We start from the raw sequence: 125563 nt of genomic DNA, 5'->3' as shown, positions 1-125563 counted from the left end.
AGAGAGAGGCACCGCTCTAGCAGGCGGGGAGGGGCCATACTGTGAGCAAGTGACATGGGGAGCAGGGAGGAAGAGACAAGAGACAGCAACAACCAACAAGCTGACTCACACTATAGTAGACTAATAGCTGCCATAGCTAGGTTATTTATCATCAAATATGATTACGTAGTACCTGTCTTGACTGCATCAAACCGGGAGAAGCTAGTTAAGCTAACGTTAGCTAGCTAGGCTAACTGAGGCTGTAGTGCATGCGCTTTCTCATCCTACAGTTACAAATAACAACAACTCCATTCAGAATAGTAGCAGCCTACCTCTTGGCTCTTCGTTGTTGTAGCCTATCCTTCTCCTTTAACTTCTTCCATTGATTAGATATCTCCCAGCTTTTGCCACACATTGAGGCTCTATGACTGTGATCTATTGGTGCTTTGATGACTTATGATTGGACAACAACAAACTACATCTGCCATTCTCCACTCTCGTGAAAAGCAAGAGCAGCAGCATCAATTATACAATTTCTCTCTCTCTACTGCAGCAGTCGCGTTCGGATCAGTACATGCTCTTCCAGACAAGACAGTTAAAATTACAGTTAAAATTGTGAGCGGAAACTTGAACATTGTGAGAATTCTGTGCAACTTCCGGTGTACGTTTACAGTGAACACTGAGGCTATACCCGCTTTAGGTTATCGTTTTACACAGTAGACAGTAGACTGTTGTGGCTATTTGACCATAATGCAGGCTTATCAGTGGCCTACCAACTAAACCAATGGAACAAGTCCAAACATTTTCACATGGAAATAGCATTTGATTTCTATGATATAGCTTACAGTAACCGACACTGAGTATACAACACATTAAGAACACCTTCTCTTTCCATAACAAAGATTGACCAGGTGAATACAGGTGAAATCATAATTAAATCCACTTCAATCCGTGTAGATGAAGAAAAGGAGACGGGTTAAATAATGCTTTTTAACCCTTGAGACAATTGAGACATGGATTGTGTATGTGTGCCATTCAGAGGGTGAATGGTCAAGACAAAAAAAAGTGCCTTTGAACGGGGTATGGCAGTAGGTGCCAGTCACATTGGTTGGTGTCAATAAAACTTCAAGGCTGCTGGGTTTTTCACACTCAACAGTTTACCGTGTGTATCAAGAATGGTCCACCACCCAAAGGACATCCAGCCAACTTGACACAACTGGGAAGTATTGGAGTTAACATGGGCCAGCATCCCTGTAGAACGCTTTCGGCAATTTGTAGCGTCTTGGGTGCAACTCTACATTAGGAAGGTATTCCTAATGTTTGGTACACTCAGTGTGTATATTGTGTTCATTGTAAGCCTACAGTGCATTCAGTACACACAATACCCCATAATGACAAAGCACAAAAAGGTTTGTAGAGATTTTTGCCAATTTACTTACAATAAAAAATGGAAATATTACATTTACATAAGTATTCAGACCCTTTACTCAATACTTTGTTGAAGCACCTTTGGCAGCAATTACAGCCTTGAGTTTTCTTGGGTATGACGCTACAAGCTTGGCACCCTTGTATCCGCAGATACTCTCAAGCTCTGTCAGGTTGGATGGGGAGCGTCGCTGCACAGCTATTTTCAGGTCTCTCAAGAGATGTTCGATCGGGTTCAAGTCCGGGCTCTGGCTGGGCCATTCAAGGACATTCAGAAACTTGTCCCAAAGCCACTCCTGCTGTCACGCCCTGGCCTATGTTATCTTTGTTTTCTTTATTATTTCAGTTAGGTCAGGGTGTGACATGGGGGATGTATGTGTTTTGTATTTGTCTAGGGGTTTTGTATGTTTATGGGGCAGTGTCTAGTCTAGGTGTATGTATGTCTATGGTTGCCTAGATTGGTTCTCAATTAGAGACAGCTGTCTATCGTTGTCTCTGATTGGGAACCATATTTAGGCAGCCACATTCATTAGGTAGTTCGTGGGTGATTGTCTAAGTGTAGTGTTTAGTGTCAGCACTATTTGTTTATAGCGTCACGTTCGTTCGTTTGTTGTTTTGTAGTTTTGTTTAAGTGTTCTTCAGTACGTCGCTTAAATAAATAGATTATGTATTCACTTCACGCTGCGCCTTGGTCCTCCTCTCTTTCACCCGAAGACGATTGTGACACCTGCATTGTCTTGGCTGTGTGCTAAGGGTCGTTGTCCGGTTGGTATTTGGCATTTGGTATTTTATTTGGATCCCCATTAGCTGTTGCAAAAGCAGCAGCTACTCTTCCTGAGGTCCACACAAAACATGAAACATGACATAATACAGAACATTAATAGACAAGAACAGCTCAAGGACAGAACTAAAGAACTAAACTTTTTTTTTTAAAGGCACATGTAGCCTACATCAAGCAAGTATCAAACAAGTAAGATTACTAGTTTCTAGATTAGTCCGAAAGACCACATTACAAGCTTTGGATTACAAAGCATTACAAAGGGAAGAGTGTGTGCTGATACTGTATGTGCAGAAGGGATTGTGGAGGAGATTATGGATCGGATTAGATACAAAAACAAAAATAAGATACACAACTCACTGATGAATGACTTAGATACAATACTTTGGAGAGAGAGCAGTGCTGAGGCCCAGATAATATTTTTTTAGACAGAATGTGACACCAAGAGTAATTGGGACAGATGGGTTCAGGGTGTTTTGGACTAGTCTTACTCATTGAATCTTGAACTACACCCTTATCGTGTACGTCCACCGTACACTTGTACATACATTCATTATCATGAGGATTCGCCTACCCTCCGAAGTGAACAAAATCCATAACACTTTGGACAGTGGGGGTGAAGTCAGGAAAAAACAGTTTTTTTTTTGGAAGGACCTGGGACAGCGAGACTAATTAAAGCCAGCTATTTCCAAATCTCTAGGGACACGTGATACCAGTAACTCAGGGATCTGGACACCGGTATGTTTTTCAGTTAACTTTCCCAGTTTCTACAACTCATAAACTCCACCTCTCTCTGAGATTCCTTTCTTTTTCTCCTTCCCACACAAGACTCACAAGTTTTATGGAAAACTCTCTCCACCCCCCCCCCCCCCAACTACTCTTAGGAAACTCTCTCTCCCTCTATCTCTATCTCAAATGGGAAACGGTTGAGTGTGAAAAACCCATCAGAGTTGCAGTTCTTAACACAAACTGCTGTGCCTGGCACCTACTACCATACCCTGTTCAAAGGCACTTAAATATTTTACCCATTCACCCTCTGAATTGTAAATATGCACAATCCATGTCTCAACTGTATCCTTATTTAACCTGTCTCCTCCCATTCATTTTCACTGATTGAAGTGGATATAACAAGGGATAAGGGAGCTTTCACCTGGATTCACCTGGTCAGTTTATGTCATGGATAGAGCAGGTGTCCTTAATGTTTTGTACACTCAGAATATATCAGTGGTGGAAAAAGTAACCAACTGTCACACTTGAGTAAAAGTAAAGATACCTTAATAGAAAATGACTCAAGTAAAAGTAAAAGTCACCCAGTAAAATTCTACTTGAGTAAAAGTCTAAAAGTATTTGGTTTAAAATATACTTAACTATTAAAAGTAAAAGTATAAATCATTTCAAATTCCTTATAGTAAGCAAACCAGATTGCACCATTTTCTTGTTTTTTTAATTTACGGAAAGCCAGGGGCACACACCAACACGGACATAATTTACAAACGAAGCATTTGAGATCAGAGGCAGTAGGGAAGACCAGGGATGTTCGGTTGATAAGTACGTGATTTGGACTGTTTTCCTGCCCTGCTAAGCATTCAAAATGTGACAAGTACTTTTGGGAAATGTATGGAGTAAAAAGTTCAATATTTTCTTGTAGTGAAGTGAAGTAGTCAAAAATATAAATAGTATAGTAAAGTACCCAAAAAACTACTGAATTAGTACTTTAAAGTATTTTTACTTGAGTACTTTACACCACTGGAGTATATCATCAATCAACACACTACGTACACATGCTCGCATACAGTGCATTCGGAAAGTATTCAGACCGTTGACTTTTAACACATTTTGTTTAACGTTACAGCCTTTATCTAAAATGGATTAAATAAAATAAAAATACTCACCAATCCACACACAATTTCCTATAATGACAAAGCAAATAAAATAGTTATTTGAAATTTTTGCAAATGTGGCGACTCCGGGATGCTGCCCTTCAAGGCAGCTAGCCTCGATGAAATGCAAAGAAAAAGCAATTATCAGACTAGCCAAAAAAAAGAAAAGATTAAGATGGGCAAAAGAACACAGAGACACTGGACAGAGGAACTCTGCCTAGAAGGCCAGCATCCCAGAGTCGCCTCTTCACTGTTGACGTTGAGACTGGTGTTTTGCGCATACTATTTAATGAAGCTGCCAGTTGAGGACTTGTGAGGCGTCTGTTTCTCAAACTGGACACTCTAATGTACTTGTCCTCTTGCTCAGTTGTGCACCGGGGCCTCCTACTCCTCTTTCTATTCTGGTTAGAGACAGTTTGTGCTGTTCTGTGAAGGGAGTAGTACACAGCCTTGTACGAGATCTTCAGTTTCTTTGCAATTTCTCGCATGGAATAGCCTTCATTTCATCAGAACAAGAATACGCTGACAATTTTCAGGAAGAAAGTTTTTTGTTTCTGGCCATTTTGAGCCTGTAATCAAACCCACAAATGCTGATGCTCCAGACACTCAGTTATCAGCTCTGCTAACATAATTGCAAGGGTTTTCTAATGATCAATTAGCCTTTTAAAATGATAAACTTGGATTAGCTAACACAACGTGCCATTGGAAGACAGGAGTGATGGTTGCTGATAATGGGCCTGTGTACGCTTATGTAGATATTCCATTCAAAATCTGCCGCTCCAGCTACAACAGTCATTTACAATATTAACAATGTCTAAACTGTATTTCTGATCAATCAATGTTCTTTTAATGGACAAAAAAGGTGCTTTTCTTTCAAAAACAAGGACATCTCTAAGTGACCCCAAACTTTTGAACAGTAGTGTATGTAGAAAACAGCTTAGACAAATGAAAATGCGTCAACTTTCTTGTTTTCTGTCTGCACTGTTTGACGTGACTGTAAGTTAGCCGTAGTTGGCTAGCTAGCAAATAAGGGGTAAGAACGTTGCCTGTGTAACAGATGTATAGTGTACTCTCCATGCGTTGTGTTTTAAAATAATAAATCACTTCGGCCAGTGGTCCCAGTTGAGCATCATTTATTTCTGCTGTGGTTAAATGGGAAACAGCACGTTAGTTGTGCAGGACTTAACAGTGATGATGGCTGTCGATGGCAAAATCCCTCGCATCACATTTTCATACTGGGTGAACAAAATACAAAAATACAATACAAAATATAACATGTGTAAATACCTGTGGTTAAATGGGAAACAGCACGTTAGTTGTGCAGGACTTAACAGTGATGATGGCTGTCGATGGCAAAATCTGTAGCATGAAGACAACTGTGTTAGCCGTGGCTTATGTGACCATGACATCGGTGTATGCTAGCTAACACAATTATTTACAGCAATCATATGCCAAAGCACATCCCAGAAAGCCCCTCAATCCCTAACAGGTACCATATAACCACACATGTATAAAATCAGTAACGTACAGCAAATTTGTACACATTGTAAAATAGAAAATAGAAAACAGTATTCAGAACGTGACCTACCCCTCGCATCACATTTTCATACTGGGAAGACCTGACGTTCGCGATCTCCCCCTATCTGCAAGCGGGGCCAATCACAACACCCCTTATTGTCATCAGAGTTGAACTAACCAATAAGAATGCTTGAACATCAAATACACATTTCTTTAGAGGCAAGTGGAAACATAACCAACCCTGTTACACCTGCCAGTATGGCAATAGAACATTTAGATCGAACGACTGGGTCTCGTTCATAGATACAGAACAAAAAGACTGAACGACTGGGTCACGTCTCTGGCAACCGAACAGATTGTGTCATACTGCAGTATAGGTATAGGGTGCGATATGCTGTGGTAGGGTTCAGTGTGTTACAGTACCGTACTTGTCTTTAATGCTCAATTTAACCCACAGAGGGCATCATTGAGCACATCTACTCAATCTACCACATCATTTGACTGCTAAAATGTGAGATTATCCATTCCCTTTTCTTGATGAAAAGAAGCTGACTCTGATCTTTGTTATTTACAATGTATTTCTGCTATTTTAGCTGAATAATGAAATTGATTAATATTGTGGTGTTTCTATTCAAAGAAAAATGTAAACGCATTTTACAGTAGCCTATGTAGACCTATAGTCTACTGTACCGAAAACATCCTTCAAAAATAGAAACATGGGCAGAATATTGTATAAAATATTAGTATGGTTAAAGGCCGACATTTGGTCTTCTCAGTGAAATCTGGTCATTTCAACTCAAATGTGGCTCCTTCCATTCTCGTTCCATTCTCATTTTTATATGGTGGCTATATTCCCACCAATATCCCTTGACCTTATTAAGCTTTCACACCTGTGGTTTTCTGTCTGGCTGCTTGTTGATGCTTGCTTCTTTGCGCACATCATTTGACCATTGCAGTTTGAGATTATGTAGGCTATATGTAGGCTATTCGCTTTTCTTTATGAAAAGAAGACAATCCTGGCTTTTATGTTTAGTCCTGCTATTTTAGGTTAATTCAATTGATTCATAATATAGTGTTTCTAAGAAAAGGGTCGATTTGATTAATATGTGGATTATAATAAATTGACATATTTGTAGGTTGATGCCTTTTTCGTTAGGACAAATCAGGTCTGTGATATGGAGTTAGAAGTTTAAAATGCTAGTCTTGTGTCAGGTGAACTGTTGTGTCCTCAACTTTGGTCTGATAAATTCCCCCATGATCTCTAAAGTGTTCCCTTTCAATTGCTACATCAATATATATCAATCAATCAATAAACCACAACATGTTGGCTAAAGCAATCCTATTCACGAATGCATGCAACTGTTTTTGGCTGTACTAGAAACTTTTTTAAGTAAATTATTATTGTATTTGTTGTGTTGTTTACACTGTTTCAAACAGTCAGAAAAAATGTTGTACTCTAACAGCACGTTTTACACATATGCTGTAATATGCACGTAGCGCTGATTCCTCCTACCCTCCATCTTGATCTCCTTCTTCTTATTGTTATTATTACAATTATTCGTATTATTATCCTTATAATAATAAGTAATGTCATTATCGTTAGTAGGCTTAGTAGACTACTAGCCTTGTATAACCACCATCCAGCTGTAGGCTGAAGAATGTTCCTTTTACATTAGCCTATGTATAACATCCAACCATAAATACATGTCAAGTCGCTATTTAAAAAAAATATATATATACAAATCAACTCGACAAGAGTCTATTGTCCTGCTTAATAGCCCATCAAGGGTGGATGGCTGCTTTTGCGTTCCAATAATAGGTCATGCTGCCAAACAATTTACACCTGGCCCACAGTTTTGTAGCGTATTTAAAGTGCACTTTCACTCTGTTGAGCGAACGGCGGTCATGTCAGCCATTCACCGTGCATAGTGCATAGGCCAATACTGCGCCCAACCCTGATTGTGATCAACATTTCCCTACCTCGCCCTCTTCAACGTATCATTCTCCACCTCTCTCTGCCATTGCCACCAGATGCTTCTTTCTATTGTTGTTTACTATTCGGTAACATTCCAGTCTCACAACAACTTCAATGCATCCTTACATGTAATCATATACATATAATCATAAGAAGCGCCTTTTTATGTCGTTATTAATTCAGAGGAATAAAAGCCTACAGTCTATAGTCAAGAAAAGTTTATATTTTTAACTAGGCAAGTCAGTTATGAACAAATTATTCTTTACAATGACGGCCTAGGAAGAGTGGGCTAACCACTAGGCTACCTGCCGTACCATTGTATGTATGGGCGTCATTAGGTTCTCGGAAATCATAAGAGGTGCCGAAAAAGGTGCCTTATTTAGTCAATATAATCATTAATTCAGAAGGTTAAACTCATAGGTCTTCGGCCTGCAGTAAATAAAATGTGATTTCCAGGTTCATTTTTCATCAGATTTGACTGCCCACAGTATGTAGGCCTACAGTAGAGAGGGGGGTAGCCTATTATAGTCTTGTATGCTTGTACTCGACATTGTTGATGAAAAACGTGCAATATAGGATAATGGGTGTGTTGGAAAAATGACAAGCTCACAACACTCATCTGATTATTCACAATGTCACAAATAATTTAACACACACACACACACACACACACACACACACACACACACACACACACACACACACACACAAACAACATGAGAATATTTACTTGGTCAAAACTGTTCTTTGGTAAAGACAATCAGAAAGAGGTGTCGCTACTTCTTTATTTTGAACCAAACCCACGAATGAGTGAGTCAAAATAGCCTCCTAAATAGGCCAAGCCTAAACGAATACAATTAATTGCCTAAATAAACGACTACATTTTATACATAAAACAAATCAATAAATAGCTCAGGTCTTGAAAATATGGGCAACCTTTTTCCCCTCCGTATCCACAACGTGAATAAATGACGCCCATACATACGACTTGCCTGTCGGTTTTTCCCCGCTGTACTATTTTTCATTCCGTTTTTTCTTTACATCAGCAAAGAACTGATTCATACGAGGCTTTTGTTTAGGAAGTTCATAAAAAACATCATACACACACAATGTATTTCAAAAGAACAGAACAGCATGTTTTGAGTTGGATTTATTTGTGCTTAGTAGCCGAGGCTAAATGTTCAATGTTCAACCGGTCAAAAGTTTTAGAACACCTACTCAATAAAGGGTTTTTCCTTATTTGTACTATTTTCTACGTTTTGACAACTCTGCAGATGTGTACCAGGGTCAGCAGCTGTAACCGCTGGACCACACAGGCACTGAGGCCACAATTAATTTATTTAGCCCATTGCATGCCTTGAACAATCCCACCACACCTTCTCCGCTATGCAATCTGGTTTCAGAGCTGGTCATGGGTGCACCTCAGCCACGCTCAAGGTCATAAACGATATCGTAACCGCCATCGATAGGAAACAATACTGTGCAGCCGTATTCATTGACCTGGCCAAGGCCTTTGACTCTGTCAATCACCACATCCTCATTGGCAGACTCGACAGCCTTGGTTTCTCTAATGATTGCCTCGCCTGGTTCACCAACTACTTCTCTGATCGAGTTCAGTGTGTCAAATCGGAGGGTCTGTTGTCCGGGCCTCTGGCAGTCTCTATGGGGGTGCCACAGGGTTCAATTCTTGGACCGACTCTCTTCTCTGTTTACATCAATGATGTCGCTCTTGCTGCTGGTGATTCTCTGATCCACCTCTACGCAGACGACACTATTCTGTATACTTCTGGCCCTTCTTTTGACACTGTGTTAACAACCCTCCAGGCGAGCTTCAATGCCATACAACTCTCCTTCCGTGGCCTCCAACTGCTCTTAAATACAAGTAAAACCAAATGCATGCTCTTCAACCGATCGCTGCCTGCTCCTGCCCGCCTGTCCAACATCACTACTTTGGACGGCTCTGACTTAGAATATGTGGACAACTACAAATACCTAGGTGTCTGGTTAGACTGTAAACTCTCCTTCCAGACTCACATCAAACATCTCCAATCCAAAGTCAAATCTAGAATTGGCTTCCTATTCCGCAACAAAGCATCCTTTACTCATGCTGCCAAACATACCCTTGTAAAACTGACCATCCTACCAATCCTCGACTTCGGTGATGTCATTTACAAAATAGCCTCCAAAACCCTACTCAATAAATTGGATGCAGTCTATCACAGTGCCATCCGTTTTGTCACCAAAGCCCCATATACTACCCACCACTGCGACCTGTACACTCTCGTTGGCTGGCCCTCGCTTCATACTCGTCGCCAAACCCACTGGTTCCAGGTCATCTACAAGACCCTGCTAGGTAAAGTCCCCCCTTATCTCAGCTCGCTGGTCACCATAGCAGCACCTACCTGTAGCACGCGCTCCAGCAGGTATATCTCTCTAGTCACCCCCAAAACCAATTCTTCCTTTGGACGCCTCTCCTTCCAGTTCTCTGCTGCCAATGACTGGAACGAACTACAAAAATCTCTGAAACTGGAAACACCTATCTCCCTCACTAGCTTTAAGCACCAGCTGTCAGAGCAGCTCATAGATTACTGCACCTGTACATAACCCATCTACAATTTAGCCCAAACAACTACCTCTTTACCTACTGTATTTATTTATTAATTTATTTTGCTCCTTTGCACCCCATTATTTCTGTCTCTACTTTGCACTTTCTTCCACTGCAAACCAACCATTCCAGTGTTTTTTTTAGTTTTTCTTTTACTTGCTGTGTTGTACTCACTTCGCCTCCATGGCCTTTTATATTTTTATTTATTTATACATATATTTGTTTGCCTTCACCTCCCTTATCTCACCTCACTTGCTCACATTGTATATAGACTTATTTTTTTTTCACTGTATTATTGACTATATGTTTGTTTTACTCCATGTGTAACTATGTGTTGTTGTATGTGTCGAACTGCTTTGCTTTATCTTGGCCAGGTCGCAATTGTAAATGAGAACGTGTTCTCAATTTGCCTACCTGGTTAAATAAAGGTTAAATAAAATAAAAAAAATAAAAAAAACATATACTAAAACAATTGATCTAAAAAAACGTATTTTCCCCAATTAAAAATACATTTACCATTTACAAATACAGTACCCGTGAAAAGTTTGGACACACCTACTCATTCAAGGTTTTTTTTTTTTTTTTTTTTACTATTTTCTACATTATAGAAAACAAACAAAAAACTATGAAATAACACATATGGAATCATGTAGTAACCAAAAAAAGTGTTAAACAAATCAAAATATATTTTATACTTGAGATTCTTCAAATAGCCACCCTTTGCCTTGATGACAGCTTTTCACACTCTTCCTTCTTTTCACTCTGTCATTTATGTTAGTATTGTGGAGTAACTACAATGTTATTGATCCATCCTCAGTTTTCTCCTATCAAGTAAATTCTGTTACTGTTTTAAAAACACCATTGGCCTCATGGTGAAATCCCTGAACGGTTTCCTTCCTCTCCGGCAACTGAGTTAGGAAGGCCGCCTGTATCTTTGTAGTGACTGGGTGTAAAGTGTAATTAATAACTGCACCATGCTCAAAGGGCTATTCATTGTCTTTTTTTATTCATCTACCAATAGGTGCCTTCTTTGCTAACCATTGGAAAACCTCCCTGGTCTTTGTGGTTGAATCTGTGTTTGAAATTCACTGCTCGACTGTATGTGTGGGGTGCAGAGATGGGGTAGTCATTTAAAAAGTATGTTAATTAAACACTACACAATCTATTATGTGACCTGTTAAGGACATTTTTATTCCTGAACTTATTTAGGCTTACTTATTGACTCAAGACATTTCAGCTTTTCATTTCATTTCTACTTTGACATTATGGGGTATTGTGTGTAGATCAGTGACACAAAATCTCAATTTAATCCATTTTAAATTCAGGATGTAACACAACAAAATGTGGGGAAAAGTGTGAATACTTTCTGAAGGCACATTCTACATTAAGAATATAATGGAATTTAACAGAACATTTCCGTTTCTCTTACAGTGTAGTGTAAGTGTAACAACAGCTATACTAAGTAATAGGCTACATTCCAGTTGCAACTTCTTCTGACAAAGTAGAAGAAAAAAAAAAGAGGTGACTTTTCCTGGTTGTAAGCTGTTGTGCGCACAGGACAGAGGAAGAGCAATTCTTACATTATTGTTCTGAATTTTAATCACCCTCTTCATCCTCATCAAAATTCAATTGTGAAGTCATGTGCACAATGATCAGTTTTTATCTGGTTTACATCGGCCATTTATTGACTCATTCATTCAGCGAGGAGAGCGAAACTTTATCACCTGGGTACAAACACTTTACACTGCACCCCAAAAGCAGAATTTGCATTCTAACTCCCCCTTGTGGTGGTCTGGAGCTATGACACCAACCCCAATCCTAACCCAAAACCAAAACACTGGAGGGCTTAGCAGCAGGTTGTAGTCTGGCCACACCAGCCCCAGGCATCCCCAGCCGGACTCCCCCAGGAACAAGGCAGGGCAGGTGGGGAGGCAGGTGAGGAGAGGGCGAAAACCCAAGCCCCGGATCAGGGTTCCTCCCCAGACAAACACAGACAGGGTCGTGGGTCATCGATGGAGCTCACCCAATGCTTGAATCCCACTGAGCCTCATTTCAGGGGAATGTTGCCCTCGTTCCTCCCTTTCTAGATAGACCTCCTCCACGACCACCATGAGGCCAATGTGGGGTGAACCCTGGATCTACAGGCATGTTCCCCCCAGTTTGTTTTGTTTTCCTATCTTTAGTCTACACACATCTCTTAACCCAGGCAGCAATGTGGGAAGATCAGGCTTGGTCAGAAGGACACACAGGTTTCTGTTACAATCCAAACAACTAGATAAAACTGTATCAAACACACACACAGAGAGACAGAGAGACAGAGAGAGGGGCAGACAGACAGACGTGGGGGGGCAATTGCATCTATTCAGTAACTAGCAAATAACACAGCAAGCAATTGCTTTGAAAAATGTGTAAAAATAGCACTCCATCATAACATAACTTTGTTCAGTGTAGAATGTACTGCAATCTGTGTTTATTTGGCTGTCAAACCCCTGTATTACCTAATACACATGCAATTGGGCTATTACACTATTTAGATGTGAGGCGAAAGCAAATTAATAAACCTTGTTCCTCATTTAAAGGAATTTGGGTATTCATGTATCATCTTGCTGCCTTCTCTACACTCCTTATGTGGTGGGCAGTAATATTTGATATGTGAATACGCAGTATATTATATATAGAGTTGAAGTCGGGAGTGTAAATACACCTTAGCCAAATATATTTAAACTCAGTTTTTCACAATTCCTCACATTCAATCCTAGTAAAAATTCCCTGTCTTAGGTCAATTAGGATCACCACTTTATTTTAAGAATGTGAAATGTCAGAATAATAGTAGAGAGAATGATTTATTTCAGCTTTTATTTCTTTCATCACATTCCCAGTGGGTCAGAAGTTTACATACACTCAATTAGTATTTGGTAGCATTGCCTTTAAATTGTTTAACTTGGGTCAAACATTTCAGGTAGCCTTCCACAATCTTCCCACAATAAGTTGGGTGCATTTTGGCCCATTCCTCCTGACAGAGCTGGTGTAACTGAGTCAGGTTAGTAGGCCACCTTGCTCGCATGCACTTTTTCAGTTCTGCCCACAAATCTTCTATGGGATTAAGGTCAGGGCTTTGTGATGGCCACTCCAATACCTTGACTTTGTTGTCCTTAAGCCATTTTGCCACAACTTTGGAAGTATGCTTGGGGGTCAATGTCCATTTGGAAGACCCATTTGCGACCAAGCTTTAACTTCCTGACTGATGTCTTGAGATGTTGCTTCAATATATCCACATCATTTTCCTCCCTCATGATCTCATCTACTTTGTGAAGCACCCCCACAGCATGATGCTGCCACCCCCATGCTTCACGGTTGGGATGGTGTTCTTCAGCTTGCAAGCCTCCCCCTTTTTACTCCAAAAATAACGATGGTCATTATGGCCAAACAGTTCTATTTGTTTTTCATCAGACCAGAGGACATTTCTCCAAAAAGTACAATATTTGTCCCCATGTGCAGTTGCAAACCGTAGTCTGGCTTTTTTTTATATATATATATTTTTAAATTTGATCCCCTTTTCTCCCCAATTTTCGTGGTATCCAATCGCTAGTAATTACTATCTTGTCTCATCGCTACAACTCCCGTACGGGCTCGGGAGAGACGAAGGTCGAAAGCCATGCGTCCTCCGAAGCACAACCCAACCAAGCCGCACTGCTTCTTAACACAGCGCGCCTCCAACCCGGAAGCCAGCGGCACCAATGTGTCGGAGGAAACACCGTGCACCTGGCCCCCTTGGCTAGCGCGCACTGCGCCCAGCCCGCCACAAGAGTCGCTGGAGCGCGATGAGACAAGGATATCCCTACCGACCAAACCCTCCCTAACCCGGACGACGCTAGGCCAATTGTGCGTCGCCCCACGGACCTCCCCGTCGCGGCCGGCTGCGACAGAGCCTGGGCGCGAACCCAGAGATTCTGGTGGCGCAGCTAGCACTGCGATGCAGTGCCCTAGACCACTGCGCCACCCGGGAGGCCCTGGCTTTTTTATGGCGGTTTTGGAGCAGTGGCTTCTTCCTTGCTGAGCGGCCTTTCAGGTTGTGTCAATATAGGACTCGTTTTACTGTGGATATAGATACTTTTGTACCCGTTTCCTCCAGCATCTTCACAAGGTCCTTTGCTGTTGTTCTGGGATTGATTTGCACTTCTCGCACCAAAGTAGGTTCATCTCTAGGAGACAGAACGCATCTCCTTCCTGAGTGGTATGACACCTGTGTGGTCCCATGGTGTTTATACTTGCGTACTATTGTTTGTACAGATGAACGTGGTACCTTCAGCCGTTTGGAAATTGCTCCCAAGGATGAACCAGACTTGTGGTGGTCTATTCCTTTTGAATTTCTGATTTCCTTTGCTGATTTCTTTAGATTTCTCAAGCAAAGAGGCACGGAGTTTGATGGTAGGCCTTGAAATACATCCACAGGTACACCTTCAATTGACTCAAACTATGTCAATTAGCCTATCTGTCCTGTCCTGGCCTTAGTTATCTTTGTTTTCTTTATTATTTTAGTTAGGTCAGGGTGTGACATGGGGGAAGTTTGTGTGTTTTTGTCTAGTCTAGGGTGTTTGTATTGTATAGGGGGTTTTGTAGAGTTCATGGGGTTGTGTTCAGTGTAGGTGTTTATGTAAGTCTATGGTTGCCTGGATTGGTTCTCAATCAGAGACAGCTGTCTATCGTTGTCTCTGATTGGGAGCCATATTTAAGGCAGCCATAGGCATTAGGTAGGTTGTGGGTAATTGTCTATGTGTAGTGTTTAGTGTCAGCACTATTTGTTTATATAGCTTCACGGTCTTTTGTTAATTTGTAAAAGTGTTTGTTTCATCTTCATTATAAAGAGAAGATGTATCATTATCACGCTGCGCCTTGGTCGTCTCTTTCACCTAACAACGATCGTGACACTATCAGAAGCTTCTAAAGCCATGACATCATTTTCTGGAATTCCAGAATTCCAAGCTGTTTAAAGGCACAGTCAACTTAGTGTATGTAAACTTCTGACCCACTGGAATTGTGATACAGTGAATTATAAGTGAAATAATCTGTCTGTAAACAATTGTTGGTAAAATGACTTGTGTCATGTACAAAGTAGATGTCCTAACAGACTTGCCAAAACTATAGTTTGTTAACAAGAAATTTGTGGAGTGGTTGAAAAACAAGTTTTAATGACTCCAACGTAAGTGTATGTAAACTTCCGACTTCAACTGTACCTCACATGCGACTCGTAATAAGACTAAGCAATTAGCCTATTAAAATATTTATCTGACTCCATAATGATAATTAAAATATACAATCAAGCATTAGGCTATGAGTTGATGTTGACTAGCAAGAATTGGTCTGAGAATTGTCTATATCAAAGGCAGATATTTAATTAGCATTGTACATTGAATGGCTTCACATACAAGGCGTAAAGCTTAAGTTACAAAGCTTTAACAAGCATTACAAGGAATTATTCCAAGCATATAGATCCTTAGGTTAATTTACAGGACAAAGCATGAACAAAGATATACTTACTAGGCCAGAGGCCTAGAAGCCTAGGAAATGAGAGTTGATTATACAACCTTTCTCCAACAGAATGAGAAAACAAAGGATTTTATTTCCATTTATAACATCTGAAGGTGTAACCTTTCAACCCAAACCAAACACCATTGACCAATCAAACTATACCAAGTTTACAGTAATCTAAACACTCCCAGGTAAAATCTCCACAGGGTATCACAGCGAGTGGCGCAGTGGTCTAAGGCACTGTTTCTCAGTGCTAGAGGCGTCACTACAGACCCTGGTTCGATTCAAGGCTGTATCACAACTGGCCGTGATTGGGAGTCCCATAGGGTTGCACACAATTGGCTCAGGGTTTGGCCGGGGTAGGCCGTCATTGTCAATAAGAATTTGTTCTTAACTGACTTGCCTAGTTAAATTTAAAAAATACAAATGTTTTTTTTTTTTAAAGGCTTGCGTGTAAATGAGACAGAATTCCTGAGAGGACAATAAAACCTCTTTGAAACTAGTTTAGAGTTCACTCTGTACAGATACTGTACAGATACAGTTACCACAGAGATCATACATCCATACAGATAGCATCAGAGTTATCCTCAGTGAACCAGTTTCACATAGAATAATGATATATTATCTATCATTCATTCAACAGTCAGTCCTCTGGATACTGTAACAGAGAGACATTTTGGCCCCTCAGAGGGGAAAGGACCGACTAGTCCTTGGTCATTGTCCTTTGTTCCTGGAACATTTGCCATGCAGCTCCAGGTGACAGAGAACACATAAATTAGGGCCAAGCCTACACTTATATAAAGCATAAAAGCAGGAAACAAACTCAACTCAAAAGTCCACTTTTTTGTCAATTTTACCACACAAGTGTACTGGTGATAGTATGAAATCAGTGGCCCTTTCCTGCAGTCAAATGATCTTGTGGCTTCATGGGTGGTGTGTATAAAGTGTAACATTGGGATGCAAACTCAAAATTGAATACATTTCAACTCTATCTGTCTTGTTTTGTTTAAGCCCATGTGTGTGAGGTGTATACATTTGTTTCAAAGTAGATTTGTTTTAGACTACCAAGAAACACCCTGATTTAAGTACCCAATTGTCATACTTGAGTAAAATTAAAGATACCTTAATAGAAAATGACTAAAGTAAAAGTAAAAGTCACCCAGTTAAATATTACTTGAGTAAAAGTAAAAGTATAAATCATTTCAAATTCCTTATATTATGCAAACCAGACAACACGATATTCATATTTTTTTAATTTAAGGACAGCCAGGGGCACACTCTAACACTCAGACATCATTTACAAATGAAGCATTTGTGTTTAGTGAGTCTTGCTGATAAGAGGCAGCAGGGATGACCAGGGATGTTCTCTTGATGTGTGTGAATTGGACCATTTCCTGTCCTGCTAAGCATTCGAAATGTAACGAGTACTTTTGGGTGTCAGGGAAAAATGTATGGAGTAAAGAGTACATCATTTTCTTTAGGAATGTAGTGGCGTAAAAGTTGTCAAAAATATAAATAGTAAAGTAAAGATACCTAAAATAACTACTTAAGTAGTACTTCAAAGTATTTTTACTTAAGTATTTTACACCACTGAGTAAAAGGTTATTTAGATGCATAACATTGATGACTTGAGAACAAAGAACGTTGAAACACATCTGGCAAATCTCCCTCGCCGATCATATTACAATTCTAGGATATGGTATAATCTCTCTGGAATGACCCACTGTAAACGTTGCAATTTCTGTTTATATATTCACTGTATCAGCCACTTATCGAAATTAACATTTCAAAGCTGGCATAACTTAGAGATGAGGGATGAATTAAGAAAAAATGTGTGAAAACCATTTTGTCTGCTTTGTTGAACAGGTTAATAAGTCTTTCTACTGCGTGTTTCTTTAGCCTCTCTCTCCCTGTTCATTCCAGACAACCATTTCAACTTTGACCTTCCAGTCAGTCAGTACCCACTCACTCATGGTCATGCTGTAGAATTCCCAGGAATTAGTCATTTATTTCCCTTCAAGTATGTCAAATCATAAATCAGGAGGGTTTAAAGACTACAGAGCATAATCCCTCCTGATTATAGTGCCTAATCCTTAATATTGTGGTCCAGACATATACTTACATTTATTACACCAAGTAAAAGAGATGAGTCTGCAATATTGCCTCTTGCTCAAGGTCATATTCAGGTATTGGATGGCCTCCCTATCATCCCAGGGCCGTATTCACAACTCAAAATGTGCTGTTAAGGCGCTCTCCGAAAAGTTTGTAAAACCCTGAAGTAAGCTTTATGCATATGTTTGTGTGCGGATATTTTTTGTTTATCTGAATTCTATGATTTTACATTGCTGAGTTCACAAAGGGACTTTTTTCCAATTCCACCTCTGCTGTACTATACATCCAGCTTCTGCTGAAATCTCTGAGGAGACCAGAACACACACACAAAGATCCCTCAGAGCTATGAGTACTTCAAGTCTGAGAACTAGCTGAGAGTTTTCCCCTCTCTCTGAAGCAGCAGATTCAGGGGCCAGAATACACCGCCTCCCCCCCACCCACACAAACAAACTCACGCACACACACACACACCCTATTTCCTACATAGACCGTAGGGCTCTGGTCAAAAGTAGTGCACTATATAGGGTGCCATTTGGGACGCATACATAGATGGCCTCGAAACATATTTACAACACTTTTTATTTAGGAAACGCACGAGGTGGCTAAAAACAGACCTCCATCCTATGCTAGCTTGCTACCGATGGCCCGGCTAGCTGTCTGAATCGCCGTGACCCCAACCAACCTCTACTCCCTTATGATCACTCGACTAAGCCTCTCCTTAATGTCAATATGCCTTGTCCATTGCTGTTCTGGTTAGTGTTTATTGGCTTATTTCACTGTAGAGCCTTTAGCCCTGCTCACTATACCTTATCCAACCTTTCAGTTCACCACCCACACATGCGATGACATCACCTGGTTTCAATGATGTTTCTAGAGACAATATCTCTCTCATCATCACTCAATACCTAGGTTTACCTCCACTGTATTCACATCCTACCATACCTTTGTCTGTACATTATACCTTGAAACAACTTCCTTTTACTCTCTGTGCTAGACGTTCTAGACGACCAATTCTCATAGCTTTTAGCCGTACCCTTATCCTACTCCTCCTCTGTTCCTCTGGTGATGTAGAGGTAAATCCAGGCCCTGCAGTGCCTAGCTCCACTCCTATTCCCCAGGCGCTCTCTTTTGATGACTTCTGTAACCATAATAGCCTTGGTTTCATGCATGTTAACATTAGAAGCCTCCTCCCTAAGTTTGTTTTATTCACTGCTTTAGCACACTCTGCCAACCCGGATGTTCTAGCCGTGTCTGAATCCTGGCTTAGGAAGACCACCAAAAATTCTGACATTTTCATCCCTAACTACAACATTTTCAGACAAGATAGAACGGCCAAAGAGGGCGGTGTTGCAATCTACTGCAAAGTTCCTTGAGGAATTAGTGGAGAGTGTGGTGCAGGAAACCAACAGGTATGCCCATTATCATATTACAGAAAAACCCAAGGCTCTCTTCAAATGTATCAAAATCAGAATGCCTTTAGCCTACTACGTATACATATTTGTTTGCAGGTATTCTCATGAACTGAAAGAGAAGAATGCCCCTGGTGTAAAAGTGAAGCTCTCAAAATGGGTGAACACTACCATCAGTGAAATGTATACCTTACTGGTCACGGTGCTGCTGATGGGGCTAGTGAAGAAGGGCTCTGTGAGGTACTACTGGACCCCTGACCCCATGATGCAGACCCTTTTCTCCCACGACCGCTTCCTTGACTTGCTCAGAGCGCTCCACTTTGTGAACAACGTCCATACCAACCTCGCCGACCCCATTCACAAAATTAGGAATGTCCTGGGCAGCTTCACCAGGGCATTTGGAAGAGTGTTTGTTCCTCACAAGGTGCATTGATGAGTCTCTCATGGCTTGTAAAGGAAGGCTTGCATTCTGCCAATACATCCCATCAAAGCGCCAGAGATTTGAAGTTAAGTTCTTTGTTTTATGTGACTGTCTGACAGGATATATACAGGACAGGTCATCTACACCGGCGCCACCACAGATATAAGGCATTTTGAGGGTCTTGGCATATCTGGATCAGTGGTGATCCCCATGCTGCAGCCTTACCTCAGAAAGGGGCACACTGTATTTGTGGACAACTGGTACAGTAGTCCTACCCTTTTCCAGTACCTTTTGAGGGAGAACACAGGGGCCTGTGGCTCAGTGAGATCCAACAGGAAGGGGATGCCAATATTTTAAAAGAAAATGAGCAAGGGGGAGGTGGAGTTCCAAACAAACGAGGAGATAACGGCAGTGAAATGGCACGACAAACGTGATGTCCATGTTCTGTCCACATCTCCAAAATGTTGGACACAGGAAAACTGTACTATGTCACCGGAGAGAGGAAAATGAAGCCAGACTGTGTCTTGGAGTACAACAAGAAGATGGGAGCAGTTGACAAAGGGGACACGCAGAACAGTTTTGTTGAGTTGAGTCAAAAGTCACTTAAATGGTACAAGCTATTTTTCTACCTAATAGAAATAGAAATACATTTTCTACCTAATACCTAATAGTTCTTCTCAACAATCACATTGTCCATCGGCAGGTCAAAGGACAGGTGATCTCCTACCAGCAGTACAGGATAAACCTGATGCAGCAGCTCCTTGAGGACCACCTCCCACCTAATCCGTCCTCTGGGGGCCGGCCTGCCTCGGACAATCCTCTTTGCCTCACTGAACACCACTTTCCAAGTGATGTCCCTCAGACCACCCTGCAAGGAAAAAGCACAAGGAAGCATTGCAAGGTCTGTCTGCAATCTACCCATATAAAAAAAACAATGTTTTTTATTCAAATCAATTATAGCAGTGGCAAGCTTACCTCTGGTCCTCCTCATCTCCACACTCTCCCTCTCAAAATGAACAATACACAGGTATTGCTTATTTATTTTTTTTACCTTAAAGAAGAAGGGAAGAAGCTTTTGACTTGCCTCCTGAAGTGCCACCCTAAACAGCACAGCCATTGGTTAGGCAGCACAAAATAGTTTAAATCAGCAAGAGCAGGGCAGGACGGGGCTCATGATTGGGATAGCCAATCCATTGTGGTGTGTAATATAGTGTAGCCTAGTTTTATATACACCATCCCAGAAGCTCAAAAACTCAGTAAGGAAGTACATTTTCTTAAAAACATAACTTTGCCCTGTGCTTCTCCAAGCATGCGCTTAATATAGCCTAGGCCTATAGTATAGGCTATGGATAATTTGATAAAGACAATTTGAGGTGCGTTTAGCAGAGAATTAAGGTTGAGGGGCAGCATCAGGCACACATCGAGATAGAATAACTATTTCTCAAATACTGAACAATATGTCATTTAATCGATATTACAAATTACATGACCCTCCCCTCCCTTACGAAAAAAGATTGCAGCGAAAGTGCAGTACACTGTAGTATAACTGTAGAGTGCAGCATAACTGCGGTTATTCTGCAGTTACTGCGTCCAAAATACCACAGTCGACTGCAGTTACGAAACTGAAATCTATTTTTTGTATGTAAAGGCTGGAGTAAATTAAACAATATTAAACCCACCTCCTGACTGAAAATTAAAAAGCATGACACTCACCCACTTTTCTCCGGTAACAATTGTGTAAATGTTGACCGCTCTCGAAATAAAATGAATTGTTCGAGCAACAGTGCAGAAAGTGTGGTTTTACATGAAACCATTTTCAAAATAGTGTGTTTCAACGAGATTCAATCTCATACCCTCGCATCCCTAATTTCTTTCATAGTTCCCTACTCTACCTGCTAAACTACCCGTCAGGTTAAATGACATGTACAAAATCCTAACTATATTTATAAGTATGGTATCCAGCAGAGGTCAGTGTTTTGAAAGCAGCATAATTGAAGAAAGCACCGGAACCACGGCGAAATCAGTGGGAGCCCGCATTTTGCGACACATGGTTTGAAAAAGCACTTGATCAAACGAAGCTTTGGACATGACTGATGAAGTACTTCTGATAACGTGATACAGGCATCTGCACCCTGCTTCGAAGTTAGCTGCTTAGCAATTTTGATGAATGTCTCGTAGCTACAGTATCAAACATAACATCACTCGTATTTACTTTGCAACATGTATTGTCATTGACTAGGACAAAATATATTTTTTGGAGCTATGCATTTGTGTACCACCGTTTTTGTATCCCTTTACTACTAGCTAGATGGGGCAGTCCAGTCCCAGAGGCATTCCATTCTTCATGCTTTCTTGACTTCGATACTTTTTGTCGTCACGCATTTGTGCATGCACACTGGTAACTGTTATAGCTATTTTTCTAGGTAGGTAGCTCATCAAACTGTATTTTATTTACACTTTCTGCACGACGGCACTAATTAAAGTATTGAATCTCATAAGGACCTCACTGTCACCACTGGTCATATAGCTAGCCAAGTATCCAGCTGGGTTGCATCGGTTTCCATTGGACTAGAGTTTGCTAGGCTGGCTAGCTTTGTAGCTAACGCTAGCTAGCTAGCTAATGTCGATACACCATAGTCGTGGATCCGCTAAATCATGCAAATGGTAGGGAACTCATGTCAAAATCATGTTTCGACATTGTAATGGCTATTGATGTTTGTTTTTTGCTTATTGACATTGTGAATATCATATTTTTGGCATTAACTCTGATTTAACTACACGTATGTATGTAATCCGATCCTAAATCCCAAATTCCCTAGAGAGTTTGCACACTCACGGATACAGAGCCTTTGAAATAAAAAATCCGGTTACGGATTAGGAGCCACTCCCTTAAAAGCAAAACTTTTACAAACATTTTATAATACATTTCCTGCAATTCTACCCATTTTGCCATGGGGGGGAAAGAAATTATAGCAATTTTTAAGCAAATGTTCTGCAATTTTACACATTTTTCCATGATTTATGCCATGATAATGATATCTGAGTAAAAATGACTAACAAAATCAATGGAGGGACCCTGTGCATGTGCCCCAAGTTTAGATAACTGGCTAGACTAATTTACCAATCTAAAAATTGTTAGCTGACATGTCTAATTGAGTAACTGTCAAAACAAGAGAAAAACTGCTGATGCACAATGAAATTTCAAACGTGCACCTTGTGTATTCTACTATTCTAACTTTCAACAGTAAGTTGAGACCCCAGGGACCACTTATGCCTGCAGCCAGCCCAGCTAATGATATATGGTTTCAAAAGAGGGGTTTGCAAAAGAGGGGGTACTTCAAGAATAGCAACATGATTAGACCAAAAAAGGTTGAACATCTGCTCTAGAGTTATGAGTGTGTCAGACTTGGTTACCTTGTCTCCCCAAAGACTGAAGTAGATGGCGCAGAAGAGGTGGACAGGGGGAGACAAGGGCTGATTTAGGAGGGTTATTTGGCACGAGGTAGTCCCAGTGTGGAGGCCCATGTGGAACTCTGGAGGCCCCTGGAGACTGAAGGAAATGGTCCAGATGCAGCAGGGCTCCTGGCATCCGTAACCCAGCGGGAACCCTGTCCTAATAATCCTGTAGAAAATCTGTAACCCCTGCCCTCTTGTTCTGCTGCAGAGCTGCCTGTGAAATCACCAGAGACCTACTACTCGCAGTGGGCACGCCAATGACATACCACACCTCTGTCATGTCAGACAGGGTAAAGCTACCATCGTCATGGTGTGCGCTGTCATATGGACCCCTGGCCTGCTGTAGAGCTGCCTGGGAAATCAGACAGAATCCTGGATTATTGTCTGCCATAGTGGGTACACCACAGCTGTGTCACACTCACACTGCACTCTAGCGACTGTCATGTCAGACAGTGTAACGACATCACTGGCATGCTGTGCTCTCTCATATGGTGCTTTACTGTCACATTGTCGACCCTTTGTCAGAAGAACACACATTTCTGTACACAAGACACTTAGCTGGTCCAAAGACAGAAGGAAATGCAAACTTGTAGTGTATTCACTTTCAAATGTCAGACTTGATTTGCCCTAACTAAAAATCTATCAACTCTTACAAAAATAATCCACTCATGCTGTAAGAAACTGGTCAAAATAAGATCCTCAATATTGAGAATTAGGTTAAAGTTGACTTTTTTGTCAGCACTCGTCTCTGGTAACAACATGTTTATACAGCACTTAGGAACACCCCTAGAGATGTTTGTTGCCCAGTATGCCACAAAGTGGTAATCGATCACAGACTGTCTAAACACACACGCATGCACGTGCGCACACACACACACAGAAAGGCCTATTTCCTGTAACAAGGCAGAGTGCTCTGTTCACTATTGACTCTGTGATAACTGCAAACTCTGGAACAGCAATAGCCAGGTTACTGCTTTCTGTCTATAATCTGATGCAAAATCATTATTGGCTCCTTATTCAAAGCCTGAACCCCTTCTGAAGTTCAGTTCACCTCTCTTAAAATGACATCAATATGATTCCTAATGCATTATTAAGCTACTATGGTGAACCTTTAGAGAAGAATCGAGTTGATGGCTTCACAAATGCCACAAAGGTCAGAGCTTTAGCAAGGGTCGTGTTCATTAGGCATCAAAAGGAAGAAATCGGTATGAAACAGGAAGGGACTACCTGAACTTGTCCAATAAAAAACACAAATTGTTCTTATTGCTTGCCTTAATGAGCATTACCCAGGCCTTTCTAAAGTAATTTTGATAACAAGACAGCCCTGCTGTCTAACTGAAACACAGCAGGGTGCAGAACGGAAATAAGTCACTCATTCAAAGGGAGTTTTTCTTCCCTTAGGCATCCTCCCATAATCAGTATTATCCCTAAAAAAAAACAGCCTTTCAATGGGCCAGTGCAATCAAAGAGCATGGCAGCCATGTTAACTGCTTCCTGTATTTTTTTTAATTTGAGCTTTATTTAACCAGGTAGGCCAGTTGAGAACAAGTTCTCATTTACAACTGCAACCTGGCCAAGATAAAGCAAAGCAGTGAGAGACAAACAACAACACAGAGTTACACATGGAATAAACAAACGTACAGTCAATAACACAATAGAAAAGTCTATATACAGTGTGTGCAAATGAGGTAAGATTAGGGAGGTAAGGCAATAAATAGGCCGTAATGGTGAAGTAATTACAATTTAGCAATTAAACACTGGAGTGATAGATGTGCAGAAGATGAATGTGCAAATAGAGATACTGGGGTGCAAAGGAGCAAAGGCAGCCAAAGGAGGAATTGGCTTTGGGGGTGACCAGTGAAATATACCTGCTGCGGTGGGTGCTACGGGTGGGTGTTGCTATGGTGACCAGTGAGCTGAGATAAGGCGGGGCTTTACCTAGCAAAGACTTATAGATGACCTGGAGCTAGTGGGCTTGGCGACGAATATGTAGCGAGGACCAGCCAACGAGAGCATACAGGTCGCAGAGGTGGGTAGTATATGGGGCTTTGGTGACAAAACGGATGGCACTGTGATAGACTACATCCGATTTGCTGAGTAGAGTGTTGGAGGGTATTTTGTAAATGACATCGCCGAAGTCAAGGATCGGTAGGATAGTCAGTTTTACGAGGGTATGTTTGGCAGCATGAGTGAATGATGCTTTGTTGTGAAATAGGTAGCCGATTCTAGATTTAATTTTGGATTGGAGATGCTTAATGTAAGTCTGGAAGGAGAGTTTACAGTCTAACCAGACACCTAGGTATTTATAGTTGTATAGTATTCTAAGTCAGAACCGTCCAGAGTAGTGATGCTGGGCGGGCAGGTGCGGGCAGCGATCGGTTGAAGAGCATACATTTAGTTTTACTTGCATTTAAGATGCCAAACAAAACTTCATGCAGACTGATTTCAAAATGTTTAAGAAACCTAGTTAGTTTGCTCTGATAGTTTACTCTTTAATCTAAAATAACAACAATCAGGATAGATTTATGGGGAGGTGATTCTCATAGGAATAATGGAGAAGAGACAGAATAGAGAGGAATAGTTTACGTACTCAAGTGAATGATGTATAGATTTAAAGAAGGTTCTCTGGTAGGCCTACATTGGGGACATGAAAAAGGTGAGGAATTATATCCAAATCATCCATCCTCTGATGTTGAATCAACAAACCAATGGAGGAAAGGCCTGATAATCAAAGGAATAGCCAAATATGAACAAATGTAACATTTCATATCTGGTGGATTATTAGAAAAGTAGGCAAGCCCTAGTAGTAGGCCTATATATTATCATCCCTCATTTGATTCCTTGTCAGGTGGACAAGTAAATAGGCTGGCTATCTATGCAGGAGGTGTATATATGAGCCTGAGGTTCCTTTATTCTGCCATCAAAGTGCACAATGAAAAAGGATCATGTCAACTGGTAAAGAAATTATGTTGAGTGCCTAGCCACCAATCTATCTATTTATGGGACAGAGTGGCAAAGCGGCCTAAGGCACTGCATCACAGTGCTAGAGGCGTCACTACAGACCCGGGTTCGATTCTGGGCTGTATCACAACCGGCCGTGATCGGGAGTCACATAGGGCGGCACACAATTGGCCCAGCATCGTCTGGGTTAGTGGAGGGTTCAGCTGGGGTAGGCCATCATTGTAAATTAGAATCTCTTAGATTAACTAACTTACCTAGTTAAATAAAGGTTCAAATAAAAAATCTGGTAGTCAAATAAACCTAATAATTATGCATACAGTACCGGTAATTTACATGGTACTTTACTGCCCCCTGCTGATGTACAGTAAATACATTGATAGAGCTCCTCATCAATGCCCTCCTGTTCAATCTGACAAAATTTGAACCTAAATCAATGCATTGAGTAAACACAAAATCAGTGCAAGAGATCAAGAAATCTACAACGCCCACGCCTTGAACAAATCAATACAAGTCATTTTTCAAAGATTGGCTATGCGTATATATGCCCGTCCAATAAATATACAATCTGTTTTGTAAATGTTAATATTTCATCAACATACGAGTCTTACAGTATGTATTTTACCATGAACTCTTAGAAAAGGCGAATCAAAATTGATTTTCATCCCGTGTGTGTTTGTTTGGTTTGTTCAGTCTGGCATATTTTGGACAGCCGAAAAAGGACCTTCTTTATAAAGAGTTCCTTCACCAATCAAACTGTAATGAGACAGATACTTTACCGGATGTATGAAAGTGAAGCATCCGGTAGCGTTTCTACTCACTACCAAATATGGTGATGAGAGGAATCCCAGCGGCCGGTAGTCGGAGAAGATGGCGCGAGATGGATTTTGAACGACATTCTGCTAATTTTCTCATCGATGAAACATTTGATCTCCACACAGTTTATTTTTTACAAAACTAAAATCTGTAATAAACAGAGTGGACTGCGTTTTATAGACATTACCCTTTGCAAAAGTTTCTAAAAATTGCGCTGTTTAGAAGGAGTGCAAGGGCGAATTGAGTTACTGCACACGCACACTTCACAAAGTAGGCGTTCCCTAACGGAAATATGCAAATATATGATAGAACGCACCAATAGGATCTCACTAGCCCGTGCTTGGCTCTTCCCACCTCCTTGCTTGTTCTGCCCACTATGATTAATTTGCTCCATTGGAAACGACTGGCTCTGGTCTATCTTGGGTTAGTTCTAAAAATATTTGATCAAACCGTCTCAGTTGTCGGTGAGGCCGGCTGGGCGGATCCCACGGTATTGAAAGAGAAAATATAGCAACACGATAAAAACACCTTGGATATTCAATTTCTCTGGTGAACAAGCTTTCTTGTGGATACATAGAGCATAAAGGTATGCAAATTGTATAGCTAGCTAAATGAACACATTAGCTAGACAAGGAGGCACAACTATGCTAAGCTAACTTTAGCTAGCTGAGTGGGTTATCATTGGCCAGTGGCAGAGTTACCGTCTCTGGCAGCTAGCTATATCTACATTGAATAATCTAAATAATTTATCCTATTTGGTCATTTGATTTAGCAAACGTTAGTTAACTATCGGGGCCATCTGCATCCGCGGTGTGCTGCCTGGTTGAAAATCTGCTAACTACCGGCAGGTAACGTTGCAGGCTTTATGCGATGATAGGCAAATTAACGTTATCTGGCATCTCGGTAAGATCCAGCTGCCTGTTACTTAACGTTAGTTAACTTAGCTAAGTTAACTTGTGTTTTTGAACCTGGTTAGCAAATTCATGAGCTATTTAAATAGTTCGGCGGGCGCGGCTGGCAACACTTGATCTGTTGAATCAAGTGTGGACCATGTAACTAACTCGGTTCGATTATTCATGGTGTGTTGATGAAGCTAGCTAGCCACCCTAGCTAGCTAACAACCGAGCCTGACACAAAACATTGCGCACTTCACTTGGTACCTTCGTAGGCCCTCAGACTAATATTCCACCACGTTGCACTTTGTGCTCAAAGGCTAGATAAAATGTGCACCAGATTAAATCAAATAAAATGTATTTATAAAGCCCTTTTTACATCAGCAGATGTCATAAAGTGTTTATACAGAAACTCAGCCTAAAAATACCAAACAGCAAGCAATGCAGATGTAGAAGCATGGTGGCTTGGAAAAACTCCCTAGAATGGCAGGAACCTAGAGAGGAACCATGCTTTGAGGGGTGGCCAGTGCTCTTCTGGCTGTGTCGGGTGGAGATAAGACTATATTGCCATTAAGGCCAGATAGTTCTTCAATATGTTTAAACGTTCATAGATGACCAGCAGGGTCAAATAATAATCAATAGTTGTAGAGCGTGCAGCAGGTCAGTGCCTCGGGAGCAAATGTCAGTTGGTTTTCATAGCTGAGCATTCAGATGTGGAGACAGCAGGTGCGAGAGAGGGTCGGAAACAGCATGCCCTGGACAAGGTAGCACGTCCTGTGAACTGGTCCGGGTTCTATAGCCGCAGACAGAACAGTTGAAACTGGAGCATTAACATGACCAGGTGGACTGGGGTCAGCCAGGAGTCATCAGGCCAGGTAGTCCTGATGCATGGTCCTAGGGCTCAGGTCCTGAGAGAAGGGAGAATTAGAGGGAGCATACTAAAGTTCACACTGTGGCCCTGGCTGACGATACCCCCGGACAGGGCCAACCAGGCAGGATATAATCGCACTCACTTTAACAAAGCAAAGCTCCCACACCACTAGTTCGATATCAACAGATCACCAACTTATTACCCTTAGACAAAGCTGAGTATAGCCCACAAAGATCTCCACTGAAAAAGCCCGAGGGGGTGCAAGACCGAACAGGAAGATCACGTCAGTGACTCAACCCACTCAAGTTGATTATAGCGGAAAAAAGCCTGGCACGGCATGGAAGAGCACTAGTAAGCCAGTGACTCCGTCAGAGGCAGAGAATCCCAGTGGCGAGAGGGGAGCCTGCCAGGCAGAGACGGCAAGGGCGGTTCATCACTCCAGTGCCTTGCTGTTCACCTTTGCACCCCTGGGCCAGGCTACATGCAGTCATAGGACCTACTGAAGAGATGAGTCTTCAGTAAAGAATTGAAAGTCGAGATCGAATGTGCATCTCTCACATGGATAGGCAGTACATTCCATAAAAATTATTCTGCTCTATAGGAAAGCCCTGCCTCCAGCTGTTTGCTTAGAAATTCTATGGACAATAAGGAGGCCTACGTCTTGTGATCGTAGCGTTCATGTAGGTATGTAAGGCAGGACCAACTCGGAGAGAGGTAGGAGCAAGTCCATGTAATGCTAATGCTGTTAAATGGAAGCCAGTGTAGCGAGGTTCTAGTCAAGATTTAGCACTAATTGAAGTTTATTTAGTGCTTTATCCGTGTAGCTTGAGAGTAGAGCATTGCAGCTGTCTAATCTAGAAGTGACAAAAGCATGGAATAGCTTTTCTGCATCATATTTGGACAAACGGTGTCTGATTCTTTTGCAATGTTACAAAGATGAAAAAAAGCTATTCTTGATATGTTCGTCAAGAGAAATCAGTGTCCAGAGTAACGCTGAGGTCAAGGTTTATTTGAGATGACCGTGCAACCGTCAAAATGAATTGTCAGATCAAACAGCAGATCTCGTTGTTTCTTGGGATCTAGAAGAAGCATCTCTGTTTTGTCCCGAGTTGTTTAAAAGTAAAAACATTTACGCCATCCACTTCCTTATGTCTGAAACACAGGCTTCCAGCGAGGGCAATTTTGGGGCTTCACCATGTTTCATCGAAATGTACAGCTGTGTGTCGTCCGCATAGCAGTGGAAGTTGACATTGTGTTTCTGAATGACATCACCAAGAGGTAGAATATGTAGGGAAAACAATAGTGGTCCTAAAATGGGACCTTGAGGAACACCGAACTTACCATTGATTTGTCAGAGGACAAACCCTCCACAGAGACAAACCGATGTCTTTCCAGAAGATAAGATCTAAACCAGGCAAGAACTTGTCCATGTAGACCAATTAGGGTTTCCTATCTCTCCAAAAGAATGTGGTGATTGATGTTGTCAAAGCAGCGCTAAGGTCAAGGAGCACGAGGACAGATGCAGGGCCTCGGTCTGACGCCATTCAATGGTCATTTACCACCTGCACGAGTGCCGTCTCAGTACTATGATGTGGTCTAAAACCAGACTGCTGCATTTCGTATATATTATGTCTTCAGGAAGGCATTGAGTTGCTGCCTAATGGCTTTTTCTAAAATGTTTGAGAGGAATGGGAGATTCGAGAGATGCCAATAGTTTTTTTTGTTTTTTAAAATTGTTCTAGGTCAAGGTTGGCTTTTTCAGGCGAAGTTTTATTACTGCCACTTTTAGTGCTTTTAGTACACATCTGGAGGATATGGAGACGTTTTATTTATGTTCAACATAGGAGGGCCAAGAACAAGAAGTAGCTCTTTCAGTAGTTTAGTTGGAATAGGGTCCAGTAGGCAGCTACAAGTTTTAGAGGCCATGACTATTTTCGTGAATGTGTCGAGAAATACAGGATTTAAAAAGGCCATCCTCTCTTGGAGAATGCTGCTTTTTAGTTAGCTTTGCGACAGTATGAAAAATAAATTTTGGACAGTTTTTATTCTCAATTAGGTTGGAAAAGTAGGCTGATTGAGCAGCAGTGAGGGCTCTTCGATATTGCACGGTACTGTCTTTCCAAGCTAGTCGGAAGACTTCCAGTATGGTTGAACGCCATTTCCATTCCAATTTTCTGGAAGCTGGGCTCGGTTATTTTCTGTGTACCAGGGAGCTAATTTCTTCAAGGTTAAATTAATATCCTCAGGTGGTTGACTGATTTTTGTACTCCGACATCCTTGGGTAGGTGCAGGGAGTCTGGATGGGCATCTAGGACTCTTTGGGTTGCCGGAAAATTTATAGCGTGTCTTTTGATAATCCTTAGTTGGGGTCTGAGCAGTTTATTTGTTGAGATTGCAAACGTAATAAGATGGTGGTACGATTTAGTCCAGGATTATAAAGAAAAACATTTAGATCCACAATATTTATTCTACGGGTCAAAACTAGATACAGGGTATGACTGTGGCTTTTCATAGGTTCAGGGATGTGTTTGACAAAACCCACCAAGCTCCGAAAGCCAAAAATGGGAATGTTATCTGCCATGACTACAAGGTACGATAGGAACTCAGTGAGGAACGCTGTATATGACCCAGGAGGACTGTAAACAGTAGCTATAAAAAGTGATTAATTAGGCTGCATAATATTCATGACTAGAAGCTCAGAAAACTAAAATGTTAGCCTTTGCGGGATGCGCGGGGGATATGGTCACTAGTGTTAACCAGGAGGAGAAGCCCCATTTAACACAGTAATTTAATCAGGCTTGAGCCATGTTTCAGTCAGGCCGATCACATCGAGGTTATGATTGGTTATTTAGTTAATTGACTATGACTGCCTTAGAAGTGAGGGATCTAACATTTAAGTAGTCCTATTTTGAGATGTGAGATATTATCACAATCTCTTTCAATAATGACAGAAATAGAGTAGGTATTTATTTCAGTGATATTGCTAAGGCGAACACTACCATGTTTAGATTTGCCCGACCAAGATTGAGGCACAGATACGGTCTCGATGGGAAAGCTAGCGGACTACACTGACTATGCTATTGGCAGACTCCACTAACCAGGCAGGCTGGCTAACATCCTGCTGCCTGCACCCTATGTCATTGTGGAGCTAGAGGAGTTAGAGCCCGGTCTATGTTCATAAGATGAGAGCACTCCTCAACAGGCCAGGCTTGGTCCTGTTTGTGGGGGAGTCCCAGAAAGAGGGCCAGTTGCCTACAAATTCAATCTTTTGGGAGGGGTAGAAAACCAGTGATTGAGTTGTGCGAGTCTGCTGTAGAGCTCATCACTCCCCCTAACTGGGAGGTGGCCAGAGACAATTACTCGATTCCAACACATATTTCTAGCTAAGTTACACGCTGAAGTTGTTGCGCTTGGGGACTTCTGACTATTTTCCCATCATCGTTGGTGCTGACGTGGATAACAATATCCCTAATATAGTATCTACATTCAACAGTTTTAGCCTCAGCCAGCACCATCTTCAGATTAGCCTTTACGTCAGTAGCCCTTCCCCCTGGTAAACAATGGATTGCTGGATGATTATTTTTAAGTCTAATATTGCGGGTAATGGAGTCGCCAATGACTAGGGTTTTCAATTTGTCAGAGCTAATGCTTAGTCGGGAAAACCGGTTGGAATGTTTCTGTCGGCTGAATGAGCGAAACCAGTTGAGCATGCCAAAAGCCTTTCTTTCCAGAAGCCATGAGAAAATAGTTTGGCTGCGAGGACTGTGCAGGGGGATTAAGACTACTACCTGTATTCACTGGTGGCACAGACGCTGTGTCATCCTTTCCTACACTTAAATTGCCCTTGCCTAACGATTGCGTCTGAAGCTGAGCTTGCAACTCGGCAATCCTCACCATAAGACGATAGTTCTCCTGTATTTAAGAGTTCATTATGTTACTTAGCTTTCTATTTTTCAGGTGGAGGAGGTCTTGCAGAGCTATGTCCAGATACAGTGTCAGGGGTGAGAAAATGTAATACAAAAAGGTAGCGGACGGACAAAACTAAGACCTTGGTCGACTTGTTAAATACAACGTTTGATTTAAATAGTTCAGAGTAAAAGGCTAAGAAGTTTGTCGGGTAGCTAAGTAGCAACAAACTGTACAGCGGTACGGAGACAACGTGGAAGTGCGTTGCGTCACCAGTCATGTTACCGTTTATGTCACACAGATGGGCTTCCTTTCGCTCAACCGCAATTGAAAGTTGGCTAGCTACACCAGCAATTATTCAGTTAGACGAGATGATGCACTTGCGGGCGACGTCCTGGACCAAAAAGCAAGCTCCATGGCGTATCCAGGAAACTGCCCCTTGGTGATATAGCCAGAAATTGTTCCTTGTCATTAGCTCCATAACTAACTTTATGATATTCGTCTCTCTTTTCATTCAGATGCCCGCAGCGATGAACGGCAACAGGACAGTGCAGTCGGCCAGCCCGGACGTGGGATCCACTCCTGGACAGATCACCCTGGGTGGAGGGCAGTCCTCTGGGGCCCAGACGGAGGCCATGAAGCAGGTCCTTGGCGTCATCGATAAGAAGGTCCGCAACATGGAGAAGAAAAAGGTGTCTCCTTTCATTTTTTTCGATTGAAACCTTCACAAATGTGTGGCGTGAAAGTGATCATGGGGGTATTGGCGTAATAGTTAGTTTGCTTCTATTGATACCTCAATCTCAGGTGCCTCTTGCTGCCATTGTGCCTTTGAGCAACGCATCTAACCTACTTCAGGGGTGCTGCGACGAACCCTGTTTCTTTTATCACCTCTTGTGTTGGGGAGCTCGGAAGTTAAAAAGGCAGAACAGACCACCAAAAAAATTACAATTTTAAGATATATTGTACTCTATTCAATTGATCAATAGTGTGTGCTAGTGCTGCACTGTTTCAGTGCCAAAGTCATTGTGCTGGTCATGATAATGACAGATCTGTCTCCTCTCAGACGTAGAAGATCAATCAATGCAATTTTTTCAGACTTTGTATGGAGGAGGAAAGAGGAGAGGATACTTGGAGGAGATGGCTCTAAAATGGACACACTGCTGTCTCAAGTCAACCAGAACTGCGGACACTGCATCTTGCTTTTGCTTTCACTGCTTAGTTGGACCATCAGCTCATCTTCCTCAAAATTAGCTAGAAAGCACATTAGGCAGATGGTCAATTAATACAATGCCTTATTTGGATGGGTGTGTAGACCCATACAAACATACAGTGCATTCGAAAAGTATACATACCCCTAACCGTTTTCCACATTTTGTTACGTTACAGCCTTATTCTAAAATGTATTTTTTCCCTCATCAATCTACACACAATAAAGACAAAGAAAAAACAGTTTTTTAGAAATGTTTGCAAATGTATATCCTTTTTTTTTTTTAAGATTCCTTATTTAGATATAGTATTCAGACCCTTTGCAAATTGGTCTCAGGTGCATCCTGTTTCCATTGATCATCCTTGAGATGGTTCTACGGCTTGATTGGAGTTAGCCTGTGATAAATTCAATTGATTGGACATGATTTGGAAAGGTGCACACACCTGTCACTTTGCAAGATGCAAGTCCTTATTTAAGCTAGCGAGTGTTCACCGTACAAGTCTATGGTGTTTACTCATATTGCCATTGCTAAGCCCTGACTTGAGTGTCACACACTTGTGATGTTTGCCAAAGCTTCTCTGAAGGAACTGCCTTTCTCATTAGTTCCACTTTGCAGTAATCGCACAGCCATTTCTTGGTTGCTAATATTCTAACAGTTCGCCTACTTTCAGTTTGTGTGACAAAACAAGCAATTATAGCGTAGAGAATCATTGTGCAACCTAAACCGTGCCAATTATATTATAGAATATAGCATTTTCAGCTGTTTGAGACGGGTGTGCAAAACCGAAAGTAAAAGACTTTAAAAAAGGAAGCATGCAGAACAGATCTACCGCTTCTTAGACTTGCTTTCAATGAGATGGAGAGATTTCTATGTGAATTTGTTTGGGTTGCCCAAAAAGTGACACATTGCAGCTTTAGCAGTCAGGCACACTTGTGTATGTTGAGATGTATTGCCATTGCTCAGAGGTATCAACAATCACATTGATATGTGGTCAGTACTTGCAGTAATCCTCTGTCATATTTGTTAGTGTAGAGAGTTCCTATATAATTAGTCATTTTAGCCTAGGCACAAGGTTACCGTAGAATATCTGTTGCCGGTTTTTATGTATTTTGGACATAAACATACATTTTCAATTACAAAAATCTCACTGGTCAGGTGACGGCATCTGCTTCACTCTGGATCACCACATGAGAGATTTTACTATGGAGAATCTGTTACTTGTTATTATGCTATCAACCTCTATTTGGATCATTTTCACCTCTGATGAATGCGTGTTAATCCTGACCTCTGTCTCACAGGGCAAGCTGGACGATTATCAAGCCAAGAAAAATAAAGGGGAGCGTCTCAACCAGGACCAGCTGGTGGGTCAACAATGTACACTGTATATGAGTCCTATATGGTCTGATCTGTCATTATTGGGTTGCAGAAGCAAGCTTTCCATTACATTGCTCTCATCAGTTAGCCTATGTCGTCAGTTCAGTGATTACTTTAAGGGAGCAGAAAGGAAGGATGCAATGCATTTTAAAGACTTTGATCATTATACGTTAGGCTTTTTGTGTTACCCAATCCCTGCCCGTCTTCCGAAAACGTCTGAAACCTACACTACCGTTCAAACGTTTGGGGTCGCTTAGAAATGTCCTTGTTTTTGAAAGAAAAGCCAAAAAAATTGTCCATTTAAAATAACATCAAATTGATCAGAAATACAGTGTAGACATTGTTAATGTTGTAAATGACAATTGTAGCTGGAAACGCCAGATTTTTTTTTCTTTTTATGGAATATATACATAGGCGTTCAGAGGCCCATTATCAGCAACCTAGAAGGCCAGCATCCCGGAGTCGCCTCTTCACTGTTGACGTTGAGACTGGTGTTTTGCGGGTACTATTTAATGAAGCTGCCAGTTGAGGACTTGTGAGGTTTCTGTTTCTCAAACTAGACACTCTAATGTACTTGTCCTCTTGCTCAGTTGTGCACTGGGGCCTCCCACTCCTCGTTCTATTCTGGTTAGAGACAGTTTGCACTGTTCTGTGAAGGGAGTAGTACACAGCGTTGTACGAGATCTTCAGTTTCTTGGCAATTTCTCGCATGGAATAGCCTTCATTTCTCAGAACAAGAATAGACTGACAGGCCTCCCGGGTGGCGCAGTGGTCTAGGGCACTGCATCGCAGTGCTAGCTGCGCCACCAGAGTCTCTGGGTTCGCGCCCAGGCTCTGTCGCAGCCGGCCGCGACCGGGAGGTCCGTGGGGCGACGCACAATTGGCATAGCGTCGTCCGGGTTAGGGAGGGTTTGGCCGGTAGGGATATCCTTGTCTCATCGCGCTCCAGCGACTCCTGTGGCGGGCCGGGCGCAGTGCGTGCTAACCAAGGGGGCCAGGTACACGGTGTTTCCTCCGACACATTGGTGCGGCTGGCTTCCGGGTTGGAGGCGCGCTGTGTTAAGAAGCAGTGCGGCTTGGTTGGGTTGTGCTTCGAAGGACGCATGGCTTTCGACCTTCGTCTCTCCCGAGCCCGTACGGGAATTGTAGCGATGAGACAAGATAGTAATTACTAGCGGTTGGATACCACAAGTTGGGGAGAAAATGGGATAACATTTAAAAATAAATAAAAAATAAATAAGAATAGACTGACAATTTTCAGAAGAAAGGTCTTTGTTTCTTGAGCCTGTAATCGAACCCACAAATGCTGATGCTCCAGATACTCAACTTGTCTAAAAAAGGCCAGTTTTATTGCTTCTTTAATCAGGACAACAGTTTTCAGCTGTGCTAATGTAATTGCAAAAGGGTTTTCTAATGATCAATTAGCCTTTTAAAATGATAAACTTGGATTAGCTAACACAACGTGCCATTGGAAAACAGGAGGGATGGTTGCTGATAATGGGCCTCTGTACGCCTATGTAGATATTCCATAAAAAATCTGTCGTATCCCGCAACAATAGTCATTTACAACATTAACAATGTCTACTCTGTATTTCATGGACAATAAATGTGCTTTTCTTTCAAAAACAAGGGAATTTCTAAGCCAAACTTTTGAACGGTAGTGTACTTCTTCAACGTGTATCTAATATAATCCCACAGCACCCCCCTCATACTCTCCCTCCACCCCCCCAAAAAAGCTTTTGTGAACTAACACTTGTTTGCCCCTTCACTAGCTCTGGCTTTGCTGCTAGCTACTATTGATGAAAAATGTACTTACTATGACTGATATGTGGTTGTCCCACCTAGATATCTTAAGATGAATGCACTAACTGTTAGTCGCTCTGGATAAGAGTCTGCTAAATGACTCCCATGTAAACCAGTTTCCTCTTGCTCTGTTATCTCTGCAGGATGCCCTGACCAAGTATCAGGAAGTGACTAATAATCTGGAGTTTGCCAGAGAGCTTCAGAAGAGCTTCCTCGCACTGGGGCAAGACGTAAGAGTATCTAATGCAATGTGTACTTGTCTGTAGGAATGTGACTGACACCCCTCTCTGGTGTCATCCCTGTTTGCATTAAAGTGGCCGTCGCCCGGGTTGCATTTCGTTCCGGGAGGATGCTTTCTCCTCCTTCATGGATGTGAAACAACTAGGTGTAAGCAGTATAGCTCCACCTAGTTTCTCCCATATTGCTTTCACATATCTAGTCCTATCAAATCTGTGACTGTGGGTGAACAAAGGCGGATGGGAGGAAACGGCTTCCTGGTGACCTGGCATGAAACGCAACCGAGAGTTCCCTGCAGTGTTTGATTCCGACTCCCTGGTCTCGTCTCTGTAGATCCAGAAGGCAGTGAAGAAGGCAGTGCGGCGGGAGCAGCTCCAGAGAGAGGAGGCTGAGCAGAAGAGACTGAAGACTGTGCTGGAGCTACAGTTCCTCCTGGACAGGCTGGGAGAGGACAGTGTAAGGCAGGAGCTGAGACAGGGGACCACCGGGGGAGGCACACCCTCACTCCTCACAGACTCAGAGCTCACCACCCTGGATGAGCTTTACAAACTAGTGGGGCCAGAACGAGACCAAAACACCAGGTTAGTAAAACGCATGCACACACATTGTTCAGACTATGAGCTAAAGTTATATATTTATTTCTACATAGTGTAGAAATATGTTCAGGAGGGGTATAAAACATTGGTTTTCAGCCTGTCTCATGAAAATGTGCCTTGGTGTTAGAGCTGTTATGGTGACGGTATTACCGCCACACGGGCAGTCACGAGACATGACGGTAGTCAAATTCCACATGACCGTTTACTCACTAATTAGGCTTCTCCAAGCTCTGATGCTGCTGATGGTCATTACTAGCCTACCAAACTTGCTAACTGCCTGGTACTCAGCACTCTATTGTCCCTCTAATCACTCTGACATCAGTGCAAATGTAATTAAAAATCTAATCAAACATGCGCAACAGTTCTATAGGCTGTAAAATGGCATTAGAAAAGAGTTTTGATGGCCTCTAAAAGGGGGAGGAACCCATCAGCTTTCTTTAGGCTAGGCCTACTATTTATTTCTCAACTTTCCTAATATTAATCACAGTTAAACACGAGTATAGGCTACCTGGCTGGCATGAAAATGAACCATGGGAAAAGCGTCCTCCATTCGCTATGTACAGTGCGTTCAGAAAGTATTCAGACCCCTTGACTTTTTCACATTTTGTTATGTTACAGCCTTATTCTTCTCCCCAACTACAACATTTTCTGTCAAGATAGAACTGCCAAAGGGGGCGGAGTTGCAATCTACTGCAGAAAGAGCCTGCAGAGTTCTGTCATGCTATCGAGGTCTATGCCCAAACAGTCTGAGCTTCTACTTTCAAAAATCCACCTTTCCAGAAATAAGTTTCTCACTGTTGCCGCTTGTTATAGACCCCCCTCAGCCCCCAGCTGTGCCCTGGACACCATATGTGAATTGATTTCCCCCCATCTATCTTAAGAGTTCGTACTACACTGGAATATGCTTAACACCTCGGCCGTCCTACAATCTAAGCTAGATGCCCTCAATCTCACACAAATTATCAAGGAACCTACCAGGTACAACCTGAAATCCGTAAACATGGGCACCCTCATAAATATCATCCTGACCAACTTGCCCCCCAAATACACCTCTGCTGTCTTCAACCAAGATCTAAGCGATCACTGCCTCATTGCCTGCGTGCGTAATGGGTCCGTGGTCAAACGACCACCCCTCATCACTGTCAAACGCTCCCTAAAACACTTCTGTGAGCAGGCCTTTCTAATCGACCTGGCCCGGGTGTCCTGGAAGGATATTGACCTAATCCCGTCAGTAGAGGATGCCTGGTTGTTCTTTTAAAAGTGCTTTCCTCACCATCTTAAATAAGCATGCCACGTTCAAGAAATGTTGAACTAAGAACAGATATAGCCCCTGGTTCACTCCTGACTTGACTGCCCTTGACCAGCACAAAAACATCCTGTGGCGTACTGCATTAGCATCGAATAGCCCCTGCGATATATGCAACTTTTCAGGGAAGTCAGGAACCAATACACAGTCAGTTAGGAAAGCAAAGGCTAGCTTTTTCAAACAGAAATGTGCATCCTGTAGCACTAATTCCAAAAAGTTTTGGGACACTGAAGTCCATGGAGAGCACCTCCAACTGCCCACTGCACTGAGGCTAGGAAACACTGTCACCACCGATAAATCCATGATAATCGAGAATTTCAATAAGCATTTTTCTACGGCCGGCCATGCTTTCCACCTGGCTACCCCTACCCCGGCCAACAGCTCTGCAGCAACTTGCCCAAGCCCCCCCCCCCCCCCCCCCGCTTCTCCTTCACTCAAATCCAGACAGCTGATGTTCTGAAAGAGCTGCAAAATCGGGATCCCTACAAATCAGCTGGGCTAGACAATCTGGACCCTCCCTTTCTAAAATTATCCACCGTATTTGTTGTAACCCCTATTACTAGCCTGTTCAACCTCTCTTTTTGTATTGTCTGAGATCCCTAAAGATTGGTAAGCTGCCGCGGTCATCCCCCTCTTCAAAGGGGGAGACACTCTAGACCCTCAACCAATCGCTGCCCGCACCCGCCTGCCCTACCAGCATCACTACTCTGGATGGTTCTGACTTAGAATATGTGGACAACTACAAATACCTAGGTGTTTCGTTAGACTGTAAACTCTCCTTCCAGACTCACATTAAGCATCTCCAATCCAAAATTAAATTTAGAATCGGCTTCCTATTTCGCAACAAAGCCTCCTTCACTCATGCTGCCGAACACACCCTCGTAAATCTGACTGTCCTACCGATCCTCGACTTCGGCGATGTCATTTACAAAATATCCTCCAGCACTCTACTCAGCAAACTGGATGTAGTCTATCACAGTGCTGTCTGTTTTGTCACTGAAGACCCATATACTACCCACCACTGCAACCTGTATGCTCTCGTTTGCTGGCCCTCGCTACATATTCGTTGCCAAACCCACTGGGTCCAGGTCATCTATAACTCTTTGCTAGGTAAAGCCCCGCCTTATCTCAGCTCACTGGTCACCATAGCAACACCCACCCATAGAGCATGCGCTCCAGCAGGTATATTTCACTGGTCATCCCCAAAGCCAACAAAGCTCCTTTGACCTTGTATCTTATATGTCTTATATCTCCCTCTTTAACTTTAAGCATCAGCTGTCAGAGCAGCTTACCGATCACTGCACCTGTACACAGCCCATCTGTATATAGCCCACACAACTACCTCATCCCCATATTGTTATTTTTTTCTCTTTTGCAACCCATTATCTCTACTTGCACGTCTTCATCTGCACATCTATCACTCCAGTGTTAATGCTAAATTGTAATTGTTTCGCACTATGGCCTATTTATTGCCTTACCTCCCTAGTCTTACTACATTTTCACAGACTGTATATAGATTTTTATTTCGTGTTATTGAGTGTACATTTTTTTTCATCTCATTTGTGACTCTTTTGTTTTTGTCGCAATGCTTTGCTTTATCTTGGTCAGGTCGCAGTTGTAGATGAGAACTTGTTCTCAGTTGGCCTACCTGGTTAAATAAAGGTGAAATAAATTCTAAAATGGGTGATTGAAAAAAATACAATCTACACACAATACCCCATTATGACAAAGCAAAAACTGTTAGCAAATGTACATACGTATTCAGACCCTTTACTCAGTACTTTGTTGAAGCACCTTTGGCAGCGATTACAGCCTCTAGTCTTCTTGGGTATGACGCTACAACTTGGCACACCTGTATTTGGGGAGTTTCTCCCATTCTTCTCTGCAGATCCTCTCAAGCTCTGTCAGGTTGGATGGGGAGCGTCGCTGCACAGCTATTTTCAGGTCTCTCCAGAGATGTTCAATCAGGTTCAAGTCCAGGCTCTGGCTGGGCCACTCAATGACATTCAGAGACTTGTCCCGAAGCCACTCCACTCCGTGGCTGTGTGCTTAGTGTCGTTGTCCTGCCTCAGTCTGAGGTCCTGAGTGCTCTGGAGCAGGTTTTCATCAATGATCTCTCTGTACTTTGATCTGTTCATCTTTCCCTCGATCCTGACTAGTCTCCCAGTCCCTGCCGATGATAAACATCCCCACAGCATGACGCTGCCACCACCATGCTTCACTGTAGAGATGGTGCCAGGATTCCTCTAGACTTGACGCTTGGCATTCAGGCCAAAGAGTTCAATCTTGGTTTCATCAGACCAGAGAATCTTGTTTCTCATGGCCTGAACTCCCAAGTGGGCTGTCATGTGCCTTTTACTGATGAGTGGATTCCGTCTGGCCGCTCTACTATAATGGTTTGATTGTGCTGCAGAGATGGTGTCCTTCTGGAAGGTTCTCCCATCTCCACAGATAAGGTATTTCTGTTTTTTAGTTTGAATGAATTTGCAAAAAAATCTCTTTTTGCTTTCATTTTGGGGGTATTGTGTGTAGATTGAGAGGGGGGGAAAACAATTGAATCAATTTTAGAATAAGGCTGTAATGTAACGAAATGTGGAAAAAGTGAAGGGGTCTGAATACTTTCTGAATGCACTATAATTGCATAGATGTCTTGAATTTTTGTTTTCGAAACAGGTGCATGATAGTGGTCTGTTTTAAATCAAAAGGGGAAGCATAGAAATGGCGCACAAAACGGGAAGCATAGAAATGGCGCACAAAGAAAAGATCTACTGCTTTTTAGACTTGCTTTCTGTGAGATTGACACACATTTCTATGTGAATTTGGTTGGGTCGCCCAAAAAGTTACATATTGCAGCTTTAACACTCTAGCTGTCAGGCACACTTGTAGAAAATATGTCAATCATTATTTGAATATGTTGGTAACCCGTTGTGTAAAAGTGATAATGCCCTCGAAGCCGTTGTTTGGAGGATTTATTGGCGCTGTTTGCCAGCCCTAGAGTTGTGCAAATATATCCTCCAAAACACCGGCTCCTTGGGCATTATCACTTAATTGTGATCTATCGCATCCCACAACTGTCCCAGACTATGCTTGGAATATTTATTTCTCGCACAGAATAGAATAGGTCAGCTTTTGTACTATGGGGGATAGTAGATTGACATAGGCTATTGTTTGTTAGGCCTACTCATCTTGTTGGCTGACGAAAAGTAAATGTGGACAGTTCTTCCAGCATCTTCAATATGCACCTCGGACTTCGAAAAGGATGCGCGCAGTTGCGTCCCCGATGTGTCTTCACTTGTAGCCTGTGAGAAGTACCCGATCATGTGACGGGCATTGGCTAATAAGAATTGAGATATCTTCGAGAGCCATGTGAGTGAGAGGTGCTTCTGGGAGCACAGCCGGGAGAATGGAATTATAATTATTTTTTCAACACAAGGGCACACTGGCCGCAAAAGGCATGGATTTTTTAAGGGGGGATTACGGCCACACAAATGGAATGCCGCTGGGAAATTTGAGGCATTATTAAGTGCTTGTCATGCCTTTTTCATGCAACTTTTTTGTTGTTGCATCGTGGAGCCTTAGAATGTATTAAAAATCAAAACATATAGCCCAAGGTTTGTATCACAACTAATGTTACATAAATAACTCTAAATGAAGCATATACTGTAGGAGGACCTGTTTCTTTGTTAACCGGTCAACACAGAATAGCCGCATGTGCGGACTCTGCTAAATGAACTAGTGTCGCCCACAGCCATATGGCATAGCCAGATCAGGAGTATGCTATTCTGTTCTTCTGAAATAGACTACGTGTTTCTTTAGACCTGTCTAAAATAAATGCTGGATTTATTGTGAAGGTGTAGGCTACATTACATGGACTTATTAGACTTGTAGATGTTCCAAAGGTTGTCATCGGTGGCTTGTAGGCTATGCGTGGAAGTCAGGAGATGATAAATGTGTTTATGTTAATTAACGGTCATTTACCGTTAGACCGGCAGTTATTCTCTTGACAATCACCGGCCTCAAAATTTCATGACCGCCACAGCCGTACTTGGTCTCAGGTGAGAACTTGAACATGACACCATTTGTCAAATACATGCATAAACATGATGTTCAACTGGGATGTTTAGAAGTGGGGGTTTCACTGTTTCGCGTTGACTTGATGGAGAAGAGAGCTTGAGGTGGGAGTTATAACTCGAGCGTGACGAAGACTTCTGGGTCTAAATATTGCACTCAATAAAACTGCAGGAGCATTCAACAGTGTACAGGTATCTTTCTTTCCCAAGTTACAACTGTACCTCTCCTGTTGCAGGTTGTCTGACCAATACGAAGAGGCTTCTCAACACCTCATGGATCTGTTGGAGGGGAAGGACAAGGCTGTAGCAGGAACAACATGTAAGTTTGACCAACTACAACTAGGTGAATTCACTACTCAGTGGTCTGAAACGTTCTGAACATTCAAGAAACCGATAGAAATGGAACGAATAGAGCTGACACGGTCCCCAATCTCTAGTCTCACAGACAATTATACAGTACAGTACCAGTCAAAAATTTGTTTTGTTTTGTTTTTACTATTTTCTACATTGTAGAATAATAGTGAAGACATCACAACTATGAAATAACACATATGGAATCATGTATTAACCAAAAAAGGGTTAAACAAATCAAAATATATTTTAGATTCTTCAAAGTAGCCACCCTTTGCCTTGATGACAGCTGTGCACACTCTTGGTATTCTCTCAACCAGCTTCAAGAGGTAGTCACCTGGAATGCATTTAAATTAACAGGTGTACCTTTTTAAAAGTTAATTTGTGGAATTTCTTTCCTTAAAGCTTTTGAGCCAATCAGTTGTGTTGTGACAAGGTAGGGATGGTATTCAGAAGATAGCCCTATTTGGTAAAAGACCAAGTCCATATTATGGCAAGAACAGCTCAAATAAACAAAGAGAAATGACAGTCCATCATTACTTTAAGACATGAAGGTCAGTCAATCTGGAAAATGTGAAGAACTTTGTAACTTTCTTCAAGTGCAGTCGCAACTGGCTCTCATGAAGACCGCTACAGGAAAGGAAGACCCAGAGTTACCTCTGCTGCAGGGGATAAATTAATTTAACGGCACCTCAGATTGCATCCCACATAAATGCTTCAGAGTTCAAGTAACAGGCACATCTCAACATCAACTGTTCAGAGGAGACTGTGAATCAGGCCTTCATGGTTGAATTGCAGCAAAGAAACCACAACTAAAGGACACCAATAAGAAGAGACTTGCTTGGGCCAAGAAACCTGAGCAATGGACGTAGACCAAGTTTGAGATTTTTGGTTCCAACCGCCGTGTCTTTGTGAGACGCAGAGTAGGTGAACGAATTATCTCTGCATGTGGCTCCCACCGTGAAGCATGGAGGAGGTGTGGTGGTGCTTTGCTGGTGGCACTGTCTGTGATCTATTTAGAATTCAAGGCACACTTAACCAGCATGGCTACCACAGCATTCTGCAGTGATACACCATCCCATCTGGTTTGCGCTTAGTCCCACTATCATTTGTTTTTCAACAGGACAATGACCCAACACACCTCCAGGCTGTGTAAGGGCTATTTGACCAAGAAGCAGAGTGATGGAGTGCTGCATCAGTTTACCTGGCCTCCCCAATCACCCGACCTCAACCCAATTGAGATGTGTTGGACCGCAGATTGAAGGAAAAGCAGCCGACAAGTGCTCAGCATATGTGGGAACTCCGTCAAGGCTGTTTGAAAAACATTCCAGGTGAAGCTGGTTGAGAATGCCAAGAGTGTAAAGCTGTCAAGGGAAAGGGTGGCTACTTTCAATAATCTACAATATATTTTGATGTAACACTTTTTTTGGTAACTACATGATCCCATATGTTATTTCATAGTTTTGATGTCTTCACTATTCTACACTGTAAAAAATAGTACAAATTTAAGAAAAAACTTTTGACTGGTACTGTATATCTGTTCTTCACGATACATTTATATCTGAATGTCCTGTAACGTTACATCCTCCTGGACAGGCCCCTGGGCAATTCATTCTGTCTGTGTTGTTGGAAGCTCCTGAAAAGCAGTCATTTTTCCTTTATTTGTAAAAATGTGTTATTCTAAATACTGTATGTTGGTTGTCAAGTAGTGTTTAAAAATATATATATATATTTGTCTTCCAGTTTGGCCATAGCCTGCTCTCAGATCTATTTGTGCTGTCATGTAATGCCATCTGTACACTACAGAACTTTCAAAATCTAACATTGCTGAGCCTCTTACATGAAACAACCGTCTTTTCTGTCGTTTTTTGACTTGCCAGCGTAGTGGTATGCACACTAAATGATGTGGCACAGACGGGGGGGTCACACTACGTGAATAAGACATTCACGCTTGTCATACAGTGTTGAAATATCTAGTCAATACATTTTGAATGAAATAACATTTGCTTTTGAACTTCAGAACTGTAAAGATTTGACCCTGGCTTTGGTTAAAGGCAAGTACAAACTAGTAGTAGCCTAGTCATCGCTCCTGCTCAAGAGTGTACACGTTCTGGGTGATGTGATACAATGTCATCTTTGGCTTCTCTGGTGAGCTCTCATAGGCTATTGCTGATCCCCATTCTCAAAACGTGTTGTTGCAATTCTCGCACTACAAGATGATTGCAGATTTTGTGCCGATTTTTAAAAAATCAAATGTTTGAAAATATCGGGATATCTGGGTCGGCTCAAAGACAGGATTGGTAGCCCTCAGATTGTGTCTCTGACCCACACGCAGTAAACGCGCATCGGTGACGGCCGCACACCCTGAGGAGGCAACGACGTGGGGATTTTGTTTTTCTCAAACTTGTCTGGGACAGCTAAGTCGGTGCCAATATCGTGTATTGTATGCTCGGCTTAAGGATATGGCAAGACTGCACAAACAGATCTGGGACCAGGCTAGTTTGGCCAATTACTTTATCTAATATTTGTTCTCTAGACAGGAAAGACATTTAGTTATTTGGCAGGACATTGTGGCAGGACATTGTGCCAATGACAATAGCTATCCACTGTCAGTCTGTCACAACTCCTTAGATGACATGATTTGTGCTGGAAATACAAGAGGGTTTGATGGCTGGAAGTTGGATCGTGGGGGGCGTAAGGCAGGTAATGCAGAGCAGGATTGTGAACAGTACTGAGGCTAGGGCTTTTGATGACTGTAATTGGCCAGCCAATGACTGCGATCTCCGTGATAACCGTTCGAATAGCAACAAAGGGAAACAATATATAATCACAAATCTTCCCCTCGGCCTTCCATTTGCGCGTTCACGCGCGCCTCCGCCATTTGCACAAGTCAAATCATGAAATGTTATAGGTCACATGCTTTGTAAACAACGGGTGTAGACAAACAGTGAAATGCTTACTGACGGTCCCTTCCCAACAATGCAGAGAGAATAATAGAAAGATAACTCAAGGAATTAGTGTTGCATGGTATACCGGTACCACGGTAATATCACCGTACCAAAACATCATGATACTAATGATACCAACATTTTAGAGAACCATTTCATATGATACTACCAACATTTTCCGCCCTACCGATCTAAAGACCCCACTGGCGCCTGTTTATAAAATTTTATAAGTTCAGTTAATTGTGTAAGCAACAGCAACTAGTCTAATGTATGCACCAGTCCAATAATGTCCACTTCACTTTTATGCGCATATCACGTGTGGCAGCTCTGATCAACCAGCCGCATCCCCCTGCCCGCCCTCACTCACCTGCTTCTCTCAGCATCCCCCTACCAGCCCTCTCACCTGCTTCTCTCAGCATCTCTCTACCAGCCCTCTCACCTGCTTCTCTCAGCATCCCCCTACCAGCCCTCACTCACCTGCTTCTCTCAGCATCCCCCTACCAGCCCTCACTCACCTGCTTCTCTCAGCATCTCCTTACCAGCCCTCTCACATGCTTCTCTCAGCATCCCCCTACCAGCCCTCTCACCTGCTTCTCTCAGCATCTCTCTACCAGCCCTCTCACCTGCTTCTCTCAGCATCCCCCTACCAGCCCTCACTCACCTGCTTCTCTCAGCATCTCTCTACCAGCCCTCTCACCTGCTTCTCTCAGCATCCCCCTACCAGCCCTCACTCACCTGCTTCTCTCAGCATCTCTCTACCAGCCCTCTCACCTGCTTCTCTCAGCATCCCCCTACCAGCCCTCACTCACCTGCTTCTCTCTGTCTGCTCTTCCTGCACATTTATTCCCCATCAGTTTTTCCAATAGAAGTTAGCCTTTATGGCGAGCTGGGATTGTGACCCTGATCAGTCTTTTGTTACATCTGATACATGGTGAAATTATATACAAAGAGCACAGGCCAGTCTGAGTATAGGCTTTGCGAGTTGGTTGTCATGCAGGAGTGCCAGAGAGGAAAAACAGCTTAGTGACGTGCATGCTTTTGCATCTTTACAGCAAAGAAAACATTGTCTCTAACTCAAACGGTAAAACAACATACACTGCGATTTCACACGCATTTGATAGATTTTCACAAAACATGTCGCAGTCTGTTTTAAACTAATCCCGGCCCACAAATGATGGTTGTTCAGTCATGTTACCTAGAAGGCTAACAACCTGGTAACTTGACTGTAGGTCTAGGCTAATTTGATTGGCCCAGGAAGAAAGGAAAAGATTCTGCTACTCATGCGATGTTCTTCGAAGGTAGGATTCATATAGGGGTAACTATATAGAAATAATCTTTCTGTGGCTCCTTACAGTCTGTTTGGTGCCTAACGTTTTTAAAGTTAGGAGCAGTGTGTGTATGTTTGGGAGAGAGAGGGAGAAAGAGTGTGTCTGTTACCTGAAGAGTTGGTTTCATGCAGTTTTTTCACTTACTGCCACAATGACATGCAGATCATTAAACATTCAGTGCCTTCTGAAAGAATTCAGACCCCTTGACTTTTCCCAAATTTTGTTAAGTTACAGCCTTATTCTAAAATGGTTTAAATAGAAACAATTTCTCAGCAATCTACACACGATACCCCATAATGACAAAGTCATTAATCTACAAAATCTACAATCCATAATCTACAAAAATAGATAGCAGAAATTCCTTATTTACGTAAGTATTCAGACCCTTTGCTTTGAGACTTGAAATTGAGCTCAGGTGCATCCTGTTTACATTAATCATCCTTGAGCTGTTTCTACAACTTGATTGGAGTCTACCTGTGGTAAATTCAATTGATTGGACATGATTTAGAAAGGCACACACCTGTCTATATAAGGTCCCACAGTTGACAGTGCGTGTCAGAGCAAAAACCAATCCCTGCGGTAGAAGGAATTGTCCGTAGAGCACCCAGACAGGATTGTGTCGAGGCACAGATCTGGGGAAGGGTACCAAAACATTTATACAGCATTGAAGGTCCCCAAGAACACAGTGGACTCCATTTATAAGTGGAAGAAGTTTGGAACCACCAAGGCTCTTCCTAGAGCTGGCCGACCGGCCAAACTGAGCAATCGGGAGAGAAGGGCCTTGGTCAGGGAGGTGACCAAGAACCCGATGGTCACTCTGACAGAGCTCGAGTTCCTCTGTGGTTATGGTTGTCCTTCTGTAAAGTTATCCCATCTCTGCAGCACTCTAACCAATCAGGCCTTTATGGTAGAGTGGCCAGACGGAAGCCTCTCCTCCGTAAAAAGCACATGACAGCACGCTTGGAGTTTAGTAAAAGGCACCTAAAGACTCTCAGACCATGCGAAAGAAGATTCTCTGTTCTGATGAAACCAAGATTGAACTCTTTGACCTTAATGCCAAGAGTCACGTCTGGAGGAAACCTGGCACCATCCCAAAGGTGTGTCATGGTGGTGGCAGCATCATGCTGTGGGGATGTTCTTCAGCGGCAGGGACTGGGAGACTTGTCAGAATCGATGCAAAGATGAACGGCGCAAAGCACAGAGATCCTTGATGATAACATCAAATTGATCAGAAATACAGTGTAGACATTGTCAATGTTGTAAATGACTATTGTCGCTGGAAACGGCTGGTTTTTAATGGGATATCTACATAGGCGTACACTTGCATTTCGTAGATGGTAATTCGAATGCACAGATATACGGTGAAGAGATCCTCTGGCCCATTGTCATACCATTCATCCGCCGCCATCATTTAATGCTTCAGCATGATAATGCACAGCCCCATGTCGCAAGGATCTGTACACAATTCCTGGAAGCTGAACATTTTCAATTTCTTCCATGGACTGCATACTTACCAGACATGTCACCCATTGACCATGTTTGGGATCCTCTGGATCGATGTGTACGACAGTTTCCGCCAATATCCATCTATATTAAATTCTGCTCATCACGCTATACCACAATAAACAAAGTTCAAATTCTGAGACTGAGAGCATTGAGTGATTTAGAAGTGACACGTTGCTGCCAAAATCTGTAGCCCATCTCCGCGGCGCTTTATCAGCAAAATGGACAGAGCCCTACACACTAAAGCAAGGCGGTTTTTGGTCATGAATATAGGCTACAAGATGGATAGGCTGTTTGCAATAGGTTAATTACCCTTTGTGAATGCAGCTGTACACACAGCTGTCTTACCAAAATAGTGCAAACGAAATGCTGAAAGTAGTAGCGTAGTTATGCATGCAAACAAAAATACTGAATAGCAGTTTGGCTTAAAATACTGACAACTGCAAACGAAACGGCGGTACCAAGTTAAGCCTAGTAAACAAAATATCGCATTGATAAAGGCATGACACAATCTATATTTAGGCTGTATGGTAAACAAATGCAGTAAACGAAAGGTGGACGGCAATTCAAATAACCAAAACAACCTACTACAGGGATGCAGCCATGCACAGCTGTCTTGTCAAACAAATAGGCCTATAGGCCCGCTTCAGACATGGAAAACCATGCCACTCATGAGTGCAGCAACACGTTGTGATATGCCACAATACACTTCTCTGGATTAAATTCAACCCACGTAATCAATTAAGCAATGCTAGCCTACCATAAACATGTTTCCCGAGAATTGAGATTTGTTCAAATATGTAGTTCTTATTCTCTGAAAATATGCAAATTTAAATGAACATCAACCTTTTGGACCCTCGCCAGTTTGCATCCCTTTAGTCTCTGGTGTGTAATTTCAACTGACTTGCCTGAAAGGACCCTTACATATCCGAACGCGACTGCTGCAGTAGAGAGTAATTGTATAATTTATGCATGACATCCGTAACTGTCAGTTATATAGGGCTGGCACAATTACCATATAACTAACTGAAGTGTTGCAGATGGATGGAATGGTGCAGTCTTGTAAATGTACAGTTCTGTAATATGAATCATCTGGGCCTAGGGGTACAAGCTATAGGAGTGGTGCATTCTGATTGATGTGACCTTGAGACAGACACACACACACACAATGCAGTCTGCCAGGACAGAGGACTGAATGTTGAGGGCTTCTGATTCAGCGTGGCATTGGGGCAGGTTGCCATGGTCTGGGGCAGGGTGCCAGTGGCCCTATAGCCTGCCCTGTGGTCTCACTCACAGGACCCATTCTCACACACACACAGAGAGAGACAGAGAACTGGCTGTCTCAGCATTATGGGTCTAGAAAAGCCTCTCTCCAGTCGCCTCTCTCCAGTCACCAGCACCCACCACCTCTTGGAGAACTGGGTCATGTTCAATAGAGCACTTCAATTGGGGGGGGGGGGGGGTTTAGTGCTCGGACCGCAAGACTGGAGAATGCGATGAGACATACTTTGGCCAGATGTGTCCACCATATTTTATTGTAGATTGATGCGTCATAATACCGTGGTGTTTTTTGTGATATGGTAATGCTGATGGTTCTCTGCCCTTCCCCTCCCCAGACAAAGCTCTGAAGGACAGCCTGGACCGGGTGCTGCTAAGCGGGTACTTTGACAAAGCCCAGTCCCACCAGAATGGAGTGTGTGAGGAGGAGGAGGATGAGGAGCAGCAGTTGGAGGCAGTAGTGGAGTCGGCAGAGGAGCAGACCATCGACCAAGGTCAACATTTTTGACATTGACATTAATGTGCACTCTTGAGTTATAAATGGACAAAGTTATACATATTTTGATAGCTCAACTGGTCACGTTCCTTTGCCGTCCTTAGAAATGTGAGTTTTTTTGAAAATGGCGAACCAATTGTAGCTGTTAGCGAAAGTACACGTAAGTTTGTGAATTGTAAGCAAGTTGTAGGCAATATTAAATGTTAACTGTTCGTTCCTTAAGTTACGTCTGTTCCTGTATTGTTTAGTTTTCCAATTGTGACAATAAAGATGTTGATTAATTGAAGATCTTTCGTCCTGCATTCTGAAAATTATTTTTCTCTTCAGAGGGTGAAATAGTTGAAGAGTACATAGAGCCCATTAAGGTGGAGGCTACAGAGGTGAGAGGACTTACTATCCTGGAATTCATTAAGGCAATGTTTTACTACATTTTGCATTGGAAATTAAAATAAGTGCTTCCAATTGGACAAATTCAGATAATGTTTACCTGTTTTGGGCAGTTTTCTTTGATTTCCTACCTACTGAACACTACCCTGTTAATTCAGTTATTATCATGTCTCGGCTGCTTTGTGACGGTGGCCATTTTGTTTATGTTTTTCAGTTCGTAAACAGACAGTTCATTCCAGACACCACGTACAGCAGCAGTGACAAGGAGCAAGGAGACAAGTGGATGACAGAAACAGAGGTATGATGCTCAGTGTTTTACACATTACACAAATCATGGTAGGGCTGTCCCAGACAAAAAACAATATTGGTCTACAGAGTCATCTGTTCTTTCAACCAATCAAAATTTTTAAATGTGTATTTTTCATAGACACATCCTATGTGTTTTAATCAAATCAACTATTTGCACTAAGCTTGTCTGATGCTTTAAGTGCACTGTTAGATATAATTAAGACATGCAAATGACTAGAGTCCAACCGCAATTGATTTAATTGGACCGGGCTCAGACTTGCTGCGCGGTGTGTAAATATAAAAATTACACTGAGTGACTGTGGGACTAGCACCTGTTGTCTCTCTCTCTCCTCTCTGCTGCAGCGACCACCACAGAACAGTGTTTATCGTGCTGTCTCTGTTGCTGCAGCGTAATTAGCCATTTCTGACTGAAAAGTTACCGAAATCCCTCATTTTGTTTATGAAAAACATTCCCTGTTCCCTCAACCCTTGCTCTCTTTACGTGACATGCATGCATCACATGCACTTGACCGATATGGCCTGACCTATAGCCTATCATACTCACATCAATAAATTGGTTATAACAAACTCTGAACACCGTAACACACAGCAAAATGAATGCAGAGGACGTGACAAATCAACTAGAAACGGGGGAATGTTTACTGGTTGCTCAGGAGGTAAAGGGGAAGTCAGATGTGTGGAATAAATGTGGCTAGTCGTGGAAAATACTGGAGATCAAGAAAAAGAAGGTAAGGAGCAAGCGCTGCGTGCATATTATGTGTGCCCAACAGGTGCTGATAAATTATATTGTAATCTTTCTGACCGTTTGGAACAATGACAACGACACTAAATGAATTATAAGTGTGCCGGAGAGTGTTTTGTAAAGACTTTATTACAGAAAATACCAAAGTTGCATTCGTTCCTGAATGCAATTTTACAAAATGGAACGGTTTATTTATTGTTTACGCTTATTTATTAAGTGGTCGCTTTATTTTTAACTTTAAATGCTTGGTTGCATTTCAGATCGTGAACAACTCGTACGCTGTGTGTTGAAAACTTTTATGATTGACTATTGTATAACTATTGAAATATAGGCCTGACTAAGTTACGGTATTAAAACCTAAAGAGGATACTTTCTTAGGCCTACAGCTCCATGGTGGTTATACAAGGCTGCTCTATACTAGGCCTACTAGTTATAATGTCATTAATTATTATTATAATGACCATAATCACAATAAGGAGATCAAGAAAAATAAGGGTTATTATTACGAATATTATTTTTCTGACAATTTGAAACATTGTAAACAACACTAGATAAATGATCAATAATACCAGAGGCTGTTCAAACCAAATAAAGTGGAAAGCCTTTATTACAGATCAACAAAGATTAAAAACAGACGAAATGGTGAAGTGTTTTGTCCGACATGCGTGATGTTTGGCGCTCGTAGAGGCAGTAGACTATTAAACAAATGCTCGCAGTGAACAGAAGCAGGATAACTGTTTTAATGCTGTAGTTATACAGTACCAGTCAAGTTTCGACACACCTACTCACTTAAGGATTTGTCATAATTTTTCTACATTGTGGAATAATAGATTTCAAAACTGTGAAATAAGATTTCAAAACTATGAAATAACACATGGAAACATATCAAAATATATTTTATATTGGAGATTCTTCAAAGTAGCCAGCCTTTGCCTTGACAGCTTTGCACACTCTTGGCATTCTATCAACCAGCTTCATGAGGTAGTCACCTGGAATGCATTTCAATTAACAGATGTGCCTTGTTAAAAGTTAATTTCTGGAATTTCTTTCCTTAATGCGTTTGAGCCAATCAGTTGTGTTGTGACAAGGTAGGGGTGGTATACAGAAGATAGCCCTATTTGGTAAAAGACCAAGTCCATATTATGGCAAGAACAGCTCAAATATGCAAAGAGAAACTACACTCCATCATTACTTTAACTTCTTATGGAACAGTGGGATGCTAGCATTACTTTCCATTACTTTGACTGACCTTCATGTCTGAATCTGGAAAATGTCAAGAACTTTGAACGTTTCTTAAAGTGCAGTTGCAAAAACCATCAAGCGCAATGATAAAACTGGCTCTCATGAGGACCGCCACAGGAAAGGAAGACCCAGAGTTGCCTCTGCTGCAGAGGATAAGTTCATTAGAGTTAACTGCACCTCAGATTGCAGCTCAAATAAATGCTTCACAAGAGTTCAAGTAACAGATACATCTCAACATCAACTGTTAAGAGACAAACAATTTTTTTTGCATTTTAAAGTATTGGCTGTCAACATTCAGTAAAAAATAAAAAGGTGTCATCTAATATAAAACTTTTGAAACGGCCTGTAACTAACGGGTTTTACCGTCCTGTAAGTCCTCCGGCATGCGATCAAAGCAGCAGGAGATGTATATAAAATAAAATGTTGTATTCATGTATTGATTTAGTCATACCCGATGCCTTTTATCAAGATCTGTTACGTTTAAGAATTAAGATGTCACCTACATTTCAAAAAGTCTAATTTGGACTATATCTTAAATGACCATTTTATGTAATCGTCTAGTCAAGAGATTATGGGACTGGATACGGAAGGGTACTTTCATAGGGTATACAGCCTCTGGCCTTGCCTCTTGATCTTCCCCCTCAGGTGGTGAGTGTCGTCCAGCAACAGCCTGTACAGTCAGCCCTTCCCCCCAATGACTTGGAGACCCACTCCCTGAACGTGGCCACACCCACAGTCACACCCCCGGTAGTCAGGAAGCAGGCAGTCCAGGACCTCTTGTCACAGATGCAGGGGCCTTACAACTTCATGCAGGTGAGGATTCGAACCACCACCCTCTTCAAGACTGTTAGCCCACTGAGCTAAAGTCTAGCCATTAGCTGTGGTTGCTGTGCCTGTGGTTCAGGCTTGTACAATGAGGCGGTTTGGACCTGAATACTAGGCATTTGGTCCAAGCTAATGCCTGGGCTTTAGCTCAGCAGGTGAACACGATCTAGTGGCTTATAGGGGACCATGGCTTTGAACCTCAGTCAGCCACATATACAGCATAGTGCCATAATAACAATGTTTGCTTCCCTCAGGACCAATGCATTTTGTGGAGTTGTGGAGTGAATGCATTTTGTGGAGTCAGAAGATCAAGGAATCAAAGATGTGAGGGATAAAGGAAAGAGTTTTGTTATTCCGATATCTTTTCTGCTTCCTCCCTCAGGACTCTATGCTGGAGTTTGATGGCCAGCTCATTGACCCAGCCATCGTGTCAGCCCAGCCCATGAAGCCTGCAGCTCAGAACATAGACCTTCCTCAGTTGGGCTGTCCCCCAGTCCATCTAAAATCACGCCTCTCACCACACAACACCGTCCCGGTACAGCCTGAGCCCATGCAGGTGAGTACTGGTGTTATTGAAGGATAATGGCAGGGGCTTCTTTTAATAACATAAAGATGGCCTTGTTCAAATACTTTGAAAATGCCATTTAAAAAAAAATATATTATTATTTTATTCTCCCTAATTTCGTGGTATCCAATTGGTAGTAGTTACAGTCTGGTCTCATCGCTGCAACTCCCGTACGGACTCGGGAGAGGAGAAGGTCGAGAGCCATGCGTCCTCCGAAACACAACCCAACAAAGCCGCACTGCTTCTTGACACAATGCACATCCAACCCGGGAAGCCAGCCGCACCAATGTGTCGGAGGAAACACCGTACACCTAGCGACCTGGTCAGCGTGCACTGCGCCCGGCCCGCCATGACACAGGAGTCGCTAGTGCACGATGAGACAAGGATATCCCTGCCGGCCAAACCCTCCCCAACCCGAACGACGCTGGGCCAATTGTGCGCCTCCCGGTTGCGGCCGGCTGCGACAGAGCCTGGGCTCGAACCCAGAATCTAAGGTGGCACAACTAGCCTTAGACCACTGCGCCACCCGGGAGGCCCTAAAATGCACCCTTAAGTAATCACTGATATGACTTGTCTGGATTGGTCAAAGGTCTTTTAGATGTGATAATTCCAGTGAGGTTAAAAGATGCATTAGATGCATCTTCACCTCTGTGGTGAAGAGGTTAGGAATCTCGACGTCTGAATGAGTCCGCTCCTTCATCCCCAGGTTCCCACGGTGTCCCCCACGCCTGAGTCGTACGCCACGCCGTGCCCCATGTACCAGTCATCACACACGCCAGAACCGCGCCCGCATGCGGACTCCATCGACACCATCCAGGTAAAAAATGATAAAAGGATAATGCATGACACTTAGCGAACACTTTTATCAACTTGCAGTTGACTTGTGAGCAACTTTTAAGTTGCGGGTTACATTTCCACAGTGATCATGTACACATACAAAAAAGAAATGGCGGACTCACTGTGGGAGTTGAACCCACAACTTTTGCGTTACTAGCGCCACAGTCTTACCAACCTGAGTAGAGGATCACTGTATCTGATGGTACTGTTCTCCGCAGGCGTCCATGTCCCTGTCGTCAGAGCAGCAGCAGGTCTTCCAGTCTGTCAACGTCTCCAAACCCCCACACATCTCCGGCATCAATGTCAATGCAGCTCCATTCCAGTCCATGCAGACAGTAAGGCCTTAGTCAAAACGCAAACAGTCTCTCTTTGGCCGGCAGGCAAGCACGGTCACGCACGCCGGCAGGCAGGCACGGTCACGCACGCAGGCGGTCACGCAGGCAGGAGTCTTAAGAGTTGAATGTTCATCATCATCGTTATTGTATTTCCATATTGTTCATATGGTCTGTCTTTGAGTTTTTTCTCTCACTGTCTTTATTCATCCATTTTTGTTAATTTCGATTTCATCAGGCAGACAGGCGCGCGCACAGAGAGACAGGCAGACAGGCGCGCGCACAGAGAGACAGGCAGACAGGCGCGCGCACAGAGAGACAGGCAGACAGGCGCGCGCACAGAGAGACAGGCAGACAGGCGCGCGCACAGAGAGACAGGCAGACAGGCGCGCGCGCACAGAGAGACAGGCAGACAGGCGCGCGCGCACAGAGAGACAGGCAGACAGGCGCGTGTGCGCAGACAGAGAGACATGCAGACAGGCGCGTGTGCGCAGACAGAGAGACATGCAGACAAGCGCGTGTGCGCAGACAGAGAGACATGCAGACAGGCGCGTGTGCGCAGACAGAGAGACGGGCAGACAGAGAGACGGGCAGACAGGCGCGTGTGCGCAGACAGAGAGACGGGCAGACAGGCGCGTGTGCGCGCAGACAGAGAGACGGGCAGACAGGCGCGTGTGCGCGCAGACAGAGAGACGGGCAGACAGGCGCGTGCGCGCAGACAGAGAGACGGGCAGACAGGCGCGTGCGCGCAGACAGAGAGACGGGCAGACAGGCGCGTGCGCGCAGACAGAGAGACGGGCAGACAGGCGCGTGCGCGCAGACAGAGAGACGGGCAGACAGGCGCGTGCGCGCAGACAGAGAGACGGGCAGACAGAGAGACGGGCAGACAGGCGCGTGCGCGCAGACAGAGAGACGGGCAGACAGGCGCGTGCGCGCAGACAGAGAGACGGGCAGACAGAGAGACGGGCAGACAGGCGCGTGCGCGCAGACAGAGAGACGGGCAGACGCACACATGCACAGAGGCAGACACGTGTGACTGACACGGGCAGACATGACAGACACGCCACACGACAGACAGATGGCAGAGACGGCACACGACAGACAGACGGCAGAGACAGACGACAGAGACGGCACACGACAGAGACGCCAAATACTAATTGAGTGTATGTAAACTTCTTACCCACTGGGAATGTGATGAAAGAAATAAAAGCTGAAATAAAACATTCTCTCTACTATTATTCTGACATTTCACATTCATAAATTAAAGTGGTGATCCTAACTGACCTAAGACAGGGAATTTTTACTAGGATTAAATGTCAGGAATTGTGAAAAACTGAGTTTAAATGTTTTTGGCTAAGTTGTATGTAAACTTCCGACTTCAACTGTATATACAGGGGGTACCGGTACAGAGTCAATGTGCGGGGGTACAGGTTAGTCGAGGTAATTCTTACCAAAATTCTTACCATCGTTTCAACTGCGGATTGGCCCTTTCATGACAATGCTTATAGTGCAGAATCTCTGTTTACTACTACTGCCGGCGCTCATATGCAACCTACTCTCAGAACTGGAAGCATTTAACTTGGATTCTTACAGCATTCTGTGATGGTGGCAGGGATAGTATTGGGCTGAAACACAAATCTCAGATTGTAGCTTTAACTCTTGATAAGCCTGTGAGTGACAATTGTTCCTAGAGTTGTTAAACCAGGCTGAACACTCGGCACACCATTGTTTTAACCAGGCTACCTTGTCCCCCCCCCCCTCAGGTGTTCAACCTCAATGCCCCTGTCCCGCCGGCCAATGAGGCGGAAGCCTTGACCCAGGCCAGCCAATACCAGAACAGCTACAGCCAGCAGGGGTTCAGCAGCCAATCACAGCAGCTCCCTGTGGAGCAGACAGAGATGCAGACGGAGCAGCTGCAGTCTGGTGAGCTAGCAGGGCTGGAGCAGATTTTTTTCCCCTTGTCATACTGCAGAGCAAAACCAAGTCGAGCCGTACCACACTGGCCTGGTTATGCGTTTACCATCGTGCTACTGGAGCTGTCCTGAAAAGGGCCATGTGAACAGGTTGAACAGTGCTAGATGGTGTGGAAAGGATATTTCACGAACTTTATTATAACTGTCTTAAAGGCCATTTTACTCAAACTATGTTTCCCTGTCTGTAGTGGTTGGTGCCTTCCACCCCCAGGACCCATCCCTGCCCAGCCAGGCCCTGCCCCAGGGGCAGCAGCCGGGTCAGCAGGGTCCAGGGTTCATCCCCGCGGCTGGTCGCCAGGCCCAGTCCTTCTACAACAGCAGAGGCATGACCCGCGGAGGCCCCCGTAACGCCCGCGGCATGGTCAACGGATACAGGGGCCCCTCCAACGGATTCAGAGGTACGGTAGCCTGACCTGTCCTTTACTGTCACAAACTAAATTGTACAGGGCCACACATCAGCCTCAAGATACACTCGAGCTTTCTCTTGTCTGTAGTGTAGTTCGTTAAATAGATGGATTGAGCTGAGTGTTGTGTATGGGAGAAAAAACCTACATCTATTGGATTTGATCTCAACTTGTTTGACATTTGATACGACATGCTTGTTGCACATGTCGGTGTCATCGTGGTCTTGATGCTGTTTAATAAGCGAAAGAAACAACCTATGCTTTTCACTGAATGACTGCATCTAACTGGAGTGTAACAATCCATTCCAGGTGGATATGACGGTTACCGGCCTCCCTTCACCAACACTCCAAACTCTGGATATCAACAGGCTCAGTTCAACACCCCTCGGGACTACTCCAATGGTGGCAACTACCAGCGGGGGGTAAACAACCTTTGACCTTATCACTCACACCGGGTTGGAGATGGGGCTTGGGATGGATGTTGAGCTAACATGCTCAGGGCCGGTTTGCCGGACACAGATTTAAGCCGTGGAATTAAAAGTACTTTCAACTGGGGGGAGTTTCTCCGTTGAGCATTATTTTTCCAATTCAAGAGTAGGCTTAATCTAGGTCTTGGAAGTTGGCCCGCCCTTACCATAGGGGATCTTGGAGTGTCTCATATCTGTTTTTGCATCTATAGGAGTTGTTGCGTTACATGTTAGTAATCTTTTGTGGGCCTAAGTTTGCCCTCTCTTTGCCCTTTTATAGGGGGTATCACTGGATCGTCTCCTTTTATTTGTTAGGAATCTATGTAGGAGTATTCTATAAGAACGGTGAGTAGTAATGCTTTGTCTTTTACCCTGCTTCAGGATGGTTATAATCAGAACTACAAGCGTGGAGCAGGCCAGGGATCCAGAGGGATGTCTCGAGGAGGCAATGCCCAGGCCATGAGGTCCTGATCGGGCCTGTGTTTGACTGTCCCAATTCACCCCTTCCCCTTGGCCCTAACAATTCAATGTTTGCAGAAACGTCTGGTACGTATAACGGTGTAGTGGTGGACTTATTTACTTGGTTATATTTTTCCTGGGTGGGGCAAATTGAAGGGTCAGGGCCAAGGTGGGGGGGTGGGGTAAGGAACGACTTGGACAGATTTTGACTGACAACTTTCCACACCATACGAAAACATTCAAGATATCCAGAATGCATTTTGCCCCATCACTTTTATTTGTCCTTTTTTGTTTCTCATCAGTGGTATTTTTTTCCTGGCTTTTGGATCAAAGTAATGCCTGCTTTGATATTGGAACAAAATATTAATGTTTTAAAATGAGACTGAGTACACAAGCCGATCTGTAAATCCTTAGTGTTACAAATGGTTTTAAGCAAGCCTGTAAACTTGAAAGATTTCGTTGATTTTTTTTTTTATCAAATAAAACATGCCACTGCTGGTCTGAGCCCCTGGGAGTGTTTCTTTCTCTTGCCCAGTCCCCCCCTTTTTTTTGTTTTGTTCACATATCATCTTTGTTCTAAAAAGCATTTTTGTTATGTTTTTAAAAGAAGCTCCCAATTCCTCAGTTTGTAAATTGATGTTGCCTCAAGAGTTTCAATAAAGATGTTGCATTACCCATGATTTGTGGTGATTGTGTCCAGTGTCTTTTTATTGTTGGGTGGTGAAAGTGTTGCCAGGGCTAGACAAGATGGTTTTGACTTATGATGGAAAGAGCTGTGTATTGCATTCTCTGGAGAAAACTACACAATCTGAGAGCTGGGTAAGGGACCACGGATGAATCGAGACTACATTTCCTATCTACGCTTCTTTATTAGCTCAGAGGCTAAATTAAACCGCTTTTACTATGGTGGGTTACTTGTTGAGGAAGACCTTGAAATGGTGATTTTATTAAGTGTAGTCAAAGATTATAGAGATACTGACATTGTCAGGGCAGAAAGACATGTACCATGGGAGTCTTCGTACACAAAGCGGCGCTACTGTCGAGCTCCCGCCTATTCTTTCTTTGGATTGTTGGATACGTCTCGTTATTGCAATCCTCTTACGAATATTCAATGAGGGTTGTTGACGTCAACCGCCTCTATTCAAAGGAGACAGATGCTATGCTACTAGCCTCATTCCATGAATATGCATAGACATTTTTTTTCTCAAAGTTGCCGGGATGTCACATAACAAATTTTATTTGATCAAATTAACACCACGGTGCAAATAAGCCATTCATTTGTTTGTTGACCAAATTCGAGACTGTCATTAACCTCCATAAAAAATGAATTGCTTGGTGGGAGAAACAACAAAACGACACCTGCTGGGGGGAGACAGATTTTCTGCCGAATTGAGCCTCTTTATTTTCCTTTCTGGTGTAGTGTAGAGATGAGGCAGTCTGGTTATAACCTATATTTTAAACTGGGTGGTTTGAGCCCTGAATGCTGATTGGCTGACAGCCGTGGTATATCAGACCGTATGCCATGGGTACGACAAAACATTTATTTTCACTGCTCTAATTGCGTTGGCAACCAGTTTATAATAGCAATAAGGCACCTTGGGGGTTTGTGATATATGGCCAATATATTACGGCTAAGGGCTGCGTCCAGGCACTCGGTGTTGTGCGTAAGAACAGCCCTTAGCTGTGGTATATTGGCCATATACTGCCTCGGGCCTTATTGCTAAAATAACCCCTCTTTTTAGTATTGTCAGAGGGGAAGAGAGGCCCAACTCGGCAGAAAACCTGTCTCCTTCCAGCAGGTGGTCTTTTTTCCCCTCGTTTCGCCCACCAAGCAAGGAGTTTTTGCATGGAGGTCAATGAGTGTTGAATTTGGTTAACAAAAAATGTATGGCTTATATGCTACGTGAGTTATATTTGATCGAATAGAAGTTTTGTAATGCTTAAGTTGTTACGAGTGTACGTAGAAGCAGGACACGTGACATCCCGGCAACTTTGAGGAAACAATTTATATCGGAGTTATAAAAGTTGGGTGAATTTTGGCCCCTTCCTCCTGACAGAGCTGGTGTAACTGAGTCGGGTTTGTAGGCCTCCTTGCTCAAACACGCTTTTTCAGTTCTGCCCACAAATTTTCTATAGGATTGAGGTCAACGCTTTGTGAAGGCCACTCCAATACCTTGAGATGGCTGTGCATATTCATGCCATGAAGCTAGTAGCATAGCATCTCTTCATTGAAAACCGTTGGTTGACATCAACAACCCTCATTGCAAATTAAAAGTAGATTGCAAAAATGTCCAGAATTCTATTCCCCAAATTAGACATCCATAGTTAATAACAAAAATAACATCTTCCTGAATCATTAATGAGTGAATACGATTGCACTAGAATTGTAATTTAAAAAAAATTATATATTTTTAATGTTATTTTTTTAATTTAACCTTTATTTAACGAGGCAAGTCATTGAAGAACAAATTCTTATTTTCAATGACGGCCTACTGTTAGACGTGTTTGATGTCGGGATGTAAGTTGATAATTGTGTATAATTAAACAATTGATTGCAATAATGAAATGCATCCACCAAGCGGGAAAGGCGGTAGCGAGACAGCCCACCGGTCCGCTAGTGAGGATAGAGGTGTATTTGTCAGTATATCCATAATCTTTGGTATTGTACTATCATTAACATATTTAGAAATACCAGTCATATTTATATATATTATATAGGTTCACGCGTTTTTTCACCTCATTGCTTGTGAGCATATTTTGTTTATTTCAGGTTTGTTAACATTTTACCTTCAGGCATTTGGTTAGACAGCTCGTGTACTTTTGTCGCATAGTTCTGACGTCATACTAGGGTCCTGCAGAACCGCCGTCCCCACGTGAGTTTATCGGCATGATGGCTGCATGTAAACTAAACTAACTGCTTCCAGTGTTTTGCCGTGTTTTCATCCACATTCATTCGTTTTATCCGGATTAAACACCAGTGGGTTTACTAACTACGTCAGGTAAGAACGATATCTTAAACCAGAGAGTTGTATACCTGCTAGCTACATACATCATAACATAAATAATCTGTAGGATTTAAGGGATGTGATCAGCTAAATGATGAACTACTGTTGTGCCGCTGCCATGTTGTACACATATGCCCATTGACAAAACTGTCTAACTTTACATCAGAAATAGTCCCCTTGCATAACACCCTTACCGGAGCAGCCTTGCTGCTTTCCGCCCTCAGGGACCACCATGGCAACATTTCGGAAGAAGATAGATAACAGGATCCGTGTCCAGATAGATAATGGCGTTTCCGAGCAACACCGCACCATGTTCGTGGTGGTCGGGGACCATGGCAGAGACCAGGTAAAAATGTCTACTTTAACATGTACATGATTAAGACATTGATATCAGCCCAGAAGTGTTTGTCATCTGTAATCCATGTTCAATTTAACTTCATCCAGGTTGTCATCCTGCACCACATGCTGTCAAAAGCCGCAGTCAGAGCCAGACCATCTGTCCTCTGGTGCTATAAGAAAGAACTGGGCTTCAGCAGGTAAATAATACCCTACACGATGCCTTGAGTTATGTTTACTTGTCTTTTTAAGGATTATTAGCCCGGTCCCAGATATGATCATGCTGTATTTGGGCTATAAGACACAAGACAGTGCTGTGTTAATTAGTGATGTTACTTTTGATACTCGAGCTTCGAGGCATGCAGCTAACTTAGAAGCAGTGTGCCGATGCGTGTATCACATTATCAGAAGTATGTCGATGTTTCGTTTGATCACATGTATTTTCAACCCGTGTGTCTATGGAACACCGTTTGGGTCTTTGCATGTAAAAAAAAAAAGAAAAGATACACGTCAAATAGTGTTAGTTGCTGCATACCGCCCAAACAGATCCACAGATGATGCGATCTCTATTGCACTCCACACTGCCCTTTCCCACCTGGACAAAAGGAACACATGTGAGAATGCTATTCATTGACTACAGCTCAGCGTTCAACACCATAGTACCCTCAAAGCTCATCACTAAGCTAAGGATCCTGGGACTAAACACCGCCCTCTGCAACTGTATCCTGGACTTCCTGACAGGCCGCCCCCAGGTGGTGAGGGTAGATAGCAACACATCTGCCACTCTGATCTTCAACACTGGAGCTCCCCAGGCGTGCGTGCTCAGTCCCCTCCTCTACTCCCTGTTCACCCACAACTGCATGGCCAGGCACGGCCCAAACACCATTACTTTTGCAGACGACACAACAGTGGTAGGCCTGATCACCGACAATGACGAGACAGCCTATAGGGAGGTGGTCAGAGACCTGGCCTTGTGGTGCCAGAATAACAACGTATCCCTCAACGTAACCAAGACTTAGGAGATGATTGTGGACTACAGGAAAAGGAGGACCGAGCACGCCCCCATTCTCATTGACGGGGCTGTGGTGGAGCAGGTTGAGAGCTTTAAGTTCCTCAATATCCACGTCACCTACAAACTAGAATGGTCCAAACACACCAAGACAGTTGTGAAGAGGGACGACAAAGCCTATTCCCCCTCAGGAAACTAAAAAGATTTGTCATGGATCCTGAGATCCTCAAAGTTCTATAGCTACGACATTGAGAACATTCTGACTGGTTGCATCACTGCCTGGTACGGCAATTACTCGGCCTCTGACCGCAAGGCACTACAGAGGGTAGTGCGTACGGCCCAGTACATCACTGGGGCTAAGCTGCCTGCCATCCAGGACCTCTACACCAGGCGGTGTCAGAGGAAGGCCCTAAAAGTTGTCAAAGACCCCAGCCACAGACTGTTCTCTCTACTACCGCATGGCAGGCGGTACCGGAGTGCCAAGTCTAGGACAAAAAGGCTTCTCAACAGTTTTTACCCCCAAGCCATAAGACTCCTGAACAGGTAATCAAATGGCTAACCGGGCTATCTGCATTGTGTCCCACCACCCGCCAACCCCTCTTTCCGCTACTGCTACTTTCTATTCATCATATATACATAGTCACTTTAACCATATATACATACTACCTCAATCAGCCGCCTGACTAACCGGTGTCTGTATGTAGCCTCGCTACTGTATATGGCCTTTTTACTGTTTTTAACTGTCTTTATACTGTTTTATTTCTTTACTTTCCTATTGTTCACCTAATACCTTTTTTGCACAGTTGGTTAGAGCCTGTAAGTAAGCATTTCACTAAGGTCTACTACACCTGTTGTATTTGGCGCACGTGACAAATAAACTTTGATTTGATCATGTTTTGGGGGTGCTTTGCAGGAGGAAAATTATGTGGATATATTGAAGCAACATCTCAAGACATCAGTCAGGAAGTTAAAGCTTGGTCGCAAATGGGTCTTCCAAATGGACAATGACCGCAAGCATATTTCCAAATTTGTGGCAAAATGGCTTAAGGACAATAAAGTCAACGTATTGGAGTGGCCATCACAAAGCCCTGACCTCAATCCTATAGAACATTTGTTGGCAGAACTGAAAAGCGTGTGCGAGCAAGGAGGCCCACAAACCTGACTCAGTTACTTATTGTAGGAAGCTTGTGGAAGGCTACCTGAAACGTTTGACCCAAGTTAATTAATTTAAAGGCAATGCAACCAAATACTAATTGAGTGCAATGTGATGAAAGAAATAAAAGCTTAAATAAATCATTCTCTCTACTATTATTCTGACATTTCACATTTTTAAAATATAGTGGTGATCCTTACTGACCTAAGACAGGGAATTTCTACTAGGATTAAGTGTCAGCAATTGTGAAAAACTGAGTTTAAATGTATTTGGCTAAGGTGTATGTAAACTTCCGACTTCAACTATGTATGCCCGTTGAAGGGAATTGGATTAGTGTGCCTTATTTTCAGAAATTATTTTGCCACTTTAGTTGTGATACAAACCTTAATAAAACACAGGCCTACGGGCTAGGCTACATGAGGTGTGCGACTTGGATTATGAAAAAGTTGCAAAAAAAGGCATTGTTTCTTATGCTGGGCATCATTCACAAGTGATAATATATAATTCACATGTGATAGGCGAATATTGTTACCCATCAGACTTATTTTAATCTTATACTAAATAATATATAAAGATATGTGTAACATTTGTTTTGGTTTAGAATGAACCATGTCATGCACCTATATTAGGGCAGTGGATTAATTAATGTCTTCTATGGACTTAAATAGCGAATGGAGGACACTTTTCCTGTGGTTCATTTTCATCCTAGCCCGGTAGGCTATACTTCTGTTGTAAATTTAAGCAATGTGCTTAATATTAGGAAAGTTGAGAAATAGGCCTAGCCTATAGAAAGATGATGGGATCCTCCTCTTTTTAATAGAGGCCATCACTCTGTTTTCTCACACAATTGCATAACCTATAGAAATGCAACATGAGCTCATGGGCTCTCATGAAGTGTTTGATTTAGATTTTCAATGACATTTGCATTGATGTCAAAATGATTAGAGGAACAATAGTGTGCTGAGTACCAGGCAGTTAGCAAGTTTTGTAGGCTCCTAATGACCAGCATCAGAGCTTGGAGAAACCTAATTACCGTGACTGAACAGTCATGTGAAATTTGACTGTCTTCATGACTCGTGACCGACGGTGTGGCGGTAATACGGTCACCGTAACAGCCCTAGCTGTAACGTAACAAAATGTGGAAAAAGTTAAGGGTTCTGAATACTTATCGAATGCATCGTAGCTTATATTCAACACTGTCCATAAATGCTTAAATGCAATGCCCCCATTGCATTTAATTTTTTATTTAAGACAAGTTGGCATATCATATTTCAAATACCAATTTTGCTGGTGTAATAAGGCTAAGTTAAATAAATAGTAGTATGGGTAATAACACGAGTGTTCTTGTGGAGATGACCACACTAGTAGCCTTCTTCCCCATAATGTTATTAATGTCAATATTTTTGCCCGTTGTTGGATGTTTGTTCTAATGACTTACATTAGCTATTGTGAAAGTCCAAATAAATGAAACAGAAAATCTCCTGAAGACAAGATGACAGCCTAAATCTGCCCCTACACATAGTATTGTCCCCCGACTAGAATCCGTTCCAAACTTGGGTTCACAATCTGTTTGGGCAAAATAATGTTCATAGTTAGACAAATCAGTTCACCCTTCCAAAATTCCTGCTGAATGTGGCCTTTTCGCTCTTACAGCCTAATAAACCTAGTGCTAAATTGTCAATGTCCAAACGAGGTGAATGATGTATCCTATGGATCTGGGCTCATGCAAGTGGTGGATTAAATCACTAGTATCACATGCTGTGAAGTTCGCTGACGACACAACAGTAGTAGGCCTGATTTTACCAACAACGAAGAGACTGCCTACAGGGAGGTGTGGGGCCAGGTAAATAACCTCTCCCTCAACGTCAGCAAAACAAAAGAGCTGATTGTGGACTTCGAGAGGAACCAGGCATCCTCATCAATAGGGCCGCCTCAGACATTCAAAAAAGGCGTACACATCTCAGAGGAGCTGAAATGGTCAAACCACACGGACACCGTGGCGAAGGCACGACAGCGACTCTTCAACCTCAGGAGGCTGAATAAATGTGTCCTGTCCCCGAGGGCCCTCAGTGTTCTACAGGAGCACCATCGAGAGCGTACTGTCGGGCTGCATTGCAACTCCACCGCTGACCACAAGGCACTACTACAGAGGGTGGTACACTCAGCCGAACGCACTATTGGATTCACATTGCCTGCCCTCCAAAGACACCTACAACACAAGAAGATCATCAGGTACCTCATCCCCCCCCCCCCCCCCAAAGCCACGGTCTGTTCTCCCCGGTTCCATCCCTCAGACGTAGAATTGCAGGCCCATATGCTCTGATTTCAAAACGATTTAGAGGCACAGCTGAAAAGTTAACGCACTGAATATGAACTGGATTCATTAGAAAATAAAAGCAGTACTTGTTTCAATGCATGAGAGAAGGTCAAATGCGTGCGTCTTACGCCCAATGTGTGCGACTTCCCTCTCTAGCCTGGTCCCAGATGTTTGTGCCATCTGGCCATGACAATTAGTGTCGCCAACTCGCACACATTGGGCGTATTAACGGGAGTTAATTTGTTTTGCTCTTTCGTCTTTCAAACAGCAACCGAAAGAAGCGCATGCGTCAGCTCCAGAAGAAGATCAAGACCGGCACCCTGAACATTAAGCAAGACGACCCCTTTGAGTTGTTTGTCGCCGCCACGAACATCCGCTACTGCTACTACAACGAGACACACAAGATTCTTGGAAACACGTACGGCATGTGCGTCCTGCAGGTGAGACATGCGTGTTCTTCCTCTTGTTGTCCTGGCTGTCAACACCTGACATCTCACAATCCTTGTGTTCAACTCTCCAGATTTTGTATTGAACTTTTTTGTGTCTCTCGTTCTCTCTCACACAGGACTTTGAGGCTCTCACTCCCAATCTCCTGGCTCGAACTGTGGAGACTGTGGAAGGCGGAGGGATCGTGGTGATTCTTCTCAGGACGGTCAACTCGCTCAAGCAGCTGTACACAATGACTATGGTGAGGCCCATTTAATCCTTGCTGGGTTAGAGCCAGTTTAAGACTACTGTTGTCTAAATATTGCTGTTTTTACAGTGCATCTGGCAAGTATTCAGAACCCTTCACTTTTTCCACATTTTGTTATGTTAGTCTTATTCTAAAATGGGTGAAATAGTTTCTCTCCCCCCCCCCCCCCCCACATCAATCTACACACAATACCCCATAATGATAAAGTGAAAACAGGTTTGTAGACATTCTTCTAATTTATTACAAAATAAAACTGAAATCGCATTTAATTTAAAAAAATAAATAATTAGGCAAGTCAGTTAACTCAAAGTCAAGTCTTAGTCTTTATCCTTTCCTGAATGCACTGTATGTTTCTTCCCCAGGATGTTCATTCTCGCTACAGGACCGAGGCCCATCAGGACGTGGTGGGAAGGTTCAATGAGAGGTCAGTGGTCTTCAAATACACTGAACAAAAATATAAACGGAACAATTTTACTGAGTTACAGTTCATATAAGGAAGTCAGTCAATTGAAATAAATAAATTAGGCCCTAATCTATGGATTTCACATAACTGGAAATACAGATATGCCAATGTCACAGATACCCCCCAAAAAGTAGGGTCCTCATGCATCGCAATCAGGCTGTTGATTGTGTCCTGTGAAATGTTGTGCCACTCCTCTTCAATGGCTGGATATTGGCGGGAACCGGAACACACTGTCGTAAACGTAGATCCAGAGCATGTCTGGTGAGTACGCAGGCTATGGAAGAACTGGGACTTTTTCAGCTTCCAGGAATCGTGTACAGGTCCTTGTGACATGGGGCTGTGCGTTATCATGCTGAAGCATTAAATGATGGCGGCGGATGAATGGCATGACAATGGGCCTCAAGATCTCGTCACGGTATCTCTGTGCTTTCAAAAATGCAATTGTGTTCGTTGTCTGTAGCTTATGCCTGCCCATAACAACCCTACCGCCACCATAGGGCACTCTGTTCACAACGTTGACATCAGCAAACCGCTCGCCCGCATGACGCCATACACGCTGTCTTCCATCTGCCCGGTACAGTTGAAACCGGGATTCATCTGTGAAGAGCACACTTCTCCAGCGTGCCAGTGGCCACCAAAGTTAAGCATTTGCTGACTGTAGTCAACTACAATGCCGAACTGTAGTCAGGCCAAGACCCTAGTGAGGACCACGAGCAAGCAGATGAGCTTCCCTGAGATGGTTTCTGACAGTTTGTGCAGAAATTTTTAGGTTGTGCAAATACACAATTTAATCAGCTGTCCAGGTGTCTGGTCTCAGACGATGTCTCTAGTGAAGAAGTCGTATGTGGAGGTCTTGGGCTTGTGTGGTCACATGGTCTACAGTTGTGAGGCCGGTTGGATGTACTGCCAAATTCTCTGAAATTACATTCGAGGCGGCTTATAGTAGAGAAATGAACTGTCAATTCTCTGTCAACAGTTCTGGTGGACATTCCTGCAGTCAGCATGCCAATTGCACGGTCCTTCAAAACTTGACATCTGTGGCATTGTGTTGTGTGACAAAACTGCACATTTTAGTGGCCTTTCATTGTCCTCAGCACAAGATGCACCTGTGTAATGGTCATGCTGTTTAATCAGCTTCTTGATATGTATGCCACACCTGTCAGGTGGATGGATTATCTTGGTAAAGGAGAAATGCTCTAACGGGTATGTCAACAAATTTGAGAGACACAAGCTTTTTGTGCGTATGGAAAATGTCAGGGATATTTCAGCTCATGAAACATGGGACCAACACTTTACATGTTGCGGTTTGTTTTTGTTCAGTGTAGTTTAAATATGGCCGCCCAATTACAACTCTTGAGGACTATTCTCACAAGGGCTTCCTTGTTCTTTTGAAATGACTGACGGGCCATATAACCCTAACTGATACCATATCCATGGTAACTAACTGCCCTCCCCTCCAGGTTCATCCTATCTCTGTCGTCCTGTAAGACGTGTGTTGTCATTGACGACCAGCTCAACGTCCTGCCCATCTCCAGCCACATTGCCAACATCAAGCCTGTTCCTCCCAAGACTCAGGTAGGCACACAATCCCACGCTCCACAGCAATCCTGGGTCGTGTTGATTAGGACACACTGGAGCAAGGTTCCTTCAGTTTCGTGCCTAGGGAAACTCCATTCATTGACTTCTGGGTTATAACCTGACTAACCCTTTGACCAATCATTGGTCTCCTTCCTGTAGGAGGACAGTCTTTCGCCACGGGAACAGGAGCTGAAGGAGTTAAAGGAGTCTCTACAGGACACGCAGCCTGTTGGTGTGCTGGTGGACAGCTGCAAGACCATGGACCAGGTCAGGACATACTCTCATATATAAAACAAGGGGATAGGATATTGTCTTACGTCCGATAGCGTGAATCCGTCTGATCTGGTTGAGACTGGCATCACATGATAATAGTAGTAACGCCACCTGTCAGAAGACAATTGGGTAAATGGGTGTAGGACAGCATTTATTGACTTGTTGATATCCAAGCTTTGCACTTCTCAGTGGAGATCCTGTTATTCATGGTGTGTGTTTCTTAGCTTCTGGTTTGTTGTGGTCTCTCCCTCCAAGGCCAAGGCGGTGCTGAAGTTCATCGAGGCCATCTCAGAGAAGACCCTGCGGAGCACTGTGGCTCTGACTGCAGCTAGAGGCAGGGGCAAGTCTGCAGCGCTGGGACTGGCTGTGGCTGGGGCTGTGGCATTTGGGTACGGTTTACTGCCGATTCACCGACCTCATCTCTCTCACACACAAACCACTCATGAGTCTTTACACTTTTGGATTGATCTACGTAAGCGTGCTTGTCGCTGTGTTGGAGGAGACGCACTCGCTAACCGCGATCTGTGTGGAGTCCCTTTACTCGCACACTCCATACTGTGACATACTGCTGCTCATAGTGTCCTGTTGTCCGTCTCCACAGCTACTCCAACATCTTCATCACCTCCCCCAGCCCAGACAACCTGCACACTCTGTTTGAATTCATCTTCAAAGGCTTCGATGCCCTTCAATACCAGGTGACCCTTCTCTTTCTTTGTCTCCTATAGTCAGTCTGTCTGTGAGTGAACTATATGTCCGACAATGGAAGCTTCATTAAATATATTCCTCACTTAAACATCCCTCTCCCATTCCCAGGAGCACCTGGACTATGAGATCATCCAGTCTCTGAACCCCGAGTTCAGCAAGGCTGTGGTTCGAGTCAACATCTTTAAGGAGCATAGACAGACGATTCAGTACATCCACCCAGCTGATTCAGTGAAGCTGGGTCAGGCTGAGCTGCTGGTGATAGATGAGGCTGCAGCCATCCCCCTTCCTCTGGTCAAGAAGCTGCTCGGACCATACCTGGTCTTCATGGCCTCCACCATCAACGGGTCAGTGGCGTGTGTGCATGTGATTCTGGACCCCCCCGGTGCACCATAGCGCAAACTGTCTGTTCCTGATTACCCCTTTTTATCCCTGAAGGTATGAGGGCACAGGTCGTTCTCTCTCCCTGAAGTTGATCCAACAGTTGAGGCAGCAGAGTTCAGAGAGCCAGCAGAGTCTGTCAGCAGAGAACAGGAGCACCAACACAGCCAGGCTAAATGCAGGTGACCAAGACACCCTTACTACATTTTACATGTACCTTATCCAGACTCGCACTCAATGCATTCTACTACTGTAGGTAAAACCAACGATCACAATCATTGCTAATCCAGTTTTCTACAAAATAACTATCTGCAAAGTCAGTGCTAGTATTGAAAGACTAATGCGGTTGTAAGAAAGATTTACAAAAAATACATTACCGGTACATTGCATCTGTACCTGTAATGTGTTTTAATTATTGTGTTCCTCCTCTCCCAGCTCGCTCCCTCCAAGAGGTGTCCCTCCATGAGTCCATCCGTTATGCCATGGGAGACCCTGTAGAGAAGTGGCTCAACGAGCTGCTGTGTCTGGACTGTCTAAACATCCCCAGAGTCATCTCTGGCTGCCCCCTGCCACAGACCTGCGACCTGTATCCTTTCATGGTGCAATAGATAATGCTGTACAGTGGTTATTCCTCAGCTTTACAGGGCTGCTGTTTGGCCCTAAAACAAATTCAGTATTGTGGCCTTTAATGGCACGCTATGTGATTGTCTTAGTCGTTGCTGCTGCTGTTGTCGTCATCCTTAACCTGTGTTGTACAGATACTATGTGAACAGAGACACACTGTTCTGCTACCACAAGGCATCTGAAGCCTTCCTACAGAGACTCATGGCTCTCTATGTGGCTTCGCACTACAAGGTGAGCCTGAGCATTGCACACACTAGTAAAAAGTACACATACAAAGCATTGATCATCAGGATCATACCACAGATCCAAAAAGTAACACCCCCCCACATCTCTATCTTAGATTACAAACAAGACGAGTAACGTACAGCAAAGTCACTAGCCTATGTCAATCTACTATCCCCCAGAGTAGAGAAGTTGACCTATTCTATTGGTCAGCTTGTTGAGAAATAGTCTATTCCAAACTAACTCTGGGACAGTTGTGTGTGTGACGCTAAAAAGCAATGAGTGATGCAACAGATCAGAGCGTTTAGCTTAACATGTTGATGAACTACTATTTCTTCAAGGCAGTAGGCTACGCCCGAATGTGCGTTCTATAATGCAATTAGTGGGACAACACTGTTGTGAGAAGCGCACCACACCATGCGAGCGGTTTCATCTGACAGAGATGAAAATGTCTGTTAGAAATGTAGAAAGAGGAGATCTAATATGCAACAACTAGCATGTGTTTCTAATATGACTAGGATTGTGCCTTTGGATACTAGACAATTAAAGAAAGTTGATATAAAATTATTACCTCCATGGATATGGTCTGATTTTGGCTAGGCTACTTTGAAGGTAGAATCGTGTACTTAAAAGCACAGAATCGTGTAGAATGTCATTGTATGCTGTAGCGTCATGATTTCCCTTCACTGGAACTAAGGGGCCTAGCCCGAACCATGAAAAACAGCCCCAGACCATTCTTCCTCCACCAAACTTTACAGCTGGCACAATGCATTCGTCCATCAGACTGCCAGAGGGTGAAGCATGATTCATCACACCAGAGAACGTGTTTCCATTGCTCTTGGGTCCAATGATAGTGAGCTTTACATCACTCCAGCCGACGCTTGGCAATGACCCAAAACACACTTCCAGGCTGTGTAAGGGCTATTTGACCAAGAAGGAGAGTGATGGGGTGGTGCATCAGATGATCTGGCCTCCACAATCACCTGACCTCAACCCAATTGAGATGGTTTGGGATGAGTTGGACCGCAGAGTGAAGGAAAAGCAGCCAACAAGTACTCAGCATATGTGGGAACTCCTTCAAGACTGTTGGAAAAGCATTTCAGGTGAACCTGGTTGAGAGAATGCCAAGAGTGTGCAAAGCTGTCATCAAGGCAAAGGGTGGTTACTTTGAACAATCTCAAATATAAAATATATTTCGATTGAACTTCTTTTTTTGGTCACTACATGATTCCAAATGTTATTTCATAGTTTTGATGTCTTCAATCTTATTCTACAATGTAGAAAATAGTAAAAAAATATATAGAAAAACCCTTGAATTAGTAGGGGTCTAAACGTTTGACTGGTACTGTGTGTGTGACCATTCTAGTCTATCAAAAGCTTTTTCTGCATCGAAAGGTAACTGCCCAAGGAGCTTTGGTTTGTGATGAAGCATGTGAGGTATGTAATAGATGACGGATGTTATCTGAGGATAACACACCCACTTTGGTCCGGATGTACCAATTTGGCTAAGTTAGTTTCGAGACGGGATAACAGGATTTTTGAAAATAGTATATCTCTACTTATCAAAGATAGGGGGGCGATGGTGAGAACACAAAAACGGCAAAATAAGTGCTGTACAAACCTTTTGAACAGTGGACCTAATTTGTTCCAAAATGTTAAATAGACCTCAGGAGGAGTACCATCCCAACCAGGTGATTTGCCTTTATTCATGATATTCAATGCCATGTTGAGTTCATGGAGAGAGAGAGAACGCCGGCTTTCTCAGCTAAGAGAATAGTTCTTATACCTTTTTTAAAAACGACTCCATCTGACTTGTTGTGGATTTATAATCAGTGTACAATTATTTATTTTTTTATACAAACTTGAAAATCTTTGGTTGATTTAATTTGGGTTTGATAGTAATTCACCTGGTTCAGATTCAATAGTTGCTTATTTATCATTACTGATACCTGGTCTGAAAAAATACTTTGAACACTATAATTTTCCAATTCTGATTTCTTTTAACTGTGAATTATTCAGTCCAGATGCAAATGCAGCATCCTTGTTTTTAATAATAATCTTTGATGGCGTCCCATAAAATCAGAGGATCATTGACAGTTTTTGTTGATCATTATGAATTCAGTTTCAAATTGTTCACAAAGTAGGATTTTGTGGTAAGGAAAAATTAAAGCGCCATCTTGTGACTCTCTTTGGAACTTCTTAAATGTGTATCTGTCAGTAGTAAGCATAATGATCAGATCGGCTCATATGTAGATTTTCTGTTTTCTTAATTATTAAGAAAATTGAGGTAGATAACAGTACGAAATCGATCCTGGGGAATGTTTTGTGTGTTTTGAAGAAAGTGTACTATTTTTCAACAACAACAAAAATCAGCGTTATGAACTCACCAGACATCAATGAGGTTGTAATAAGATAATATATGTTGGAGCCTTGGTTGCCTGTGGATTACAGTTGGTCATATTAGATTTGTCCAGAATGGCATTCATGTCTGTCCCAATAACCTGGTGGCTCCTCTATAGACAAACCTTCCTCCTGCGTATATCTGTTTTCTTACCGGTTTGCCTTCTGTTGGTTCCAGAACTCTCCCAACGACCTGCAGATGTTGTCAGACGCCCCGGCACATCACCTCTTCTGCCTACTGCCTCCTGTTCCTCCCAAACAGAACTCACTGCCAGAGGTCCTGGCTGTCATACAGGTGAATAAACTGAGCTCAGTCAGTTTGTCTGTTTTTGTCTCTGTGTGTGTGTGTGTGTGTGTGTGTGTGTGTGTGTGTGTGTGTTCGCTCGCTCATGCGGGTGAGAGACTCCAAAGGGTTCAAACTCCTGAATGCCAACTTTTACTCTGGCCACCATCCCTTCATGGAACTCGGGCAGTTTGTTCACAAATTTCCCAGGGCAGCCATACTGCAGGAGGCCCTTCCAAAGGAGTTCACGGGGTACTGTGTCGAAGGCCTTGGAGAGGTCCACAAAGGCCATGAACATGTCGTTTCTATTCACGGCACTTTTCTTGCAGTTGGTGTCCACTGAAAATGATGTCCGCCATGCTTCTGCTCTTTCTGACGCTGCACTGGGACTCCGGTAGCAGGTCTTCAGTGGTGGTGTCGATGAATCTGCGGAGCATGGCTTTGCCAGCAACTGCAAGGAGGGATATGCCCTTGCTGTTGCTGCAGATGGATTTGTCTCTTGTTCTTTTATATGGTGACAATATTTTCATGTCTCCATATCTCAGAGATGAGCAGGTGAACTGCACTGGTACAGAGAGAGCCCCCCCCCCCCCCCCTTTTTATTTTATTTTGTTCAGTGACCTGATGGTGGCGCAGACCTCAAAAGTTGGGTGGGAGATGAAGTAGTCAACTGGATTCGGTTGGTTTAAGAGAGCTACGACGTGTTCACCCCACTTCTGCACTACCTTAGTTTATTTTATCAGAGTGGACCCATCTGCACTTCTGAGGGGACAGCGAACGCAACTTCTTGGGCCGCGGGTGGTCTTTAGGGCATCTTAAATGTTGTGCATGTCATATTTGTCAGCACAAGATTGGATTTCTTGTGCTTTGGAGATACACCAATCAATTGTAGATGTAGGCTACTGTGGCTATTTGATCATAATGTAGGCCTACCAGAGTGGCCTACCATCATAAACAATGGAGAACGATGCATCCCATAACATTTTAACATGGAAATAGCTGTTCTGTCATTCATAACCTGATTACGGTGTCCACCCACAGTGCTCAGAATGACAAATCACATTTTAGATGATGGTAATTCATGTTAACATAACATGCATGTCGAGGATGCAACGATGTGCGGTCCTTCTTACCGAAATTCTATTGCACACTTTGAAGATGTTAGAATGAATGTGCTTTTCCTCAGCCAACAAGACGAGTAACGAACAGCAAAATCACTAGCCCATGTCAGTCTACTGTCCCCACAGTAGGAAAAAAAAGTTTTTTGCCTATTCCAAACAGTCTCTGGGACCGTTGTGGGATGATGGTTCCCAAAATGCATAAAAATAAGTAGGCCTGGACTACATAAAAAAACAACATTAAAGCAATGAGTCTGATGCATCAGATCAGAACATTTAGCTTAACATTTTTAGAAACTTATTTCTTCACATTATAACCCATTAGTCTAAGCCCTGGAGCTGGAGGTGGGGTTCTAATAATCTATATGGAGTTGTTGTAAGACGTTCATACCAAGGATCATTTTGCTATTTGATTTTGAATTTTAAGACACCTTGACGTTTCCCCCAAACATTTTTTGATGAGATTGTATTTGGCCTTACTGCTATTAGCCCATACAAACACATTGACTAACAGATCCACTACATGGAACAGTCCCGTCCACCGCCACCCAAGTAAATCTAAAGGAAGTTTGTTCTAAAGTGTCTCATATTAGTGTGTAGACCAAATTGTTTGGACGTTACAGCCAGAAGTTGGCAGATCGACTGTTCCAACTATAAACGAGACCCAAGGCGCTTATGGGGGTCGTAGAGCGAAACGGTCAACATCGAGTTTGAGAGAGTCCTATTTCTTTCGAAGGGTCTTAATAGTTTGCAGACCAAAACATTCGGCTGCTACAGATGTTTTTGTGGGAAGACCAATTTTTCGGGATGTCTCATGGTCTGACAAACGGCGATCTGACTCTGCTTTCACCGCAGATGCAGGAGTGCGACATCGGCAGATGCAGTGAATAGAGACTCATCCAATGCAACAAAAATTGGATGAGTCTTAAACGGACAGCTTAAACGGACACATTGTTATGGGGATTTTGTATTATGCTAATTTGATTTCAGTGGTGGCGCCGACATAGACTCTAGGGGGATAAGCTCAGTAATACGCACAAGTTACATGCTGACCAAACTGGAAGCACACACATTTGATTTTGTTCACCCGCACCAGAAGCGATCAGAACACGCAGGTTGGAATCTCAAAACAAATGGAACAAAACAAACAATTATATTAATTTGTGGATAGGTTGAAAAGCATTAAACAGTTATGGCAATTTAGCTAGCTAGCTTGCTGTTGCTACCTCATTCATCCTGGTATATAAACATTGCTATGCATATATATGCTATAAACATATGTATGCTTCTAAAAACCAATGAGGCGATTTGAGAGGCAGGATTTGTGGCGCGTTGAGCGTCACAAATAGAACCAACTTCTATTTTAGCCTGACCACGCAGACGCTCGCGAGCAGTGTGGGTGCAATGATTGAATAACATGTATGTGCAAATTTATTTTTCCAACAACGCACGCGAGCGGTGTGGTCAGTATGTGACATGCGAGCGGTTTCATGTGACAGACGTGAAAATATCCGTTGGACATTTAGAGAAAGGGGAGAACTAATGTGCAACAACTAGCATGTGTTGCTAGTATGACAAGCATTGTGCCGTTGGCTACTGGACAATGAAATAAAGTTGATATAAAATAATTGCCTCCAAGAATATAGTCTGATTTTGGCTAGGCTACTTTGAAGGTAAGATATGCCTCGTGTAGTAAAACGTTCAGGTTTCAAACAATTAAGTATGTGTTTTCAAAATTCTTATGGTCTCCAGTTCATTGCAAAGTGGTGTGTGACTCGCTGATGAAGCATGCCTTCTGTTGCCTAAAGGATTTGCTTTTTTTAGGTGCTGTAGCAGCAGCTCTTGCGCTGTCTGACAGATTTTCAGCTCAAAGGCTCTGTATCTCTATGCTGTACTCATGATAAATAAGATGCATAACGAATATATTGTGCAAGCGCCAATTTAATTCCACTAAATTATGCAAATGAACCAGTAGACCGATAAGCATGACCAGTCGAATGTACTGTATTTCCATCAACGAATAGGTTTAATAGCATTATTTTCCTTCTCCTGGACAGTTAGCCGCACACACCACTTTAAATGATCTGCTTTGAAGAAAAAAATGTTGGTCAAAGGCTGGCTATTACTGGCTAACGAAAACCATGCTCCTCACTTGCTCTTCTACCACACTTTAAATATTGGAAGATTGCAACATTGACCAGGATATCCAGAATCAAGAATTTAACAGCGACCTGCACCTACACACCAAAGTTGCAGTGTTTGTATATACCCTCCTTTCTGGATGTGAACCATGAACACTCAACAGCCGCACTTAAAACAGCTGGAGTCCTTTCACATTAAATGCTTCCAACGCATATTGAAAGTGACCTGGCAGGACCGTGTTCCACACTCAGAGATCCTACAGAGAACCAACTGCAAGAGCATTGAGGCGTCCATCGCACACCGCCAGCTTAGATGGCTCGGACATGCCATCCGGATAGCAGAGGATCGCCTGCCACGGAAGCTGCTGTACGGACAGCTACAACTTGGTCGTTGCTATGCAGGTGGGCAGAGAAGGCGGCTAAAGGACCAACTGAGGACGTCACCAAAGAAGTGTGGGATAGACCCTGCCTCCCTCCAGACTGTTGCTGTGGATCGTTCCACCTGGCGCGGCCTCCACCATCATCAAGGAGTGCAGTTGGTTGAGGGGAAAAGGACTAAACGTAGCCTGGCAAAGCAACCGGCATATGACAATGCCTGCACCGGCCTCAATGGGACAGGCCTTTGTGTACTCTGTCTGTGGCAGACAGTGTGCATGCAGCATCGGATTCTACAGTCAGCAAACTCACAAGCAATAGTAGAAATCATCATCATCATCATCGGATAAGACTAAAGTTTGTTTATGTGTGTGTGCGTGATGTTCCTCTCAGGTGTGTCTGGAAGGAGAGATCTCTCGTCAGTCCATCCTCAACAGTCTGTCCAGAGGAAAGAAGGCTTCCGGTGACCTCATCCCCTGGACCGTGTCAGAGCAGGTATTGAGAATACAGGCCTAAAGCCTGGAGCCATATGGTTTCCCACTGATAATCTCACACTATTGCCATTGATCAGTTCTAACGTTGTGCTCTCTCTGCAGTTCCAAGACCCAGAGTTTGGCAGTCTGTCTGGAGGCAGGGTGGTGCGCATCGCTGTCAACCCTGACTATCAGGGGGTAAGTTCTGTTTTTTCCCCCTGTATTTCGTGGTTTGTCAGTTGTGCTTGTGCAGTGCAGCTCTCTAAACAGACATATTTTGGTTCTGACTTTCCAAAGCGATTGAGTTGTATGTAGGTGTGTTGACTATGTGGGGCTACAGTGTGATTTTGCCAATCAGGCCCTTAATCTTCAGTACCAGTCATAAGTTGACACACCTACTCATTCAAGGGTTTTTATTTTTTACTATTTTTTACATTGTAGAATAATAGTGACGACATCAAAACTATGAAATAACACATATGGAATCATGTAGTAACCAAAAAAGTGTTAAACAAATCAAAATATATTTGAGATTCTTCAAATTAGCCACCCTTTGCCTTGATGACAGCTTTGCACACACTTGGCATTCTCTCAACCAGCTTCATGAAGTAGTCACCTGGAATGCATTTCAATTAACAGGTGTGCCTTTTTAAAAGTTATTTTGTGGAATTTCTTTCCTTTAATGCGTTTGAGCCAATCAGTTGTGTTGTGACAAGGTAGGGGTGGTATACAGAAGATAGCCCTATTTGGGGAAAGACTAAATCCATATTATGGCAAGAACAGCTCAAATAAGCACAGAGAAATGACATTCCATTACTTTAAGACATGAAGGTGATTCAATCTGGAAAATTTCAAGAACTTTGAAAGTTTATTCAAGTGTAGTCTCAAAAACCATCAAGCTGGCTCTCACGAGGACCGCCACAGGAAAGGAAGACCAAGAGTTACCTCTGCTGCAGAGGTTAATTTCATTTAGAGTTAACTGCACCTCATATTGCAGCCCCAATAAATGCTTCAGAGTTCAAGTAACAGACACATCTCAACATCAACTGTTCAGAGGAGACTGCGTGAATCAGGCCTTTATGATCGAATTGGAAACCACTACTAAGGGACACCAAAAAGAAGACTTGTTTGGGCCAAGAAACACAAGCAATGGACATTAGACCGGTGGAAATCCATCCTTTGGTCTGAGTCCACATGTGCGATTTTTGGTTCCAACCGCCGTGTCTTTGTCAGACGCAGAGTAGGTGAACGGATATTCTCTGCATGTGTGGTACCCACAGTCAGTGATCTATTTAGAATTCAAGGCTCACCTAACACCGTGTAAGGGCTATTTGACCAAGAAGGAGAGTGATGGAGTGCTGCATCAGATGACCTGGCCTCAATCACCCGACCTCAACCCAATTGAGATGGTTACAAATTTTAAAAAATCTATAAAAATTGGTTGCATACACATGGTTAGCAGATGTTAAAGTGAGTGTAGCGAAATGCTTGTGCTTCAAGTTCCGACAGTGCAGTAATATCTAACAAGTAATCTAACAATTTCCCAACAACTACCTAATACACCCGAATCTAAAGGGGTGAATGAGAATATGTACATATAAGTATATGGATGGCCGAGCAGCATAGGCAAGGTGCAGTAGATGGTATAAAATACAGTATATACATGTAATATAAGAAATGTAAACATTATTAAAGTGGCATTGTTTAAAGTGACTAGTGATCCATTTATTAAAGTATCCAGTGATTGGGTCTCGATGTAGGCAGCAGCTTCTGATTTAGTGATTGCTGTTTAGCAGTCTGATGGCCATGAGATAGAGATTGAGAAACAGCTTCTGTCTCAGCTTTGATGCACATGTACTGACCTCGCCTTCTGGATGATAGCGGTGTGAACAGGCAGTGGCTCGGGTGGTTGTTGTCCTTGATGATCTTTTTGGCCTCCTGTGACATCGGGTGCTGTAGGTGTCATGGAGGGCCGGTAATTTTCCCCCGGTGATGCGTTGTGCAGACCGCACCACCCTCTGGAGAGCCTTGCGGTTGAGGGTGGTGCAGTTGCCGTACCAGGCTGTGATGCAGCCCGATGGGATGCTCTTGATTGTGCATCTGTAAAAGTTTGTCAGGGTTTTGGGTGACACGCCAAATTTCTTCAGCCTCCTGAGGTTCAAGAGGCACTGTTGCGCCTTCTTCACCACACTGTCTGTGTGGGTGGACCATTTCAGTTTGTCTGTGATGTTTATGCCCAGGAACTTAACTTTCCACTGCTGTCCCTTCGACGTGGATAGGGGGGGTGCTCCCTCTGCTGTTTCCTGAAGTCCATGATCATCTCCTTTTTGTTTTGACGTTGAGTGAGAGGTTGTTTTCCTGACACCGCACTTCGAGTTCCCTCACCTCCTCCCTGTAGGCTGGCTCGTCGTTGTTGGTAATCAAGCCCACTACTGTTGTGTCGTCTGCAAACTTGATGATTGAGTTGGAGGCATGCATGGCCATGCAGTCATGGGTGAACAGGGAGTACAGGAGAGGTTTGAGCACACCCTTGCGGATCCCCAGTGTTGAGGGTCAGCGAAGTGTAGATGTTGTTTCCTACCTTCACCACCTGGGGCGGCCCGTCAAAGTCCAGGACCCAGTTGCACAGGGAGGGGTTGAGACACATGGCCTCCAGCTTGATGATGAGCTTGGAGGGTACTATGGTGTTGAATGCTGAGCTGTAGTCAATGAACAGCATTCTTACATAGGTATTCTTCTTGTCCAGATGGGATAGGGCAGTGCAATGGCGATTGCGTCATCTGTGGACCTGTTGGGGCGGTATGCAAACTGAAGTGGGTCTAGGGTGGCCGGTAAGGTGGCGGTGATATGCTCCTTGACCAGTCTTTCAAAGCACTTCATGACAGCAGTGAGTGCTATGGGGTGGTAGTCATTTAGTAAAGTTATCTTTGCCTTCTTGGGTACAGGAACAATGGTAGCCATGAAGCATGTGGGGACAACAGACTGGGATAGGGAGCGATTTAAATATATCCATTAACACCCCGGCCAGCTGGTCTGCGCATGCTCTGAGGACGCAGCTAGGTATGCCGTCTGGGCCAGCAGCCTTGCGAGGGTTAACATGTTTAAATGTTTTACTCATGTCAGCCACTGAGGAGGGGGAGGGGCAGTCTTTGTTAGCGATCCGCGACGGTGGCACTGTATTATCCTCAAAGCGGGTAAAGAAGGTGTTTAGTTTGTCTGGAAGCATGACGTCGGTATCCGTGACGTGGCTGTTTTTGTAGTCCGTTATTTCCTGTAGACCCTGCCACATACGTCTCGTGTCTGAGCAGTTGAATTGCGCCTCCACCTTGTCCCTGTACCGCCATTTCACTTGTTTGATGTTAGAAGTAGTTTGGGATGAGTTGGACCGCAGAGTGAAGGAAAAGCAGTCAACAAGTGCTCAGCATATGTGGGAACTCCTTCAAGACTGTTGGAAAATCATTTCAGATGAAGCTGGTTGAGAGAATGCCAAGAGTGCAAAGCTGTTATCAAGGCAAAGGGTGGCTACTTTGAACAATTGAAAATATATTTAGATTTGTTTAACACTTTCTTGATTACTACATGATTCCATATGTGTAATTTAATAGTTTTGATGTCTTCACTATTATTCTACAATGTAGAAAATAAAGAAAAACCCTTGAATTAGTAGGTGTCTAAACTGTTGACTGGTAATGTACTTCCCCAGAGTCAGATGAACTCATGGATACTGTTTTTTTATGCCTTTGTATCCAGTATGAAGGACGTTAGCATTGGCTTGCAAAACTACTTCTAACAGTGCAATGACTGGAAGTCTATTGGCATCTACCCATAGACTTCCAGTCATTGCGCTAATGCTTGTCAGCAACTTCCTTCAAACTGCACCCCAGACTCTGGGGAAGTAGATAAAGGACCTCATTGCCAAAATCCAGAAGTATCCCTTTAACTGGTTGTTTCCCTGTCTGTCCTGGAGATGGGTTATGGCTCCAGAGCAGTGCAACAGTTACAGCTGTACTACGAGGGTCAGTTCCCCTACATGGATGAGAACGCACAGACCGCTAACAGCCAGATCACCTCTGTCACCAGCGAGGTAATGCCTCACTCACACAAACGCCTGGAAACACTTGCACACTCGCCAACAGAAAAACCTTCCCCTGAACATACACATTCCATGAGTACAAATCACATCCACAGGGAGAAAAGTCATCCAGACTCACATTGACTCCAAAGAGCAGCATTGAGCGGAGTTGGTTGTTGGTCACTCTGTTGGAGGTGCTTTGCTAACAGTGTTGTTAATATATAGGCGGTGAGCCTCCTAGAAGAGGTGTTGCACCCTAGGAAGGACCTCCCTCCTCTGCTTCTGAAGCTGAGTGAGAGGAGGGCCGAGAGACTAGAATACCTGGGAGTATCCTATGGCCTCACACCTCCGCTGCTCAAGTAAGTGTTATTTACCATAGATAGATTTATATACATAATTGGTGTTTACTGACACTGGGAAACTCTGCATTTGGCTTCATCACCTCTGTTTTTTCCCAGGTACTAATCATTATTTTTTTTGTTACCGCACAGGTTTTGGAAGAAAGCTGGTTTTGTCCCTGTCTATTTGCGGCAAACCCCTGTAAGTGGACAATGTCTACAATTCACAATTTACTACTTTACATTGGGCTGCAATTGGATGCAGTTGGAGTTTTGCTTATCGTAATGCTTGGTTTTGTCTCTTGACCCATGGTGTGGTGTTGTCATTCCCAGAATGACCTGACGGGGGAGCACTCATTGGTGATGTTGAAGGAGCTCAACACAGCGGAGGCTCCTGAACAGGGCCAGTGGCTGTCCGCCTTCTGGAAAGGTGAGGCTTGTGTGTTCGGTCTCTTAGTGGGAAATAAAGTGTCATCGGATGCTCTACTCTATTCTCCCTCTGCATTTACAACTCACCTCGTCTTTGTTTCTTCCAGATTTCCGTCGGCGCTTCCTGTCTCTGCTCTCCTACCAGTTCAGCAGCTTCTCTCCCAGTATGGCCCTCAACATCCTGCAGAACAAGAGCGCCACCAAGACGGATGCCAGCTCCGGTAAGTTCCCCTTCACTCTCTCCTTCCCTCCCCACCAGTCAAAAATCCGACCACCACTGTCCCCGAGGTTATCTAACTAGACCAAAATGGGTCTCCCCACCTGTTGACAGTCTAACCTTTGAATGTTTTGGGCCAGTACTTTTGAATGATTTGGGCTACAGACAAGTGGTTCTCAATGTCTCACCTGCTTTTTCCTCCCCAGCCCTGAGCAGTTCTGAGCTGTCTGGTCAGTTCAGCCCCTATGATCTGAAGCGTCTGGAGATGTACTCTAGGAACATGGTGGACTACCACCTCATCATGGACCTCATCCCTGCCGTGGCACGCATGTTCTTCCTCAAACAGCTGGGAGACGTGACCCTGTCCGCCGCACAGTGTGTGAGTAGGACGTCACACATACTCTCTCCCTCTTTCTTAATGTAGTGTAACTCTTGTCTATCCCCCTCTTTTTAAATTTTTACTAGTCTAACCCCGTCTGTTCATCTCCAGGCTCTGTTGCTAGGTGTGGGGCTGCAGCATAAATCAGTGGACCAGCTGGAGAAGGAGATTGACCTGCCCAGTTCTCAGCTCATGGGACTGTTCAACCGCCTCATCAGGAAAGTAGTGCAGGTGAGAAGACACATTTAGTAGCCATGAGGGGAAATGTAATTCATTTCTTACTCTACCATTCTATCCATCCTGCTTAGCTATAAGTAGGGAACCCAAAAAAAAACGTTAGTTCCTAGAAAATGTATTGTATGATGAAATGTCCTAAAGTTTTTAACGTCTCGTACTTACTGTGTCTCAGACAATGACAGCTAGTTGATTCATTATTACCCATGTAGTTATTTTCACCATGTTTGTGTGCTGTTTTAGTTCTTCAACAGAATCCAGGAGAAGGCCATTGAGGCAGAGATGGTTGTATCTAAAGACATCTCCATGGAGCCCACGGTCAAAACCCTCAATGATGATCTAGTACGAAACTCTCCTCCGTTTTTATGAATGGCATGACAACAAATGGATAGGTAGACCATAATATGCAATGGTGCAGTGATTATATGAGTCCATCATAGATAAAAAAAAAAAAAAAATTCTCCCCAGGATGAGGCAGCCAAAGAGTTCCAGGAGAAACACAAACAGGACATGGAGAAGGTCAAGGAGATGGACCTGCAACAGTACCTGATCCGAGGAGATCACGAGGAATGGGACCAGGTGTTGAAGAAAGCAGGACAGACAGCTGTCGTCAGCATAAAGAGGTAAGAGGAGAAGCATCTAGAATCCTTGCTATAAAAATGTAATATGCTACCTTCGTCTCGGCCCCGAAGGGTCTGGATAGGTATAAGCAGTGAGTTAGTAGAATTACACCGTATTGCTTACACCTTACATAACTGCAAACATAAAAGGGTTAGGGCTATGGGAAAGGGCTAAGAATTTTCAGTGTTTTTATGGTGGGGCCACCCATATGAAAATGTTTGCATGCGCTACTGTGAATCGCTTTGTTAAGCATTTTCTAAATGGCATTTATTATTACGGCTCATCATGTAACACTGTCTGTTCTCCAACAGTGACAAGAAGAGGAAGTATGAGCAGCCGAGGCCAGACAAAAACGAGGGAGGAGATACACGACACGGCAAACTGAAGAAGAAGATGAAGAAGGGAGGAGGCAAGGAGAAGAACAAGTTTGAAAAGAGGCCGTTATAGTGTAAATTATAGTTGTTTTTATATTAGCTTAAAGATTTTTTTCAGATCCACTTTACTAGTTAGTTTCATAAAAACACTTCTATTTCGTTTTATATAATTTAGTTTGTCTTATGGACAGAAAGAAGGCTGGGAGACCTTCTTGTCACTGGGGCAGCAATGCACAAGCTGCTGGGTCAGGTCTTAGGTTGGGTTTAAAGGTAGATTCAGCGAGATGCCGTACGTAGATGCTACGAAGTAAACCATGGTAATTGGTCCATTTCCGCAACAACCAGGAGCGCTGAAGCGTGATGCTTCTCCGCTGTATTGTTCCCGTAGTTACCCGTGCGCATGCCACAGATACTCTGTTAGACTGTGAGAGCAGTCTTGCATCATGCATCGTCTGAATGGGCGCAGTTGAGCAGCCGCTTTTTTTTTGTGTGTTTTGCATTCCGGGATAGAAGTCGTCCGACTTGCACCAAATTGTTGATTGCATGAACTTGACAAAAATCATGTGTTGAAAGGTCATGGAGTTTTGACTGCAAGTTTCTGCAGTTTCATCCTGCAGCCGCCGCCTGCATTGTGGGAAGTTCTATTGTCAACCAATCATTAGGGTGTTTTTGTTTGACCAATGACGTGAATGAAACAAACCAATTTGCCAAGAGTAGAGAGATGAAATATATACATTATATTTCCCAAAATGTTTTATTTAAGGCTCTCACTAATTGATTGTACAATGTGTGATATGGGGGTTCAAAATGTGTTCATCTCGACATTATAAAGAAAGCCTTTTATAAACACTGCAATGTTGATCAAACCTTGCTGTTGGAAACTGTCTGACTTGAGGCTGTCGCAGATGCACTTCCCTCCCGTCTACAGTCTATCTGCGGTGCTGCTCGTGGCAGCTTCATCACGCTGAATCTACTTTTATCATTTAAAGTCCGTCTCGATATGACCTGCCAGATCCAGACACTTAGAACCACTTTAGAAAAGAACAAGACATTAACACCCCATTAGATATTTCCCCCAAAAACAAACTGAACATAATTCATAATGTTTTTTATTTGTTTGTTGTTCAAATGGGTTTAATTATTTCATTTATTTTAGTTTACAGCAGTAGGACTGTGCTTTGACCAATGGCAGTGTCACCTTTCTCTGTACCCAAGGGTTGGATGGAATGGGACAGAGTACCATCCATAGAATGAAAATTATAATCTTTTAGACTTTCTTATGTACCCACCACCTGAGGATAGAAGACAGCATACAGTGGTGACAGTTCCACCCATAGAAATATAATTATTTGATATGGTTCCACCACCTAGCCCAATTTATCATCACCTGCCTTTTCCTGTACCTACTGTAACCGGCTCATTTAATCCAGTACCAACAATATGGAGTTGCTTACATTCAGATGAGTTGGAATCTGCAAGGATCAACATACTTAAAGACGATTCATTGAATGATGAGCATACGTTTTACTTTTTGTATAATATGACCCAGATATGTCACCTTGCCTCGATCTTCTGTGAATGGACAACGTGCCTGCCGTCTGTTCTAGTATTTGTTTGCGGAGAATGAGTTTCGCATGGAAAGTAAAGTAGCCTACATGAGACCTTTATACTAACTGGGAGACAAGTAAAAGCAACTTGATGTATGTTTTATTGATAAACTACTTTACTAATACAAAATGTCTCCCTTTTGTACATGACTCATGGTCCTGCATTCTTCAGCTATTCTGAGAAGAACGTGTGAAGAAGGGAAAAAAACTCTGCCGGAATCACTAATCTACATCTCATAACTACTCAAATGGTCAAGATTGGTGATTCTGAACCCATAGATGTCAAGCAGCGCTTTCTGTCTGTCATGACTGGAACAGCGTTGGCCGTAGCTCCAGCCACTTCTGGTGTAGCTGCTGCTTTAGGTCTGGGGCGAAGGTGCAGTCTATCGCCTTCTGGGACAGAGTCCACATGTCCTCCTGACTGAGGTTGAAGGTAGAGGCTGCCAACTGGTACTCCTTAGACAAGTCCGTGCAGAACACCCCCTTGTCGTCTGTCTGAAAACAAGAGTACTCCCACAAGATAAGTATGTAACTCTGACTTGCAAGTAAAACAGAAGTGTTGAATTAATAGTTAAACGTTTATGCGTCAGACACATTTCGGGCAAACACTTACACAGATCACACTAGGGTGTCCCATTTGGTACCAGTACAGGAAGTGATGTTGAGAATAGGATGACACTGTCTGACCCTTGACATTAGAGGTTAGGCATAGTTCTGCGGGGAAAGGTTTAGGAAAAATACAGTATATGAATGCTTGGATAGAGGCAACATTAGCTACAACAAGATCAACACTAAAAACAGTTTCTATATCCTTTAGCCTTGATTGTTTAAAATATATATCATTTAGATCAACAACAAAATCAAGTTTTGCAGAAGACAGGTTGACTGGACAATAAATAACCCTTTTAGAGCAATCACTAGACTGTCTTTCCTGCCCTGAACATACTATTCTTACCCAGAGGTGTGTTATGCTTCCGCACTTTATCAACCAGGCTTTGTGACCCGCCCACTTCAGGGTGTAAGAAAGTCCCATGACCAATCCGGTCAGGTGGAATGTTTAGCAGCAGCTCTGATTCGTCTGCCTGAGATGGCACCTGGAACATTGCATTTGTCAAAACTAATGAAAAACTTATGGATAAAACATATCATTTGGAATTGCTTGAATCAGTTAAGTTTTGATGCTACCTACCTCTGACAGGTGTAGAGAGAGTTTTAGTCCACAGTTCTTGGCTTTTTGCAAGGCGGGAAGGAGATCTCTGCCATGGCCCACCTTGGAAATAAGAAACATTTTACATTTCAGTAATTTAGCAGAAGCTCCTATCCAGAGTGACTTAGAATCAGTGCATTTATGACATCTTGAGAAACGTGTCAACCATAAGCACGCAAGGCACTGATCCACTACTGACCGTAGGATCTCCACTGAGGTCCAGCCCCACCACCAGACCATCGGTAGACAGCATGAAGTCCTCTGCCAGTTTAACAGTCTCCATAGCAACCTCAGCCCCATTCCTACGGTCAACAGCTACCAGGAACCTAAATGGGGGGAAAAAATTTCATTGTAAGTTACTATAACTTTTTATAGTTATTACCATACCAATTTCTACCCACATTTACATTTCAGTCATTTAGCATTTGCTCTTATCCAGATAATGAATACATGTTCATACTTTTTTGTACTGGTCCCCTGTGGGAATCAAACCCACAACCCTAGCATTGCAAGCGCCATGCTCTTAACAGCCACACGAGGCTCTGTCCTTGATTGTTTGGAAACAGCACTTCAGCATTCATAAGTAAAGCCAGCATTACAAATGCATTGAAAACATACCATTCAAAAGTAAAGCAAGCATTACAAATGCATTGAAAACATACCATTCAAAAGTAAAGCAAGCATTACAAATGCATTGAAAACATACCATTCATAAGTAAAGCCAGCATTACAAATGCATTGAAAACATACCATTCATAAGTAAAGCCAGCATTACAAATGCATTGAAAACATACCATTCAAAAGTAAAGCAAGCATTACAAATGCATTGAAAACATACCTGACTTCAATGTCAACTCCCTCATTTTTACATTGACGGATGGCCTCGATGACAGTTTCCACATACCTTCTCTTTGTCATTCCTAAGTAATACAAAACAAATGTAAGCGAAGCCCTGCATATAAGCGATCCAATCCAGTGTGTCTAGCTTGTGGCCTTGCCTGTGGTCTTCTCCTTCCGTGGGGTACTTCTCAGTTCTAGATATTTTACTCCATCAGCTGCGAACTCCCTGATGACATCTTTGGCAACCTAGAAACAAGGACAGATTTTTTCAAACGTGTTCAATGCTAGACTGGCTCCAGGCTCCATCGAGTTAATAGTGTTAGGTTTATGGGTGAGATTGTTTAAGTTAGTGAAGCTGCAAATAAGTGACCATAGACAATGTGTAATTTACCATAAGAATGTCCTCCTCTGTATCTACTAACTGATGGATGACTTTGAAGACCTGGAAACACCTGGAGAGACAAGATGACAGGTTGTTGTGACAGTAAAATTACAGGTCATTGTCAATAAAATTACTTTTTATTTGTATTAATGTCAGCTGGTATATTCCCAACTTGATACATTTCTGAATGTAAAAGTGTAAATAAATTGTTAAATTCCTGCATAAAATGGGTACTACGCCAACTCCTGGCACATTAGTGTGCTTACATTGTCTAATGCACTCAGTGGTAAGGGTATGGAATTCTGGGTAATCCACAATTGTTGTGGGCGAGTTAAGAATTGAATGCCCTGGGATAAAAACTGACATTAAGTTGTCGTAATTCACATTTGTATCATACTGATAACATATCAACTACTGTTGATTTGGTGTCAAATAAGACATTTTACAGGGCTCCAGACTAACGTTCTCCCCAGGTGGCACTCGTGCCACAAACTTTTTCAGTTGGTGCACCAGCCCATGAAACATGAAAAAAGAGGAACAGGCCGAAAAGATTCTCATCCATCTCAGGCACAGAACAAAAGATGTAGTCTAAATCGGAATCAGAAACGGTGACATTCATACTAACTCGGATGCCATTAATGGTCTCCTAAGGAAACATTTCAGCTGCAGTCAATACTCATATACAGTGGGGAGAACAAGTATTTGATACACTGCCAATTTTGCAGGTTTTCCTACTTACAAAGCATGTAGAGGTCTGTAATTTTTATCATAGGTACACTTCAACTGTGAGAGACGGAATCCAGAAAATCACATTGTATGATTTTTAAGTAATTAATTTGCATTTTATTGCATGACATAAGTATTTGATCACCTACCAACCAGTAAGAATTCCGGCTCTCACAGACCTGTTAGTTTTTCTTTAAGAAGCCCTCCTGTTCTCCACTCATTACCTGTATTAACTGCACCTGTTTGAACTCGTTACCTGTATAAAAGACACCTGTCCACACACTCAATCAAACAGACTCCAACCTTTCCACAATGGCCAAGACCAGAGAGCTGTGTAAGGACATCAGGGATAAAATTGTAGACCTGCACAAGGCTGGGATGGGCTACAGGACAATAGGCAAGCAGCTTGGTGAGAAGGCAACAACTGTTGGCGCAATTATTAGAAAATGGAAGAAGTTCAAGATGACGGTCAATCACCCTCGGTCTGGGGCTCCATGCAAGATCTCACCTCGTGGGATCTCATCTCCAAACTTTTCACTGGTACGGTATGTATGCAAATTAATTACTTAAAAATCATACAATGTGATTTTCTGGATTTTTGTTTTAGATTCCGTCTCTCACAGTTGAAGTGTACCTATGATTAAAACTACAGACCTCTACATGCTTTGTAAGTAGGAAAACCTGCAAAATCGGCAGTGTATCAAATACTTGTTCTCCCCACTGTATATCCCACTCGAAGACTTCTGCACAATTCTACTCAAAGAACAGCAGGATCCATATGAATACTGGTTGAGACTGAATCGAGCTACAGAAGGCCTGAAGGAGCAGGGTAAGGCAAAGGATGATCTCAACACAGGCATTACTTACATGTTCATCAGGAACTGTCCAAGCAAAGAACTAGCCTTCACATTCAGAACCAGGACTATTGACAAGTGGTCTGCACAGTAGAAGATGTGCTAAACGACTACAATGCTGAGATGAGCTTCAAAGCCAATGCAAAAGTGCATAGAGAAACGAGTAAGAGAATCTCAGTAAACAGAATGAAGGTTACTTTTACTTCAGTCCGATTCGCAGATAAACAGGAGCCACAGCCACAACAAGAGCTCAGATCACTGTTCTAGAGCAGGAGTTCCCAAACTTTTTCACTCAGGCATTGGGGAACATTCTGTGTGCGCACACGCCACGTCTAGCACTGTTCATGATACAAACTGTTAAGAAGAGAACATTTTGCAGGTTTAACGCTTATTTCCTGCAATTCTACACATTTTGTCATGGGGTGCAGAGTAAATTATTGCCGTTTTAAAACCAATTTCCTAGAATTCTACACATTTTACCATGTTTTATGTGAGATCATGGGATATTTGAGTGGGCTAAAAAACATTAGCTGACATGGGCTAGTTGATCTGGACATTTCTGCCAAGTTATAAATAGCTCTCTAAGGTATGCAATGACTGACATGACGAGGTAAACTGATGATGCACTACCCCTCGCACACCCCACCGTTACTCTAGAGAGCAATTGATATGCTAGAGAGTGTCTTGCTGCCTGGCCCAGCTCAGTCTAACTCAGGGAAAAGGACTGCTAGTAAACTACCCAAGATTGAACACCTGAATGCCACACCATGCTCTGTGTGCCATGATGCTACTCTGCCGTGAGAACAGGCGGTGTTTCAGGTGTCATTCAGCTGACCACTCAAGGCGCAACTGCCCGGGAGATGAAGAGAACCACAACTCCGTTGGAGCATGGAAATTAACTGGTCTGCGCTCAGGAGAGGACAGTGCAGATCATAAGAGTGAGACTCCCATCACCACCATTGATGATATGGAAGATCGTGAGTCACTATACCAGCTTGACAGCAACAGTATCCCAGACCACAAAACTGTCGTTTTTCAAGGGGCACAGGGAATAAAGAGGGCTGACAGTTTATTCTACACACCTGTCTCTGTTGAAAATGGCCCTACGCTAAAGTGGATCAATGGCATGCACTCTGAGTGAGGCAATGTATGATCTTGACGTATCATTCCTGCACTTGTTGTGCCAGGTCAAGCTGATGAGATGATACTAGTGTCGTGTCTTTGGCATCATTAAAACTGAAGACTTATTTATCAAATAACTCTGTAATTATTATTACGCGATTAAACGGATTAATCATGTAACTGTAATTAACTAGGAAGTCAGGGGAAACCAAGGAAAATATTCAGATTACAAAGTTATAATTTTCCTAATATAACTTTCATATTTTAATATCTTCTCAATTAGTCTTCGAATTAATAAATTATTATTTACCTCACATTAGTCTCATTCCAAATGTCGTAAATTGTTGGTTATCTGCACGAACCCAGTCTTCACTATGAGTCATCCATACATCAATTGTCTTAAAATCATTTATTTACTAACTAAGTAATTCACAGAAATGCATCACACAAACAAACAAATTAGATATGTTTACAAAGAAATTATAGGGGGATGTGCCCTAGTGGGCTAAACCGTCATGGCAGCTTGTTAGACAGAGTGATAATTATAACAATTGAAATGCTAATCCTTTACACATGAACGCTCACTCATTCGGGAACAATTGCAATCAATATATATATTTACGCTCAGTGTGTCGTTGGGATCTCTGTTGAAAAGTTTGTTTCTGTTGGAGAGTTTGTCCGCGCTCTCTCTGTCGTGGTTAGAATGGATAGTTCAGAGTGACATTCATTCATGTCGTTATAGAATAGATGTTTCGGCGGTTGTCGGTCTTCGCATTCAATGATACCAAAGACTTGTTCTTATTCTGTCGGTATCGATAGTCTAAGAGTTTAACCACGTGGTATGGTTAAAAAAATTCAGCCATCTACTCAAACCTTAGGTTTATGGTCTCTACTCAAACCTTGGCCCTCTCGTGGTAAGCTGGTCTGCAACCTTAAGTCATCTCGTAATTGAGGTAAGCTCGGTCTCCTCTCAAACCTTGACCCTCTCGTTATCGAGGTAAGCTGGTTTGGTGATAGAAAACCCGGGCGGGTTTTTTTCCCGGAAGAGCAGAAAAGGGCCTGTCCCAGGACGCAAGACCATAACTGTGCTCATAGGCGGTCCTCTGATTTAGTTAAACTCCAAAGGGAATTGGAGTTTCCTTCATTAAACAGTCCAAAATTACATTACACAATTTCACAAACAGTATCATCCTCACTCATTCATCTTATACAACAATTAGATGTAAGCCTCATATCTGAGGCTATTGTATAAACAGCATTATGGTAATGTGGCCGTATTGTCTCCCATGAGTTTCACAAAATTGTACCAAACGGACCTGTTCGTAGCTGGATTCTTCACCAATCTTTTATACCTTCTCCAGAACATAAATGTCGTTCGGTTCTCCAGTTCTGTGAGGTGGAAGAAATTCCTTTGTTCTCTCTATGACACTCACTCTCTATACTGTCTGGCCATGAGGCAGGATCTTCCCTAGGAATTTCCGACCCTTCTGACCACAGCAGCCTGGTTGTAGGAGACAGAGAGAGATGGTGCCGAGGTAGGGGGATGGTGCTCGCGGTGTCCAAAGAGGAGCAACGCCATAAAGAAACTGATAGAGCTTCAAAAAGAAACAGTTACTGGAGACTCATGTCCTTGCCTGACAATAATTAAAGTGAAGAACACTGTCAGTTTATGTCACTTCTTTCCAATTCAGAGAGGTTGAGATGTGAGTCTGTGTCAGAAAGAATAGGTACAGTCAAGCTCAAGCAAAGGGTTACATTACAGCCACAGAGTGAACATCTTGTTTAGGGCAATTTACCTGCGTCTGCAGTTATATCATTAAGCAGCACAGTGATCATTGAACCCACTCAATCCAAGTCCAGACCAAAACACATACTGGTAGGGAGGGTTATCACTCCATTATGGGTAGATGGTTCTATCCAATTGAAAATAGTCAATCTTACAAACGAGACAATCGTTCTGAGGAGAAATGCAAAAATTGCTGATGTGTCTCCTTGCATTACAGTAGAGGACTTACCAGAGTCTGACAGTATCCAGTCTAATGTGCACTGCGCACAGAGCTACAACACCCCATCAAGAACAAAGAAAGAGATGCACACCTAGCTGCACTCGGCGGAAATGTTTTCTACTCGACAATCGATCTCACGTCAGGCTTCATTAAGGTTCCTTTACACAAAGAAGACAAAGGTACACAGGGTTTTCATCACCCTTTGGACTCCGTAGGTTACCGCAGGACCTTTTGAACAGTCCAGCGAGGTTCATGCGCATGATGACGTCCATATTCGGTGATGAGAACTTCACAAGCCTACTGTGCTACCTTGATGACCCAATGGTCTTTGCCCCTACTGAGCAGCTAGCTCTTGAATGCCTCCAGATGGTGTTCTGTCAACACACAACCTGAAGCTGACTCTCAAAGAGTACCACTTTTTTTTAAAGATCTGTCAAGTTTCATGGTCACATCTGTGATTATGGTGTGCAAACAGATCTCAAAGCACACTGTTTTACAATCACGATATCTGATATGGCTTTGAAATACGAAGAGCGTGAAATTTGGCATCGGCCATCGCGAGTGCACCAGGCCTCATTGCAAAGTTTTTTTTAGGACATTACATTTACTGTTAGATTAATACATGGCTGCTAGCAGTAGATGTTATATTTAGAATTAGCGATTTAGCTAATGTGTTTTGAGTTTTTCACTACGTTGAGGGATAGGTTGTTATTCTGGCACCACCCGTTATTCTGACCTCCTCTCTATAGGCTGTCCCGTCGTTGTCGGTGATCAGGCCTACCACTGTTGTGTCGTCTGCAAACTTAATGATGGTGTTGGAGTCAGGCCTGGCCATGCAGTCGTGGGTGAACAAGAGGGGAGTACAAGAGGGGAGTACAAGAGGGGACTGAGCACGCACCCCTGGGGAGCTCCAGTGTTGAGGATCAGCGTGGCAGATGTGTTGCTATCTACCCTCACCACCTGGGGGCGGCCCGTCAGGAAGTCCAGGATCCAGTTGCAGAGGGAGGTGTTAAGTTCCAGGCTCCTTAGCTTAGTGATGAGCTTTTAGGGTACTATGGTGTTGAACGCTGAGCTGTAGTCAATGAATAGCATTCTCACATAAGTGTTCCTTTTGTCCAGGTGGGAAAGGGCAGTGTGGAGTGCAATAGAGATTGCATCATCTGTGGATCTGTTTGGGCGGTATGCAAATTGGAGTGGGTCTAGGGTTTCTGGGATAATGGTGTTGATGTGAGCCATTACCAGCCTTTCAAAGCACTTCATGGCTACGGACGTGAGTGCTACGGGTCTGTAGTCATTTAGGCAGGTTGCCTTTGTGTTCTTGGGCAAAGGGACTATGGTGGTCTGCTTGAAACATGTTGGTATTATAAACTCAATCAGGGACATGTTGAAAATGTCAGTGAAGATACCTGCCAGTTGGTCAGCACATGCCCGGATCACACGTCCTGGTAATCCGTCTGGCCCCGCAGCCTTTTGTATGTTGACCTGTTTAAACGTCTCACTCACGTCGGCTACGGAGAGCGTGATCACACAGTCGTCTGGAACAGCTGATGCTCTCATGCATGCCTCAGTGTTGCTTGCCTCGAAGCGAGCATAGAAGTGATTTAGCTCGTCTGGTAGGCTTGTGTCACTGGGCAGCTCGCGGCTGTGCTTCCCTTTGTAGTCTGTAATAGTTTGCAAGCCCTGCCACATCTGACGAGCGTCGGAGCAGGTGTAATATGATTCAATTTTAGCCCTGTATTGACGCTTTGCCTGTTTGATGGTTCGTCGCAGGGCATAGCAGGATTTCTTGTATTTCTTCTTCCGGGTTAGAGTCCCGCACCTTGAAAGCGGCTGCTCTACCCTTTAGCTCAGTGTGAATGTTGCCTGTAATCCATGGCTTCTGGTTGGGGTATGTACGTGCAGTCACTGTGGGGACGACGTCCTCAATGCACTTATTGATAAAGCCAGTGACTGATGTGGTGTACTCCTCAATGTCATCGGAAGAATCCCGGAACATGTTCCAGTCTGTGATAGCAAAACAGTCCTGTAGTTTAGCATCTGCTTCATCTGACCACTTTTTTTACAGACCGAGTCACTGGTGCTTCCTGCTTTAATTTTAGCTTGTAAGCAGGAATCTCATTTCCATGTGGGTTTTATGCTAGCAAAGCTTCCTCTTTACAACATTTTTAAGAGTGCTGTTAATATCCCTTTAATGATTGAACATTCATCTATACTGTGTCCCACCATTGCAGCTTGGTAATAATTTAACGGAGTTCCTTACTAATCAGTAACCTTAATTCAAATCAAGTACAAGGGAGGAGCGAAAATCCGCAGACACTCTGCCCTCCGTGGAATGAGTTGGACAAGTGCCATACATTATATTGTATGACAAGTGCCATAGAATGCACTATGGACTCAGAAAAAGAAACAAACAATCAATTCTGTCATACGTACTCATCCAGTGTCCTCCGCTGACCACTGCGAATAGCAGTCATGCCGTGTTCGATGTTGAGATGAGGCTTTCGAGCCACGAGTTTCTCGATGGTTGATAAGCTGACAGAGCCATTGAGATGGGCATGAAGCTCCTGGGTAGAGAAGAGAGGATGACACGCAAGAAGTTAGAGTACAAACCTGTTGGACTGAAATACAGTTGAAGTCGGAAGTTTACATACACTTAGGTTAGAGACATTAAAACTTGTTTTTCAACCACTCCACAAATTTCTTGTTAACGAACTATAGTTTGGCAAGTCGGTTAGGACATGTACTTTGTGCAGTACACAAGTAATTTTTCCAACAATTGTTTACAGACAGATTATTTCACTGTATCACAATTCCAGTGGGTCAGAAGTTGACATACACTAAGTTGACTGTGCCTTTAAACAGCTTGGAAAATTCCAGAAAATGATTTCATGGCTTTAGAAGCTTCTGATAGGCTAATTGACATAATTTGAGTCAATTGGAGGTGTACCTGTGGATGTATTTCAAGGAATACCTTCAAACTCAATGCCTCTTTGGTTGACATCATGGGAAAATCAAAAGAAATCAGCCAAGACCTCAGAAAAAAATTGTAGACCTGCACAGGTCTGGTTCATCCTTGGGAACAATTTCTAAACGCCTGAAGGTACCACGTTCATCTGTACAAACAATAGTACGCAAGTATAAACACCATGGGACCACGCAGCCGTCATGCCGCTCAGGAAGGAGACTCGTTCTGTCTCCTAGAGATGAATGTACTTTGGTGCGAAAAGTGCAAATCAATCCCAGAAACACAGCAAAGGACCTTGTGAAGATGCTGGAGGAAACAGGTACAAAAGTATCTATATCCACAGTTAAACAAGTCCTATCTTGACATAACCTGAAAGGCCGCTCAGCAAGGAAGAAGCCACTGCTCCAAAATCGCTATGAAAAAGCCAGACTACGGTTTGCAACTGCACATGGGGAAAAATATCATAGTTTTTGGAGAAATGTCCTCTGGTCTAATGAAACAAAAATAGAACTGTTTGGCCATAATGACCATCGTTATGTTTGGAGGAAAAAGGGGGATGCTTGCAAGCCAAGGAACACCATCCTAACCGTGTAGCATGGGGGTGGCAGCATCATGTTGTGGGGGTACTTCACAAAATAGATGGCATCATAAGGCAAGAAAATGATGTGGATATATTGAAGCAAAATCTCAAGACATCAGTCAGGAAGTTAAAGCTTGGTCGCAATTGGGTCTTCCAAATGGACAATGACCCCAAGCAGACTTCCACAGTTGTGGCAAAATGGCTTATGGACAACAAAGTCAATGTATTGGAGTGGCCATCACAAAGCCCTGACCTCAATCATATGGAAAATTTGTGGGCAGAACTGAAAAAGCATGTGCGAGCAAGACGCCATACAAACCTGACTCAGTTACACCAGCTCTGTCAGGAGGAATGGGCCAAAAATCACCCAACTTATTGTGGGAAGCTTGTGGAAGGCTACCTGAAACGTTTGACCCAAGTTGAACAATGTAAAGGCAACCAAATACGAATTGAGTGTATGTAAACTTCTGACCCACTGGGAATGTGATGAAAGAAATAAAAGCTGAAATAAATCATTCTCTCTACTATTATTCTGACATTTCACATTCTTAAAAGAAAGTGGTGATCCTAACTGACCTAAAACAAGACATTTTTACAAGGATTAAATGTCAGGAATTGTGAAAAACTGAGTTTAAATGTATTTGGCTAACGTATATGTAAACATCCGACTTCAACTCTATGTATAAACTGCACTCCACACTATTCTACGGTATCTTAGTCAATTTTAATATTGCATCACCCATTTCATATGTATATACTGTATTGTATTCTATACTACACCAGTGACTGTTAAACAGCCATCTCCAGCACATCAGAGGCTGCTGCCTATATACATAGATTAGGAATCACTGGCCACTTTAACACTAGCCACTTTAATAATGTCTCCGTATCTTGCATTACTCATCTCATATGTATAAACTGTACTCTATACTATTCTGAGGTATCTTAGTCACTTTAATTGTGTGTAAATATTGCATCACCCATCTCATATGTATGTATATACTGTATTCTATACTATGCCACTGTATTTTAGTCCAATGCTGCTCTGATATATATGTATATATATTCTTAATCCATTCCTTACATAGATTTACGTGTATTTTGGGTATATGTTGTGAAACTGTTAGATATTATTTGTTAGATATTACTGCACTGTCGGAGCTAGAAGCACAAGCATTTCACTACACCCACAATAACATCTGCTAAACATGTGTATGTGACCAATACATTTTATTTTATAATTTTTTTCATTCAGTTTTGCCCAAAGGATTGTTAGTGTCCACCCCCTTTTCAAAGAAGCCTGCCTTGGGGAAGGGACAGGGGCCAGAGTAAGAAGACACAGATAGAACAATGAGCCAAATATTAATGTGAAGCATCCAGTTGGCGTTTCACTCACACCCAAATATGGTGATGGAGGAAGCCCAGTGGCTGGCAGTGGGAGAAGATGAAATTAGATGGATTTTGGCAGACATTCTGCTAATTTTCTCATTGTACGGAACATCTCCATACAGTTTCCTGTTTCTAAAACTAGAATCTGTAACAGTGGACTGTGTTTTGTAGACTTTACCCTTTGAATAAAAGTTTCAAAAAATTGTTTAGAAAGAGTGCAAGGGCGATTTGAGTTACTGCACATGCGCACTTCAAAGTAGGCGTTCCTTAACGGAAATATGCAAATAAATGCTAGAATGCACCAATAGGATCTCACCAGCTCATGCTTGGCTCTGCCTACCTTGCTTGCTCTGCCTACTATGATTAATTTGCTCCCATTGGAAGGCAGGCTCTAGTCTAGGGTTAGTTATAAAACTCTTTGACGAAGCACCGCCCAAAACACAAATTGTAGTCTTTTAGAGACTGGAAAAAAATGTGTTTATTTGTATATTTAGCAATGAATCCACCGATAGGAGGCTGAACGTTTACCTCAGCTTCTCCAAGCCGGCTAACGTCAGCTAGTTAACATGAACGTTTAAACTTCTAAAAAAATCAACTTAATTGTCTTCAGGTAAAAAAATCGAATATATTGTAGACGGCTACTTACCACTTTTGGCAGCTGTCGGTAGAATAAATCAGCCTCCTTCTCCATTCTAATTGTTTTATTCAGAAATATATGTACTCAATGATCTATGAACCTGTGCGATCATCATTTTTTTTCTGGTTGCTTCCTTTGTTTTCAGTGCTTATTTAATCGTCGCACCACTAAGTTGCAACAGTGAAACAATCCCCGCTTTTTCCTTCTCGTTCCTATTCTTCCTCCATCTTGTATAATATTATTGCGGTCCGCAAACAAACGTTAAGGGTGCATGCCGCCACCTACTGTACTGGAGTGTGTAGTCAATCACAGTTTACAGACGAAATGAATAAAGAACCAAACATTTAAGAGAAACTAAAACCTCCTATCGAATCCTGTACTACTAAGAAAAAAGAAAATTAGAGTCCTACTAACTTTAACAATCCCTTCCAACCTCTATAACCCTACACAATCTTTTCATCTCTTCCACACAGCGGTACTTACAACAGTGCATCTACACATGCTTCACTGTTTCATCAACATACAATCCATGCAAAACAAAAAACCATTTGCATGCTTGCCAACCATATATAATGACGAGTTCAATTAACAATGTCCTATATGCAACCGAGCAAACACACTTCTTCCTTCCTATTCTGAACCTTGGTCTACCAACCTTTCTTTGGAGGGCAAATAAATGCCAGCCCTTGGGCTCGCAGTCCACCTCTTCTGCCACACATCTACCATAATGGCTTTAATCGTACATTTAGCCTCACCTCTACCCAATGGAGCACGAATATCAATTATATCTCGTTTTAAAGCTCTTTTGGCTACCTGCTCTATTTCATTCCTATTTCACTCCCGAGTAGGCTGGGACCCAGCAGAATCTCACTACTACACCCAGTCTTTCGATTCTCCATAATAACATTAATGCCTCATATAGATAGGTCCCTCCTATTAGATTTGCCAGATGATAAACTATTCAATATAGACAGAGAATCTGAGCATACTATAACTCTGACAGGTTCCGCGTCCTCCACCCACTGGAGCACAGCTACTATCGACAACAGTTTGTTAGTCTACACAAGTTCAGAAACAATTCCCCCATTCCATTGAAAAGTAAATATTAGTTCCACAACCATATTGAATTTGTCAAAATAGTCAGTAGTCAAAATAAATAAAAATCACTGACACGGTCAACTTTTTCAAAACTTTTTCAAGTGGAATGATTTAATCATAACGGCAGCAAAGTAAAAAGAACTTTAAAGGTACAAAAAAAGGCTTCCCGTTCCACATGCATGGTTCCCTTCAGCTTTCATTTCTGAACTTTTTTCACATGTACATGTTACATTTGAATTATTTCTATACACTTGCCCTTAGTTTATGTTACAAAACTTTTTTCTCTCAAATGGCTTCGTCTTTTCCCTCTGTATCCATGCAATCTCAATCTCTCCGTCATGTTACACGTCGTGCTGAAATGTTGAATTCAGTAACTTTTTAGTGGAGGATTTATTCTGCTTTCCAGTTTGATAAATGTGAGATGAACACTTGTGGCAATAAGAGAGGAGGATGTGTAACAAAAACAAACAAATGTATAAAACATAAAAGAAACAAAAAAATAAAAAGGCAAGCGTGTAGAGGAGTATCTGTGGGGATAGCCCTGTGTTCTGGAGGCATTTTGGCACAGATCGTATTTAACTGGGGTAACAATCTTACACTGTATGGGTAGAGAGCAGGGACACGGGAAGTGTATTGCCTGACTTGGGGTTGATTCACACTAGCCGAGCCGAATTGCACCGGCTAGGCTACGTATCCGTCATCTTTCCTGTAACTGTGCTGGAAAGGACCATGTGAAAAGAAAATATCAGAGCCAGCATGGTATGGTTATGGTCGGCACGATTGTGTGAAAGGGATATAGTACCTCACAACAGTCCCGGGTGGGTTTGTTTGACACTGGAGTACACACTGTAGTCGGCCAGACCGATACAACCACTAATGTACTGTAGAACAGACATACAGGCAACCCTGAGGTGTGTGTGGGGGAGGGGGAGTGTAAAAAAGTGGAAATGCCAACATGTGGCAACAACATTTCAACAAAATGAGAAATTATAAAACAAGTGAACTTTCACACAATCTAATATAAATCAAAAAAAAAAATTATAAGGAGAGGAAGGAGGATCTCTGAGGTCTTGATAATGTCAGGCTTTGGTCCCATCATGAAAGAAGAGCAATCCTTGTCCATCCTGTACAGCACTTCGAGATATTAGCTGATGTACGAAGGGCTATATAAAATAAAAAATAAAATAAAATAAAATTGATTGATTGATCCTATTTCTCCCTCTCCGTCCCCCTCTTCCTCAATGAAAGGAGAGCCATCCTTGTCCACTTCCCCTTACACCTCCTCTTCCTATTCCATCACAGGTAGAGCTCCTTGGCTAGGATATGCTGCAGTTTCTCCCTGAGGACTCTAAAGCATGGCCGCACCAGGGGGTCCAGGGTCCAGCACTGCTTCATGACTTCATACACCACCTCAGGACAACTGTCTGGGGCATCCATCTTGTAGCCCTTCTCCACGCGTGGTACCACGTCCTTTAGAGGCTGGGGCAGGAGAAGGGGGGGGGGGGGGGGGGGTTAGGGGGGTGAAGAGAAGATGAGACAGGGGAGTATCATTTGCAGAAATATAATACATTTTGATTAGGAATTACTTTATATCTATTTTGCATGACATTTATATGGTGTCATGATCACTAAAGAACATACCTGATAGAATGTTGACACAACATTGAAAGGAATAGTATTATACTGGACCATAATAGCACTGTCCACATTTCAAATGTACTACATTGACTCCTAACTGCCAAATTCATATACTCTACAGCTGTCACAATTTGTAACACACCTGCCCAATCAGTTTTATTTACATGGCCGTTTCTAGCTTTTTGCGATTCTACTCATTTCGTCATGGGGCGGAGAGAAAAATGTACAGTTTTAATGCAAATTTTACTGCAGTTCTACATATTTTCCCATGGGATGGTGAGAAGATGTTGCCATTTTAAAGCTCATTTCCTGCAGTTCTACACATTTTGCCATGACTTATACCATGTTCATATGATATCTGAGTGAGAATGACGAATAAAAATCAAATGGGGGCCCCCTGGGCATGTGCCTTGCGTGCCCGGTCAGTAATTCGACCATGATTACTACAAGGTTTAGATAGCTGGCTAGACTAAATTACCTAGCAATCTATAAAACATTAGCTGACATGGGCTAATTGAGTGACTATCAGTGACTGACATATAAGAGGAAAAGCGCTGATGCACTACCGACTGTCAAAATTGCACGTTGTGTATTATAACTAACAGGAAGTTGAGTGACTGACTTTCTAAAGGCAAAAATATACTTACAATTCTGGGGTAAGGCACTCGTCCAAAGGAGTAGATCTCCCACAGCAAGATCCCATAGCTCCACACGTCTGACTTGGTGGAGAATTTCTGTTAATCAACAGACAGCGGGAAAGACAGCCTTTCCGTAAAGCTTATTTTAATGTGTCAAACATACAGTATGTTATAGATATGGTGGAAATCAGCAGTACAATAATATTTATATACCTTGAATCACAAATCGACCCCTAACCCCTACTCCCTGACATCGGTTTCACGAGTCACTTTCCTTATTGTCTTTAGGAGCATACCCTGAATCTGAAATCAACCCTTTAGGAACTTGCTTAAATCGGAGAGGATTGGACAGGTGTAAGTAATATGGTGGTAGCGCCATCTTGCCATCTGATAGGCTAGGTGGAATTGCTACCATATTGCTTACAACTATCCAATCCTCTCCGATTTAAACAAGTTCCTAAAGGGTTGATTTCAGATTCAGGGTATGCTCCTAAAGACAATAAGGAAAGTGACTCGTGAAACCAATGTCAGTGTGCTAGTTCAGCAGTATAGCTTCATCCCTCTGAGTAAAACTCAGGGTAAACTGTCTTTACCACGGCTCAAACCTGGGGGCCTCTGCCTCGCTAACACACGTGACCACCCTCCTTGACAACGTACAAACCAGTTGACCTATAGAAAAGGATCCAATTCAGTAGCACCATTGGCAACATTTCAAGCTAGCTGTGGAGTGAGCTTACGGCACGTTCTTATCTCCGTTACACTAGCCTACCTTTTCCCTCAGGGCCTCTGGTGAGGTCCACTTGATGGGCAGTTTGGCTGTGTCCTGATTAGACGAGGCCTCCTTGGTCAGGCCGAAGTCGCTGACCTTGGCGATGTTATCATCTGACACCAGAACATTACGGGCCGCCAGGTCTCTGTGGACAAAGTTATTGGCCTCCAGATACTCCATGGCCTCACACACGTCACTACAGAGGAGAGGGAGGGGAACGGTTGATATTTAAAGAGGCATTGACAATGTTGATTAAAATGGACAATGTTACATGTCCAACTGGCCGCTATAAGTCAGCAAACTTCTGATAACATTATTCAAGATGTAGGGATAAATCATTATCATGCTCACACTGAGAACTTGAGTAGGGAATCCCCACCCAGCACTGTCCGACCTCTGGAGCGTAGGTAGTCCACTAGACTGCCCTGAGGAGAAGGGAAAATAGAGAAACAGGTCTTCAAAGCTCTTTGGTTCTTTATTTATATACCTATCTATTAATGCATTACCTTTATTTAACTTAATCATAGGAGCCACCTACCTTGGCCATGTACTCAGTGACGATAAACAGGCTTCCCTTCTCCTCAACGATGACACCTAGCAACTGGACCAGGTTATTGTGTCTCAGTTGCCTGCAGTAAACAAGGAAAACAATTAAACAATGAGGACGGAAAGCGATTGCTTGATAGATTGATAATGTAATGTTATGACTACTGTTCCCTGAAGGAGGGAAATGAGGTACAACATAGGTAGTCACACTCTTGTGACTTTGATTGAAGAACTAAAATCATGGTCAAGGTCAAGGTCAATAAAAAATGCACCTCGCTGGAAGCCCCGCCTTCCACAGGTAATATGGGTGAGGCTCGGATTCATTCCTTTAATTTACTACCGCTCTTCACCGAGCCCAGGAACGGGCGTGCGGGGCCAAACAGGTGTGTTGTACCTTGTTTCCCTCCTTTAGTGAACAGTAGTTATAGTCATTACGTCACGTTCCCTTTCAGTCAGTCAACTTCGGTACAACATACTATGGGGAAATGGAATCCCCGCCTAAGCCAACCCCAACGGATACTAAATTAAATTCAATCCAACTTGAGAGACTCCCCTGAAGTCCTTTTTTGTGTGCAAATGTTTTCACCACGGCCTGTCGGTCCAGGTTGTGGGGCTGACCTATTTATATACAGACAGTCTTTCCTGAGACATTGTGCATTATGTCCATTGCGCTGCACACAATTTAAACTCAATCTTGAATGACGCATGCCATGATATACCACAGATTAGGGACTGTTGATATTGCAACCACACAACTCAAATGTCGGTTCACCAGTATGAATGAAATCGGGTTACTGTCAAAAATGATTTATTAGATACAGGACAGGGCTCGTGGGCCCCCCACCTGCGGGGGCTGCAGGGGTGTCCAGTACACCAGTGGGAGAGACGCTGCTTAGAGAGAGATATCTATCTATCTATCGTTAGAGAGAGTGAGCCCCCCGCCGCGAGCTGGATTAGCAAAACAGGCAAAAAGCTGGTCACATAACCGGATATTCCGTGTCCATTCAATGTACGTGCGTAAGTTCGTACTGGACACAGGGCATGTAACTCCGTTGCTATTCAGAAGCAAAAGGAGGTGAAAAAAGGAAAATAGAGCAAAACCTAAAGACCTGTAAATGCAGCTTTCGGGGGGTGAAAGCTGCATTTAGATGGGACGAACTGAGTACCGAAAGGGTGTACAGATAATGCTTGGAGGTCCCCAACACGTTTAGATCTTGTAGGAGAGGATCTTCAGATCCACTGACTCAAGAGGCTCAAAAGGAGCCACACACCGAAACCAAAGCCAAGTCCCATGTGGGCGAAATAGGTTTAGAGACCGGTCTGAGATGGCACACACCTTTCACGAACTGTACGACCATAGGCTGGGCCCCCGGTGTGGTGTCGTCAATTCCCACAACACGCTGAAATAGCAGCTATGTACACTTTTAAAATGGAGAATGCCCGCCCCTGCTAGAAAAGCTTCTGTAGGAACATAAGGATGTCCCTCACACAGCACTGAAAAGGAACCAGCCCTTTATCTTGGAACCAGAGCTAAAATGCTTGCCACTTATACGCATACAGACCCCTTGTGGCGGGAGCCCTAGCGGACTGAACAGTAGCAATAATGTTCGGCGGTAACCCTCTAGCCATCAGATTGGCCCTCTCAGGAACCAAATCTCTGGCTTTGCTTGCCGAACCTGCTTTCTCCACTCCATCCAACTCCAGGAATTTAAAATAGGACAGGGGTTGCTAGTAAACTTAATTAGCCATGATGAGGCTTTTCGTCTAAGCTAGGCTAGCTAGCCTCTTTGACCGCAGCACTATCCGTTTAGAATAACCAAGCGACTTAACGCTACGTATACTAAACAAGAGAGCTACCCCAGTAACTCAACCGTTAACTCTGCGGGTTAGTTAACCTGACTAGCACGCTATGCATCGCTTATTAGCTAGCCTGGTCTCGAAAGTCTACGTAGCACCAGATCCTTCAGCAATAAGTCTGGGAAGAAAGGCAAACAGTGCTTAACCATAGCAGACACAGGCGGTGGGAGGATACCCACAGAACCTGCCTGCCCTCTCTCTTCGAGTCGCCTCCCATAACCGGCGACAGAGTGCACAGGAGCCGGGAGACATTTGACTTGACCAACGCCTCAATCCATCACTGCGTCCCGCAACTCAGACTCAGCCGATGTACGGGCACCTGAGAGAGAAAGTCACTATTGGAAAGACCAAGCCCCCTAAAGAATACTACACGATTGTCAAGAGAACATACGCCGTGGACTAGTAGGCGAACAGTGCCAGCCGTCCTCTAGTCCCGCACACAAACTGATTCGAGTGAGGGCAGCCAGAGAATGCACCGAGCCGATACATACAAGACAACAAAAGTGAGTATCTTTTTATTCACTTGGGCATTGTCACGAACCCGAATACGGCTTGTTAGCCTTCGTCGTTTCCTTGCCATCTAACTTATTGCTATAGCCAGGCCAAGCAAGCCGGAGAATAACTAATTGTTCGTGATTAGGAAACTATGAGAACCATACAAACTTCAGCACACAATGTCCAGGAGGTGAGCATGCTCTACCATGAAGGGGCAGTTTAGTTGGCGCAACGTAAGACAGCCTCTTGCTCCAATTGTTAGTTTAAGTAACGTAAATCATTCCTGCTTACATCGAGGTAAAAAACGGAATAATTGAAAGAATCCGAGCCTCACGCTTATCACCTGTGGAAGGCGGGGCGTCCAAGAGGCGCAGATTTCATTGGCCTTGTCAGGCGTGATTTTCATTCTTCAATTGAAGTCGCGAGAGTGCGACTACCCATAGTGTGTTGTACTGAAGTTGACTGACTGAAAGGGAACATGTAACAGAAGTTTGGTTCGGGCTCTGACTTACGTCATGACTGAAGCTTCAGCAATGAAGGCCTGTGCTGTAGCATCGTGTTTGATACACTTCACCGCTACTTTGGTCCCTCTGTAGTCTCCCACCTTCACATCTGAGGGAAAAAGAAACATGTGAGTGAGAATGAGAGAATTTACTAAAGCCATATTCACACACTCCAAGAGAACCGGAATGAGGTGGATTAAGCTGGAGAAGACTGCCTAGAACAGGTTACAACAGAGTCGTCATCGATAAAACCTATTTATACACAGCTACAGACAGTCGTTTTCACAAAGCCACTTGCCTCCAAACTCTCCTTTCCCTATGGACTGGTGGATATTGATTTCCTTCCTGTTGAGAGCCCAGCCGCTCCTGGAGAACTCATCCTGGGCTGCCACAGTACCCTCCTCCAGCTTCGGCTTGATCAGTTTGGTGCAGAGACCGTCTGCATCTTTGGTATAGTGCTGAGGACAGGGAGAGAAGACGTGGGTCAATAACATAGGCCAAGAAAGGGAAAAGATTGCCAATATTGATGACATCAACATTTGGGATAACTGAATACATGAAAATGGAACAAAATGCATATGGGTCTTCGTTTCAAAGGTTCAATTGATACATTCTATTTTTAATGGACTCATTCAGCATACTAGCCGTAACCAACAGAGAGCAGCATGGTTAAAAATATAATCAGGTCAAGTTTTTTTTTTTTAAATGCTTGTCAACAACACCTCGTAGGCTTTCAAATAATAACTGACACGCTTTTTTGAGACCAACAAAATGACTCCAAAACTGAGTTAATGCATAGTGTGTCGCCAGATGGATGAAGGAAGAGAGAGGATGGTTTTGAAAGTAAAACCCGACGGCCGGGTGTCTTCAGGTGAAATGATCTGGAGGCTGCCGCTATCACTTCCTCTTTGTCACTTCCTGTTCAGTGTATTTGTTCCAGGAACTGTGTGTGTGGCTCTGATGAGGGAACAGTTGCAGATGCCAGAGTACCTACAGTAGCTAACAGAGAAATCAACTCTGTATACACTTGGTCACACCATTTGTATGGCTCACACACTCTGGTTGTAAAATAATAGACAGCTTTATTTGACCAAGAAGGGACAAATCCCAGATCCAGATTAATGAACTGCTTGACTAAAAAGCATGCTCAATAGAGAATATTTATTGAAATCCAGCAATAGACTTAATCTGTGACTGAGAAACTGGCCCGAAGATAACTATTTCATTTTATTTCTCCCCTCCACCCCTGTCGTCTCCCCCCCCCCCCACCCACCCACCTCAACAAGCTGCATGAGGTTCTCGAAGAACGCCTCCTCGTCGATGCTGAGCTTTCCCTCCTTGTAGACAATGCGGTAGTGCTCCACCTTGCCGTCGCAACTCACACACAGAGTATAGTCCCCGGGGTAGTTGGTACTCTCTCTCACAAGGTACAGACCCATCTCTGGGGGGATCAGGAGACACTCAGCCTGCTCCCTAGTTATCTTACCATGGAACCATCTGGAGGGGTGGATGGGGATTAATTAATCAATCACATTTGTTTATAAAGACGATTTTACATCAACAGTTGTCACCAAGTGCTTTTACAGCACACACACACACACACACACACACACACACACACACACACCACTAACACTAATATGTCTAAAAAGATAATACGTCTATCACTAACACTAATAATACGTCTAAAAAGAGTCTCGGCAAAACAGCTGATCTGATTGGTAAAAAGACCAATTAGTGAAAAAAAGATACGTGTGCAGACACACACAAACACACACTTTCTTAGAACTTAGGCATGTGGCTGAATGCGGGAGATTTCTAGATTCAGCAGGAAACCGTGCAGTGCACACACAGCACTGCAGAGCTGAACACACACACACGTCTAGCTGTTTGGGGGCCCTAAGCTAAATTTAAAGCCAATTTCCTGCAATTTTGCCATGACTTGTGCCATGTTCATATGACTTGCCTTGCGTGCCAGGTCAGTAACTTGGCCATGATTACTGCTTAAGGTTTAGATAGCTGGCTAGACTAACTTACCTAGAAATGTATAAAAATGTTAGCTGACATGGCCTAATTGAGTGATTGTCAGTGACTGACATAACAAGAAGAAAACTGCTAATGCACTATTCAATTTCGACATTTCACCTTGTGTATTCTACTATCCTAACTAACAATAAGTTGAGAACTCGACTGACACCCCCCCGGCAGTGCAAACACACGAGAGCTGGAAACAGACACAGAAGAGCACTAGCTACAATTACAGGGCTGCAGTCAGACAGAGCCAGGACTCAGACCCAGCTCGACTCTGGTTTATATTCACATAACAGTGGCTTCACTGCCACGACAAATAGCCTATCTGTACTCTACAACCACACAGAAACATCCTGAAAAACAAACACTTTCAACCAGATTTAGTATCACAGTCAATATAGTCTAAACTGTAAACTGCAACTCATGGTGTCACCTAACCTGAGCCCTTTCTTATTTGTTTCATAGAGTGCTTTCCCCTTTATGTTATACAGGTACTTCAGACTGTTTTTATGCTTTAATTGTTGAGAGCTCTTACAAAAACACATTCCTATGTATGCATTTCAATACCTAGAAATGGCATAATAAACTTGAACTAGAGCCAGGGCTCTCCAACCCTGTTCCTCGAAAGCTACTGTCCTGTAGGTTTTCAATCCAACCCTAATCTAGCAAACCTGATTCGATTAATTAGCGAGTTGATAAGCGCAATCAGGTTAGTTACTGGGGTTGGAGCACAAACCTACAGGTGGATAGCTCTCCAGGAACAAGTTTGGCGAGCCCTGAACTATACCCTAGTAACTTTGGGGCGGCAGGTAGCCTAGTGATTAGAGCGTTGGGCCAGTAACCGAAAGGTTGCTAGATCGAATCCCCAAGCTGACGAGGTAAAAATATGTCATTCTGCTCCTGAACAAGGCAGTTAACCCACTGTTCCTAGGCCGTCATTGTAAATAAGAATTTGTTGTTAACTGACTTGCCTAGTTAAAATATATATATATATATATTGGTTTTATTATTGACTATTGAACCTAAAAGGTACTCCTGACTCCCATAACTTTATTGTGTTACTACACTACTGGTAAGTAATGTAACAACACAGGCAGTGCATTTATGGGAAGTAATTTAAGTACAACATGGAGTGATGAGCGATGTTTTGAAGGATTCAGTCTGCTTTAACCAGGCTATGAGGACTGTACTGACGGCATTAGACTCAGCTTGCCCCCTTGCTTCACCCCTTCCCTCTTCTGGACATAGTTAGCTGGGATGGTGCCTTCTCGACCTGCTGTGTTCTTGGCTTTGTACCAGTTAGGGTCCTGGAACAGAAAATGTCATGATAACTCTGTGTATCAGATCAGGATTGACTGAGTAAATACTGTACAAAGGTAGAGAAAATTACTGAAACAACCCAAAAGTTCATCCTTTAAAAACGCAACTATTTTTTGAACTACAGTACTAATCAAAAGTTTGGACACACCTACTCATTCAAGGGTTTTTCTTTACTTTGACTATTTTATATTATTAACTATCATAGTAGAATAATAGTGAAGAAATCAAAACTATGAAATAACACATGGAATCATGTAGTAACCAAAAAAGTGTTACACAAATCAAAAAATATTTTATATTTGAGATTGTTCAAAGTAGCCACCCTTTGCCTGGATGACAGCTTTGCACACTCTTGGCATTCTCTCAACCAGCTTCATGAGGTAGTCACCTGGAATACATTTCAATTAACAGGTGGGCCTTGTTAAAAGCTAATTTGTGGAATTTCTTTCCTTCTTAATGCATTTGAGCCAATCAGTTGTGTTGTGACAAGATGTGGTATACAGAAAATAGCCCTATTTGCTAAAAGACCAAGTCCATATCATGGCTAGAACAGCTCAAATAAGCAAAGAGAAACGACAGTCCATCATTACTTTAAGACATGAAGGTCCGCTACAGGAATGGAAGACCCAGAGTTACCTCTGCTGCAGAGGATAAGTTCATTGGAGTTACCAGCCTCAGAAATTGCAGCCCAAATAAATGCTTCATAGAGTTCAAGTAACTGACACATCTCAACATCAGTTGTTCAGAGACTGCGTGAATCAGGCCTTCATGGTCTAATTGCTGCAAATAAACCACTACTAAAGGACACCAATAATAAGAAGAGACTTGCTTGGGCCAATAAACATGAGCAATAGACATTAAACCGGTGGAACTCTGTCCTTTGGTCTGATGAGTCCAAATTTGAGATTTTGGGTTCTAATCGCCATGTCTTTGAGACGCAGAGTAGGTGAACAGATGATCTCCACATGTGTGGTTCCCACCGTCAAGCATGGAGGTGGGGGTGCTTTGCTGGTGACACTGTCTGTGATTTATTTAGAATTCAATGCACAATTAACCAGCACGGCTACCACAGCATTCTGCAGCAATACACCATCCCATCTGGTTTGCGCTTAGTGGGACTATCATTTGTTTTTCAACTGGACAATGACCCAACACACCTCCAGGCTGTGTAAGGACTATTTGACCAAGAAGGAGAGTGATGGAGTGCTGCATCAGATGACCTGGCCTCCACAATCACCTGACCTCAACCCAATTGAGATGGTTTGGGATGAGTTGAGCCGCAGAGTGAAGCAAAAGCAGCCAACAAGTGCTCAGCATATGTGGGAACTCCTTCAAGACTGTTGGAAAAGAGTGTGCAAAAAGAGTGTGCAAAAAGAGTGTGCAAAAAGCTGTCATCAAGGCAAAGGGTGGCTACTTTGAATCTAAAATATATTTTGATTTGTTTAACACATTTTTTGGTTACTACATGATTCTATGTGTTATTTCATAGTTTTGAGGTCTTCACTATTATTCTACAATGTAGAAAATAGTCAAAATAAAGAAAAACCCTTGAATGAGTAGGTGTGTCCAAACTTTTGACTGGTACAGTATGTTCTTTTATATGTAAGTGTAGAAATATGACAGAAATTAGATTTTTTTTACATTTTTTACACCAAGTAGACTCAAACTGTAAATCATTGGACCGTTTGGCCTGTTTTCTAGTCTCCCTCACCAGAGAGAGAGTTAGGTTCCTTACCTTAGTCACCACGATTATGGTTAAGACATCTCCTTTGTTGAAGGGCAGGTCCTGCTCTGTGGTGCCCTTAAAGTTGTATTTGGCCACACACTCTGTGCCCTGTGGCCATGTTGGTGTCTGAGGGACAGGAGTGGTTATCAGGATGAAAAGAGGAATGAGGAATGAATATTGACCAACTCAGCAATAAACCAGCTCAATGATAGGTGGTATAGTGTATCTCTATATTCGACATGAAGCAGCCATATCTGTCTATCATCTCCTGGTCTCACCTGGGGTTCAGACATCCTGAAGGGGAGGAGGCAGTGGGTCTCCTCTTACAGGCCTCACACACCAAACGCTACCATCACACACACACACAACACCTGTGGAGAGAGAAGAAGAGACCATAACAGGCAATACAGTAGACAACCCAAGTAGACAGTCATCGCCTAAACACAACAATCAATTGGGACATTCAGTACACCAATCCACAATGTCAAATATGGAAATGGGAAAGTAAAAATGGGAAGTACAATTTTACTTCGACCATGATGTTTCTCATGTGGGTGGTCCAGATATATTTATAGACGGAGTTCAAATATTGAATCGTTACAAGAATGGGTTTGACAAGGTCCAAAGAGAGAGAGTGGGAATATAAATAACACTCGGTTACAGCCAGTGCCAGAAAGCAGAAGTAACCGTTTTTGTACATATTTTTTTCCATCTCACTTTCACAACTGTAGGGAAGCAAGTTTCCATTACGATGTCACAGCAGCGATAGGTTGGGCTGCTCATTGCCCACCCCCATTGCGCAACTCAATATTATGAAAGGGTTCTTAATGTTTTGTACACTCAGTATATGGAGTATATTTGAAAATGTCTCAAGTTGATTCTTTCAGCCCTAGTGAGTATACTGTAGGGCTTAATATAGTTATCCTAAACACTGAGAATGTAAACTAGTGGTAGGATCATTACAGGATTCTCCTCAATCTTTATTTTCTCTTCTAGATTAGAAGACATTGACCATAAGGAGGGAAGCATTTACAATAAAGTATTTATTTTATATTTACTGCGGTCAGTCAGTTACAACTTCTTTCATTATAGTTGATGCAGTCAGTGACATATGGTTGTATTGACATACAGCAAGTATTTCCACGAGGCCTAACAAATGAAAAGTAGCAGAGCCACATGACATGAATGGTGAATGCATGGCTCATGGATGGTGTCATCATCCCCGAACCCATTGAAATAGAATCACTAGAACGGGTAGTCTGAGGGACTTTTTCCTGTTCTTGTTACTCTATTTCTATGCACGAGTGGTGAATGCATGGCCCATGGGTGACGCCATCATCCCGGGACAAACCACTTCCTTTCAGCAAGGGTCAGTTCCCATGGATGAGTTCTGGGCCGTGTTCCTTAGGGAACCAAACGAAAGAAAACACTCAAACAGGGTCCTGGTCCAATAAGAAACACTAATTTTCATTTCCTGTTGTGAAGCGCTTTTAAAACGCTTTACATTGCGCACACAAATGAACATGACCCTGACTGAGTAACTAGCGTCTTGTGCCACAACATGAGGTCACTTCCTCCCACGGACATGTCACAGAGAAAACCCATTACAGCGCTGAGCGGACTGTAGATGGTGAACTTCCTGCCTGACAGAGAGCCCAGACTGTGATTAATCCAACACTAGGGTGGGGTCACTGAGAAAGAGAGCGAGAAACAGAGAGCGAGAGAGAAAGAGTAAGACAGAGCACAGACAATGACTGCACGGCATTAGTATTACAGCGAGGCCACAGCAACTGATAGTAAGAGAGAAATTAAGGACTAACACATATGCTCCCTCCATTGTTACTACGTTACAGACAGACACATTTTTAACAGAATGACGTAAATCAGGTCAAGGCAGTTAGTATGTGTGTGTGTTTTTGGTTTAACTATTCTTGAGGGAAGCAGAAGTCCTCACAAGGATAGTAAAATAAAGAAAATGCGGACAAGTGGGGACATTTCTGCGGTCCCCACGCGGAAAAATGCTATTTTAGGGTTTAGGGATAATTTAATGGGAATGGGAATTTTGAATGGGAATCAATTGTTTGGATAGTAAAACAAACATGTGCACAGGGCTCCCGAGTGGAGCAGCTGTCTAAGGTGCTAGAGGTATCACTACAGACCCTGGTTCGATTCCAGGCTGTATCACAACCGGCCGTGATTGGGAGTCCCATAGGGCTGCGCACAATTGGCCCAGCGTCGTCCGGGTTAGGGTTTGGCCGGGGTAGGTCGTCATTGTATAATTAATTTGTTCTTAACTGGCTTGCCTAGTTAAAAATAAAAGGTAAATAAATATCTTTGGAGCAGCAGAAGAAACAACATATTTGAAGGGATCCTCCCGGTCTTATCAATCAAGTTTATTTTATATAGCCCTTCGTACATCAGCTAATATCTCGAAGTGCTGTACAGAAACCCAGCCTAAAACCCCAAACAGCAAGCAATGCAGGTGTAGAAGCACGGTGGCTAGGAAAAACTCCCTAGAAAGGCCAAAACCTAGGAAGAAACCTAGAGAGGAACCAGGCTATGAGGGGTGGCCAGTCCTCTTCTGGCTGTGCCGGGTGGAGATTATAACAGAACATGGCCAAGATGTTCAAAATGTTCATAAATGACAAGCATGGTCAAATAATAATCAGTAATAAATGTCAGTTGGCTTTTCATAGCCGATAATTAAGAGTTGAAAACAGCAGGTCTGGGACAGGTAGGGGTTCAATAACCGCAGGCAGAACAGTTGAAACTGGGACAGCAGCAAGGCCATATGATCTCTGAACTACCATGACACATGGCTGTTCAGTTCCACATGCTGCGGAAATGTTCGAGGCGCTTGCACACAATCTCCACATACACGTACAAAGAAATAGATAAAAGACAGACTGTCAGAGCAGAAGATCTAAACAACTGCTTAAGTTCGTGATAATACATCCCATGACGATGAAACGTCAAATCGCCAGACTTCTGCAGTGTAGAACTTCAACAAGAAGAAACCCATCAATCAACTGATGCTTTGAAGTCAATAAACACAGAAATGTCAATTTGAATCCACGCTTCAAGACTGCTTCGATCACGCGGATTGGAATATGTTCCGCATTGCGTCCAACAACAATATTGACGAATATGCTGATTCGGTGAGCGAGTTCATTAGGAAGTGCATTGACGATGTCGTACCCACAGCAACGATTAAAACATTCCCAAACCAGAAACCGTGGATTGACGGCAGCATTCGCGTGAAACTGAAAGCGCGAACCACTGCTTTTAACCAGGGCAAGGTGACCGGAAGCATGACCGAATACAAACAGTGTAGCTATTCTCTCCGCAAGGCAATCAAACAGGCTAAGTCCCAGTACAGAGACAAAATCGAGTCGCAATTCAACAGCTCAGACACAAGAGGTATGTGGCAGGGTCTACAGTCAATCACGGATTACAAAAAGAAAACCAGCCCCGTCGCGGACCAGGATGTCTTGCTCCCAGACAGGCTAAACAACTTTTTTGCCCGCTTTGAGGACAATACAGTGCCACTGACACGGCCCCCTACCAAAACCTGCGGGCTCTCCTTCACTGCAGCCGAGGTGAGTAAAACATTTAAACGTGTTAACCCTCGCAAGGCTGCAGGCCCAGACGGCATTCCCAGCCGCGTCCTCAGAGCATGCGCAGACCAGCTGGCTGGTGTGTTTACGGACATATTCAATCAATCCTTATCCCAGTCTGCTGTTCCCACATGCTTCAAGAGGGCCACCATTGTTCCTGTTCCCAAGAAAGCTAAGGTAACTGAGCTAAACGACTACCGCCCCGTAGCACTCACTTCCGTCATCATGAAGTGCTTTGAGAGACTAGTCAAGGACCATATCACCTCCACCCTACCGGACACCCTAGACCCACTCCAATTTGCTTACCGACCCAATAGGTCCACAGACGACGCAATCGCAACCACACTGCACACTGCCCTAACCCATCTGGACAAGAGGAATACCCATGTGAGAATGCTGTTCATCGATTACAGCTCAGCATTTAACACCATAGTACCCTCCAAACTCGTCATCAAGCTCGAGACCCTGGGTCTCGACCCCGCCCTGTGCAACTGGGTCCTGGACTTCCTGACGGGCCGCCCCCAGGTGGTGAGGGTAGGTAACAACATCTCCACCCCGCTGATCCTCAACACTGGGGCCCCACAAGGGTGCGTTCTGAGCCCTCTCCTGTACTCCCTGTTCACCCACGACTGCGTGGCCATGCACGCCTCCAACTCAATCATCAAGTTTGCGGATGACACTACAGTGGTAGGCTTGATTACCAACAACGACGAGACGGCCTACAGGGAGGAGGTGAGGGCCCTCGGAGTGTGGTGTCAGGAAAATAACCTCACACTCAACGTCAACAAAACAAAGGAGATGATTGTGGACTTCAGGAAACAGCAGAGGGAGCACCCCCCTATCCACATCGACGGGTCAGTAGTGGAGAAGGTGGAAAGTTTTAAGTTCCTCGGTGTACACATCACGGACAAACTGAATTGGTCCACCCACACAGACAGCGTTGTGAAGAAGGCGCAGCAGCGCCTCTTCAACCTCAGGAGGCTGAAGAAATTTGGCTTGTCACCAAAAGCACTCACAAACTTCTACAGATGCACAATCGAGAGCATCCTGTCGGGCTGTATCACCGCCTGGTACGGCAACTGCTCCGCCCACAACCGTAAGGCTCTCCAGAGGGTAGTGAGGTCTGCAGAACGCATCACCGGGGGCAAACTACCTGCCCTCCAGGACACCTACACCACCCGATGTCACAGGAAGGCCATAAAGATCATCAAGGACAACAACCACCCAAGCCACTGCCTGTTCACCCCGCTATCATCCAGAAGGCGAGGTCAGTACAGGTGCATCAAAGCAGGGACCGAGAGACTGAAAAACAGCTTCTATCTCAAGGCCATCAGACTGTTAAACAGCCACCACTAACATTTAGCGGCCGCTGCCAACATACTGACTCAACTCCAGCCACTTTAAAAATGGGAATTGATGGAAATTATGTAAAAATGTACCACTAGCCACTTTAAACAATGCCACTTAATATAATGTTTACATACCCTACATTACCCATCTCATATGTATATACTGTACTCTATATCATCTACTGCATCTTGCCATCTTTATGTAATACATGTACCACTAGCCACTTTAAACTATGCCACTTTATGTTTACATACCCTACAGTACTCATCTCATATGTATATACCGTACTCTATACCATCTACTGCATCTTGCCATGCCGTTCTGTACCACCACTCATTCATATATCTTTATGTACATATTCTTTATCCCTTTACACTTGTGTGTGTGTATAAGGTAGTAGTTGTGGAATTGTTAGGTTAGATTACTTGTTGGTTATTACTGCATTGTCGGAACTAGAAGCACAAGCATTTCGCTACACTCGCATTAACATCTGCTAACCATGTGTATGTGACTAATAAAATTTGATTTGATTTGATTTGATTCATCTATGTTCACATTTAGATTTATCTGTATGATAATACAGCTGGGGTTTTTTAACTGATAGATAGCCACAGGATGGGTCTGGTTAAAGACCCCAGTGGAACAGTGACATCACCAACTATGGAATGGTTCAACAACAAGGACCACGCCTACCTGGGATGACACTTCTAATTTCCCTTTTTTATTTTTTTATTTTGACTTAACCTTTATTTTAAGCAACAGCTCAGTGAAGAGTATAAAAGTCCTTGAATAGGCCAACATCAAAGTAGCAGCAGGCTACCAGCCCAGCGTGTGTGAGTGAATGGAACATAATTCAGCATGTCTTGGTGTCACATTTAACGGCTATGGCCGTTTCCAGAAGGCTCCCTCTCCATCGAACCACAGCCTTTCCATTTTCAGGAAGCAGACAACGCAGTCTTTGTGAGCTATTCCAGTTCAGTTTCTACTGTGACCACTGTCTTTCTGAGTAGTCAATCAGCCCCTGATCTGATACAGTCTGTGGGTAAGACACACTTTAGTTCCAGAGGTCTGTAATGTAAGGTATTCTCTGATTGTTGCAGGCTACATCTCTGCTAGCCTGGGTTCCCGACTGACAATTCAGCGAAGTGAACCCAGGTTACGTCCTTGCTGAAAGACACCACCAGAGTCCAGCGCACAATGAGGTTTCACACAGTGCGTTGGTCTATAGCCTACATGCTGCAGTGCAAGCCGTACAGAAGGGTAGTAGAGTACAAGGCCAGCCGTGCTGCCATGCGTGACATGTGCCCGAGGCTACATCAGGAACCAGGAAGTTAGCTTCAATGAGAACCTGTCTCAGCATGGAGACATGATGTGCTCTGTGATACTACTGTTAGACTACAAAGGCACAGCTAACGAACACTACTGTACATAAACCAGAGACAGAAAGGGCCATGCACTCCAAATCACAAACCAGTGGTTAACACAAACCCGTTGGGAGCCTAAGCATGGAGACATACTGTGCCCTGTGATACTGGTACAGACTAGAGCCACAGCTAAATACACCATGAAGCATACAGCCCTATGATACTGACACAGAGACACTGAGGGGAAATGTAGTCCACACCATCGCACATCAACTGCACTGTTTCTTTTTCCATATTAAATTGTATTTATCTTGCCTGGAACTGTTCTAAAATGACCTCATGAGGGATAATAAAGTCATGATCTTATTTTATCAACTGAAAAACATAAACAAGTGGAGAATAGCCTTGCAAACACCCATCCCTTCTGCTATTCATTCTCATCCAATTGGGTTCAAAGCAAAGCAAACAGGTTTTTCATCATTTTCCGTCAGGTTGCTAAATGTCTTATGCAAGACGAGTGTTGTGTCTACTCTAGTCTAAACTAATGTATGCATGTAGAGGAACAATTGGTTCTAGGCTGTCTTCAACAACAGCAAGATCTAGCAGCAAGACGAGACAGGTAGACAGGTATGAAGAATTCCCTCCTCGGACCATGGAACATGTCTGCCACACCCTTGTTGCAGTGAGTGCACTACCCTCACTGAACTCACTAAGCTACATGAAAACACTGCAGAACTCACAGACAAAAACAACACTGCATAGACAACTATAGTTATATAATGATATTAGGCAAGGTGAGTGAGAAGTGATCTGTCCAGATTATTTATTTAGTATCACATGTCAAATTATACTATTATGCTGAATTCTCAATCATTAGCCTACATACAGTATCTAGGCCTAATTGCATCAAACACTAAAATAGCCCTGCAACAGAAAGACTACATAATGGCTAACTGTGGACCTTGCAAGCTCTCACATTAGACCTAGAGATATGCACAAACATAATACCGCAATACCACCAAGCTCCCACTACCAGCCCTGCCCCATGGCTTGCATCCCAAATGGCATCCTATTCCATAAATAGTGCGCTACCTTTGACAAGGGCCCATAAGGCTCCAGTCAAAAGTAGTGCACTATGTAGGGAATAGAGTGCCATTTGAGATGCCAAAAGTAATGCACTATGTAGGGAATAGGGTGCCATTTGAGACGCAGACCATGCCTCAGTAATTATCCCTGTGTGCCCCAATCTCTCTCTCCCTTCCTCCCTCCCTCCTCCAGCTGTGTAGAGGGTCTCAGTAGCCATCCTCATACTGTCTGTGTGTGTGTGTGTGTGTGTGTGTGTGTGTGTGTGTGTGTGTGTGTGTGTGTGTGTGTGTGTGTGTGTGTGTGTGTGTGTGTGTGCAGCCATGTAGGGTCTCAGTATCCCTCCTCCTGTTTCTGTCCCTCCGGGGCTCCGTTTGGTTGAGGATGCTCTATTTGATTACAGCCCGATACTTTGATGCTTCTGTTAGCTGCTGCTGCCCTGCTATCAGGCCTTTACTGCAGCAGCAGGGGAGAAGCCAGGGCCAAGGAGTAAGAGATGGAGGGAGGGAGGGAAACCGGAGACAGAGACAGCCATAGCCTGGAAGAGTAAGGAAGATAGTGTTTAGTGTGCTTTTGCTATGCCCCCAGGCAGCAGTTAGCCTGGTGCGGGGAAGCAGCAGGGCCTGGTACAGTAAGAGAGATAGTTGTGAGAGTGTGCCACAGGGCCATCCAGCTGGGTCTGACAGACGAACAGAGCCTGAGCCAGGTACACTATAAGCGATGCAGATAGTGAGAGAGCCACTGGTACAGTGAGTGAAGGAGTTCTGAGAGGAGAGCGTGCCACATGGCCATCTAGCTGGGTCTGACAGACAGACAGGCTGACAGGCTGCAGATGTTCATGTAGAGCCACAGAGCAGGAAGTCAACAACATAGAAACCACCTCATCCGCCTCAGGGACAACAGCTAGATCCGGCTACAGTCAGCAACACCACTAGTTTCAGGTCCTCCCCGTTTTCTTCCGTTTAGCGCCTAATGAACACCATCCAGAAATAGTGGTTTTATTGTCGGTTTTACAGTTTTGGTTGGATAAATTCAGATGAATATACGAATGAGTATACACAAGCATGTTGTTGTTGGTTTTTACAGTAAAGTTGAGAGGCTCGTAAAAGTAAAGTTGATGAGGAGTCAAACAGTCTCCCTTTTAGATCAACAGGAAGGGAAATACATGGCTGTCATTTCAGAGCTGCGTGTACGTCCTTCAGAGCAGCAGGGGGAAATCCCACTGCAAATGACAAGGGTTTGCATCCAGACTAGACCCGACCCGTTTCAGTCAGCTTTGAATCTGCCAAGTCGGCTAGGCCTAACCTCAGCCAAACCACACGATCGCAGTACTTAGTGCACAACAGAAAACATTTCTCAACAGAAAACAAAAAGTTCAGTTGGCTCCTCCCTGTTTCAGTCCCGTTTGGTGCCCAATGAACACAACCACAGGAAAAGATATTGTTGACAAAAGCCTGTTAACCCCACTGGCTACAACCAGCGGATCGACATATTGTTTAAAAGCATTGAACATCTCTCAGTTAGAGAAGACCAATCATAAAAGAGGCTAGTTTTAAATCTGTAGCTGTGGGGTACAGTAGGAACATTTGTTTAAAATTAGAATTACAGAATGTGCCTTTCTGGAAATAGTGTAGTTTGCTGGTAAAACAAATCAAATGGTCATTTTCCTACAGTAGAAGATGATAAAGGGAAAAAAACAGCAGTGGCAATAGTGTGTATTTATGCATGTCTGGCTTGTCAGACACCTTTGATTAAGATGAGCAAAAATAACTGTATAAAATAATTAAAATACTGAGCTATTTTGTATGCTCAAAATAAATTGGGGAATTATAGTATTTGATACTTACACAATTGCTCAGAGAAAGAGATTTTGTTTAACAAGTAATATATTTTTAGCTCAAAAAGGTTGGGGTCAAAATGATTGACACCCCTGTTTTCAATACCTCACCTTGTGAGGATAACGGCACTGGTCCTTTTTCTTAAATGTTTTATGAGTTCTATAACACACTGGGAGGGATCTTAGACCATTCCTCCATACATCCTTCGTCTGGGCTTATGGACTGCCCTTTTCAATTCAAACCACAGGTTGTCAATGGGTTTTTAAGTCTGGAGACAGATGGCCATTGCAAAATGTTGATAGTGTGGACAATTAACAATCTCTTTCGGGATTTTGATGTGTACTGCTTGGGGTTATTGCTTTGCTCGAAGATCCACTTGCGGCCAAGTTCGAGCCTCCTAGCAGAGGAACCAGGTTTTTTGGTTAAAATGTCCTGGTAGGTACTGGGTAAAGTTCATGATGCCATTGACTTTAACAATGGCCCCAGGACCAGTGAAAGCAAAATAGCCCCATAAAAATGATTGATAACATCAACCATATTTTTACAGTAGGTATGAGGTTCTTTTGTGCTCATGTGATCTCATTTCAACGTCAAACCCACCACTGGTGTACGTGGCCAAAGAACTGTATTTTCATGTCATCCTCAACCAACAAATGTAAACGTCTGGAGTTTGCGAAACGGCATTGGCAATTGGAGTGGAACCAGTGCTTTGGTCAGATGACATGAAAATAGAACTCTTTGGCCATGCACACCAGTGGTGGGGTTGGAGTAGAAATGAGAACGCTTAGCCTGTGGTTTGAATTGAAGAGGGCAGTCCATAAACGCAGACTAGGGATATCAATGATCTGGAAGGTTTCTGTATGGAGGAATGGTCTAAGATCCCTCCCAATGTGTTCTCCAACTCATAAAACATTTTAGAAAAAAGGCTATTGAAAGGTATTGAAAACAGGGGTGTCAATCATTTTGACCCCTACCTTTTCGAGAAAAAAAAATAGATATTACTTTAAACAAAATATTTCTCTCTGAGCAATTGTATTAGTGTAAAATAATTTCCTCATTTTGTAGAGCATACAATATAGCTCAGTGTTTTAATTATTCATTTTATAGTCATTTTTATCAAGGGTGTCAATAATTTCAGACCCCACAGTATATATATGTCATCTGTATGTCATGTACTGTTGCAAAACATATTTCCCTATGGGATGTTAGAAGTATACTACTCTATTCTAAAACAAAGTCATTAGGAAAGTTCACCATCTGACCTGGATATGCCTGCCTGATGATGTAGGGAAGACACAGCTGTGCCAATACTAGACTTAGGGCCCTAGGCTATGTAATGGTAAAGCAAAGTGAATCACATTAGGACAGTTCACTATTTGACCTGCATAATCACCAGAAACATTCCACTGGCAGGGAGCGCATTACACTACAGGCAGCATTATCACTATCAGCATAGGCAGCATTGAGCATTCCCCTCACAGACACGACATAGCCTGGAGCCCAAACCAATATGCTCCCATTGATATTGTGAAGTGAAACAAAGATGAAACGGAGCTTATCAGTTTGGCTTCTAAGCTAGCCACTATAGGCAGTGTAAGAAAGCCTATTCTTGCTACCTCCAAAGTGCTAATAACTTTTGGTTAACACCACTTGACGAAGCTAGGCGCTGCGTCACAGCCATGCCCAGCCAGCAAGTCGGAGTAACAGTTTTACTCAGTTGGTTTCATCCAGCGCCATTCTATCTTTCACTGGGTTGCCATTCTCTGTTCTCTGAGTTGTGGAGCTCCATCCGGCTACAGTGGAGCTCTCTGTGTGTGAGAATTGTGACTATGCATGCTGGCTATTGTCCATAGAGAGGGTCAGTGACAGAGGTCAGTGGCCTTACTGAGCTGAGAGAACTACTGCCTTGGCCCAAGGGGGGCATTCTGTCTCTCTGACAGATGTACACACATACACGAGCACGCATTCACCCACAGAATTTCTGCCTTGGCCCAAGGGTATTCTCTGAACTTGAGTTAGATTCCTGTGAGTGTTGTTTTTTAATGCACGCTCTAGTGAGTAACATTTTGCATGTATTTATTACAGCATAATTAACTTGAAATTTTAAGGTTGCCAAAGAGCAATACCCCATCATCCACACACACATGTAAGCAATCAAAGCCCTATTTCAGCCAAGTCTTCCAAAGCTGCCCATCCAGCCATCCATCCCAGCATATATAACATGTTTTTGGCTTGGCGATGCTAAAGGCTCAGTGACACCCTCTTGAGAAGCAGCCAGATCACCATCTGGGGGCTCAGCGATACCCTCTGCCACTCCATTTTGGCCCCTTGTACCCGACTGAGCTACCAGGCATAATGCTGCCTTTCTGTGAGCCCAGGGAGATGAGAGGAGGACAGCAGAGGCTGTTTGGTGGTTCTGACACAGCTGCAGCTACACCCAGAGTGCCAGAGGAAGTGGCAGAGAGAGAGAGAGAGAGAGAGAGAGAGAGAGAGAGAGAGAGAGAGAGAGAGAGAGAGAGAGAGAGAGAGAGAGAGAGATCACGACTCTTTCCATCATTACATTCCTAAGCGGACAATCTCAGAGCAACAATACTGAGTGTGTGTGCTATCCTGGTGGTTATGGCATGACACTCACCAATTGGCTGGCTACAGTCAGAACAAGTGGTCCTCATCAGATACTGAATCTCTACGGTTGGAAACACTGCTTGCCTAATCAAAGGGCGCACCGAAGCATTGCAATCACACCAATACGTCACACCATGCAAATAGATCAAGATGACAAGAAGGAAATAGCCTAACTGTTGACAAAGTTCAAGGAACTGAAGCTCAGTCAGTTTATGTGACTCTCATTAGGCAAGCTACTGTACAAGACAGTGGGTGCTTCCCGAATGGCATCCCATTTCCTACATAGTGTACTACTTCTGAGCAGAATCCCTGTTGGCCCTAAAACTCAAAATAGTCTGACCATCCCCATCCCTCTACAACTATGAGAAGAAGCAGCCATAATACCTGTGATTTTGGAAGCGGCAGAGTGGGTTAGAACACAGATGCAAGCAGCTAGATTACTAAAATTCGAGATCCCCCTCGCGATTCTGGATCTGTCCATTTGTTTGTTTGAAGAGCAGTCAATAACATAGGGCAACAACAGTGGTGCAACAGCTTACCTATCAAATGGAACTAAATGTCAATAGATGCATCCCTATTGATAGAACGCAGAGGCAGCCAGCGCGTGGATGGAATAGATGCCAGACAGCTGTAATCTACATTCGCGTCAGTTAAAACGATTTCCACATGATGATGCAGTCAGTGATCTTGATCTTGAAAACAACACGACGGCGTCTCAACCAAAGAGCGAAATGTAAACCGCTGAATTAACTCAACTCGGTCACAAACTAGTGAGATCAACACACAGATTTTCTCTAAATTCTCCAGAATGTTAAAAGTAGACAAATAATCCGCAAGCTTCAATGGTTATCCTCTGCTCTGGTCGGCCTTGTTGTAATATGAAATAGATATAGTCAGCCAAGAGGAGCAGTGGTGCACAAAATTCAGACCGCTGAATATAGAAATGTATCGCGTTTATTATTGGAACA

At 43.2% G+C, this 125563-nt stretch overlaps 4 protein-coding genes across 6 annotated transcripts; 2 read left to right on the top strand and 2 right to left on the bottom strand.

Annotated features, from left to right (window-relative positions):
- Positions 1-27266: 27266 nt before the first annotated feature.
- caprin1b (cell cycle associated protein 1b) lies at positions 27267-60251 on the top strand. The gene is made up of 17 exons (XM_071344227.1): positions 27267-27447; positions 33050-33223; positions 35038-35100; positions 37060-37146; positions 37487-37734; positions 43362-43444; positions 50872-51027; positions 51357-51409; positions 51631-51714; positions 54355-54522; positions 54917-55090; positions 55806-55916; positions 56155-56271; positions 58032-58191; positions 58430-58639; positions 58955-59067; positions 59494-60251. Exons 2-17 carry the CDS (start codon positions 33050-33052, stop codon positions 59581-59583), a joined length of 2091 nt encoding a protein of 696 aa, XP_071200328.1. The 5' UTR covers positions 27267-27447; the 3' UTR covers positions 59584-60251.
- Positions 60252-62412: 2161 nt separating this feature from the next.
- On the top strand, positions 62413-87519 carry nat10 (N-acetyltransferase 10). Of its 2 annotated transcripts, none has more exons than XM_071344201.1 (27): positions 62413-62570; positions 62801-62922; positions 63021-63112; positions 67660-67831; positions 67957-68079; positions 68448-68509; positions 70009-70123; positions 70286-70393; positions 70655-70788; positions 71001-71094; positions 71213-71448; positions 71540-71664; positions 71918-72068; positions 72241-72337; positions 74907-75023; positions 79039-79140; positions 79242-79316; positions 83086-83202; positions 83416-83549; positions 83682-83730; positions 83862-83958; positions 84065-84178; positions 84381-84553; positions 84665-84784; positions 85031-85129; positions 85256-85410; positions 85720-87519. In XM_071344201.1, the coding sequence occupies exons 2-27, from the start codon at positions 62809-62811 to the stop codon at positions 85853-85855; spliced, it is 3111 nt and encodes a 1036-aa protein (XP_071200302.1). In that variant the 5' UTR covers positions 62413-62570; positions 62801-62808; the 3' UTR covers positions 85856-87519. The 2 variants fall into 2 exon arrangements, with proteins under 2 accessions (XP_071200302.1, XP_071200303.1); XM_071344202.1 differs by having other exon boundaries at positions 62415-62570; positions 62779-62922.
- mapda (N6-Methyl-AMP deaminase) lies at positions 87474-100413 on the bottom strand. The gene is made up of 10 exons (XM_071344203.1): positions 100107-100413; positions 96960-97090; positions 89828-89888; positions 89595-89682; positions 89435-89516; positions 88796-88922; positions 88579-88659; positions 88345-88483; positions 88003-88103; positions 87474-87884 (listed from the first exon to the last, which is right to left on the bottom strand). The coding sequence occupies exons 1-10, from the start codon at positions 100149-100151 to the stop codon at positions 87693-87695; spliced, it is 1047 nt and encodes a 348-aa protein (XP_071200304.1). The 5' UTR covers positions 100152-100413; the 3' UTR covers positions 87474-87692.
- An 861-nt stretch (positions 100414-101274) lies between these two features.
- On the bottom strand, positions 101275-125273 carry LOC139540402 (tyrosine-protein kinase CSK-like). Of its 2 annotated transcripts, none has more exons than XM_071344199.1 (12): positions 125135-125273; positions 112997-113089; positions 112728-112844; positions 110867-110979; positions 108919-109138; positions 107940-108099; positions 107651-107750; positions 104779-104869; positions 104592-104665; positions 104241-104436; positions 103481-103567; positions 101275-102674 (listed from the first exon to the last, which is right to left on the bottom strand). In XM_071344199.1, exons 2-12 carry the CDS (start codon positions 113009-113011, stop codon positions 102492-102494), a joined length of 1356 nt encoding a protein of 451 aa, XP_071200300.1. In that variant the 5' UTR covers positions 113012-113089; positions 125135-125273; the 3' UTR covers positions 101275-102491. The 2 variants fall into 2 exon arrangements, with proteins under 2 accessions (XP_071200300.1, XP_071200301.1); XM_071344200.1 differs by lacking the exon at positions 125135-125273 and adding an exon at positions 124606-124627.
- Between the last annotated feature and the right edge of the window lie 290 nt (positions 125274-125563).

The sequence above is a fragment of the Salvelinus alpinus genome, chromosome 15 (assembly GCF_045679555.1).
Source record: "Salvelinus alpinus chromosome 15, SLU_Salpinus.1, whole genome shotgun sequence".
Taxonomy (NCBI): Eukaryota; Metazoa; Chordata; class Actinopteri; order Salmoniformes; family Salmonidae; genus Salvelinus; species Salvelinus alpinus.
This window is presented reverse-complemented; position numbering and strand designations above follow the sequence as displayed.

Coding starts and splice junctions, on each gene's coding strand:
- caprin1b (XM_071344227.1), top strand. CDS start 33,050: ATGCCCGCAGCGATGAACGGCAACAGGACAGTGCAGTCGGCCAGCCCG. Junction 33,224..35,037: donor GCAACATGGAGAAGAAAAAG/GTGTCTCCTTTC, acceptor TCTGTCTCACAG/GGCAAGCTGGACGATTATCA. Junction 37,147..37,486: donor TCCTCGCACTGGGGCAAGAC/GTAAGAGTATCT, acceptor TCGTCTCTGTAG/ATCCAGAAGGCAGTGAAGAA.
- nat10 (XM_071344201.1), top strand. CDS start 62,809: ATGGCAACATTTCGGAAGAAGATAGATAACAGGATCCGTGTCCAGATA. Junction 63,113..67,659: donor AAAGAACTGGGCTTCAGCAG/GTAAATAATACC, acceptor TCTTTCAAACAG/CAACCGAAAGAAGCGCATGC. Junction 84,554..84,664: donor CCCTGTCCGCCGCACAGTGT/GTGAGTAGGACG, acceptor GTTCATCTCCAG/GCTCTGTTGCTAGGTGTGGG.
- mapda (XM_071344203.1), bottom strand. CDS start 100,151: ATGGAGAAGGAGGCTGATTTATTCTACCGACAGCTGCCAAAAGTG. Junction 89,683..89,827: donor CAGAGGAGGACATTCTTATG/GTAAATTACACA, acceptor CCTTGTTTCTAG/GTTGCCAAAGATGTCATCAG. Junction 88,104..88,344: donor GAAGCATAACACACCTCTGG/GTAAGAATAGTA, acceptor CTTTCCCCGCAG/AACTATGCCTAACCTCTAAT.
- LOC139540402 (XM_071344199.1), bottom strand. Junction 103,568..104,240: donor CAGAGGCCCTGAGGGAAAAG/GTAGGCTAGTGT, acceptor GTTGATTAACAG/AAATTCTCCACCAAGTCAGA. Junction 102,675..103,480: donor GAGTGCCTTACCCCAGAATT/GTAAGTATATTT, acceptor CTCCTGCCCCAG/CCTCTAAAGGACGTGGTACC.